At 42.4% G+C, this 143,084-nt stretch overlaps 6 protein-coding genes and 1 non-coding gene across 9 annotated transcripts in view; 5 read left to right on the plus strand and 2 right to left on the minus strand.

Annotated features, from left to right (window-relative positions):
- The first annotated feature begins 2,289 nt into the window (after nucleotides 1-2,289).
- Nucleotides 2,290-53,798, plus strand: insra (insulin receptor a). 2 transcript variants are annotated; one of them, XM_071526943.1, is made up of 21 exons: nucleotides 2,290-3,366; nucleotides 11,340-11,888; nucleotides 29,668-30,004; nucleotides 33,664-33,803; nucleotides 34,123-34,267; nucleotides 34,593-34,807; nucleotides 35,892-36,018; nucleotides 37,329-37,582; nucleotides 40,743-40,910; nucleotides 42,563-42,761; nucleotides 43,496-43,782; nucleotides 44,502-44,641; nucleotides 45,356-45,515; nucleotides 46,033-46,132; nucleotides 46,224-46,291; nucleotides 46,946-47,175; nucleotides 47,398-47,508; nucleotides 48,795-48,954; nucleotides 49,774-49,903; nucleotides 51,096-51,230; nucleotides 52,234-53,798. In XM_071526943.1, exons 1-21 carry the CDS (start codon nucleotides 3,285-3,287, stop codon nucleotides 52,589-52,591), a joined length of 4,095 nt encoding a protein of 1,364 aa, XP_071383044.1. In that variant the 5' UTR covers nucleotides 2,290-3,284; the 3' UTR covers nucleotides 52,592-53,798. The 2 variants fall into 2 exon arrangements, with proteins under 2 accessions (XP_071383044.1, XP_071383045.1); XM_071526944.1 differs by having other exon boundaries at nucleotides 45,359-45,515.
- Nucleotides 53,799-57,361: 3,563 nt separating this feature from the next.
- Nucleotides 57,362-79,165, plus strand: arhgef18a (rho/rac guanine nucleotide exchange factor (GEF) 18a). Its single transcript, XM_071526925.1, has 22 exons — nucleotides 57,362-57,570; nucleotides 61,642-61,691; nucleotides 62,213-62,280; nucleotides 62,813-62,943; nucleotides 63,632-63,738; nucleotides 64,504-64,644; nucleotides 66,440-66,693; nucleotides 68,139-68,264; nucleotides 69,304-69,421; nucleotides 70,631-70,885; nucleotides 71,196-71,272; nucleotides 71,422-71,600; nucleotides 71,931-72,001; nucleotides 72,405-72,584; nucleotides 73,498-73,629; nucleotides 74,364-74,482; nucleotides 74,578-74,619; nucleotides 74,725-74,772; nucleotides 75,037-75,501; nucleotides 75,894-76,221; nucleotides 77,262-77,366; nucleotides 77,894-79,165. The coding sequence occupies exons 4-22, from the start codon at nucleotides 62,876-62,878 to the stop codon at nucleotides 78,043-78,045; spliced, it is 2,967 nt and encodes a 988-aa protein (XP_071383026.1). The 5' UTR covers nucleotides 57,362-57,570; nucleotides 61,642-61,691; nucleotides 62,213-62,280; nucleotides 62,813-62,875; the 3' UTR covers nucleotides 78,046-79,165.
- A 1,597-nt stretch (nucleotides 79,166-80,762) lies between these two features.
- sppl2 (signal peptide peptidase-like 2) lies at nucleotides 80,763-93,263 on the minus strand. Of its 2 annotated transcripts, XM_071526927.1 has the most exons (16): nucleotides 93,180-93,263; nucleotides 92,261-92,377; nucleotides 90,845-91,027; nucleotides 90,150-90,239; nucleotides 89,821-89,960; nucleotides 88,733-88,875; nucleotides 87,914-88,010; nucleotides 87,196-87,312; nucleotides 86,253-86,334; nucleotides 85,608-85,682; nucleotides 85,456-85,518; nucleotides 85,180-85,279; nucleotides 84,670-84,747; nucleotides 83,955-84,115; nucleotides 82,864-83,052; nucleotides 80,763-82,767 (listed from the first exon to the last, which is right to left on the minus strand). In XM_071526927.1, exons 1-15 carry the CDS (start codon nucleotides 93,225-93,227, stop codon nucleotides 82,876-82,878), a joined length of 1,671 nt encoding a protein of 556 aa, XP_071383028.1. In that variant the 5' UTR covers nucleotides 93,228-93,263; the 3' UTR covers nucleotides 80,763-82,767; nucleotides 82,864-82,875. The 2 variants fall into 2 exon arrangements, with proteins under 2 accessions (XP_071383028.1, XP_071383027.1); XM_071526926.1 differs by having other exon boundaries at nucleotides 80,763-83,052.
- Nucleotides 93,264-95,198: 1,935 nt separating this feature from the next.
- Nucleotides 95,199-95,270, plus strand: trnae-cuc (transfer RNA glutamic acid (anticodon CUC)). The gene has a single exon. It is a non-coding gene; the product is annotated as a tRNA-Glu (tRNA).
- Nucleotides 95,271-96,955: 1,685 nt separating this feature from the next.
- On the plus strand, nucleotides 96,956-104,303 carry dapk3 (death-associated protein kinase 3). The gene is made up of 9 exons (XM_071526933.1): nucleotides 96,956-96,984; nucleotides 97,863-97,969; nucleotides 99,238-99,598; nucleotides 100,105-100,234; nucleotides 100,421-100,469; nucleotides 100,557-100,583; nucleotides 100,692-100,844; nucleotides 100,945-100,990; nucleotides 101,312-104,303. Exons 2-9 carry the CDS (start codon nucleotides 97,908-97,910, stop codon nucleotides 101,837-101,839), a joined length of 1,356 nt encoding a protein of 451 aa, XP_071383034.1. The 5' UTR covers nucleotides 96,956-96,984; nucleotides 97,863-97,907; the 3' UTR covers nucleotides 101,840-104,303.
- A 222-nt stretch (nucleotides 104,304-104,525) lies between these two features.
- phc3 (polyhomeotic homolog 3 (Drosophila)) lies at nucleotides 104,526-115,203 on the minus strand. Its single transcript, XM_071526919.1, has 14 exons — nucleotides 115,027-115,203; nucleotides 114,237-114,402; nucleotides 113,968-114,044; nucleotides 113,733-113,891; nucleotides 113,447-113,536; nucleotides 112,908-113,142; nucleotides 110,732-111,453; nucleotides 110,517-110,640; nucleotides 109,845-110,128; nucleotides 108,818-108,977; nucleotides 108,604-108,715; nucleotides 107,484-107,613; nucleotides 106,414-106,687; nucleotides 104,526-105,381 (listed from the first exon to the last, which is right to left on the minus strand). The coding sequence occupies exons 1-14, from the start codon at nucleotides 115,201-115,203 to the stop codon at nucleotides 105,227-105,229; spliced, it is 2,865 nt and encodes a 954-aa protein (XP_071383020.1). The 3' UTR covers nucleotides 104,526-105,226.
- Nucleotides 115,204-120,062: 4,859 nt separating this feature from the next.
- prkci (protein kinase C, iota) overlaps nucleotides 120,063-143,084 on the plus strand; it is a 24,886-nt gene continuing 1,864 nt past the window's right edge. Inside the window, 19 exon segments of the mRNA XM_071526929.1 lie at nucleotides 120,063-120,375; nucleotides 128,835-128,929; nucleotides 128,932-128,955; nucleotides 130,566-130,655; nucleotides 132,995-133,045; nucleotides 133,544-133,629; nucleotides 134,027-134,164; nucleotides 134,308-134,362; nucleotides 135,237-135,292; nucleotides 136,305-136,481; nucleotides 137,232-137,329; nucleotides 137,765-137,851; nucleotides 137,997-138,132; nucleotides 138,257-138,344; nucleotides 139,218-139,343; nucleotides 139,856-139,935; nucleotides 140,300-140,389; nucleotides 142,848-142,963; nucleotides 143,069-143,084. The exon segment at nucleotides 143,069-143,084 is cut by the window's right edge and continues 1,864 nt beyond it. Of these exon segments, the coding sequence (XP_071383030.1) occupies nucleotides 120,293-120,375; nucleotides 128,835-128,929; nucleotides 128,932-128,955; nucleotides 130,566-130,655; nucleotides 132,995-133,045; nucleotides 133,544-133,629; nucleotides 134,027-134,164; nucleotides 134,308-134,362; nucleotides 135,237-135,292; nucleotides 136,305-136,481; nucleotides 137,232-137,329; nucleotides 137,765-137,851; nucleotides 137,997-138,132; nucleotides 138,257-138,344; nucleotides 139,218-139,343; nucleotides 139,856-139,935; nucleotides 140,300-140,389; nucleotides 142,848-142,963; nucleotides 143,069-143,084 (1,692 nt within the window). The 5' untranslated portion in view covers nucleotides 120,063-120,292.

A 143,084-nucleotide genomic window follows, 5' to 3' on the forward strand; every position in this document is an offset into this window, starting at 1 on the left:
ACAATCATTCATACACATATAAACAAGATATAAAATAGGTAGATATTTAAAAAAAAAAGGAGGAGAAGACCATTCCTTTTACATTTGCCCTTCACAAATGTGCCAGCAGACATATCTTAGAAACTATACATTTCACAGTGAATTGATGGTAAATATGCGAATTAAATGGTACATTTATGGTCAGCGGACTGATCTAATATTGCCTTTGAGGAGGAGGCCGGTACATTTATACATTAACCATCCTATATTGCAGTCACGAGTGTTTGTCAGACACACAGCTGCCCCAGGAATCCCGTAAGCAAGGCTTGTTTAGTATTCCAGTAAAATAGAGGTCTATTTTAGTTGAATTAACAACAGGACATGTTCATCCTCCACCAAACACGGTGCTGCCTTTGATGGAGGATGTAAACAGGTAGTGAATTAGCGGTGGTTAACGGAGAAGGCACTGTGGCTCAGTTCCAGTGCACGAACATGCCAGGAAGAACAATCTGAGACATTTTCTTCTGCCTTTGTACGTTCTGTTTTGAACACATCTCGTGATGCGTAACCCCATCCAAGCGACACTGCTGCTCCATTAGCCCGTGTGTGAGTGTGAGAACTTCTCAGGGTCAGGAGGGGAATCACGTTTTATTTTCAAACAATGGTTGGATCGCACAAGGACACACTTCCTCATCTTTTTCCTCAGCTTCTAAAAATAACTGTAGATCTATTTCTGTTTTGGGAAGAGAGTGGACCAAGTCTGATGGGATTCAGTCATTGTTAGTGCTGTGCAAGGATGAACATTTTACTAACCCATGGCCAGTCATTTGCTCACTCACTAGCCTGCGAGCCTGAATGGAGTCGGAGGGTAGATTACTGCCGAATTACTCTTATGGACAAGTGCCAACATCCTCGAAGTTACTTTAGACCTTTGTCACAGTTTTCCCAAGTACTTTCTTACCCAGGTGTGTGTGTGTGTGTGTGTGTGTACAAGATACAACTTGTCAGTGTACTATTCAAGGGAAAGGCTTGACAGAGAGCTTGTAATAACTGTCAGGTTTTGACAAGTGATCAGTTTAGATAAAGAGTGATTCATATACTTAGGTACTGAAGGGTTTGGGCCAATCGAGGTGAATCGATGTTAGCAAGGGAGGTTAATTGATTGTGAAAGATGAAAGACGATGTCAAACTCTGGACTACTTTGTAAGCAATGTCCCTTTGTGTCTCAAAGTAATCAGATTCCCCACAATGCAATCACAGGTGTGTGTTTATTGGGAATTGTCCACACAAGTGTTGTCGTTTCAGGGCTTTCGGATTCTACATGGATCCATTTTTTTCCTCCTACTGCCAAAATTAAATGTGATTGGGTGAAATAATGTGAGTAGAAATTACAGCGTTATTACGTATTTTTACTGAGTTACTGAATTTAAAAAATATATTTTGCTAACAACCACAGGGTAGATATTCCAGTATCCTCCCTTTACAAAGCCACGGAAGGCTTGAATGCTCATTTTGACGTTAAACTGAAAGGGGGTGGGATCCGGAATCCCTATTTAGACCAAAAAATGACGTCACGCTTGACTCAGCCAATCACAAACGAGGACCGAAATTATCTGTATTGTGATATGTTTTTTGATCACTAAAAGATCCAAAGCGATGATTTCAACTCTGTCAGGAAAGGTTTGATGTTGATTTGTAACACAATAACCATCATTTTTTTCAGTTTTTAATGGTTAGATGGACTGAGGGAGAGTCTAACCTCCCCTATGATTGTACCATCCACTGCAGCTATGTAACCTGTCGACCAATCAGAACATTCATTAAAACCTAGGGTGTAGGTGACATCATTTACACCAGGAAGTAGACTGGAATTCTAAATCTGTTTAGAGGGAGAGTTTTTCAAAGCGTGTTAGTCAAATTTCCACAATGCTGACATAAGAAGAGGTTATAAAAATGTGCGTAACTTTACATTAACAGCTCCTTTGTTAAATTATACCATGAAATTGAGAAATGAAATCCTCATCACAGTGGACCTTTAACTTTAAGATGTGGTGCTAACAAATGTGAGCAGTTATCATTAGTAACTATACAATATTAACTGAAATTAAAATAGTAATCCGTTTCACTACAACTCACTGGGAAAAGTAATTAGATTGCGTTTGAACTCACCGCTACCACCCAGCACTGTTTGCCTACACTTTTTGTTGAACAGTTTGTTGTGTAATCCAATAAGCTCCAGTCCGTATTTCCCCCTCGCCCCATCTGGATCACTGGCAGGGTTTGTTTACTGGCGGAGAGGCAGGGAAGAAGGGGATCCTAGGGGACCTGGGACTGTTCAATCTACCTCTGGCTGTGGAGGAGCAGGAAAAAAATAAGTTTCAAACTCTATTTCTCTTATCTTTCGCTCGTACGAATCAACGCTCAATTGTACTGTCGATATCTGCCCGGAGCATGAAATCAACCTGGAGCACGTTTTGTGTTTTTTATTTCCACAAAAAACAGGAGAGCTGGACGATATACCCGAGCCACGACGAAGTCTGACAGCCTTTTTGAGAGTGGAGGTCTCACTGAAATCTCTGCATTGACTCGGGAGTTTGCGCTTTGGATGTAGCTCCTGATATTTCACATGCTAAATAAGCACATTGTAATCGCTGTTGTGTGTTCACTGGGGAGTTGAGAGGATTTTTACGCAAGACTCACTACGCCACGCAAGCTACAATCGTCGAGTCAGCAGCAGACGAAGAAATATTTTTCGTGCATATAACCAATCACTTCAAAAAATATGGTGTATAGCGATAGTACAGCTATGCATGCGATTCCTTAAGGGGAATTTTATTGAGAGAGTTGCAGGATAGCAGCGCAAACTTCACTTGTGGCCTGGGCTGGAGTGGTGGAGCCAGCTAGCTAACTCTCGTTTGCTAGCGGCTAACGCTAGCTCCTGCTCGGCCAACAAGTCTGTTTTTCTCGACGTAGACAAACTAAACTGTGCTAATTCACTCGACCAATGAATTTAATCGCGAACGAATACATAAACCGAGTATTCGTGTCCCGTGCCGTTGTTTGTTAACGGTGCTTTTCCATGAGGTGGCTAGCAACGTTAGCTAGTATTTGACTGAACACGCTGGACTTGTTCCTCCGCCCATCTTCCGGGATGTCTTGTTTTTATTTTTGTTTACCTGTTGGCTCACGCCGCTTAACAAAACCAATTTCCTGAAAGCATTTCTTGCTAGTTTGAAGCGTGTTCACAAGGGATTATTGTGTATCTGCCCCGGACAGCCTTGGATAGAGACTTAACCCGAGTCAATATGTGGCTCCGGACTTTGTTTTGGGGTTTTGTTGTGACCACTGTCTGCATTGTATGGAGCTGTCATCAAGCAAGTGGAGAGAGTAAGTAACTTTAATTATCACATTTTATGTCGCATATGAGCAGCATAATTATGTCAAATTATTCAATTAGATCGCACCTTAATTGTCAGCTGCCTGGCTCTACACTTAAGAAAAATAAAATAAAGCAGGGCTTGTCAGACTTAATATAAAAGACCCACAAATAGACCACGAGTCAATTATACATAAAATGTATTTGTTTAGTCAATAGTAAGATATGATTTTAATATAGTAGTAATTGTCTGTATTGCAGGCGAGGTTATAACAGCGAAGGCAGAGAAACCTAAAATGAAAAATAGACATCTTTAAGCATTTTTCATTGTGCCATGAAGTGGAATAATAGTTAAACTGCATTATCTCTCATTTTGATGGAGACCCGTTAGGTCCACGACCCCATTCTGGTAGCCACTGAAATATATTAATCCCATTTCTAATCCCAATTAGTCTAAATTTCAGAAGGACACCATAGGAATATAGCAGCAAAACTACAAAGTATATATAATATCCTTTTGTAGTATTATAGTGATAAAAACGACCATACTATAAATCCACTACTGATTACCACAGACGCACTGTAAGTCCCTATAGGGAAGTTATACTGTGTTTTTAACTGAATTGATGGTGATTTGATAATGGCAGGTAAGCAGCACTGGTTGTAGATAGTCACTGTATTGAAGGGACAAAGGTTAACACTTATCGGCTATTTGAGTCTACGGGAACTGTAAACAAAATGTTTTGTCCCAAAGAAGTAGTGTGAGAATTAAGAAGAACAAATTGGTTGTTATTGTACATGCAAAGCCTTGGCTTATTGCTGTGGCAGAGCAGGAATGTAACAATAAGCCCTCTTTACAGCTCCTGACAATCCTTTTATACTCGCCAGCCAAGAAGCCCGAGTGATAAGAATGAATGAACACATCTGCAATCACCACCCGCAGACATTTTCACATTTCTCAAACACAAGAATGCCTGCACCCATTTACTTTCTTACTTGAATGTTACTAGCAGATACTCCTATACACGTGAGGAAATGTATAGAACCTGTAGGACAACTTGACTGTTTAATGTTAGGAACATTTTAAAGACAATCACAGAGTCCATTATCTAGTAAATGTAGGAACATTATGTGTCTCAAAGGTGCTGTCACTCTTTCACCCAGTGTCCCATATACTGAGGACATGTCAATTTTTATCACAGCAAAATGATTCAATACAGGTTACTAGAGATTTACAGATGGGAGGAAGAATTGCCAAAGTTCTTCATTGCCTACAAAACAGCTCTTCATGCCGTTTCTCAACTGTCTGGACTTTAGGACTTTCTGAAATAGTGAAATAGATCTAACTATTCTTGTGACACTTGGCTTTGCCTAGTTGGAGGAAACATTGGCTTGTGTTCAATCCATCTGCCATTACTTTTGTTCTAAGAGTTTTCTGCTGTGGAGTGAATTCTCAAAAATATATACAGAAATAGGCAGGCAGTTAAGCCAAAGCAAGACATATTAAATATCTAAATAATATTAAAAGCTCCTCTTTATGCAATAAAATTGTATTAGGCTGTATTAATGAACTCTTAGCTGACAAAGGCAAATGCATGTCCAAATACATGGCATTGGTTTTGGTACACTAATGCAAAAATATAAAAATGGATTTTACAGATCAACTTTGCTTATAACATAGTAATTTACTAAATTGTAATTAAATTGCTAGGCTGATGTGTTAATGCATTCAGTTGTTTTACAACTTGGGACACGTTTTAAGGTATTTATGATCTTTGAAACAGCATGGAGCATCTGTCAGTCAATTGGCACCTTCTGTCCAAACAGGGACTGAGAAATGTGTTTTACTGTTCTTTGACCAAAACCTTCTTGTAATGTTAGAAACAGTAGTTTAGCCTGATTTCTATGGATAAGGCTTAAAATAATTTTGAAGCAAGTGCATATACACAGCAGTGTTTTACTTGTTGTTTGTTGTCCAAAGAGTAGCAAGAGCTCCTCCTCCTTTGTACAGTATATGAAGTTTGTTCCTGTCATATTGTAATAGTAGGTTTAAGAGGAGCTCTGAACAAAAAATACCTCTCACCTTTCATCGGCTCTAGAGAGGGGGGGTTGGGCAATGTCATCGAACCAGTTTGAGCGAGAATTTTAAGACATAAATCAAAAACAAGTTGTGTAATTGCATTGCTGCCCCCCCTTCTCGCTCCTCTCAGACTTGAGAGTGAACCACACAAGGGAAGAGTGGAGCTCGGGCCTCACACTGGCCGATTTCATAAGCCGGACTGACCAATGCCGAATTCAGGAAATCTTCTGAGCTACTTGTTGGTAGCTGTCCAGCTCAGCTTGATGGAAAAGTTCACTTACTAATGCAGCTTATATTTAGTGGTTGTGTGATTTTGATTTAATTTTCTCAGCCGCTGACGGTGGTCGAAATTTGCCATTTATCCTTGTACTTGCAAACGTGTCTCACAGTCTTATGTTTCGTAAAAAAATCCTGTCTCCTAAAGTCTGTGTCTATCTCAGTTGGTGGGTGTTGTGCCGCTGCCAGCTTGGTTCACCTCAGGCTGTGTGTCTCGTCTCAGGTGGTCAGGTTGTCAGGACGCTATCTCGCTCATAAATCTGTATCGCCACGCCACGTTCACAGTCATCCCATTGTCATAAGTGTCAGTCAGAGCAGGGACTTGCCATGCAGCTACCGGTGGCCTGTTGTTGAATATCACTCTTGTTAAAGGAGGGCTGGTAGGTGGGCAGCAGTCCAAGGACCTGCCGCCCTTGATTTATGACTCCTCACGAGGAGAGTGATCTCAGGTGATAGAACTGTCAACCCCACACACACACACACACACACACACACACGCTACCACTGCCATCTCCAGCCCCAGTCATGAGTGTGTTTGACATGTACACAAAAGAATGGTTTTTGTAATTGTCACCCTCAGAAATGGCCTTCTAATCCTGCTTGACACGTTCGCTGTTAAAACATTATATATATATCACTTGAAAAAGCAGTAATCTGCCACACCTGCACTCAAACATCAGCCTGACACTCCGACCACACAAGCGTCTTGACAAGGAAGTGTTGTTTTCTCAGATCTCTCTTTACCCTTGACACCGTGCCCCTGTTAAAAGGAAATGTGCTTGTTATTGTGCTCATACACTTCGGAGGTAATAATTACCTCAGTGTCAACAGTGGCCTTAACGCCCTGAAGAATGCATAAAGTTTTCAGTAACCTGAATATGAATTCTGATGTAGCCTGTAGTTAGAGATGAATAGATGCCAAGTGAAGCCTTGGCTAGTCGTTTTAGTATGACATCTGCCATCTTTGAAGTGTTAAAATTGTACCGGTCTTGCAGAGTAGCCAAAAAAACAGATCTCCTAGATGTAAAAATGGAGAACAAAATAACAAAAAACGTTAGGCTTATGATTTTTATTTATAAATCTAATGTTGTGTGTTCCTAACCTGCACTTAAGAGAGAATATTGTGGAAGTGAGAGCAGCTGGTGGGCAGTGAATCACCAAATTATCTTCTTTGTGTCTCGAGCCATCTCTCCGCAGGACACACATCCCACAATCTCAGGGGGAACTTTGTGGTTTGCAGGCTTCTCTTTCACTCCACTCTATTTAGAGTCTGGACTTGAATTACTTTTGTTTGTTTAGACAGAACCAGATTAATGTGAGATATTTAATTCCCCGTACTGCTATACTATGTTGTGTTGTTGATGTTCTCTGCTTGGGATGCCACCTCTGACCAAACAGCTGGCACGCTTGATAACCCCCCAACCCCTGCTGAGGAGACATTTATAGGATAAACTATACTATTCAAGATGGCCTTGACTCTCGCATTCTCGAGGTTATATCCCTCTTGAGTTGTAGTAATGTCACCAACAGACTAATATTTAATCCTGTGCAGCTCAAGAGATGACAAACCTCCCATCTTAATTAACCCCAATCGCTGTCCAGAGCCATTCAAAGTTTAAGGATTGTACACCTACTTATTAAATGTAGCATTGAGGTGAAACAAGGAGTTGAAACAAGGATTGTCAGAATTTCTGCTTGTTTGAAAATGAATCAATTAATCAATCATAAAAGGATGAAATGCAAAAGTTGCCTGTAATGCAAGTAGGGCTGCAACTAACGATTATTTTCATTGTCGATTAATCTGTTGATTATTTTCTCGATTAATCGATTAGTTGTTTGGTCTATAAAATGTCAGAAAATGGTGAAAAATGTCGATCAGTGTTTCCCAAAGCCCAAGATGACGTCCTCAAATGTCTTGTTTTGTCCACAACCCAAAGATATTTAGTTTACTGTCATAGAGGAGTAAAGAAACCAGAAAATATTCACATTTAAGCTGAAGCTGGAATCAGAGAATTTTGACTTATTTTTGTACAAAAAATTAATCAAACCAATTCATCGATTATTAAAATAGTTGGCGGTTAATTTAATAGTTGACAACTAATCGATTAATTGTTGCAGCTCTACATGCAAGAGTATATTCTGTGATGTACCATTGTGTCTTAAGTGTTATTTAAAAGTTGGTTTGAGTGTTTACAATGTAGCTTAAAGCTGATGGATGAATGATTGATGAGGTTTTACAACCCTCCTTAACGTGGATTACATCACACGGCGGTTTGGAAGCGCTGAGCGTGTTTCTCGGTGACCTCGGCATTCTGTAGATCTGCAGTCAGTTTGAGCCTAGGTTGGGAAAACAACAGAACAGCGAAACCTTGAAAAGGGAAGTGTTGCAATCATTGAATGTTTGTGTTCCTGCTCGCTTATTGAGGCCCAGCGATAACGTGCACCATCAGTCTAGCAACCAGTCGCCCCCATCCGCCTCCTTCACCAGATCAGCACGGTCAGTGATGCAGCTGTAGAAAAAAGGGTTGTGGGTTTGTATGCCTATGCTACCTAGCACACTTGTGGACAGACAGTCTAGCTCAGCAACTCTCAGCGAGATATGTTACTGTGTTTGCATTTCACAACTCTTGTGATGCTTGTTAGCGTAGGCTGTGATGTTCAGCGCTGGCCGTTCGCCTGTTATTAGATTGTGCAGGGCTGAGTACCCGTAACACAGCCTGCGTGTATTTGCTTTCTGAACTGAAAACTCCACGGGGGAAGTTTGTTTCAGCACCTGTTGAGTTAAATTTAGGAAACATCTTGTGATCAACAGCTACACTTTGATTTTGAGCTCTCTCCCGGCTGGTAATCGCCCCCGTTGTTATTTTATTCAGGTGCTACAAGGCGGCAATAAGAGTCAATAAAGCGTGTTTTTCCTCGCTTGGGGTGTTGCTGGGACGGGAAACCATCATCCCGCCTCTTTCTAATTGGCCTTTAAAGTGCATCTCTGTCGGGGGGCGGGGGGCGCGGTAGAGGGGTCTGATGGTGTTGATCAGTAGAAATCTGCCGTCCTAATGATTGTAATTGACGCTTCGAAGCACGGTGTCTGTGTTTTCACTCTTGTCTGGCTCAGAGCAGGCGATGTACTGAAAGTTAATGAAGAGCTGCAGCCGGCCGAGTCGCCATGGTAACCCTATTTGCTTGTGGTGTCCCCAAACTTCTCTATTTTTTTAACTCTACACAGGAAGCATTTAATAATGCATCTGATTGGTTTTGCATGAATTGGGTGGGTCATTTTCTCTGTGCTATGCTCTGAAACAAAAAACAAAAACGATGTTTGAGGCGCATCAAGTTCCTGCCTCTGCCAAAGTTTTGGTCCGAGCCTAATGTTCGCACACGGAGAAGTCGGCCTGGCCAGTCCTTTCTCTCCTGCTGCTCCAGAATTCCTCACATACACACCAGGCCTGCAGTGTTCCAGTTTCCAATGCGAGCCACTATCGGTACGGACAGAGTGTATTAGATTCTCTATTGGGAATGCGGTGCTAAAAATACTGGCCTGGCTGAAAGTGTACACTGATGGGAGCCTGGACTCGCCGCCCTGTGATGTTCTGCCTTCTCCACAGGGTCACTCAGTACTTGGTCCCTGCTGGTTCAGCTAACTGCCGCTGTCCCCTCATGTTCACACTTCCGGTGCCTTGGTTTTTTAAACCGTATGCGAGAGAGAGAGAAAGAGAGAGGGCTAGGCTCATCATAGTTTTAAATGTGTTACACAAAGTTAAGTCTGGGTAATGGGTCTAGTCTACAGTAGGCGAGACTTGCTGCACACTCCACTCGCACTCCCCATCAGTTTGATGTGAAGTGCTTCATTTGTAAGTGGAAGTGTTGAAATTACAGGTTCGAGGCATGCCATTCATGCTTACAATTCGGCAGCGCTCCAGAGACCACGAGGAGAGCTGTGGATCGAAATGTAAAGCAGTTTGAAAGGGGGAAATGTGCTTTTTTAACGAGTCAAGTTGCTTTTAAAAGCCTGTAATTGAAATCCATGTTAAGAAATCTTGCCTCTATTTTGAACAAGCTTCGAAGTTGTAGGTTAAAGCCTAGATTATTTTCCGTGGTGTGAACATTCTGGCTATAAAGGTCATGGAGTGAAAAGCTTGTTGTTTGTCATCCTGAAGCTTAGTGATTGGACACTCAGTGTGCCGGTTGTCTTGTACTGTTATGCAACACAAGGTGTAAAATGAGCTGCTGCCATAAAGAGGTGTATGCCTAGCTGTTATACCTCTTCCCCACATGGTTGGCCAGTTGGCCTGATGTGCACAGCTCGGTGGTGGGTTGGTTGGTTGGTAAACAAATACAGAACGCTCACCAGGCAGCACACTTCCAGCTGCAGCCATGACTTGTGAACTGTAAAATTGGGCCTGGAATGTCCCACACTGCACCTGTAAAGGAAAGTTTTTATGGCCATCATTACTGGTGTTATGTCACACAAAAGGCATCTGCTGAAGAGTCTGGCTGATTTCCAGGAGTTTGCAGAGAGTTGGGGAAAACCTCATTACTGTCAGCTTTTTATCTTCAAAAAGCACCTCATGAACGTAATAGCCTAATGTCATGCATGTTGAGGTGTTTGATATATTTGGCAATAGGCTGTAGGCTACAAACTTACTGCGTACATTGTCTACAGGTGTGGTGTGACTAACATGCAGCTATTGTGCTGCTTCATCGTGACACAGTATAGTTTGGAAAAGTTTGAGACGGAAAAAAATGTGGGCTATCTGCATAGTTATGGAATTTCTCGTCAAACAGGATCATGTGTCTAGGTCATGTCTGAAAAAGCTACAAATCTACTACTGGTGCAACACATGACCATTAACACTTGAATGCCCCTGCAGGGGCATATTTTTAATATATTAGGTAATGTTTTTTATGGTCTTAAGTTACAGCAGCAGCTACACAAATCAAACAAGAGTAGCCAAGGATGAGCACAACTTGACACTGATGACAGCACTCCATATTTGAATGTGGCTCACAGCCAGATATGTGGTTGCTAAACAAAATGTCAGCGAAGGGGTCTGGTTTTCATCAAAGCCAGAGACATAACCACATATTTTTCAGTGAAATATCCCCTCTCATTACCAAGTGGTCTCTTTCTTTCTCCTCCAGACCGTCTTCAACTTCCTCAAAACTGGTTTTCCAATTGAAGTTTACAAAGCTGACGTCTTGCCTCACCAGTTGTAATAAATGGACGACTGAACAAGATAAATTCTCTGATATCAGCATTTTAATCATTGTTTTCTAGAGTGTCAGGAGAATTTGTTTATATCCAAGCTTCATAACTTTTCCTATTTGTAGTACAATATTGTTTTTAATAACCCACAAGAGAGTGTACCGTACATCTTGACCTTTCACAAGATATTGTGCATCAAAGTCTTGGGTTTTCCAGCAGAGTGAACGACGCAGCTGCTTATTTCCTTGATCCTAGTGTAAACTGAGAAAAGCTCAGCTATTAGTTGTGGAGCCTAACCGGTGATTACAGACGCTTAATGTTGTTTATTTTTGTTTTTCCTGTGAGATTTCTTGAGTCGTACATGAAGGAATCTAGTTTCTAAAGATCCTGTTTTTTCCCCCTTCGCCCTTTTCATGTCTTTTCAGTTTGTTCCAGCAAGGACATCCGGAACAATGTGACCAACCTGCAGACATTAGAGAACTGCACTGTGATTGAAGGCCACCTGAAGATCCTACTTATGTTCAAGACCAAGCCTGAAGATTACCGGGGCCTGAGTTTCCCCAAGCTGACAGTGGTCACCGACTACCTGTTGCTCTTCAGAGTTTATGGCATGGAGAGCCTCAGCGACCTCTTCCCCAACCTCACCGTCATCAGGGGCAACAACCTGTTCTTCAACTACGCCCTGGTGGTGTTTGAGATGCTCCAGCTCCGAGAGATCGGCCTCCACAGCCTGATGAACATCACCCGAGGAGCCGTGAGGATCGAGAAAAACCCGGACCTCTGCTACCTCTCCACCCTGGACTGGTCCAAGATCCTGGACACTGTCGAGGACAACTACATCATGGCCAACAAGAACGACCGAGAGTGTGGAGATGTTTGTCCGGGGGCGGCCAAGGGAAAGACCACCTGCCAGACGACCACCATCAACGGACACTTCAGCGAACGCTGCTGGACACAGAAGCACTGTCAAAGAAGTAAGCAGTCTTTTTGTTTTAATACTGTAACCCTCCTGATAGGGCTGGGCGATAATTCAATATTATTGTTTATTGTCTTTCAGTGGAATCATATTGTGTTGATATGAAGATATTTTGATATCGTGACACACATTTCTGCTAAATTGTCTAAATTGATGATGACAAGCAAATTTTACTTAAAAACTCTGATAAAATGAAGTATGGTAGGAATATTATTTGAAAATTTCAGTTTTGTTTGACACCACACCTAACATTACCATTCGGTTCAATGAGATGAACATTCACTTGATTATTTAACGTGATTTTGCATACATGAACCATATTGTGATATATACTGATATCGAAAAAATATCTGTATGATTATCATGATATTGATTTCAACCATATCGCCCAGCCCTGCCTCCTGACATATATTCGACCCCTGTCACTTTGCGGGTTTACATGCACACTAATAACACGGTAACTGGGAATAACCAGGTTACAGCAATAATTTGATTGACGCATTTACATGCACTATAGTAATGCGTTAACGGGGAAAACCCTGGTTTACATGATTCAGTCATAGTTGGATTTCTCTCCTTGAGGAAGTGACGTAGAACTGAAACTTTCTGCCAGTTGTTTTGGATTTTGAACATGCCACTGCACCTAGATTATTTTCATACGGTCAGGTTTCTGTGTCTCATTACTTCGCACTACTAATGGTGACAAAACAACTCTCTAGCGCTGTGCTGGTAGATGTTTATTGCTTCCGGGAACGTTGTTCTCGTTGTTCATAACTAATCAGTCTTAAGATTTACAGATTACAACTCTCTAATCGGATCATATGAAAGTAGATTAGGGCTACTGTTTAAAATGAAAATAGTTCTTCTTTGTTAGCATCAGAATGAATGTGTCATCACAACTAAATTCATAGCGATACAAGGCACGGTAAGCCTTTTTGTGTGTTTATCAGACAGAGAAAAGTTGAGTTTTGCCAAAACAGTTACTTGTGTCCCGTTTAGTGTTGAAATGTCAGAGCCAAGTCATGTGCGTAGGTTTAGTTAAGTAGGCCAAGTTTTGTGTCAATGCAGTTCGAACCGTGCTCTTTAATATGATGCAACGCCTCGCCAGTTAGTCTGTGAATGTTTATTTTCACTAGACAGTAATGTTGTCATTGCTCATGATGTGTGGAGAAGCCCAGGCAAGGGAGATGACAGACATAATGCCACATTTCTAATTGCCCCCAAGCACAGCTCCTTGGAAATGAGTTGTTCCCTCTGAAGTGGCTTTTGTCGTAAAACGACAAGCCCACCCATTTCACACTGCCAAAGAGTTCAAGTTTGAGCGCTGAGAAGAATTTTGCGTATGGGTGCTGTCTGAACTCCTTGGCTTGCACCATTATGCAACGCTCAGTCCACATAATTTAACTGCTCTTTTGAACCAGTTTCTCCGTGCATGTCTGCTTTCTCAAGCTCTTATTGATGTATCTGAGGTTGTTGTGATGGTTTCCATAAAATAGAGCTAGACCCCTTATTATGCTCTTCAGTCCCCTTGCGGCTGAAGTGTGGTTTTATAGTTTTTCCATTAATGACTTTGTGCTTTAGGTGATTGCTTATACTCATCACTAGTCCTTGAATAGATTTGCTGAATAGGCCCAGAAGGCCTATTGTCAAATTGTGGTGAAAATGTTAAGGAGGAAGTATTATAAAAAAAAGTCTAGCAGCAGAGATGATCCCAAATTGAGTTAACATGTGCCATCCTCTGACGAAGAACCAAGACCAGAAGCCGACTGGCAAGCACTGATCTCCAATCATGGGCCTGCAGTCGGCACAGGCAGGGCCTGTGGTCTTGTGGTCTGGGGCCTGTGGTTTTTGGCCTAGTTTCACTAAAGCATGAAAAGACCCGTTAAGCCCCAGCTAGAACCACAGAACAGAGTGCGAGGCATTCGGTGCCCTGTTAAGATGCAGCCTATTTATGTTGTTAGGAGAACTAGAATAGTTCCTAAATAAACTACTTCTTCTAAATTCATTGTGGCCAGCATTTCCTTTTCTATCATCTTTTGGTATCAGGCCTGCTGTTGTAACTGAAGTGAGTTTTTGTGCATGAAGGTGCCCTTATGAATCTTGAGCACAGATGCACCAATACTAATACTGGTGTCTAATGGCTGATACCAGATTAACATAGAGTATCAGTGTTGGAGAGTTTCCCAGTATTAAGATCTGATACCAAGAGCCACAAGTAGTATTTTGGAGATCAAACAACTTTTTTGCTCTTTTCATGCATAATAGATCTCTATAATGGAGAACAGTCGATTGTATCACATAATCATTTTGACCCCAAAATAAGTCTTAAATGAATGGATCAATTTGGTATTGGCCCATATTTAAAAGTTTTGCACTCTGAAGAATCGGCAGTGACTAAGTCGTATCGGTGCATCCCTCTTGTGCTGAGTCCTGCCAGAGGCGACTGTGGGTCACACACTTTCTGTAGTCTCTACACCCACAGAAAACAAAGCTGCAGAACCATGAGGCTTGGCTTAGCTCCCATGTTTGGAGTCACAACCCATTTCCTTTCCCTACTTCTATAACGGGGGTAATTTGAGCTGCTCCTAGAGCAGCCACTGCTAATTTCCCCCTCCTTTTTACACTAAATTGGGTGCGTCCGTTTAGCAAAGTGGCAAAGCGAGGTTGCAGGAGATGCTCATTACCTAAGCTGATTAGATTTGGCCACACGCACACACGTACCATCACAACATCTAGATGAGTGGCAAGTATAAGATGGCATCCTGTGAAGATCCTTGGTCTTCTTCACAATTAAGGCTTTGAAATGTAGTTATATTAACTTATATTATGTTAGACACATTGTAGAGCTTTATTAAAGACAAGTGCCAAACAAATGCATCTAGATACTCACATCAAATGTGCACAAAGCTTTCCATACAGAGCTTGAACCACTCTTACATATTACATTACTTTTTAAAAGTTGTTTCTGTTGTTTTCATCTTATAAATTACTCAAATACTGAACATCTTACCATTTTTCATCAAAGCCTTCAGATTTGGTGTTATTCTGTCTAGTTCTGAATTCCATTTCTAAACCGAGATTTTATAAATCTGTTGCAAAGCAGAAAAATGCTGTGTTTAAACACTTGTTTAGAGATAATGGCCATTTGATCGTGCTTTGCTAATGACTGTTATTTGACACTGCTTGTTTAGCTGTTAGGATGTCAGTTTAGCCTGAGCCCTAAGAGGAGCTAGCAGACAAAGATATTGGCTGTGGCTCAATAAGAAGCCAGGGGCTGTTCACCTGCGCTGACAGACACACTGCAAAAAATGTCCATCTGATCAAGTATTTCTTTTTTTTCTTGCACTTTTGAAGTCTTTCTTTTTCTTCTTAACTTTTTGTCAAGTGAGGAAAATGCCGATAGAAGCAAGTGGCAATTTCTTAAGCAAAGTCTGAATGCAAGATTAAAACATTTGTTAAGATATATATTGTTTAACTTTGTGTCAGGTTGAGCCCAGCTGAGTTCTTCAGATGATGGAGATGAGGGGAACAGATGAAGGAAATTCCTTGGATTACGATCAAAAGGCTCCTACTGAAAGAAACCAGTCAAATCGACGGTGGCTTTATGTACCTTTAAACTTGTTAAACTTGTTCAACCCTGTTGAGGTTATCTTGGAGTAAAATTAGCTTGAGTCTGAGGTTTTTTTGGGGGGCGGTGGTGGTGATGAGATCTGCTTATTACATTACAGTTGTGCATGTCACTTGTTTGGCTGCAGAAATAATTGAATGCATCTGCTTGGATTGGTTCCTACATTAAAGTATTATACATTGGGCCTCATGCAAGAACATTTTCACATTCTTATCTTAAATTTCTCTTACTTTTTTCATGAGGCGGACTCGTACGAGTTTGCCCTGTCAGATTCACCAAACGCTCGTATCTTTAGAAAACAGTCGTAAATGACCTGCGTAAACATGATGAATTCCACCTGTTCTAAATGAACGTGTGTTCGTGAGAATTGTGAATTTGCATAATTGACGCCCCAATAATGCCATATAAGGTTAGGCGTCCGGCCCATATGTCAGGAAGCTTCATTCATAAAACTGACAGGAAGACTAAGGAGAAGTCTACCAGCACTGAGATTGAAGTCCTACTATTAGAAATAAGTCAACCAAAGCATATAATATTTATTATAATTCAATAGTGGAATCAAAGGCCCTGCTAAAGCCAAGGAATGGGGAAAAATAACTTGTGCTGTTAATGCAGTGTGGTCTGTTGTGCGTTCCCTTGCGATAAACAACTATAGTATTCCTATACATTTTAGATGAATACTAAATAAATATCACAACAAAGCTATAATTCCCTATAGGAATATTATAGTGATACTACAGAAGACAAAAATACCATGATAAGGTCACTAACTAACTACTGAGTACCACAGACACTCTAAGTCCCTATCAGAGTATTATAGGAATATTATAGGATTATAATGATTTGTCGTTAGGGCACCGTCACAGAAATGAAAAAAGAAATGGCTTGACATGAAATTAGATGCAAAAAGCAAGGCGATCCATGACTGCAACAGGAGGGCCAGGAGGAATTCTCCCTTACAGGGACAGATGAAAGAATAGGCCTATACCTGCCATAATTGGCGATATAGCAGTGTCAGCTGTCCAGCGGAGGATGTCGCCCTGGACAGCGACTTGTACCTCAACCTGGTAAGACCTAAATTTAGATTCACTTGCACTTACCCACATTAAAGTTATCAACTGGTGTAAAATAGCCTATAAATCAGATTTATCTCCCTCTATAATGTATTTCCCCCCAATACAAGCGTTGTTACAGCTGTTGTCTCATCAGAGTGTTTGTCAAATAACCTGGCAATTATTAGTGTTTTTTGTTTTGCACACTTATAGGCTACTAACCCACATGCATACTTATGAGATTTTATGCGGCTCTGGTCAAATAAATTACGCACTACCTTCTTTTGAAAAAGCCATCATTGCTCCCTTGCTATTTTTCCTGTTGCTGTAACCACTGTACTGGTTACTCTCAACATGATTATACATTAGTTTACAGTGTCATTTATATATTCAAACTCAAAATTTCTTCAGAGTGACAGAGATACAATCCATTAGTCAACAACAAAGTTTTGGGGGTTTTTTTGCTTTGGAGAACGACAGGTTGATTGTACGTGACTCGTACGACAGGTCTGGACCACTCGTACATTTTGTTCGTACCTAAGAGAAAATTGTAAATACGAGAAAATTGGTGACAGGTTACAGTATCATTTATTGTCCGGGGGGCATTGCAGAATCTTTGTTTTCACGTTGTAATCACATTTGGATTGTGTTTGTGCTCTTTGTGGAGCACGGCGGTTTCCGTTGCAGGCCCGTCGCCAAGCCCAGAAGGATCTGAACGAGCACGGTTTTCCCTGGCGGCTAGTATTTTACACATTATAAAATGATCTTCATTATCTGCCCTCTTAAGGAGATTAGACACCCAGCTGAGAGGCAGAGCGAGGAGGGGGGGAGGGGGCTGTCTTCCTCCGCCACCACAGCAGCAGCCGCCAGCTTCTGGGTTCGCAAAATATGTTACATATTTAATTAGCTCCAATAAGGTGGAGAATGGCTGCAGCAGCCGCCCCGACCTCTGATTGGTTGGCACTCAACACACTTGTGGCATGTGTGTCTCTGCAGCTCAGCCTGTGGGCAGACGGAGGCTGACTGCTGTTAGCTACACGCAGGCCGTTTACAATCGGAGCGTTGCTGTGAATCACGACCCAGTCAGGTCAGGTGAGGAACCTGCGGCGGGCCTCTCTTGATACGCAGAGTCCAAATTTACCCTTTGCCGATGTCACGCATCTGTTTTCACCAATCAAAAGATGGGCTCTGAGATCGGTCAGGGGCAGGGTGTGTGTGTCTGTGTTTGTGTGTAGCCGTAACTGCAACTACAGACACGGAGTATAAATCACACGGGGACATACTTCTGTGCGTGTGTGTGTGTGTGTGTATGTGCCGACAGAGGGGACAGCTATTGTTTAGTCTTGCTGCTAGGAAACAGGAGAGTAACACTGTGGTGTAATCGTGGATATGAACACATCAGTCATCCTCCCAGGCCAGCGGAAGGAAAGCGAGGTCACCGGTCACCGTGGGGGGAGAGGGGCGGGGGGGGGGCGTAACCCATCTCGATGTTGACCTCAACCCTGTTCCCCGGCGACCCGCCACAGCTTCCACACGCCACGGTCAACGCTGGCGCCACGTCCATCTTCCACTCGGAACAATGGCGGTCGTGGAAGTTCACGGAGCGTACTTCCCAATTGTTTCCTGTCTTTGTTGGTCTGCTTCCTCTCGGAGGTTATGAATGGACGCCGGAGCCTGGAGCGCTGCCTTGGTAGCGCAGACACTTTAACGAGACCAAAATACTGACAGGTGACCCGTGGAGGTCAGCAAGGCATGAAAGAGGACAAACTTAGTGACCAGTAAAATCTGCCTCTGGGGAATAGGAGGATATCGTTACTAAGCTATATTGTTTTGGTGTGGAAGTGACCTCTGATGTCATAAAACCTTACGCCTCTGGTAGAAAGGACATCGTCTTTATTGTGGGAATATTTTACCATGAAAACTCTGGTTGCATCTCAGTTCGGAGCTCCCGATTTCACCTGCTAGAGGTGTAAGGACACTGCTCTTCTGATGTCTAACTGACATGTTGAGCGCTGGTACAAGCCAATTTCAACAGCGCTGTGAGGCTTGTGTATTCATTACCCGTAGTGTTGCCTGCTAAAACATGACACGTGTTTGAAAGCCAAGCCAGCCCTGTCCTCCTGCCATCATATGAATCATTCCTTCTGTTTCTATTTCAGTCACGTCCCCCCCGTCCATTCTCTTTCCACCAGATACTGTAAAAACTTAGCGCTGTGTCTTTAGAAAATGTTATCAAAATACTAAATTATACAATAATTATTGGTGATGTTAAGTAATCAGCGCTGCTCAGCTTTATGTAACCTCACACCAGTTTGTGAGCTGAGGTATGAGGGAATAAGATATGAGCTTAGTGTGCCGTTGTAATGACGATGTAAAGGCCTTATTACCCAGCCACTGGAACAACTTAATTAATTGTGTAATTAAGAGCTACACTTATTCTGTATGATAAATCATGGTTTGATTGACAGTTCCAACCCATTGCAGTTGCACATGCCAAAGAATTTTGGAATCAGGAAGGGGTGGAAAAAAGGAATCATGTCAGACAAGATCAGACAGATGTGTATAAAAATCTCTACCCCCATTGTTCACAGCCTTAGCGAGCTCCATGTCTGCTCCCTTCATGGTTCAGTACACAGAGTGCTACTAGCCTAAATCCAAAATGCTCTCAGACCCCACCCCCACCCCCCAATGAGTCCTTTCCTTTGAGCTGACTTAACTGCTCTGGCACTCGGTCTCGTGGAGCTGCAGCCTGCGAACCCTCGCAGTTTAACTGCTGGAGCCGTTCCCCTGGAATCCCAGACATTTCAGGCATTTGTTAAAGCTGGGCCGACAGGCGTTTCTTCACCGCTGTACGCGCTCACACTCGGCACAGCCTTTCTATTTACAAAAGCTTACCGCTGTCTTGATGGGACCCTCAGGAAAGACGCTTTTTGTCCGCTCTCGCAAGTTGCACGCAACTTTGAAAACACTTTGATCCCAGATGCTTTCTTTTGAGTTTGTGTTGTAATTTTTCTCTAGATGTGTGTCATTTTGGTAAATGAAATTTGGTGTCTGCAGTGTATTTTTATGTCGTGGTTAGGTTGTGTGTATGCCACTGTACCAGATTTTTCTCACGGTCTTTAGTGGCCAGTGATGTATATAATTCAGTATATAATCCTAGATGATTTCAAACTGCAGTGGGGGAAAATATCACTACTGTATAATATCACAGCAACTCACCGCACAATATGGTTGGTATTGATGCGTTGGTGCCAAGCCTTGATTTTTTATGCTATTTGCAATTCAAGGCAATAAATGGTAATTGAAAGTGTTCTCTGAAAACGTCATGAATAGCAAATGATTCAAGGCTTTTTGAGGAAAAGACCTCCCAGACACTGAGTGTTTAGAACAACACATGTTAAAGCTTTCTTGGTATAAGCTGGTATAAGTTGAATCATTATTGTTATAACATTCTGCAGTAGAGAGGGACAAATCAGACATTTATTTATATGAAAATGTTGCAGATTATTTCTTTAAGTATTAGATAAAACAAATACAAAATAGAACCCAAGATCACTCTCTTGCTCTGATGAACAGAATCAAAAGATATATATATATATATGTATTCTCTATAGCTCAGTTCAACTTTATTGTCCCCAAGAGGAAATTCTCTTTGCAGCTGGATATAAAAACAAGCATATAAACATAAATACACAAACGTACCTAAGGCATAGCACAAGACACAAGAGTCATAAATTAAGACCATCATCCATAAAATTGCATTAACAATGGCCTTCTGACGATCCTAATAAATAAATTAACCAGAGTTAAGAAAGTTAATGGCATGGGAAATTAGACTTTCCGTCTCAACCTTCTGCCAGAGGGAAGACACTCAAATTGCCCATAAAGGGGATTAAGGGGACACTGCAGGACGGCTCTGGCATCGTAATTAAGTATTTTGTTGCTGCTAACATTTCACCTGCACTTCTATTGAAAATGTCTCTCAGGCTAAGTGTGTCAGCTAAATGACTAAAATGCATTTTCATTTTTAATAAAACAAAGTGCAGCGTGGCATAGCATTATTTACACAAGTGCTTTGATGTCATAACAGGTAGTCAAAATTAGTCACAAAGCTAGTCATTTCTTAAGCCCAACACTGAGCGCTGGAAGGATATGAAGATTCAAGGCTGCGGCGTGCGTCATTTGCCTGTCAAGCAGGCGACGTAGTTACCCATCAATGAGTGCACAGTGTTTATCATTTCTATTCCAGTCACGGACAAACTGGATATCCTGCCTTCAGACGGCAGCGGCAGCGGGGTGACATCAAAAACAAAAAGTGCTTTTCCATGTTGTTTGTATGTTTTTGTTCTATTAATGGAGGCCGGTCGGTTAATGAAATTGTTTACGGTTCCTGTTGCTACCCCGGCCGCCTCAGCCGAGCCCCGCTGTTGTTGAGTCAGACCAGTTGACAAAAGGGTACCAGGAAAAAAATGGGACAAATAACCCAAGGTCTTTAGGCTATTGCTTTTTATAAAGTCATGTCCAAGCTGAAATACAGATGGTTTTGATGTCTTTTCCTTTTCCTCTGACGCACTTCACTCCTAACTGTTGTTTCCATAATAGTATGTAATCAATTTTGCATTAGTTTCATAGATTAATGGCACACTGTCTCTGTGCATCTCTATCTTATTCATCTGTGGTTAGGTTTACGCTTATCTATGATTCATCTTGACTTAGGCCTGTCTTGGGTTTTCTGTGTGCGGTAAGTGTGAATCAACTGAAGGGGTGTGACGGCGACACTGCTCAGTACAGGTGATTGTCAGCCCCTGTTAATCTTTCTCTCTTTTTCGATTAGTCGGACATTTTATCCTCTTAATCAATGTCTTCCTTCTGTGTCTGCAGGCCCTTCAATCAGCAGTGCTGCTGAAAAGCAGAAACCAAAAGCTCTACCTTATTTCCATAATCTAGGATGATTTTTTAAATGATTGTTGTTATTATTATTTATTATTATTTTTAAACATCCTCAACTCCTCCAAAGCTAAAGCTTAGAAAAAGACATTCATCTTTATTATCATCAGGCAAAAAAAAACCTGTGGCTGTTTCATTGATAATGAACTGGAGATTGACCATTTATGTACCCAGACAATGTTTGTTTGAGCTTTTGCCCCCAGATGAACCTGATTTAATTATAGGGCTGTCTGAAAATGTTTATATTTTCAATGTTATATTTTCAGAATGAAGACTGTCACATTTTCCAGTCTTTGGTTTGCTTTTGGAGATAATTTCACAGTTCACATTTTAGCATTTATCTGTTGTTTATAATCCAGAGGGATTTAAAATAAATACTGTCTGTATTCAGTTCAGATTTGTTCAAATTCAACATCTAGACTGAACTGTAATACCATATATGAATTCAGGTACAGGCTCAACTTTCTCTTTAATCTCACCCAGAATGAATCAATGAATTAATCATTGTTGATTTTAAGTCGTGCCATCCATCCATCTGCATTTGCTGCAGTCTCATCCTTATTTAAGGTAGGGAGGGAGCCGCAGTAGGCAGAGACGTGTTTTGAAACGGCAGTGGGGACCGTAACATCTGTTCCCCACTGGTAGAGAGGAAACCAGGAAACCAGCTCTGTATTAATGACAGACGTCAGCGCTGTGTGGACAGAGGCGTGTGTGTCAGACTAGGGCTTAGATACTAGTCATCACCAAAACCAGATCATCATCCCAGACCGTGTCCCTGCTCCTGGGAGATGGATGATCTGGGCCTAAGGCGAGGTGAAACTATCAATTTGACGTGCAAAGAGCAACTGTGAGGGTCTTGCTTTTGTTAAAAACTAGAAAATTTGAAAGGGTCTTTAGACTTTTGATAGCCACTGGGATTGGAATTGAAACATGAGCAATGGGGGGAAAAATGCTCATATTTGGAATTGAGTTTTTATGTCATTTAGTAGTATTAGAATCCAGCTGTACTTAAAAAACAAAACGTTTTAAGACGATACACAATTATACAATGGTTGTCAGTTTTTATGATCCATGTTATGACCCAATACATACCATTCACTCTTTATATCGGAAACAACATCATGCCAAGCTCCACTTCAAAATTTGTCAGTTCAATGTTACCCTGCTTATTAGCAAACATTCGTACCTCATAGAACACGACTTAAGACCTTTTCCGTATCTTTAGGGTCCACCAGTTAATTTGGTGGACCCTAATTATGATCCATTTAGCAGCACTTATTATCAATCAAATGTCAACTTTGAGAATTGGTTGACTTGATATTCCCATAATCATCGTCCAGCAAAATACGACATGGAGGGTTGCAGCAAACAGTATAGGGACTTTCACATTGGATGCAATAACTCAACCTCTCTGCTCTAAAACATATTATTTCCAACAAATTTCCACTGCATCCAGTTCGGTACCCGTGAGACCAAAGTTCAGCCAAGTTGTGATGAAACCTTTGTTCGTCCAATAGAAACAACAAGGGAAGTAGTCAGCCAGGAAGGGAAAGAAAATGGAGGAAAAATTGATAGTGGTAATAGCAGAATTTCTTGAATTATACATATACACACCATACATATAACACAAGTCTGAGGTTGTATCAGGACCTCGGTAGGACAGCTCTCTCCTGGAAGCATGTTTCTAACCAAGTGGGCATACCAGATGTGTTTAAAAATGAAGCGGAGATTACCGATTTAGTTGATTTATTTTGGATGTTATATTTGATATATACAACACTAACAAGATAACAAGCTGGGAATGGCTCTTCTCCCAAGTTCTTAAAAATGCTGTCTTTTTTTTTCAAGCTACCCCAACCTCCCCAAATATCTAGTCAAGTGTGTTGCGCTGAGCCAAGCAGTGTGTTGAGCGAACTTTGTCCTATTTTAAAGACCAATGAATCTGTTCAGTTCAGTTTTGACAGTCTATTTAGTATGCAAAATGTGTACAACATATGGTGGTGAGTAAGCCGTCACCATTATCTAGAGTTGGAAGGGCAGAAAGAATACAAAATATAAATTAGTAGACATGATTTGGGGAGTCAACGGATCTGTTGCACAGCCAATGTACTTTAAATAGTCGAACGTGCCTCTTTTGAAACATCGGAAGATCACCATATAGGGTTGTGCCGGCTGAGGCCCCTCATTTGTTCTTTCTCTTGATTCTTCTCTTCTGGGCCTTCAGCAATAATTTCATTCACAAGCAACTAAATACTACCCTTGTCATGGCCATGGAATTTTAATTGCCAACTAGTGCACCACCACATTCCGTTTGGCATTTTCTGGGGTCTAACGTGATCTTAACGCAAACGGCCTCAATGTATCGTCCTTATGTCCCTGCCAAAAGGCAACATGGAAGAACACACCACAAAATGTTTAAGAGGGATTGTGGTTAATATCAAGGGCCGAGTCTCTTAGTATTAGGCAGAAATCCCTGTGCTTTAGGCTACAATGAAGCTTGATAAATACTACCCTCCTGCTTATATAAATATATAACTCATTGCACACTGGTTTGCATTTGAAGTTAAAGGATAAGGCCGGTGTTTTTTAATGCATTGCTTACCATCAACAAATCCTATGAAAATAACAAAATCAGCAATGATTTTGTTTTGCCAACAAGTCTCGTCCATGTAGCCGGTGCCCAATGAAGCCATGTCCCAGCAGCCATAGAACTCCATTGTATTAAAAAAACGATTAAGAACACGTCAAAGAGCCATGCCGTTGCTCTGGGCAGCATATTTCATCATCGCGATGCACCGGGCCAGCCATCTTTTTCCTCAAACAACTTAATAAGCCGGCTGTAAACACGTTTGCAATCTCACAAAACTAGTTCCGCAGCACCGAAAATAGTCCCTGGCGTAATGAAGAATTTGTTCCCATTTGAATTTGATTTGGTAATAACTTCAACAGTCTGACTTTTCGTGGTAACAGTTAGCGATTTTTAAAATTGAAACTATGTCTTTGTGAGCTGTATTTCAAATTTTTTTAGCTTACAATTGGAGCCAATGGTTGACGGCTAAAAACGGTACGTGGGATGTCAGAAAGTAACGGGAGTAGAGCAAACGCAATTGTTGATTTTGTTATTTTCATAGGATTTGTTGACGGTAAGCAATGCATTAAAAAACACCAGCCTTATCCTTTAACGGAAACAACAAAGATGGGGGAAACTCTGGGAATTATTCATACACTTGGTGTGTTGATTACAGAATAGTCCAACACTGTGGACAAGGAACTGTTTTGTACGAGCCATTCCTTGCTGGACTCTGTCTGCCTTGTCGACACCCCACGTCGTTGGAGCTCGCCGTTGGCTGTGTGTGCAAATCTGTCCCGTCACCTCCCATTCCAACTTGGCATCATCCTGACAGGGTGTATTCATCTCTCTCACACAGGGGCCTCGAGTTGTGTTGGTTTGTTGTTGTTGTCCATTTTGGGCAGGGGATTGAGCCTCTCATTGTGTGGCTCTGCCCCCCTCCCAATCCAAGTGAAACTCCTGCTAATGAGATAAAGAGCCAGGCATTCCTGCAGCATTATTCCCCAGACTTCATGTGATCCTGCTGCACTTTGCACAGACCGCATGACAGGAGATCAGACAAGCCCTGACCGGTGTGCCAGAGCAACCCAGAAGGATGAGGAGATTGGAGAAGGGAGGGCGATAAACATCTTCAGATCTAGCCAATCGTCAACAGACCCAAGTCCAACCACTGACCCAACATTTGCCTCCCCAGAAGTCCATTGATTTCTTTTTGTCATGTGATTTTACTTTGTCCAAATGGAAGATAACGAGCTGAGACGCTGACAGGACCATATTCAAGCTGAGCATTACTAATTGACCCAGACTAAACTGAGAAAAGGCCTGGGCTTTTCATGGTTCCAGAGTGAACAGTGTTGGCTGCAGGAGCTATAATAATAGAGAAAACTGGGTCCAGCACTGAGAGATTTGCATGTTTAAGGAAAGAATGATGCACTCCCCCAAAAAACAGCCTCCTCAGCATCGTCCTCGCTCTGGGAGATCAAAGTGGGCTTGGGGTGGCCTCACTCTGAAGGTCCTCAGGGTCCCGACCTTGAAAGCATTTTGACAAGCACACAAGAAACAAGTCTATCTCCTTCAGTGTGGTGGCCGCTGCTGTTGTTGTTGTTATTGTCTGTTATTATAGAAGCCTCTGAGATGTCTGCTAGTGAAGAAAACTACTAATTTAAGATCCACCATTGTGTTCAAGTCAGCAGACTTGGCCAAGTCAACTCCAGGGAGAGTAAATGTTGGCCACCTCATCCGTTTCAACTTTCTTTTTCATCTAATCTTTAGGCGCTGACTGGTTCGTTTTGGTACTTGACTTCTTGCATGGGGTCATGATGGCCCACCTGTTCTCTCAGGCGGTACTTGGCGAATGTCTGAAGCTAAACATCAGTTGTTGAAATGGGTTGATCCACATTAACCCCAGTTTTTTCCGGAAACCCTCTGTCTGCCTACCTGTTTATTACCTCATTAAAAACCTAAACAAGAGGCCATATTGTGTATCTGAACAGGAATCCCTGGTTTCTCTGCATTCTACCTAACCCTATCACCTTGCAAAGAGGAAGTGAATTGTTTTCTGCCTAAAGCTGTCAACACTTTATAAGCGGGCCTGAGCTGACCTCACCACTAGGTAGGGTACAGGGAGGCTTGCCGATACATCACCATGGAAGCATTCATATCAGGAAGGCGATCTCCGATATTGCTAAAATCAAAAAGCAAAACCTTTTGGTTTTGATAAAATTTTAATGTTGTTCACCTCTGTTAAATGCTCTTTGTAACTGACACAGTGCTCTAATCTGATTGGACGCGCTTTGAAAGGTCAGCGGCAAACAAGGTGAAAGTTCAAATAATTTGAACTTTGACCGCAGCGGCAAGGTGGAAAATCTGAGCGGTGTGCGACGCCTCAGGTAACACTTCCTCTAGGTGATCACGTGTTGACAGCTTAGAGGTAGTCAACATCATAAACTGAATAATGACTGAGAGGCGTGCTGCAACGTTGGAAGGGTTTCATTCCAAAATGATCCATATCCATTTTAGAAAGTAAACTTTGCTACCTGGAATTCTGTCAACAATTTTACAAAGGTCTTAAGATGAGTCATAAATTACTGTAGTTGTGTATTACTTGTACTTTTTTTTTGTAAGAGTAGGCATCGATGTTGTTCAAATGCTGGATATCTGCTTTTGGAAGGAAACTCTTGATTTGTTCTACAACAGTTAAAGTCTGTAGAAACTCCTAATGAGGCGCAGACATGATGAGGCATGATCCATTACCTGAGGTGCAGAGCTGTTTAGTGCAACAGTAACATCATGTGCTTGTTACAACACCATTTTAAACCCATTTATACAGAGTGCACCACAAAGCTCTCAACAAGGACTTGTGAATAAAAATATTTTGTAGGAGGGATCTGCTATGTTTTTTCCTCATGTCCACCAAAGATTTATATGCATGGTGAAAGTGAAATTCAGAGGAAGCCACCTCATTTCTTCACAAGAACCACTTGTGTTTTTGATTATTTTCAGCCGAGTCCCTACAGTGAGAGGGCAGAAGAGAAAGAGCAGTGCAGTGCAGCTCGCTTCAGTTCAGCCCCAGCCCGTTCTATGTGGCTCTCATGTCGGTTTTCCGCATACCTCCCATTGCTGCTGCTGTCTGACTGGCTGGGAGGCAACGGAGAGGGACACAAGGGGTTAATCTGTGCGGTGCTCTTCCTTGGAGATGGGAGAGGCCATTTGAATGGCTAGCTGTAGAAGCTAGCCAACACATTGGCTAAGGCTGAGGGTGGATCTGCTGCTGGGCCTGTGCTCCGGCATGGAGCCCTTCAGCAGGATCAGGAGTGAATGAAAGCAGCCAGCAAAGCCGCTGTCTGTGTGTGTGTGTGTGTGTGTGTGTGTGTGTGTGTGTGTGTGTGTGTGTGTGTGTGTGTGTGTGTGTGTGTGTGTGTGTGTGTGTGTGTGTGTGTGTGTGTGTGTGTGCTCGTGTGTGTGTGTGTGTGTGTGCTCGTGTGTGTGTGTGTGTGTGTGTGAGAGTGTATGTGTGCACATGCATGTTGCCTTGAGGTAAGCGAGTGGGAGGGGAGCTTTTGCAATAGACTGATGTGGAAATGGAAGGAAAACATAATATCAGGAGGAAAAAAACATTGTCAATTTTTATTTCCACTGTGGAAATTGTCCCCGTCCTTGTGTTATTAAATCCCAACGTGGAGTGGGTTATGTAGTCTACACTGAGGTAGACGAACGTTGATTATATCATTTGTTTTCCTAGAATCTTGCCCCCTTGCACCTCCCCCTCCCACCGCCATTCTCATATTGCTGGCTCCGCACACACACACACACATGTACACACTTTTTTAGGTCAGGCGTTTGAAAGGCTTACCTCAGTGAACGCGAGAGGACAGGGGTCCATGTTGTTTTGTTCCTTTAAGGGCTGACCTCGTGTCGCACGATGGCTGTAGCACTAATGGACCCAAGCAGATTTTCGACACATGCTAGAGTAATGGCTCAACGATAGCTGGCCGATACCAGATATCAAGAAAAACAGATGATTACATTAAAATTCACTGTGTCACTCAGTTTGGTGTACAATGCCAGCATTTCCCCTTCGTTGCGAGTCATTCTCTCTAGTTATGATTATCTGAACGCCGCGTAGCAGTGTAGGGTTACGTGGCTGAATGTTGTTTGTTCAGACCCACAAAAGACAAACGTGCATACACACACACACACACACACACACCCTTAGGGTCTGAACTGTGACCTGCCCCTAACCTCGACCTTTCATTATCTCCCCTGCTGTTGGCCAATGTTAATCTGGCTCTCTTGGATGAGGAGCTAATCCCAGTGGACAGGTCAGTCTGCTGTATTTACCTCTGAGAAGCCTCCATCCTTACACACTTGCACTCACACGCATTCAAAAAAACAAACACTGGTACACATACACACACCTGCCAATCCAGAGAGTGTAATGTTATGTAACAGGCTGATTTACAGAGGCACTCTTACTTGGGAGAACACACACACGCACACGCACACACACACACACAACAGGCTCTGTGTCTCCTTCCTTAGTGGAGTGTGTGCAAACTCCAGTAACATTGCTGAACTTGTGTGTGTGTGTGTGTGTGTGTGTGTGTGTGTGTGTGTGTGTGTGTGTGTGTGTGTGTGTGTGTGTGTGTGTGTGTGTGTGTGTGTGTGTGTGTGTGTGTGTGTGTGTGTGTGTGTGTGTGTGTGTGTGTGTGTGTGTGTGTGTGTGTGTGTGTGTGTGTGTGTGTGTGTGTGTGTGTGTGTGTGTGTGTTTCAGATCACTGTAGCTTTCTGCCACAGTTTATTTTCTTCTGCCTGCTCCCAAGGAGTTTGTGTAGGTCACATTGCTAGAAAGAGGCCAGTGTATAAATTTTATTCAGTCACTCCAGCTGCATTGGGGCATTTGTTGACCTGACCGTAGAATGGAAGATAAAGGTCAGCCCAGTTCTCTGTTTGTCACTCATTTAGTAACCCTAAATGCGGTAAAGACATTGTAAAAAAGAAAAGAAAAGAAAAGGAAAAAAAAGCAACAAAGCAACGACAGTTTGTCACAATTAAAGTGGTGAACACAAGTTCCTCACTTGCAAAATATGCTTTCAAAGCCACTGTTTTTTTCTCTCTCACTTTCACTCAGCCTTCTGGATGAGTGTCTGTCTTTTGTCTACTGGTGGTGGATCCCTGCTGTTTTTATTCAGTATGCTTGTTGGCCAATGGCAGATGGTCCTCTGGCCTGCTTGCTAGACACTAGCAAGTGAGGAGGGATTTGGCTTCTGCTGAGACACAGATCTGACCATATTAGATTTTTATGGCATGGAAGATGTAATCAGCGAGGGATTAAAATCACCTCAGTCATATGGGGAACTGAAATAACAGAAGTTTGAATGACGATAAGCTGCTGTTTCCTGTGTTCCTCTTCCTGCAGTTCACCCTGGGCTCTGAAGACTTGTAGCCATCAACACCTAACATCTAAAGATTAATTGACCTATTAACTCTTTCTCTCTCCTGTCTCACCTTCCCCTCTTCATCTCATGAATACCCTCGCTAACGTAACCTTGGTCTCTCTCTCCCCCCTTCTCTCCTCCAGTGTGCCCTGTTCACTGTAAGCACCGGGCCTGCACCAGGGACGACCAGTGCTGCCACGACCAGTGCCTGGGCGGCTGCCTCAAGCCCAGTTCGGCCGGTGATTGCGTGGCCTGCCGCAACCTCCAGCACCAGGGCACCTGTGTGGAGCGCTGCCCCGAAAACCACTACACCTTCAAGGGCTGGCGCTGCGTCTCCTTCGCGTTCTGCCAGGAGCTCCACAACAAATGCAAGCGAGAGAAGGAGCAGAGCAAGAGTCCGGACTGCCACGAGTACGTCATCCACAACGGAGCCTGCATCCCTGAGTGTCCCTCTGGATACACCACCATCAACTCCTCCTCGTAAGTGGACGCTCACACCGGTCTGATGGGCTCTCGTTGCTCAGCTGCAACGGAACAAGTGTGTGATCAGTAAAGTAGATTTGTGATCAGTGAAGTCGGCCATTCTGCATGCGTAGAACACACGTGCACGCTCACGCACACACCAGGATTTCCACACATAATCCAGTCCCCATGCATAGGTTAAAACAATTGCTCATCGACTTTGCTAATTGTGCATAATTTCCCTGAAAACCTTCCTAATGAGAATTCACTGTTGCATCGCTGCATTGTGCAAAAAAAAGAAAAAAAAAGATGCTTTCATTTGCAAATGCATTTTTGCTTACTACAGGGTATTAAAAAGGCTCCCAGGTATTATGCAGCAATCATTTGATCAGTGTATTTGACAGAAGTGGGAAAAATAAATTGTTTCAGCATGATCAGAAAAACAAAAAGCAGAGGAAAAAAAACAGAAAAACCTGAATCTCCATTAGAAATAAGTGAGAGCTGTTTGTGTGAAAAATACTGAAATCACATTCCTGTGTAAGCTTTTGCTCTCCTCACTGTGTGTAGCACAGAATGACAATGCAGGAACCGACGGTTCCCTTGCTGTGCTCAGACAGCACTCTGTATGTGTGAATGTGTGCACACACTTCTCGTGTGTGAGTGTGTATGTGCTGTGTGTGTGTGTGTGTGCCAGCTAGGTCAGAGCAGTGCAGCTCAGCAGGAAGGCTGCCACATCTGTGCTTCTGCTTTTGACTCAGTATCCATCCACTGCATTTTTCTGTTGCTCACTCACCACACAAAATTGATGGTTGTTTACGCACTGCTCGTGTCTGCATTGCAGTGTGCGAGCTATAGGCAAATGCGGACATTTGAAGGACGTGAAGTTGTTGTTTATTTTTTTCGCTAAGTATGTAGTTTACGACCTGTTTGTCAGCTCCATGTAATTATCTTTGTTGAGGTTTTGCAGAAACTAGTTTTTGAACACTGTTTACATTTGAAGCCACATTTGCCATTTTAAATAGGATTTTGTCCTTCACACCAGGTTTTTGAAAGCAATGAATGACTGAATGAACAAATTAATAGTTTTGCATCTTTTGGTACGTTGCATACGTGTGTATACCTTTCTGAATGTGTGTGTTTGAGTGTGAGTGAGTGAGTATCCAAACTGGACGCCCTCTCCGAAGTAGGGAGTGGTGTTTGTGTGTCTCCGTTGCGCTGACCCACCACTGACCTTCACTGGCTCCCTCTTGGACTCCGTTGCTGACTCTGACCCTCGACAAGGCTGTTGGTGTGTGTAGGCGTGTTGGAAGGAGAGAGACTCCACTCCAGACACCCTAATCATCTACTTAGACAGAGGTTGAAACGCAGCTGGACTTTTCGAGCCTTGTTGTCTTTTGTCACAACATGGCTGGCTAGTTGCTTGCCTGCCTGCCTGCCTGCCTGGCTCACGGTTGAAGCCCCAGAGGAGATAGAGAGGGGAGATAGGCATGTGGGACAGACTGACGATCCCCCAGGGGTCTCGGCCTGCTCCCCTGGCTAGCTGCTCTGTCTGGAAAGCAACTACTGCAGTGTAGTTCAGGTAGACCACCACTGACAACAATAATGACAAGGCAAAGTGGTCGCGCTACTGCTGTGCTGTGCTGTTAATGTCTTTGCATGTTTAACCTTTATTTATCCGCAGAAGATTTACTGAGCATATATGTTCTTTTTTCAGCAACAACCTGCTTCACATTCATACAGTTACATACACTACCAGTCAAAAGTTTGGACACACCTGATTGAATATGCTGTATTTTTCATTATCTTAAAGGCTTATGGTTAAATGCTTTAAATTTGTTTTTTTAGACAAATATAAATAGTGAAGTTGATGCCTATGAATGAATTTCTTTCCGAAGCCTTTGCCGTTCCATCAAGGCAAATCTAAAATATAAGACAGTTTTGATTTGTTTAACACTTTTTTGGTCACTGCATAATTCCATTTGTGTTATTTCTTAGTTTTGATGTCTTTACTATTATTATAAAATGTGAAATATAGTAAAAATAAAGAAAATTGCATGTGTCCAAACTTGACTGAAGCATCTGGGGTAAGTGCCTTGTTCAAGCGCACCTCAGCAGTTGTTGAGAGAGGAAAGAGTGTTTCTCATTTGCTTTCCCCGTTCAGATTTTCCCAGCACGTCGAGAGATTTGAATCAAGAATCTTCCAGTCATAATCCTGGTCCTCTAACCTCGAGGCTACTGTTGCCCTCTCTGCACCCAAATGTACTCATATCTCAGCCTTTTCACTCTGACTTGCCTCCTGTTCCCCTCTGTGGCCCGTCTCTCTCGTTTGGTATCTATGACCCTTTCTTGGCTTCAAACTAAACTGTGGAAATGAAAGTGCTTTGAGGGTAAGCGAAGCACTCCAGCGTGTTATGAGAGGCTGCAGATGTGGTATTGGAGAGGGGAAAAAGGTCAAGTTTAGATCAGGGAAGTTATGAACCAGCCAAAAAAAAAGATGCCTTAATCTATCTTTCATTAGAGCTCTTTGCATTATGATGAAAATGCTCTTTTTCAGCTATTTTTTTCTTTGCATTGGACTTTTAAACCCTCGTGTGGTGTGGGTGGTTTGCTTTTACAGTTGAAATCTATCATTATGAATATTAATCTCATTCACAAGTACAAGATGCCCGCAGCACACAGTGTGTACCTCGATTCTACATTCCTCATGTGTTTGTACTTTTCAAATGAGACGCGTGTTGCCATGAAAATTGTCGCACATTTGCTCAGAACGGAATAGAAAGGGAGAAAGTGAACTCTTTTTCCATCTTAAGCAGTATGTCACCCTCATTAAAGCCCCGGTCACATGCCTGAAACCCAATGCCACCGGGCCTCCATTAGTCGGCATACACGAGGGAATGCCACATTCTTGCCTAATTGTGCTGCCAGCTTACCCGACAGTTGCTAGACAAGCCCATTCTCACCTCATAAACCAGCCGGCGGAAAAACGGCTTTGACACATGTGGAACCCAGGACAATGGCCCCGAGCAAACAACCCATCATTGTCTAATCCCCGCTCTAATCCCCTCAAATTGAAACCTTCAAAAAAAGATTCTGTCTGTGTTCTCTGCGGCATGCGACGCCATTAAAAGTCGACTGTTCGGCCCGCTGTGCGAATTTAAGCGGTTGCAGAGGGCGTACTGTACTTCTGATTTGACCTTATGAAAGTGTACACTTATCCCATTACGAGTGCGGAGAACGTACAGACAGCTTTGCAGGAAATCGGTTAATATGGCTGGCACGCAGAGCCACGTCGCGATTTGTTATGAGAGGAGACTCTTGTTATGAAAAAATTATGTAAGAGAGGTTATTTAACATGGTTGTCAAGGTGAAGGTTTGGGATCAATTTGTTTTCAATAAACTGTTCAAAACACATATCCAAACTGACACTCGCGTAGTGTTAAGAGAGGCTTCGTTCTCAATGTTTTCTTTCATACACTGGACACAAGAGCTCTTTTTTAGGTTCCAATATTTTAATTTTGAAGAAGATCTACTTCCTACATGAACTGAATTGAAAGGGAACTGACCCCAATTCTATAAAGATGTCAAATGACTGTAATGTACCACAAAACACATCTTCTCATGCGAACACACTTCTTTGAATGATGTCTAAATCAATGTCCTTTTCCTCTGTTCTGCAGGCTCAACTGCACTCCCTGTGCAGGTCTCTGTCCCAAGGTATGTATGGGTCTGAAAACTGTGGATTCTGTCACGGCTGCTCAGGCTTTGAGAGGCTGCACTGTTCTCAACGGGAGCCTGGTCATCAACCTGCGTGGAGGAAGTGAGTATCCTTGGTTTGTTCCCAGACACAAAGTACACTTAGTGTGGTTGATTGAGCTCCAGCGTGCAAGAGCCCAAATAGGGAAATCAGTTTGTTTAGCTGCAAAAAAAAAAAAAAAAAAAAGACCAGGCGTTTATGACGATACACAGCGGAGTGAAGACACTGATGTAATTAAAGATGAAACCTAGAGACAGACAGTAAAGAAGAGTTTGGTGTCAAAGAACAGCTGTAGGGAAACTTCTATATCTGTAGTTGGAGAACTAAGCCTGCTGAAGAATCAGAAGTCACTTGACTGAGGTTGTGTTCTGGCCCTCTGTAGACAACATAGCAGCCGAGCTGGAGGCCAACCTGGGCCAGCTGGAGGAGATCACCGGCTACCTGAAGGTGCGGCGCTCCTACGCCCTTGTGTCCCTCTCCTTCTTCCGCAAACTCCGTGTCATCCGCGGAGAGGTCCAGGAAATTGGGTGAGTCTCCGTCTTCTGCGCCCATCTCATCCTCGCCATGTCAAAAACCTCCTCCTGTAATTATGAGTTAAAAGCGGAAGGACTGACCTTTTCAAAATGTCTCTCTGTGGTAGCTGTTTTTAGTCTGTCTTTCCCAAATCATATACGAGGCTTCACTCAGGCTAGGTGGAAGAAGCTGTGTAGCTCAATGAGTTGCACATGGCACTACCACCGCCAAGGCTAGGGATTTGATTCTCACTCGGGACTTTTGATAACACGGTCACCCAAATTGCATGTGTGGGCTAAAATATGTCTTGAAGAACCGTGTCTTCTGTGTTCTTCTCAGGAATTACTCTTTCTACGCTCTGGACAACCAGAACCTGCGGCAGCTCTGGGACTGGTCCAAACACAAGCTGACCATCCTGCAGGGACGCATGTTCTTCCACTACAACTCCAAGCTCTGCATGTCCGAGATCCGCAAGATGGAGGAGGTGACGGGAACCAAGGATCGGCAGGTCAAGAACGAAATCTCCTCCAAGAACAACGGAGACCAGGCTTCATGTAAGAACCTCTGTCCTGGTGACCATGTCCAACGTAGCAGGAGTTACTATGGCAACAACAACACTGAGTCAGTCATGGTGGCAGTCAAACATAGTCACAGTTATTTTTATGATGGTCATTTCCTCCCTTTGTTTGTTTGCAAATGTATTTCTGCGTACTTATTACTGACACAGCTTATCAGGAACAAGCAATCAAATAAAACGTGTTGATATTAATGTTGTTCTGTTTTTGGCCCTTCTATCTCAAACCACAAATACTATGCAAGTTGAGAGATGATAGCAGAGTGCACTCCTGCTTTATGCACCAGGAACCCTTTTTAAGATTACCTGAAAAGATGTGCTCATCTTTCTGTTATAGATATGAAAACTAGGGCTTTTTAATATATATATATATACATAATGTAATATATATATAATTTTGTGGTATTTCTGCTTTATTGGATTGACAGTAGAGAGAGAGAGAGACAGGAAAGGTAGGGAGAGAGGGGGATGACATACGACAGGTCGTCAGGTCCCAGGCCGGATTTGAACCCAGGACGTCGCAGTTGCATGGTGTGTGCCTTAGTCAGCTGAGCCACCAGGACGCCCCGAGCCAGGGTGATCTTTCTTAGAGAAGTTAAAGTCTGTACTGTTACATGTTTCAGCAAACGTGCCTTCATCAGGTGTTGCTCACAAATGTTGGCTGAGGACCTAAGCACATCAAGACCTTTCATTCTGTGTTTTATTTTAAATTTAAGCAGCAGGTTAACTAGCAATCTTATCTGGAACTACTTGAAATCAGGGATTTTTTTCAATATAACAATCATATCGCAAAATCACAGTGAATAATCAAATTAATGTCCATCCCATTGAACCGAATGGTAATACCTCACCCATACCTAATTTTGTCAAAAATTTTGTCTTAAAAAAAAAAAAATTAGCTTGTTATCAATTTAGGCAGATGTATTGTGTGTCCCGATATCCCAAAATCACTATATCACCATGATATGATTCCACTTCATATGCTTCATTTGGGAACTTTCCCTGCTGTTTATTGCTTTCATTGAGGAATGTTTTTTTTATGTTTTTGTTTTTTTGTACCTCAGGTGAGAACCATGTGTTGAAGTTTACCCAGGTCCGAACCCTGAGCGATAAAATCATCATCAAGTGGGAACCCTTCTGGCCTCCAGACTTCAGAGATCTGCTGGGCTTCATGGTGCTCTACAAAGAAGCGTAAGTTACTCCTCCAGGGCATGAAACTAGCTTTGTCGCCAATTAGCCACAGTGGTAGTAGACTCAGATCTTCACCAGCCAATTAGATTTTTTTGTAGATACTAACGTAGCTTTTAGAGTAGAAAAAGCTGATGAAACACAGGTTGGCTACTCTCTCCAAAGTGACTGGCAGAATTGACAGACTACCAGCTACAGCCAAAATCTACCAGCATTTGGTTGCCTGGTGGATAGGGATACATTTGGCCAGAGACACTTGTGCAGGATTGTGTCTGCACTCACAGCATTTCGGCTTCCAATTGGTCAGATATATTTAATTCTACATTTCTGGAGAGAATCAGACTGACTGTCTGTACCAATACATCTGCTGATGATCCGACCTGGACGCATCTTCAGCTACATTCCTGGCCTCCTGCGGTGTTTCGGGTCTTTGAACATCACACACCCTCCCCCAGGTGACCCAGCTGATGTTGATCAGAACTCAGCTTGTGTCCACGTAGCGACCTACCCTGCTACCCATGGCTCTTCTCTCATAAAGTGATGTTGAACTTTAAAGACTTCAAATCACTTTAAACCAAAGCCATTTTGAGGCTCGCTCTGCCTCCTCAGTGATGTTGCAGATTTGCCTGATATCAGACCGAATTGTCAACTCGTTTCACTCCATTTCTATCTTCAGTCTGACATTGCCTCCACTCTAACCGATTTCCGCGGGGGAGGGGGATTCGATTTTCCCTAACCAATCACTAGAGACCAACGTATCCGCCTGAATCTAATGTAATTTTAAGTCGACACTGATGCGTAGCCATGACAATGCCAGAGACGGTTCAGAAAGTATAGAGCATCTTTGACAACACGGAGCGAAGTAAAAACAAAGTATTTCGGATTTCAAAGTAATTGGTACTTTTAATCGATTTAGAACAGCCTCGATAGCAGCGTCTATCTTGTCTATAGCGGTCACCATTGTTGTTATTACTCCTCCTTGGTTCCGGCGCACAGCTTGACAACGCTTGACAACAGCTTGACAACGGCGTTAGTCCCGCCCGTGGCGCTGATTGCCTAATCGTTAGTCCCCCCCGGCGCTCATTGGAGTTAGGGTTAGAGAAAACCACTGTTTCATGTCACGATGCCAGACCAGAATCAGTCAACCTCAGTGGAGTGGGCGGATTCAAAGGTCTGGACCCAGGCAAGTTGCAGATGGTTCTTCTCCTTAATGACACAATTTGAGAACATCAAACTGACTGAATATCTACTCCCGAGTGAAATACAGTTTAGGCCTCAGTAACTCATTTCTCTTCTTGTGTGTCCCACGTCAGACCCTTTACGAACGTGACCGAGTTTGACGGGCAGGACGCCTGCGGCTCCAACAGTTGGGTGATCGCGGACGTGGACCCTCCGCCGCGAGCCACCGAGGGGGACAAAGAGCAGATTGAACCGGGACACCTCATCCTGCCGCTGAAGCCCTGGACACAGTACGCCATCATGGTGAAGACCCAGCTGTCGGCCTCCGACGAGCACCAGGTCCACGGAGCCAAGAGCGAGATCATCTATGTGCGCACCAACGCCACCAGTAAGGCTCATTTAGATATGATTTATAGACAAAGTTCTGAAGAATATATAATCGGTATATGTGTTCTAATTAATTCTTCTAATGAATTATCTCTAGGTTGGACTAGAAATCATCTAACTTATTTTTTAGGGTTAGCTTGAATCCATAATGCCTATAGTAGGGCTGAAAGATGTTGACAAAAAATCGAATTACTATTATTTAATAGAATATTGCAATTGCGGTTTAAACTGCGATTCATATCATCGTAAGTTTTTCTTGTCATACATTTTTTAGAACTGTACAAATGTTTTAAGTTAAAAAACAAAAAGATGTAAGCGTGCACGATTTACTGAGTATGATGAAAGGTTTTCACCAATACTGTACTTGATTCATCGACCAAATATTACCCGCAGCTCTGAAACACCTTGTTTAGAAATCCATTTTAGATGCCCCTCTCTCTTAATCAATTAATTGCAGCCTCTGTGATTTGGAAATTGCAGAAGTTCATATTGCGATTTAGAATTTTTTTTTTTTTTTTTTTTTTTTTTTTTAAATTAATTGTTCAGCTCTAGCCTATAGTGTTACTATCACTGACTGGTGGATTCAATGTTCTGTATGTCTGCCTGGCTGCAACCAAAATGTCCTTGGCACAAGAACAGGGAAAAGGAAGACAGATGGCATGATTGGCCTGGGGTGCTGCCAGCCTGTAGGGCGCTGCCTCGTGCAAGGTGTCTGCATCAGTCAGTCACGCAGCAATCATAAATCTCTTCCCTACCACCTAATTGAACTTGCCACCCACAGAATGTGTTGTATGCTGTTTGGGTTTGCCGTAGCCACGATGGCCTGTCTAACTGGCTTCCTTTTACACAACGTGCGTTTCCTTCCTGATAAACCGCATCAAACATTGCATCCCTCTCTCGCACGAACGTCTGGCTGCCGGCGGAGACGCATCACACAGCCAGCCAGCCGCGACGAGGCAGGGCTGTTCCCTACCCGTCTGGCGACCGCTTCGGGTTCACGGTCCGCGTCGCGTCTAACCCGCATACCTCGTCGGAGGGGCAGAGCTGTCATTAGAAATAAGCTGTTGCTGTTGAAACTTAGTCTGAAAATGCGGTTGGACCAGTGTGTCGCGCTGTCATTAGACGGGGACAAAATAATCACACTGTGACGATAGCGCTCGGGTCTCTCTGTCTCCTTAGAGTTTAGTCTGCCGTCCCCGCGCCCCCCTCCTTCCTTCCCTCCAATCTCATGCTCATACACACTTCCACGAAGTCGAAATGTCACCAAGTAAACCTTTGTTTTTTGTTTGATGATATTTTTATCGCTGTCGTAGGGAAGCTGATTCTCAGAACTGTTTTACAACCCCAAGCCAAGAGACTTTTAAGTTGTGAAGTGTCTCTAATTTTACCACCCACACAAACATCTGATTCATAGGACTCCTCAGAAAAACTCACCAGACAATCAGAGGTGTGGTAATGCCAGCCAGCATTCATGCCCTGCAAAGCCACCAAAATCCTCTTTTTTAAAAAAGCCTCTTTTATTACTTATGCAGCACAGGAGGTTAACTTTGTCCATTCGGTGGTGGATTACAAAGCTTACGAAACACTTTTACTTTTAGAATAGAGACTGTCCTTGTAGAGAAATGTATTAATGATTCAACATTTGCATCAAACCTAATGAAGGTTGGATCTGCACTGTGCCCTTCCTGTCACTATAGGTGTGCAAAAGCATTTCAAGCAAGCAGAACAAAAAACAATCTGTCTCCCAAACAATCACTGTTAAGCTGCCAAAGTCGATTTTAGAGTAATTACTTCACCAACTAGTCTGAGTGTATTAGCATTTGGCTTGCGGCTGGTGCCAGTTTCCCCACCCTGCTTTTGCAAATCTCAGACACTGACTCATATTTATTATGCCTCTCACAGTAGTACAGTTAGTCTAGGTTCACTAAGCAGATCGAATCAAGAGTGGAAAAATGTGCTTGACAATGGAGTTTGTTTTGCAACGTGCAACCAAACAGCACTCAGTTATATTGCATTCTACATGAAATATTATTGCTGTAAATTGACTCACGGACCATTTATTAGGTGCTTAGCATGTAAAGTCTCAGTTTGTTGCCACAGTCTTTTAATATGTTTGATAACTAGGAAGGAACGTCTTGTTCCTTTCGATTTTGTTTTGCACATTCATCAGAGGGTGAAAATTGTCAATATTTCTTTTTATTTCCGTGTACAATAACCAGCACCAATGAATAAACACACAAACCTAATAGTACACTGAGTATCCTCACGTCCCCCATCCTGTAAACCCCCCCCATATGCACACACACGAACACACATACACACACACAGGATGTGTTTAACAGAAACAAAACAAAGCTAACAAAAAAAGTCAATATTTCTAATGAATATCCTCCACCTCTTCTTTTGTGTGGAGTTTCCATGGCAGCAGACCAGGTAGTTGCACATAATACTCACTCACTGAAGGATTTGTCGAAAAAAAATGTAAGAAACAAAAATACAACGGTGTAAACAACAAAGATTGCCTGTTATGAGGAAATACATGCATTGTTTCTAGGGAAGGAAATATTACTGATTATTGATGCTTTGGCAATATTGTCTGTGAACTGTCATGCCAATAAAGCACATTGAATTGAATTGAAATATTACTGAAAATACTATAAATGCTGCAATTTGTCTTTGTTAACTTGTGAAATATGGACGTTGAGATGTAAATTGTGGACATCTAACGCAGACACTCTATTCGCTTTGCTTTATAATGAGGAGAACACACACATCAAATAGGATAATAGCCAAAAACAAACCTGATGTGGAACACCCAAAGTGAGCAGCTAGTTGCCACAGAGCTGAACCCGGAAGACAGTCTGCAGCTCCTTTTGACACTATCATGTATTGTGATCTGACAGGCAAAGCTGATTGTCTACTCTGGCACACTTGATAAATCCCAGTGATTAATTAACGGTGATGTAATGTATTTGTGTTGAATATGACTACAAAGTTACTGATAAACACATTTTAACAAAGGTATAAAAAGTGATTTCTGTGTTGATAAGTTAGAACATTTTTAAATCATTTGGACTGAATGTTGTCCTTAAAACTAATATTTGTCCCCTATTACCAACCCTATTCATTAAGCATCTGGTGTTCCTGCAATGTCTCCCCAGAACCCTCGGTGCCGCTGGACCCAATCTCCTCGTCCAACTCCTCCTCCCAGATCATCCTGAAGTGGAAACCGCCCAACGACCCCAACGGCAACATCACTCACTACCTGGTCTTCTGCCAGCGCCAGCCTGAAGCCAGCGAACTCTACAAGTTTGACTACTGTCAGAAGGGTGAGCCGCACTCTGTTTGTGTTTCCCCGTGTTCTTGTGTGTGTGTGTGTGTGTGTGTTTCTATGTGAGTGTGAGAGAGAGAAAGAGAACGAAAGAGAAAGAGACTTTCTGCTGCCAGGTTTCCATTAGTAGGAGAGCTCTTCTCGCTCACCGTCTATAGAGAAAGCTCTCGGCTGCTTCAAGTCGCCCCAGCGGCACTAATACGCAGCTGACTTTGTGATCCGACTTCCCTCGGTGGGTAATGCACATGTCTAAGGCACAGTGTGTCTCGGGGACATGGGGTGTTCAGACAGAAAAGATGATGTCAGACAGAAAAGTAGATAACAGAGTAACACATGCCATTTGCTGGACGCTTTTAACCAAAGTGTGTTACAGTGCATTTTAAAGTGATGTTGAACTTTGGTAGTACCTTGGGTTGTGTAGCTTCCTGGACATGATATAACCCCAAAATCGGAGATTCTCTATTATCTCTTGCTCCAGTAGAGATGATTGAATAATTGTGTTTTTTTTCTCTCTCCATTCACTACCATTATATGGCGAAACAGGTCTCAAAATCACACTTTTAGCACATAAGCGAACAAAGTAGATTTTGACAATATATAAAAAAAACAGTGAATAGCTTTCATTATGTTTATTAAACCTTTCAGTTTGAACAAACACCGAAATCCGGTCAGAGGAAACTTATGCTGATGGAACAAAGAAAATAGTATGTTTAGCAATAATTGTAAATAGGCAAAAAACAGTGGGAGACAGGACTTCAACAAAGCAGATTGTGCCATTATATAAAAAACGAGTCTCTCCCTTTTTTTCGCTTTGGGTTTTTCACTTTTGGGTTATTCGTTTATGTGCTAGAAGTGTGATTTTGAGACCTGTTTCGCCATACAATGGCAGTGAATGGAGAGAGAAAAAAACGCAATTGTCCAATCGTCTCTACCGGAACAACAGCTAACAGAAAATCCTCGATTTTGGGGTTATATCACGGCCAGGAAGCTACACAACCCAAGGTGCTAACAAAGTTCAACATCACTTTAAGCATGGGTGATCACAATGGGAATCGAACCCTTATCCCTACCAGTGTTAGTGTCTTGCTTCGCCCATTGAGCAACAGAAGCAAGTGAAATACAGGTGCAGGAATTTGTCTGGGTGGCATTAGTGCAAATCGACTACATTCAAGTCTACAGTGGGACAAAAAGGATCTTCCTCTAACTCTGGGTTCAGACAAAGTTCAGGCGTATATCTTGGTTGAATTGTTCCTGTCACAGCCTGACCTTCGCCAGCGCACCGCCACCGGTGCCCGTCCATTTTAGAGCGCACAAGCAAAGCCCAAACTTTCCTCTCTAAAGTCCCTTAACTCCCACACATCCAAGAAGTGGGAGTCTGTGGGGAGGTTGTGTCACTGGTAATTTATCTCCACTAGAAAGGGTGAGGACCTGGGGAGTGACGATGACTGACATGGCCCTCTGGCTATGTGTGTGTGTGTGTCTGTGTCTGTGTGTGTGTGTGTGTGCGTGTACATTCGTGCATATGACTGTTTAACTGTGTTTGTGCGCGTCTGTGTTTGCGTGTTGCATGTGTGATCCTATTCTCTCTGTTTTTTGTGTGTGTGGTTGTCCGTGTGTGACTCGTTTCTCGTTTCTGACATGTTTCTCCAGGGATGAAGTTGCCGTCGCGGGTGCCCACTCAGGTGGACAGCGACGAGGAGCAGAAGTGGAACCAGACGGAGGAGCAGGGCCAGGGGACTCGCTGCTGCGCCTGCCCCAAAACCGACAAGGAGCTCAAGAAGGAGAAAGAGGACTCCGAGTACCGCAAAACCTTCGAGAATTACCTCCACAACGAGGTCTTTGAGATCAAGTAAGACAGCTGACAACATAATGGCCTTTGAAGACTTTTAGCTAAGAGGACTGTAAGAAAAATTTGCCTTTTGTACTTTCATGGTGCATCAAGGTTTCCCCTCAAGAGAATTTTCTGTGGTTTAACAGCAGAGACGTCTCTCCAAGTTGGACTACATCAGAAAGGCTTTTTTGTTCTCCTGTTGTCAAACTCAATCCAATTCAACCTCGCTCTCGGTGCATCTTCCCACAAAGCAAATGAAGGCTCTCATGCACCATCTTGTGTTCAGTATTCAAATTCTCATATGAACTACCATTCAAGAGCAACTGTGACTTCAGTTTCAGAACTAGATCAAATACTGTTAACAAATTATCCTTTGTTTGTTTAAAACAACTTGAAGTACCAGATTGGTGGGTTTTACCATATCAAGACAATTCAGATAGTGTCTGACAAATTCAAATGTCACAAATAAGTATGCTAAATGGAAATTTTCTGACACTCATTATATTGTCCCTTGTGGCAAGCCCAATCTATCTGTCACCTAAATGGACTAAAACGGACCATAAACGGACATGAACCATAAAAAGCATTTGTAAATACAATACAAACACAACTGTATAGCAGTAAACAAAAGTCTTGAAGGGATCCTGTTCTTTTCACTTTTCCTACCTTCGTTCATAGAGTGGAATAGAAAAATGTAGGTTTTGCAGCGTTAACACCGTATCACATCATGGCTCCACCCTCTGCTCCCTTAGGCCCTCTAGACAGCGGCGCTCTGCTATGGGCATCGCCAACCAAACGCACCCCTTCCTCACCACCGCCCCCAGCCCGGCGGGGGGCACCCGCAGCCCCGGGGACGAGGAGGAGAGCTTCGAGAGCTCCAAGACCGTGGTCACCGTCCTCCACGCCAAGGAGTCCACCGTCATCTCCAACCTGCGCCACTTCACCAGCTACCAGATCGAGGTCCACGCCTGCAACCACCCGACCGACCCGAGCCGCTGCAGCATGGCGGCCTACGTCAGCGCCCGCACAATGCCTGAGGGTAAGCAGCCACTGATTACGCTCCATTTGTTGGCTAACATGGATCTATATAATAAAAGCACATCATTAGGTGGGTCCTAGCTGCCTCAGCAGGCGAAGGTGCATGTCATCAGGTTGAATGTGGCTCACAACCTTTGTTGAATCTCATGTCATTTCCCCTCCCTTGGATACTACCTTATTCAAAATTTTAAATTTCATAAACCGACTGTATCTTAAAGTAGTAATCTTTGCACTGCACTTCCCAGAGATCACCTGTCAATCAAACAGTGTTTCCAGTACTGTGACGTCTTTTTCCTTGGATTCTCTGTTGATGCAGTTTGACTTTCTCTTTTCTTTGTCTGTCCAGCCATGGTGGCTATCACTGCTCATGCCAACTACCCAGTTCTTCTTCTGTTTATTCCAAACAAACCGCTGTTGCCGGAATTGTAAAAAAAAAAAAAAAAAAACTCCCAGGAAAGATCTGCCTGACACTGGGCAAATGTGAAAGCTTTCATGAACTGGGTATAGGTTATAGGTGTTATATAAATTGGCAATAGAGAGTAGCAAAATAAACATGTATTTATATGAAAATGTCTCAGATTACAATTCTACAGAAGTAGATTTACGCATAGTTGGAGGTCACTTCTTCCTGGATTCTATTTATAAAGAAAATTTGTTTTGAATCCAGTTGTTATTAGTGAATGCAGTTTGAACTCAAGCCATGCGACTTGTTTTCCCCAGACAAAGCTGATGACATCGTGGGTCCCATCAGTTACGAAGTGTCAGAGTACACAGTGCACATCAGATGGCAGGAACCCAAAGCCCCGAACGGCATGATCATCTTGTACGAGGTCAACTACAAGAGACTGGGAGACACTGAGGTGAGGAAACACACTGCACATACGTAGACACATTTGTAACGTCTTTTTCTTACTGTGTAGTTGCCTCACTCAGAGATGAATCCCTCACTTGGGAAGCAATAAGTTAACATTAACACACACACAAGCGCACACATTCATTCTCACACAGAAAACACAAAACACTTTTTCTTTACGTTCCCCTCTCCAATAAAGACAATACATAGGCCCGGTGATGAAAGACAATTTAAAAATCAAATTGAGTTTATACGTCTTAAAACTCCCCTCGCAGGCACACATAAATCAGAGATGCAATAGTTATTACTTGGCCAAATCCTTTTGGCCAGAAACTAGACGTCTGCATTTTGAAATTGGGCCTTGTGGTTTCAGTAATGTCATTCGGTTGATAACCTTAATGGAAAGATAATTTTAGCATCGCACCATGTTTTAGTTACCATGGGGACGGCCGCACAAAACATCTGGCTTAATGCTGCCGACTATTATTTGCTGTGGAAAAAACAAAAACCTCAGATGTTCCCCACAGTCAAAAAGCAAAAACATGGAAACTGTTTTAACATGGGGGATGATACAGTATCTTTTAAATGAGTCAGCACGTTATTTTAAACATGATATTTTAAGCTTGTGTAGCACTAGGGAACTATGAATCAGCTGTTTTTAGTAAATTGTTGTTTCTTTTTTTGTGTTTACTCCACTAACCCTGGTGTCGTTCTTCTCCAGGAGCTGCACCACTGTGTGTCCAGGAACATGTACAAAATGTCCAACGGTTGCAGGCTGAGAGTGGTGCACCCTGGGAACTACACGGTGCGGGTCCGGGCCACCTCTCTGGCAGGGAACGGCTCCTGGACCGAGCCCAGCCACTTCTATGTCCAGGACCTGAGTAAGTCATTTTACTAAGAATTTTGATCATTTTCAGCTCTTGAAAAGTTTGGGAATATTAACAAATTTCTTGAAAAATGGATGAAGAGGGGAAAAATGTTGGTTTGCAGTTCTAATGGATATATGGCTACACATTTTATACAGTTGTAGACCCACTGTCATTTCACATATTGTGATAATTGTTATTTTTGTGAAGAATAATCTATTATCTTTAGGGTGATATGGAACAGATGAGTCACATTACCCAGCTGCTGTAAAAAAATATTTTCAAATCCAGTCAAGAAATGAATGTCTGGTAAAAAATTGGAAAACATATAGGAAACTGTGTGATTCATTACTACATCTGCCCTCTGAGCAATGATCAACAAAGTTAAAAGATGCCACTTATTGCACTTGAAGCAGATTTTGTTCACAGAGCGGCACATGATCCTAGCTGCTGCATGTGTGGGATTCATGAGAGCTTTGTTTGTGCTTCAGCTGAAACGTGACTCACTGTCTGGGCGGATCTTTTTCAACAGGGGATCCTATTAATGTGGTGAAGATCGTGATTGGACCAGTCATCTGCTTCATCCTCCTGCTATTTGTGGCGGCGGCGGGATTTGTCATGTTCAAGAAGAAGTACGCGTTTTCCGCACTTTGTTCATTACCGTCATTCATTTTGCACTGTTTTGAAAATTTCTCAGTGTTTTTTCTCTCTTTTCCTCTTCAGGCAAACCCAAGGGCCTAGCGGTCCCATTTATGCCTCTTCAAACCCAGAGTATCTGAGTGCTAATGACGGTAAGCAGTGACATTGAACCATTTTATCCAGAATTTGGATGCTGGGTTTTTTCACCTCAGTTAAAATTTAGTTCCTCTATATGGATAAAGATAATGCCAAGTCACACAAGAAAAACAGGTAGGGTAGTGAGTAGGATACAATAAAGGATAGGATAGGATACAGTAAAATGAGTATCCAACGGATTAACAAGTTCAAAGGTGAAAACTTATCCAGAACAAAAGCTGCTATGAGTTTAGTATAGTCTTCAGTGTAAGAATTAAATAGGAAATGAAACATCCTACATTTAATTAAGTTTGCTTTACACTGCAAATCATTCAAAGTGATTTTGTTATGTTTTAGCCCTAAAAGCATTTTGCAGCTAATTATGATAAATGCTACGATAACACTCTTATCACTAATACTTCTGGCCAAGATAATTGCACCATGACAATTTGATAACAGCCCATGCCTTCCAGTGGCAACTGTGTAAATGAACCTTGTCAAATGGCCGGCCATTGACAAGCTATGCTCCCGACCCTCGCACCCATACCTATTCGCTGCCTTTAATGTTGTTGATCTAGGAAGTTAAGCTTCTTCTGCTTTTACACTCATTGTATGTTGCCATGGATAAGACGGTCAGCAGAATGTCTAAATTGAATGAAATGTCCCTGCAGTGTATGAGCAGGACGAGTGGGAGGTGGGCAGGGAGAAGATCAGCATCCTGAGGGAGCTGGGGCAGGGATCCTTCGGCATGGTGTACGAGGGCATCGCCAAGGACATCGTCAAGGGCGAGCCGGACTCACGTGTGGCGGTGAAGACGGTCAACGAGTCGGCCAGCCTGCGGGAGAGAATCGAGTTCCTGAACGAGGCGTCCGTCATGAAGGCCTTCAGCTGTCACCATGTGGTGAGGAGAGACGCGCCCTCTAGATTAGAGCAATCGACATCATGACACACAAATGAAAATACAGAATCGATCTTTGGAATTGGTTCGTTGATGATCTTTGGATGGGAATCAAGGAGCAAGAAGCTTCACTGTGCCATTACCAATCCAATTCAAACTGTACCATAATGTGATCAGTCCACTAACCAGACCCCTTCCTTGTCCCGCCCTGTCCCCGCCTCCCAGGTGCGTCTGCTGGGTGTGGTGTCTAAGGGCCAGCCCACGCTGGTGGTGATGGAGCTGATGACCCACGGAGACCTGAAGAGCTTCCTGCGCTGTCTGCGGCCCGACTCCGAGGTAACAGATCACCATAGCAACCCCCCAAACACACCAGAGTCTTAAGAGCTTGAATTATGCTCATATGTTTTAGATTAGATGGAACTTTTTTTGAATCCCTGAGCCTGATAATACTGATTTTTTTTTTTGCATCAGTTGCTTGCTTATTATCCCTGAGTGACAAATTATTGTTACAACCAAGTGCATAAAAACACCAGGACTACAAAACGCAAACCAGTACATGTACAGGTAACATACAAGTATCAGTAGCTTGCACACATAGCATCTTATTGTAAGTATTTCTCTGTTACTTAAGTTCCTCTGCTGCTGATATTGACAAAGTTGTGATAGCACAGTTGTTCCCAAAGTGTGATCCGGGGTGAAGGCTCAGGGTTAACAAGGTTCCAGGGGATCCCCAGCCGAATGCAGAATAATTTAATTCCACTGTTTTTCTATTAACTGGGAGTTATCAACAGTGAGAGAATGTACAGAATGACTATTCTTTTCTAATCAGAGGTTTTCACTCTGTCCGCTGTTATCTCCCCACCCAGATGGTTATGGAGCTATGGACTAAATCATATCTACAAATTATAACCTCATCCAATGGGGGTCTGTGGACCAACATGGATCTATTTGTGGTGTTATCCAGATAACCCAAATTACAATACCACTGCAATACCATTGCAAAAGATTGAATTCAGTATTGAATTTTATAACAATCAACACATAAACCAAATGTGTTCTGCAAGCTGAAATTCCATTTAATATCACCTCCAGAGGGCGTGTATGTGCGGATGGCACGTAGGTTGGGATAGTTAGACGAAGACGAAGAAGAAATAGAAGGATTGGAATAGACAGAGCCTCAGTCTGGCAGTTGACAGCTATGTAATACTTCCATGATTGCAGTCAGCACAAAATTCAATGGCGTCAAACAGCTGAAAACATGGAAATAGCATTAAACAGTCCACCACAGTTTTAATTGAATCCCAGTTCAGCTAAACTGGTTGACAAAACTGGTGCCAGGTGCAAAATATGGAACTATTTACAAAAAAGATAAACAAATATGGACACAACCAACATGTCAAAACCTCCTGTGCAAAAGTTGCTACTAAGCTGTCCAAGTTAAGTGCGGTAACACATTTCTTGATGGTTTTTCTTGATGCTGTGGTAGTAAATATTAAATTGATATCAAGGTCAAAATTCTCGTACCGTGACAACAATAATTCCTGGGTCCTTGACATGAAAAAATGTGGGTGCCGCTGTGACAGCAGAGTGACACGCCTTGCCCTCTGTCTCGTGTGCCTCAGAACAACCCGGGCCGCCCGCCGCCCACGCTGAAGGAGATGATCCAGATGGCTGCGGAGATCGCTGACGGCATGGCTTACCTCAACGCCAAGAAGTTTGTCCACAGAGACCTGGCAGCCAGGAACTGCATGGTAGCTCACGATCTTACCGTCAAAATAGGAGGTAAGGTCCGACAGAACTTAAAGCCTTGCCAAAGAATCACAAGGTGGGGGTTATTAACGGTTATCAGAATCAGAAGGATTTTTATTTGCAAAGTACAACTGGCACAAAAGAAATTTGACTTATGTTGCTGAAACATTTCAGGAGAGTTACACAACACAGGATTGACACACTAGGTGCAGGACAAATGTAATTCATATCGTGCTGACAAGATGTGATGTGACAGTAGACTGAACATGTGAGCATTTACCCATATATTCAATCTTGATTTAAATTATGCAATACATTCAGGTTTATCTTAACAAAGAAAATGCTCATTCACTGTGCTTTCAAATCAAATCTGAAAGTGAAAGCGCATTTGAAGTCTCACAGCACACTTTACCCAGAAACTGAGATCAATATAAAGAGCAAGCAAAGAGGATGAAGTAATGGCAAACATAAAACCATAATCGAACACACAAAACTATCTTATACAAGCACTATACGGAACAAACAAGAGACTGGCAACAGCCACAACAGTATTCAAGTCAAGTCAACTTTATTTATTTAGCACCTTAAACACAAAACATTTTGTTACAAAGCGCTTCACGAGGTCAAAAGAAAAAGATAATACAAGAGAATACAATCTAACCAAACAAAAAATAATCAGTCTAACCAAACACATTTCAAAAAAGAAGATAAAACACACCAGTCACACAGAAAGGCCATAGAGAAAAAGTGGGGTGTTTAAACAAGGCACAATCAGACAGAACAAATCACAACAGTGCAGGTTATAAAATTATAATGTAATCTTTAAATCTGAAAACAACCTGTTCTTCCCAGACTTTGGCATGACCAGAGACATCTATGAGACCGACTACTACAGGAAGGGAGGAAAGGGCCTGCTGCCCGTCAGGTGGATGGCTCCCGAGTCTCTGAAGGACGGGGTCTTCACTGCTCACTCAGACTGCTGGTCAGTGCTGCTTTCACCTTGTGTGTGTGTGTGTGTGTGTGTGTGTGTGGACACCTGTGTGTTGGGGAACTATGTAGGTGTGACAGAGATGAAGATGGTGTTGCAACACTAGGCAGAAACAGACACCACACAGTGACTCATGATGATCCATGCAACGTTACAGGAATACACCTAGTTTTGTGAGATTGGCCTATTAGTCAACTTACCTGTTAGACAAGGAGAACATAAACACCAAAATCATCCACGTGTCATTCAGATTACATGAGTCCAAGTCTGGCAGTTTTGTGTGGCATACTGTTTCGAACTATCAGGGGCTACTTTCCCTGTTTCCATAGGAAGTGAATGTAGTGGGCAAAGACTGTGTACAGCTAAAAATCACTGCATAGCGTAGGGGATTACATGGTTGCTCACCTGAAATAGTTCCAAAAATAAACCTACATCAACTATATTGAGTTAATGATAATTAATTTTTTAAATTCAGAATCTACAGATCATATAATAAAAATCAGTAGCAATTTTCTGTTACTAAAATGTCACCTTCTTACTTTGGATAATGCTAGTCGCCTACTATCAGTCAACATAGTGTATGCTATAAGATTATTTTTGGGGGGCTTTTTGCCTTTATTGTGATAGTTTACGGTAGACCTAAACAGGAAAGATTAGAAGAAAGAGGGGGTGATATGCGACAAAGGTCCTGGGCCAGATTCAAACGTAGGACGTCGCGGTTACATGGTACGTTCCTTAGACCACTGATCCACCAGGACACCCAACATGGATGATTTTGGTGTCTGTGTTCCCATCACTTTGTGGCAAGTTGACCAACTAGCCAATCTCCCAAAACTCAGTGGCATTTGTTAAACTTTTCTAGAATTTGCATAAGTCAAGTCAATTTTATATAGAGCATTTTTACAGGGCAGCGAAGGCCATAAAACCAGATCAGAATAACAAACACATCATTAATTTTAAGATATGAGGCCATAGTGTGTGTGTGTGTGTAACTAAGCCGCTCCCAACGCACAGTTTTGTCACTGATCTGAGCCTCCAGCGATGTTTACAGCCGCCTCGGCCCTCGGTGCACTCATGCGCTGCCTCAAGTGTTTACAGAGAGGCTTACTCTGTCAGCAGTCTAATTGGCCTGTCCTCATTCTCCCTGCGTTGTTGTTGTTGTGGTCGTTTGTCTGTCTGCCCGCAGGTCGTTCGGGGTGGTGCTGTGGGAGATCAGCACGCTGGCCGAGCAGCCGTACCAGGGCCTGTCCAACGAGCAGGTCCTCAAGTTCGTCATGGACGGAGGATATCTGGACCGGCCCGACAACTGCGCCGACAGGCTGTGAGTACCTGAGCCGGGCCGCGCTAGTCTAGATACAGACTGTAGACTGTTAGGGACGGGATTGGACTTTGGATTGGAGCATCTAAATTATTTCTCAGCACCTGAATTATTTCATCTGGATGGAGGTTTCCTGGAACAGACAGTTGTGCTGACATGAAGTGAGGGCAGGAACTTGTCCGTCATTCTGCATGGATAAAGGCTGTTAGTGGCAGAACATTTAGTGGAATATACTGTATAACAGGCATGTTAGCGATAGTACATCAGACCTGTGCTTTTCCCCATCTTGACTGTAACTATTTTTACATCATTATTATACCAATATACTATATATTTTACTAGTAAAACTATATGTATGACCCCTTTGATGCCCTAAGTACAGAATGCTTATTTACATCCAAACAACACAACAATTCATAATGTTCGGCAGTGGCATCACCGAAGGACATATTCAAACTTATTGACTCTCAAGCTCTAAAATGATGCAGCAATTATTATTTTATTTGCAATGTTTTATGTTGTACACACCTATGACATAATATATGGGTGTGTCTTGAGAAGGGTTAGACCAATACATGTCGGCCTTTTAATAAAAATTGGATAACGGCCAGTCAGTGTTGTACCCTGCTGATATGATACGACGATGTGATTTTACTCAGATGTTTCAGGGGTGTCAATGAAACATGTCTCACCCTGCCACAAGGAGCTAAGGAGCCAGCCTAAAAGAATTTCATTAGTATGGCTTTCAATGGAGTGTTTTGGTGTCTCATTATGGTCTTTTTTGGCAGAAAATGGTCGGATTTAAAGCTACTGAATATTGGCACTAAATACCGCTTATCTGCAGCTTTAGTTGAAAATGATCTGTATTGGTACGGCCTTCAAATATCCATACCAGTTGAACCCTAGTCTGGATTGCATGACATTTGAACAAACTAAAAATCAAATATCCACATCATTTTGCTGTGCAGTAACCGTGACCCCCCCCCCCTCCCTTTGCCCCACCCAGACACAGCCTGATGCAGATGTGCTGGCAGTACAACCCCAAGATGCGTCCCACCTTCCAGGAGATCATCGAGATGCTGCGCGAGGACCTGCACCCGACCTTCCAGGAGGTCTCCTTCTTCTACAGCGAGGAGAACAAGCCGCCCGAGAGCGAGGACTTCGACCTGGACATGGAGAACATGGAGAGCATCCCGCTGGACCCGTCGTCCTACTCCCAGAGGGAGCAGTGCTCGGACAGGGACGAGGCGTCCTCCGTGGGCCTGCGGGGCAGCTACGAGGAGCACCACATCCCCTACACGCACATGAACGGGGGCAAGACCAACGGACGAATACTGGCCCTGCCGCGGTCCAGCCCCTCGTAACAGACTGTACACCCCCCCCCCCCTCCTCACACACACATTGATGCTATAGATATGAATATATTTTTGTTTTTTGTTGTCATTTTATATAGATCACACTTTTATCACTCTCTCCTCAGAGGCCCCTCAAAGCATATCTCAGGACCTTATTTTTCTCCTCAGATGCCACACACACACACACACTACAGTATGTCCCACACACGGACGCCAGAAGACACTTTTTTGTATTTAAGGACGAACCTCCTGCTTCTCTCTTGTCCATGATTGTAGTTTTTATTGCCAAGTTTGAGCTAGACTGGGCGGATAATGGAATCAACTGTGAAACAAACTCTTGACAAACAAGAAGGCTGCTAAACCCACAGTCCCCTTTCTGACTCCCAGACTGTCTCCCCCCCGCCCCTCCCCCCTCTCCCCTCCACTTCATCAAAAAGGGTTCATCCCTGGGTTGCTAAGTTTTGAGAAAAAAAAAAAAGAAAAAGTGCCCTTCTATTTTGTCTGTGGCCTACATCAGTTGTCATGGATTTGTGTCTGAATCTTTGTACTCACGTGGTAAATGAACGACAGACTGTACTGAAAGACTTTGCGAACTCAGTCGGACGGTCGGAGACGGCCCGTCACCGAACAAACTCTGATCCACTGGAGAAGCCGGATGAAATGGCTCACCTCCTCACACTCTGCAGTATTCCAAAACGGCACACAGGAAAAAAAAACACACAGGATTTTTGTCGGGTTATATTTTTTAATTTATTTACTTTTCTTTTTTCTTTCTCTTTTGTTTCTTTTTTTTTTTTTTTGAGTTTTCACATTTACAGCTGAAGGATATTTAAGCTGTTTTCAAAAACATGTTGGCAAACGAGTTCCTCAGATTGACCAATAGCTGCTTCTTTGGTATATTTTAGTGGGTATAGAAGATACAAAATATATATAAATATATTATTGATGTTTTTTGTACATAGTTGATATGTTGTCATTCTTGAGGTATTTCCGGTCGTAGAAATTGTTTTTACATGTTAGTCTCTTTATGTTTATTTTTTCTAATCCAGAAAATCATACTAATTAGCATTTTTGGACTCTTGATCAACCAACAGCACTTGGTCTTTTTTTTTGCTACGCGATGCACAGGAGAAAGGAGTGTTTGGCGTCTTTGGCTTCAGATGTCTGCCCCTTCATATCAAGATCAAATAAAATAGTGCTGTAAATAATGCAGCAAGGTGCATTCATGAAGAGGCTGTGGAAATGCTTCCGTTATTTCGCACCACATCACGTCTCATATTTGTTTCCAGACACTTGTGTATTCCTCCAGTGAGTATTGAGATTGCTACGCATATAAGAGGGAAAATGGTGGTTTTGTGTCAATGAGTAGAGCAAAATATATGCTAAAAATATATAAGTTTACGCTCAAGGCAATTTGGATAAAAATGATAAATATTTTTGTATGTTATTTGTTCTCATTAGGGCATCATATATAACTGGTTATGATGTTGGAAGGCCATCTATAGTTAAAGCCCCACTGTGTTCTCCTCAGGTTTGACCAGTGGTTTTCAGTGTGAGGCCCGGGGACCACCAGGGGTCCTCGAGGGGGTTCCAGGGGGTCCCCAGCAACTTGATGAAGTGTTAAACTTCACCATTATTTAATTTACAATAAGTTAACACAATTAGAGAATGTAGAATAATTACTTCTTTTTTTTTTTATCATAGTTTCACTGTTATCTTTCTACCTACAACACAGATAGTCATGGAATTCTGGACAAAATCATATCTAAGATTAAAAGTGTTATCAGATTTGGGTCCGAGAGACAAAATGTCACCAAATAGGGGTCCGTGGCTCTAAGGTGGACTAAATTAGGGCTCCTTGCCTCAATAGTGCTGTTGTGGCACAATGACGCCACCTGCTGGGAGACATGGAGGCACTCGGTGAGTTTTGGTAATGGAGTCTGTCCTGCACTTAATGACATCAGACAAAGAAAAGTCTTAAGATTAGCTGCTTTGACAAAACCCTGTCATTTCTAGAAACAGGTTTACCGACAAATCCTAAAAGGAAAAACAAACCAACTTTCAAGGTGTTTTGTTTAAATGCCATCACTTGAGGGCAGTGCAGTCAAGGTAATATTGGTGTGATCATCACTAAAACCACTCATCTCTGCTATACACCTGCCTACCTACTTAACCTACATACCTAGGAGCTAAGACCCGCTTAGCTGTGACGCTCTTAGTACCTCTCATATAGAAAAATATGGTTATTTTGTATCTACAAAACCCTACGAGAGCTTGTAAATAAGATTAAGATGCTACGTCCCAAGCTCTGTGTTGATGACCTTTTATCACATGAGGAAAGACAAAAAGGCGGTGGCTATTGTGTGTGTGTGTGTGTGTGTGTTTGAGCAGCAGATAAACTTGTCATCGAGGTCAGTCAGCACAAAAATAAATATAATCTGCACCATACATATCATGAGTAAATACCAAATGAGGAGTCGATTTCCGTGCGCTGCATGCAGTCTAGCTTTCATTCCCCTTCATACCTAGAGCTGAAAATATAGAGGAAACTCCAACTATAACAACATTAAACATTAAAAAATACAATAACCATATCCCTCCCACAACAATAAATACCTATATTTGCAATAACAACAATCAAGCATTTGCAGCCAAACAAAACTGAGCTCCAATCTTTGTAATAAACTGGTAATGTAGAATTATATTGTTAGTGTCTATGCAATTATCTTCATAATTATACAATTTATAGTTATAGTGCTAGGGGCAATGGTAGCCTACAAAACAGTAAAATCCTCCCTGACAAAACTGAACATCACAACTGTGCTTTTTATTAGTATCTTCTTCCATGGAGCAGACCGAACTGCACAAAAGTGTTTTAAAAAGAGATCTATTTAGTTAAACATGAATATAGATACTCTGATATTCTCTATAAAAAATGTAGTATATTAGGTACAAGTTCACTCCATCACGGCTCCTCATGGCTTCATTATTTTCTTCTTCTGCTTTTTGCCTTCTGTTGCTTCTTCTGCTTCCCTTTCTGCTTGGGCTCCACCTCGTCGCCCCACTGGATGATCTCTCTCCAGCCGTCCCAGCGAGCCCAGTACTCATCGTCCGCCCAGGACACACTGGGGGACGCGTGCGCACTCTTCCTCCTGCGGAAGGGCACGGCGCCCCCGTCGGGCCGGGGGGAGCTGCTGCACCAGCGGGTCCTCTCCGCTCTCTGTCTCCTGGGCTGCAGTGGACGCCGGCCTCCTGGCTCGCTGCTCTGCTTCTTGTCTTTCCCTCTGGTGGCGTTCGGCGGTGCGCTGTCAGGAGAGGAGCTGGTGTACGGGATCCACCCCTCCCTCTTCCTGGGTGGAAGCCGGACAGGAGGCCTCCTGCCTGGGGCGTTGGCTGTGGCCCGGATCTCAGTTCGATCTCCTCCTGAGAGTCTGATGACAAGGATGACCTGGATGCTTGTGGAGTGCAGCCCGGCGCCTGCAGACTCGCTCACCTCCTCAGCCTTCCCATTTGGCTGGTCTTTCTTCGGGAAGAAGCTGATCCTGCCGGGCTCGGGGCTTTTGGAGATCTCCACTGCACCTGCTTTTCCAGAGCGGCCCAAGCCTCTATCTCCACATCCTTGCTCAGCTGGGTGCAGGTCTGCTGTGGTACCAGTCTTGGTCTCAGGTTCCTGCTTGTCTCCCTCTGCAGAGTGCTGTTTGACTTCACCCTCCTTCAACATCCCTGACTCTGTCTCTTCTTGATGATGAAGCGTCTCTGATGTGGATGTTTGTCTCGGTACAAGTTGCTTCACATCAGGCGTTGCTCTCTTGATATTCCACCTCAGTTTGTCTGGATCGCTGAATACTCCCTGAATCAAAGTACAGTCCAATCAAAACATTACAGTCATTTATAGGGATCACGATACGATTCGATGTGCGATATGGGTTTCACGATTCGATAAGATCATACTGCGAAGTAATAAATAAAAGTTCAGTGACAACAAAGTCTGACTGTGCAGAATTATGTATTTTTCTGAGCCACAAATCTTTCTAGCAACGGCATTGGCTTGCTAGAATGTAAACAACAATTTAAAAACATCATTACAAAGTGCAAATAATACAATTTTGATGGAGAGGTTGTGAAATTGTGATGGGCGAGCAGTCTCATTTGTTATAACTACAGCAGAATAAAATGGAGCTAATATCGCCAGTCATTTTTCTACCGCACAATACGTGTTATCACATTTTTGCATTGATTTCGATATATCATCTCATCCCTACTTATTTACTTGCTGAATTAACTTACACATTGTCACATTTTCAACTCAAATCTACTGCTGCATTATGCCGGATGATAATGAAATTATATTAAAAAAAAATGTTTTACAATATACCTGTGCATGTTTTCCCTGTATAGCTGAAAGCAAGTTGTTTATTTTGGCCCAAAAAAAAAGGAAAGCATCTTAATTTGTATACCAGCTGGTTTCCATGGGTACCGCTTCTAACCATGATGTCAGTGTTCCTCGGTGTCACGTTAAAATCAATCTGGTTATGTATTTCAAAGCCACAACATTACAGCATTATCATAAAGCAAACAGGTTTCTCGTGGAAATGTGTCACGGGTGCCTCTGTCTCTACTAATTAAAAGAAAGGGTGCGTCTAAATAGCACGCAGCCTTGTGGAATGAACTTGTGGAATGTGCCAAAGTGTTGCATTGAACCATACGATTCCCACAATGCTTAGGGAGGGAAGGAGGGCTCATCCAAGGGGGCTGGGATTTCTTTTCTTTTTTTTTTTTTTTTCTTTTTTCCAACTCCCCCTTTTTTTCCTCATTTGTGCACTTGTTCCTCCGAAGGCATCACTACTGCTTCGTTTTAGTGGAAGCTGTTGAAAGATATGATGATTTCCCTCCGCTGCCTTGCCTGGAAATAAACAGACAGACAGGACAGAGACACAAAAAGTTTATTTATCTCCTGTTGCCGCCGTGCTGCTGCATTTCAACACCGGGTAAGAGGAAACTAATGGGTCACTTTGTTGTTCGGGGTTTGTAAATTAAAAGCTCAGAGGCGTCAGACATGTTGACAGAGAGACGTGTCTAATGGTGTTTTACGTTAACGAATTAAAAACGCGCGTATGTCGCGACCATGAAAACAGGATTTATGTCGTTTTTTGAACTCGGCGTGAACTGGAAACTATGAAATGCTTTTTTCCACATGCTAACTTTGACTTCGGCCGCCAAAGATAGTAATGTCCTATTTTATTAGTGTCAGTTTGGTTAACGTTACATGTACGTGTGTGTGTGTGTGTGTGTGTCAGTACATTGTGTGACAGGTAAACAGTCACCTGCCCACACCTGCCACTCCGGTCTGGACTTTAACACCTGTCAGGATGTGGTTTGGAGGAGTCTAGCCTTTTTTTTGTTTCGCCCTGAAACTTCATAGAAATACTTCTGTTGATAATAATTTAATTTGACACTTGACCAGTGCTTTTTCCAGTAGGTATGAATCCAGGTCAGTGCTCTCACCATGCACCTTGGCATTCCCCACATTCCCGCACCACTGGATGGATGTTTTTAAAATACAATTTTACGGTGTCAAACCTAGCTTGAAATTAACTGCTGTCCCGGCTAACACATTCGGCACAAATACGAAGACATGGATGTGACAGTAAAGTTTGTGAAGCGACATGTTTTTGAGGGATTATTTCCATGGCGGAGTCTTCCCGTTTCTTCCTGACTGCGGGTGTCAGGTGATTGACAGTAAGCAGAGCGTAATGTAATGCGCGCAGTGATATGAAAACACTCAACTGGCACAGTGAAAAAACGGTTAAAACTGAGATTTTGACAAAACCAACGGCTGCAAGATTGCTGTGATGGATTATCTAGCCCAGGAAATATTAAAGTCTTTGGAAGTTGTTTCTCATACTTTACAATAATGAATATCAGCAAATGGCTTCTTTTAAAGGTTGGAAAACTTGGCCTGATATCTCCAACTATTCTGACTGTGTGCAGACAAACCAGAAATAGATAATGCAAAGGAGAGGGGCAACTAGACAGAATAACGTTAAACCTAAAAAAAACCAAACACTGGTATTATCCTTTCAGCTTTCAAGGCTTTCAAGTCTCACTAGTGCAATTTTATTTTAACTTATGTTCCTATTTATTTTTCTTTACTACCTTTTATAACATATTTTATTAACGTTATCTTCTTCTAACTTCTTCTAACAACTTCCCACTGGCACTTTGTTCCTCTTTTAGGTAAAGCACATTGGACTTCACTTGCTGGATGATGAAATGCGCTATATAAATAAAGTTTGGTTTCATTCACATGGGCCAAAACAGCAGATCTTACAGGTGTCGGTGTCACCTCTCAAATGGCAGTAGGCTATTGGGAGCCTGTATCCAGCAGCTGACACACTGGAATGAACATTAGGCAAGACTTTATTCACTGGGTGCTATTGCTTGTAATGTAGGAGTTTACTGTCTGACTCACTTTGAAGTCTCTCTAAAATGTACGTGTATTGTATTCATTCACATTTGAACTACCAGGGAACTTGGGTGGACAGTTTGTAATGCGTAGCACTCCCTTTGGTGTGGGCGAACATGACTCCAAATTAAAGGGGAAAGGCCCGAGGCTGGCCAACCATTAAAGACACTACATTTTCCAGTCTGTCCCAGCAGGTCCCGGGTCTCACGGTCACATGCTTATAATTAGGAACTAGCTTGGCTGAGGCTCACATGCTCACACTGCATTACACACACACACACACACACACACATCGCTCTCCCCTTGGATTGAGGACTTGTGTGTGAGGATTCACCTGCTCACACTTACAGAGACACTTTGGCATTTGTGTAGACACTCACACAGGGAGATGTTAGGGCTATATCTTGCAGTTAATGAGTAAACTGTGTGTCAAGGCTGGTGAATGCGAAAGCAACGTGGAAAATGCAAGAAGTCCGGTTGGTGTTTGTGTTGGAACGAGGGAGCAGTTTCACAGTGAGCAAGTGTTTTCTATTGACAAATATAAAATCCACGGTGATGATGACACTATACAAATACAGGCCTTGGGGCGTTATTAGGAATGAGAGTAACATGGATCACTGGTTTCAGTCGCCTTTTATGGCCTCTTCAAGCTAGTCGTTAGTTTCATGGCTCTTAACCGTTGATGGTCTGGTTGGGAGAAAACCAGCAGTGGCACTTTTCAGCAAGAAGGCCTTTTGCTCGTCCTGCCAAGAACATGACAGTCCATCAGCAACTCTGTGTACATTTTCACTTGTTTGAATAGTCCAATTCCTGCGGCGATTAGGCCCCATGTCTGTCTCAGTGAAACTGTTTTTCACAAACACAGCATTTAGTGTTTTTTTTCCCCCTGTCTTTCCGTCCTCAGCAGGATACTTGGCAGACTTGCTGGTCTTGTTTTGTCTCTTGCAGGGAATGACCTGTATTTCATGGTACACTCTCTCTCCCCTTCCAGCCCTGTGTGGGTGAATAATTTGAGGTGTGGCTGTCACCCAAGACGAGGGGCTGAACCATGTAGCCACAATATGGCTAATAACATACCACGAGGCTGAGAAACAAGCGCTTAAAGACAGTAATATGATACATGGCCCTGAGAAATGTGTTTAGGCAAATAGTGCTGCAAACGTTATTTTGTTGATTGGCGTGAAGTAGCTAGGTTATAGGCCTTGGAGACAAAAATGTAGAAAATTATACTCTTTTTATATTATAAAGTACAAAAATATTTTTTAAGCTAATCTCAATGTCTGACGCAGAAAGATGCTGCCGTTTCTGTCAAATAATTCATGGGAATTATTTGGCTGAATATTGTAATTGTGACAGTGCTTTTTCAGTACTAAAAGGTTGGTCAGTAGGGTGACTTAGAGAGTTGGGAGACTGGGTTCAAGCCCTTGTGACAGTAAGCATCTTCCCTGCCGAAGTGTCCTTGAGCAAGTGAATGGATGTGTAACGGCTTTGCACCTTTACTTCCCTTTTGTAGCTCAGGAATTCTGCAAAGCACCAAGACATTGTTTAAGGAGACGTATGAAACATCTTTTCTAAAAAAAAAAAGAAAATACAGCCAATTACAGTATGGCATTTGGTGTATCAATGTCTGATTTTGATTTTGTTTTTCAATTAATTGGTCCAACTCGTAGTTTTCAGGAGAGAAGTCGTCATTTAGGCGTCTCTGTGTGCTGCGCTGAAGACAGGGATATTGACGTTTCTACTCTTGTCTACTTGTTTTGCAGGAAGTGTCAGTGTGTATGTAACAGGTGAGCCAGAGGCTAGCACGAGAGCTGTGTGTGTGTGTGTGTGTGTGTGTGTGTGTGTGAGTGTTCACAGCTCCTTCAGTCAAACAATGTGTATGTTTTAGGTGTGTCTGTCATTCGACAAGTGCTTTGTTTCCCTTTAAAATAATCTCACGTTACATACGTCCAAACCTCATTGGTTTCTTTGGTGTTATCCTGTGTGAAACCAATTTGAAACTAATACCTTTTGGATACAATAGAACAGAATTTGTCAAAGCTCTTGCACACTTTGGAGACTTTTTTTTAAGGTGCTATGACGATTTTCAATATTTATACCTCCCTTGATATGTCTTTGACGCATTGTTCAAGTTTATTTGTTCAATATGACCTGCATTACCACCCACAATAGAAAGCTGTTTGCAGTCCCTCTGTCTGATTTCACACAAGCTTTGGTTTTAAGTGTCAAGTTAAAACCAAATGTCCAGTGTCTATTAAAAACAACTACTGCTGCTGGTTGACGTGGAGGCCTATGTACACAACAGTGGATCAGTCTCACTGACCCTCAAGGGCCCATCAAAACACACACAGACACACACACACACACACACACACACACACACACAAAGCCAGGGGGGTACTGTGGGCCACTGTGCTTAATCTGGGACAGGCTCATCACACTCATGCTGGTTTTGGTCAGAGTTGGCAATCAAAATCCTTTCATGCTGTGGGCCAAGAGCATTAATGCCAGTAGTTTCTGCATATTTTCCTCTTCCTTTTTTTTTTTTTTAATTCACTGGTTTAACAGCCTTCATTTTCTTTCTTTTTCTTAGTGCCGTGAAGAAGCTCTTGAAGAGATAACACTGAAAAGAATAAAGCGAAGGTGAGCCATTCTCATGTCTAGAGATGATTGCCTTTTGAGTTAATTTAAGCACAGTAATGAGGTGCACTCTTAAACTTCAAAGCTGGATTTCAAAGGATGTGTCAGTCAGAGGAATAAGGAGTCTATCAGCAGTTTCACGCCCCACCCAGCAGAGATGTGTATCTCGGAGTAAAGAGGAAAATGCTGAGTAGATAAGAGCAGGGTGGCATTCAGCTTATGCATGCTCTGTTGAACAGGAGCCTAAGAAGTGTAGATCCAAGTAGGTGCGTGCAACAGCTACCGTACCTGAGTCCCCATAATAAATCACCTTGTTGTTAGCATTGGATTGCACGGTGCGGCTCAGCGCTCAGACTGCTCCTGTGTTGTCCTTTGCCTGAGAGCTGGTCTGACTTGAGCCGTGCTGCCGCAGTTTGCCAAACCAGTTCCCTCTCCACAGGGCTAGATTAGTTTTGCAACAGCCTTTTGTTTGGATTCAGCACCATGAAATGCACTCACTACTTTTGGTACTTTTTCTTATGCAGGCTCGTCTTCTCTGTTTGGAGGGCTTGTGAACCGGCATAGTAGAGCATAGTCATTTAACAAAACAAAGGTATGTTTATTTGCGTTTCTTGTTGACTAATAAACTTTCATCCTTGAAATCCTCATCACTTTCAGTGTAATATGATCAAAAACTCTGAAACGGCAGACTGTTTCAGCCCCCTAAACCAACTGGGTTACTGGGTTCTGACCAAGTACAGAAGAAGACAATGTTAAGTGTCATAACAACCAGTAGTACAGCTTTGCTGCACATTGTCATAGTGTGTGAACCTCTTTTAGACAAATGCTACATCATTCTAACAACTCTTAAGAAGCGATCACTATGGATCTTCTCTTTTCATCCATTCTGACAGGGGAAAAAAGAATGAAACCTGAGCACTTGTTTGCAACAGTTGAATTAAACTTCATTCCTTTGCACTTGTTCTCTTTTTTTCTCATTCATTCCAACTTAAACATAAATGCTTTCAATTTCTCACACTTTCTCTTAGTCTATTTCCTTGTCTCTCTCTCTCTCTCTCTCTCTCTCTCTCTCTCCCCGTCTCTCTGTCTCTCTCTCTCTTCGTCTCTCTGTCTCTATCTCTCAGTTCAGGGAGAGAGTTTCTCCCCCCGCCCCCCATGGCCTCCCTGGCTGTTCCCTCAGTCCAGGCATGACAATCACCCCCAAAACTTACCGTGTTCAGCCTGCTACCTCCTCCGACAACGATACCAGCCCCAGGTTGGTGAATATACTGTATATTGTGTGTGTGCCATTAAGTCTTTCGCCCTACAGTTTGCAACTATATGTATGTGTGCATGCATGTGTATAAATGTGTGTCTTAGACATTCACACTGCAGCTGACAGTGTCCCAATTTAGATTTTTTTTCCCCTCACGTGACACAGATCAGATGTTTTCTAGTCAGATTGAAAGGCTAAATGCTGAATGGAGTTGCATTTTTTCGGTTCAGATCTGGGCCAAATGGATGTGCGGTACAAAATCAGATCCCGATGCATTTGACCTACATGTGACCTGTATTTGAACGCTCAAAATGCAAATTGTCAGCATTGCCATGACACATAAATTTTACATAATTGACTTGAGACAGTTGTAACTGCCGCCCACAGCAGCTTGGCTCAGCCAGCGTTGGCATGGAGCACAATGACACACAACAATGGAAAGAAAGCAAATAGCCGACTTGACTGGTATTCGGGGAGACGCCTCAATGCAGTCAAAACTCAAAGGCACTTACTGTAACTGAAGTGTGTTCAAAACGAGCAGGAGAACAATAGCTACACAACTGGATGTAACTTTTTGAAGGCCTGTGGCGTAAACATAGTCTTAGTGTGCGTTTATGTGTGTGTGTGTGTGTGCTGACATCACTTTTTAATTTAACTGTTGACCCTTATCTCACCACATACCAACTAGATCCCGTCCGGCGCAGATGGATGAGTTGGATGCCCTGCGAGTGAAGCTCTTCCCTGAAGACTTGGTGTCGCTGGCTTCCTCCGCGGCTGAGCCCATCAACCTAGAAGGTCAGCCAGTCGCTGTCAGTAATACTACTAATACTGAGGGGGATGAGGAGCTGTTGAAAGCTGCCTGTACTGCTATCACAACAGCCTGTCGCAACTCTGCCTTGAAAACAGGAGTTTTGATGGAGTTTTACCTTGGAAGGCTTGGTCCTCAATGTTTTAGCAAGGTTTAATCTCCCCCTGTTTAATATGTGTAACAAAGTACAATGAAATGCTTTTTATTCAGTAGCCCAAACTCAACACAACCAGTTAGGGGAAAATATCTCTGTCATATTCATTTTTTATCTGTCAACAGTGATGCGACGAGTGCCAGTCTCGTCACGAAATTAACAACAAATGACAAGCAGTTATATTATCTTTGTCATGTATATATTTTTGTCAACATAGTTTATATGATCCATTAACAGACATGCATTTTACAATTGCAGACTAGCAAACAAAAATACATGTATAAATGCATAATTTGTCCAGCTGTGAATGTGTGCAGCTCCCAGATCAACAGATAAACTGGGAAATGTCTTATTGTTTTTGTTGACTAAAATCTACTATTTTTGTCAGTGAGTAATCAAATAAATTAAATCAATATGACATGACTAAAATCTGGCTAAATGTATAGGACATTTTTGTCAAAAGACTGCCAAATTTACAAACACTACATATGACCAGTAAGTAATCATTGAGGTTTACACTCATATGACTATAAAGAACCTGTAATACGTGTAATACCTGTAATATAAGTCTTAATGTGACCGTCTGTGTTTCATCCAGATAACCACTATGCTCTGCTGCGAGAGGAGCTGGAGTCTGACGCCCAGGAGCTGGAGGCTGAGTCCTGGAGCTCGGCTGTGGACCAGAACTACCTCAAGGCCCTGAGCAAAGAGGCTGTGAAAAGACAGGATGTCATTTATGGTAGGAACACGGCTAAATTATGATCTGACATGGGGATGGGGCAGGATAGGAGGATTACACGGGTTACTAGCTGACATTTCTTTGAAAAAAAAAATGAAGCATACATGTACAGCTTTTTATAGCTTTAGCTTTTTATAGTGTTAGAGAAGCAGACTGACTTCAGGGAGTATGCCAGGATAAAATAAGATGTCTGTATCAGAGAATTATTCCAGTACTAAAATCCAATACAAAGAGATGTAACATGGCAGAAAACAGCGTGATTTTCTGCTCTTTTTCACAAATGAAAAGATGTTGGTTTTCTCTAAAAATTATTACATCGCAATCATTTTGTTGAATGACTCCAAACAAATGATCTAAGTTAGTATAGTTTGTCAAAGTAACAGATTTAGTACTCTGAATCAGTACTGGCAGTTATACTAGCTATACTGTTTATTGTGCAGAATTTTATGAGTCTTTATAATGAAGTGATATTAATAGGATATTACAAGTGCATTGTCTAAAGCAGTGGTTCTCAAAGTGGGGTCCGGGGACCCCCAGGGGTCCTTGAGGGGGTTCCAGGGGGTCCCCAGCAAAAAGGGGAATAATTTATTTTCACTATAATTCCATCCATAAGTAACACAATGACAGAATGTATGACTATTTTGTAATGGGTTTCATACACTTTCTGTAATAAAAAGCAAAAGTCTTATCAGATGGGGGACCCTGGGACAAAATCTTATCAAATGGGGGTCCGTGGTCTAATTTGTGTCAGTTTAGGGGTCCTTGACGTGAAAAAGTTTGAGAACCACTGGTCTAAAGGTCCCATATTATTCAGTTTTGATGATTTTGTTTTCAAATATACTGTGGTTCAAGATAAGAATGATGTTTTTGCTTTGCAAATTAATGTAGTTTAGTTAAAAGGGTATTTATTGAATTAATTTGAAGAGTAATTCCTCACAGGCAGAACAGGCACAATACTGGGCCCTGATTGGCCAACCAGACCAGATTTCTAATTCAACTTGATGACTGGAGGCTTTCCAGGGGGTTTGTCCGTTCAAATGCTGTAAACTGTGTGTGTGTGTGTGTGTGTGTGTGTGTGTGTGTGTGTGTGTGTGTGTGTGTGTGTGTGTGTGTGTGTGTGTGTGTGTGTGTGTGTGTGTGTGTGTGTGTGTGTGTGTGTGTGTGTGTGTGTGTGTGTGTGTGTTCAAAAGTACAAAACTGTCTGTAAAAAATAACCACTTAACACACTCAACAAAATGAAATTAACAATGTCTTCATTCGACATATTTAATCATTTATGTATATAAATAGAGACAGCTCAGACTCATGCCAAACAATCATCCTTTGAAAAAGATAATAATTATGCTGTTATTAAAGCAGAGGTGACAGTGTTTGAGTTAAAGAAAGCATCCATCATCAATTACAGAGGGCCACAAATGGTAAAAATTCCTACTATGATAATAACCATAATTACAATGACAATTATTACGTGACTTGGCTAATTAACTAAGATGACATTTGTTTTTACAGTAATAGCCTAGGGTGGAGTTGCATTAATTGCCTTCACATTTGGGAGTTGCTCAGTTGCAATTTTCTATTGTTGGCCACTCGAGCAGTTTGGGGTTAATGCCTTGCACAAGAGCACCTTGGCAGTAGTTGTTGAGCGAGGAGTGAGCGTATGTTATTCATTTTCCCTGCACAAATTTTCAGTTCAGACTCCAGTTCAAACTAGAGATCTTTCGATCACTAACTCACACCTGTCACCTCATTATTTTGATGACAATCATCAAGACATTCCCCTCTGTCCGTTTCCCAGAGTTGATCCAGACGGAGATGCACCATGTGCGGACCTTAAAAATCATCCTCCACGTCTACATGCACGAGCTGAGGGAATCTCTGCAGATGGAGGAGGCCAGGCTGGAGCGGCTCTTCCCGGGACTGGACGTCCTGCTCACCCTCCACCAGCACTTCCTCAACTGCCTCAAAGGGCGCCGCAGCCAAAGCCTGGAGGACCCGGACAGTCCAAACAACTACCAGATCACAAAGCTGGGGGATATACTCATCTTTCAGGTAGGGTAGGATCATTTTTAAAGCTGCACCAGGCACGCTTTTGTGTAAAAATACATCAATTTTTTGTCTTTTGTTATTGACATGTCATTGTGTAACGTCTTAGTGTAATGTCTTGTTGTTGTTTGGAAGGGTCTGGGGAGGTGGGGTGGGGGAGGTGGGGTGGGGGAGGGGGAAGGAACATTGTTTGTTCTTGTCATTCGTTCTTATAAAGAAAACTAATAAACATTGTTTACAAAAAAAAAAAAATACATCCATTTGATCAACTTAAATAACAAAGTAGAGCGGCAGCAGAGAATAACATCCCATCCCCGCAATTAAGACGTAGTAACAAAAATAGAGTTGAATAGGTTTAGTTCACCAGTGATCTAAAATTACATGGTTTGGGCAGGACAATACAACCAGCAGATGAATGTGTGTACTCCTGTTTTTCCTGCTCAGCCCCTTTTGTCCGTTTCCCTATCCATCCTCCTTTCTCTGCCCTCCTCTCACTCTCTCTCTCCATGTGTTGAGCGAGTGTTCAGGTGTCCGGAGGAATGGCTGGTATGTCTGAAACATTGTGTAAGGGACTACAGATGGGTGTGTTTGCTCTCACAGCCAAGGAATGATGCTGTGTCACTGGCACGGCATTCCTAGGGAAACATTATTACTTCTGTTGTCAGTTATTTCCCTGACTGAGGAATCAGAATCATTACAGAACTACCAGAACTTTCTTTTCTTGGCTTTACCCTGTGAGTGTTAAGTTATTGATAGTGCAACATACGATTACATTTTAGGAGGATATGAATCAAATGCGTTTGTGTTTTTAGTGATGGGGACGAATTATCAAGAATGCAATGCATCAGCTGCTTAAGTCAGATCAGTGAGGTGATCCTGTTGTTCAATTAAGCCAAATTGAAGTGAACTTACCTATTTTAGGTTGGTTAATATTAGGGATGGGCAATATCACAATAATCATAACAAATTATTTTAATATTGATATATAATATCTGCTAACAAATGCAAATCACATGATATATACAGTATATTACCATGCAGTTCAATACAATGAACATCAATTTCATTATTTAAGAATATAAGTATAGTAAAACTGTAATTTTCAAATGATATTCCCTAATACTCCTCTCCCTTTGTGAGGGATTAAGTAATTAAGAAAATAATATTGAATATTAATAATAATATTGAATTGTTTCCCATACCTAGTTAATATGGTAATCTGTATGATATACAGAAGTGAGATGAGCAGTTTTCATACAGCCTAACTTCTAGAGACTTCTAAAGAGGTTGTGGGTTTCACACGTATATAAACAGTAAAGTCAGTGCAACAATATGACTATTTTTTATGTGGGTGAACTACATTCAGCTGTCATGTAATTTAAATTTCATGACTGGTTCATATCATCACTATGTTATAAAGAAGACCTTAACAATCCTCTTGCTTTGTTTAGTTTTCAGGCGATCTGGGAGAGAAAATGAAGGAGTGTTACGGTGTTTTCTGCAGCCACCACAGTGACGCTATCGGCTTCTACAAAGAGCAGCTGCAGAACAACAAGAAGCTTCAGAGCCTCATGAAGGTAAGGGATCTACGCTCAGCAGTCAGCGTATTCGACACAGTGAGGCCTGTGGTCGTGATTTGCTACACCAAGGAAATGTATTGGAACTGGCAAAACGAGAAACCAGAGTGACTTTTAGTGCGGTGTTGTCGTTCATGCCAGGCGCGCCACTGCCAGTATCTAAGAGACGGGGCTTTTCACAAACAACAGTGTCAATGTTTGGAAAATGGCTTGTTGTTGAGAGGAGAATGGCAGGAATCATGCAAGATAGCAGATGGGTCACAAATGGGCAAATACCCCCATAATGCAACAGCAGTACAGCATCTCAGAGATCACACAACTTGTCAGTCCGCGTCAGTGTTTGGGGTAATGTGTTTCAAAAGGCATTACTCTAATCATTTTATTTTTTCCTGTAATGAAGTAAAGTAAGGCATTACTGTTCCAATTTCAGTAATCACATTACAGTTACTGATCTAACAAATTGGGCTTTACTTGTGTTACATTATTTAGCCTTTTTAACCTCTTTTCATGGCATAATATCTATCGAAAGATTCCCCTCATGTTTTCCTGCCTTAAAGTCATGTCGAAAATATTGGAATTGGAGTAGAACGCACATGAACAAGCCAACAAAGTGATACATATGACTCAGAAATTCAAAATGTAGGCTCTACCTTTATTAAAAACCTTAAAAGAACGATTTTGTGTCTGTCATTATTTTGATACTTCTGTTGGTAATGTGCGCTTTGGTCTACAATATTTATTAGCCCAAGGAACACAAGTAAGCCTAGCACAGTCGTTTTAGGGTGCAACGTAAAAGTAATGTAACTAATTACTTGTCTCGTGGGGAAATAAGTAAAGTTAAATTAATTACTGTTAAGAAAAGTAATGATTAATGTGTAATTTATTACTTTTTTCCAATAACGACCCCAACACTGGTCCTTGTCAGGTCAGCTATAGCAGCAGATGCCTTCCTGGGTGCTAGATCAAACTGAATGAATATATATCAGTAAGTCTTTAAAAACCCACATAGAGCTAATGTGGAGTGTTTTTCTTTTTACAGAAAATAGGTCAGTTACCCCTGGTGAGAAGGTTGGGTGTCCCAGAGTGTTTCCTGTTGGTGACTCAGCGCATCACAAAATACCCCGTCCTGCTGGAGCGAATCATACAGAACACTGAAGGTAAACAGCCACTCATCACACACCTGCATCTCCACAAGCATAGCTAATTTCTGTGTAGCACCAATTAGTAGCCATTTTCAGTGACTTAGAGATGAAACAACACAGTCATTACTGTAGTTTCCACAGTATTATATAGTAGTAGTAGTATGCAGAATGGGTGTCATCCTGATCCTAGAGATGCACAGATCCTCTCCTGCAGTATGGAGACATGTATTGTGAGCTCACTGCGTTTCCCAAAAACAGCCGCAACATGACCGTCCACCCCAGTGGTTCCCAAACTAGGATCTGGGGACCACCAGGGGTCCTTGCATGGATTCCTGGGGGTCCCCAAGAAATAGAGGAATGCTTGAATTTCTCTATTATTTCACCCTCAAGAGATTCGCACAATGACAGAATGTGTAAGAATAACTGTTTTGGTTATAGGTTTCACTATCCCCACTGTTGCTATCAGCTCACTAACAGCAAGTTGTGATTTAGTGTAGAATTGTATTATTGTCTAGATACTCTGACATAAAAACAACAAAACTCTTCTCAGATGAGGTTGTTTAGGGACAAAACCCTTGGTGTAAAGTAAAGTATTTGGTGGTCCTCGATATGAAAAAGTTTGGGAATCCCAGGTGTATCCCACACAACCCCTTATTTCTCAGCACTGCATAAAAAATTGAACAGAAAAGTTTTAGTTATGGTCTGTTTTAATCAAGCTCTTTTTTTCTGTGTACAATCTTCATTTACATTATTTATCCCTCCTTGGATGGCTTTAGTATTACCAGGAGGTATGCTGATTGGCAGTTATTACCTCAGGCTACCTCAGTTTTATCCCATCTAGAGCGAACATGACAGTGATTTTCCTCCGGCTATCCTGGTGAAAATTCTGGCTGAAATTACTTACTGTATTTTGATTTAACTCTTAAGTCCTAGGGTAATTTTCACCCCATCTGGATTGATATCTAGACTCTAGGCAGGGAAGAGCAGCATCACTCTTTACAGTTAATTGGAGCCACTTAAAGAGAGTTTTGCCTATCTTGCTGTACAGTGGGTGACACATTTGCACAGTCCCCCAGTAAATGGATGGATGACTGACTGAAATGACTGAAATCCAATTACCAACCTTTCCTGGTAATACTGATGCTGTCTGGAAATGGCTTTTTGTATGAAATGTTGCTATATAAATAAAGATTGGCTGACGATTGTATTTCATCCTCCCTGCAGCTGACACAGAGGAACACGAGTCTCTGGTTCAGGCCTTGGCGCTGATCAAAGACACAATCTCCCAGGTCGACGGCCAGGTCGACGACTATGAGAAGGCGTCTCGTCTGAGAGACATCAGCCTCCGTCTGGAGCCCAAGTCCCAGGGCCGGCTGAAGGACGGCCGGCTGTTCCGCAGAGAGGATCTGATCCAGGACAGCAGGACGCTGCTGCATGAGGGAACCGTCACCTGGAAGGCATCATCCGGTAGAAACAAAGGTTAGCGCCGAACCTTGATTCATTGACTTTATTTGATAAGTTAAAGAGAAGTGATACATGTGGAATACTACCGTTTACTGGAATTCATATATATTATTTAAAGCTTAATATGGTTTGGTGATATCTCAGGTGATATCTCAGACACCGCTGGACTGATTTTTATGAAACTTGGAGGGACGATGCATCTTGTTACTCGTTGGTCTTAGGGATGCCTGAATCATTCATGGAGGACGACATGTTTACTTATTTGAGAAAAACCCTATAGCATTTCTATGGTTTTGATGTTATGATCGTCTATCTTTCCCTACAGACATCCTCGCTGTGCTGCTCTCAGATGTTCTCCTCCTCTTACAAGAAAAAGATCAGAAACTAATATTTGCTGCTGTGGTGAGTTCTCCCTCAAACATCACTCAATTTTCCTCCAACTTCCTTATATATTACAATAAACTTAGAGTGTAGAGATAGTTGTTTTTTTATGTAGCTGAAATATAATTATTATCCTGTTATGACTCCTGTGTTTCCCCCTCTAACTGCAGGATAACAAGCCACCGGTGATCTCCCTCCAGAGGCTGATAATTAGGGAAGTGGCCCACGAGGACAAAGCCATGTTCCTCATCTGCACCTCCTCCAGCCGGCCGGAGATGTACGAGATCCACACCGGCTCCAGAGAGGGACGCAACACCTGGATGACCCTCATACGGGAAGCTGTGGACAGGTGAGCCGGGGATATTAGGAGGAGGACAGTCTGGGTTTTTGTGGGTTTTTCGATAGATAGAACATGGCAACAACAGCCTAAAAGTAGAGTTTACAAAGTGCTTTACAACAAGAATAGTAAAGTATGTATAATGAGATAAAAATAGGAAACACATTCAAGAGAAATTAAAATAAGAGTAAATAAATACATATGTAAGAATTTGATTAAAAACAGAAAGCAACAAACAGAAGAAATTACTAAGTTAAAGTTGGCAAAATTAAGAAAACGATTACATAAAAGCAAGTCTATAAAAGTGTGTTTTAAGAAGGCGATACTGTCTGTGTGGTCCAGCTGTCCGGAGGGAGAGGAGGATCTGTACGGCGAACAGGAGAACAGAGCTGCCAGACTGCGAGAATGCCAAGGTAAGAGCCAGCAGAGAGTATCAGACACTTGCTGAATCGGATGGCACTAGTCTGTCAGGGTGCAAAGCTTATCAGAGGATCCACTTTGTTTGAGGAGAGACACAAGATAACATTATGTAGTCGTGTAGAAGCAGGCTTGTCGTCATTTTGAATCCCCAGACTGGCTGGGAAAATGTGGGCAGAGAAAATTAATGACTAACCCATTCCCTGTCCTCAACTGCTGCTGAGGTGCCTTTGAGCAAGACAATTTACCCCCAGTAAATACATTTTTAGAAAGGCAGCAGTGGGAATTGAACCTCCAACCCAGCACTATCCAATAGAAGTCTGTTTTTTGAAAGAATACTCTGCAGAATTGTATTTTTGTCTCATATTGATATGTGTGTGTGTTTTGTTGCGTGTCCAGAGTTTCTTATGATGCGGGACGCCCAGATAGCGCAAAGCCTGACAGAGAAGCTGCAGATCTTCGCTGCCCTCACTGAGACCGTGACGGGGCAGGAAGCGTCCCACAGCAGACTGCTGCTCCGGGGAGACACCACCGACCTCCAGCAGGGGGAGATGCTGCTCAAAGGAGCCATCACTGAAGGTAGGAGCAGAGACAACAGTTAAAACTCTCTAATCAAGGATATGGATCAGTAGGCCTCTGCCGATATGAATAGTACGATTATCTAAATGATCTCCATATACAATATTATCTTAATAATTATTTAAAAGGTAAAACAACTTTTAAAACAGTACTGTAATATGCTTCAGCTACTTACTACTTACTAATTTATCATATCAATCACAAGACTTTTAAGACTTTTTTTTTTCTTAAAAAAACAAAATTATAAAATGCTGGTTTAGCTTCTAGAAACTATGGATAGTTTTAAGCAACACAAATAAAAATCAACAGCATGTGAAATAAAGTCAAGTGCTACTGGCCTGCATCCACTTTAGCAACATGAATATAAAAATTGATTTAACAATTTATTAGAGGTTATCAATGATGACAGACTGCGGTTATCGCGGTGATCAAGGTAATAAATATTAGTGGCGGTGTCATAACCATTATCTTTTTTTTACCACAGCTTATAGTGATACTGGTTAATGTCCCATCCCTAATCGATATACAGGTCACTCTCTCCATGGCCTTCAACAGTTGTTTGTCTTGGTCATGATGAGTCACTTTTATACTGATGTTTGTCATTCACAGCTGGGGTAATTCACTTTCAATTTACTTTCACTTACAATTCATCTACTAATGACGGAGCATTCATTCTTAATTATTTCTGAATTGGCTGGATGTGAAAATCCTTGCCTCATGCCATAAGATGATCCATATTTGAATCCTGAAGAAAATCCACTCGCTGCATCGGTCGAACTGAAAGTGAAATGAGCTCAGTTCTGTTTTCAGCCACCTGGGTTAGGGTTAGTCATGACTCAGAGAGCAGCACCAAAAGGTCATGGATTATTGCAGTATTTAGTGTAGGATTAATTGTTTTGTCCTCTGTCCACAGTGGAAAACCTGCAGAACCTGCTGTATTCGGGGATGATGGATCCAAACCTTCTGGTGGAGGAGAGCCAGGGGCAGAGGGGGGCGCTCAGGAGGGCCCACACCTTCGCGGGGGGCGACAGCAGCCCCATCAGGAGTAAGCCTTGTTCTGTTCTTTCATAATGTATGCAAGTTGGAGCATTGCTGTAGTGGGTGAAAGATGTACACAGGCCATCAGGGTTCTTGTGGGATATACAGCAGCTAACTCACTTGTTATGCTTGTTAGCACTACAAAATGATCCTTCTTACCTTTTTACAGTCTGTTGACAGTGGAGATGGCAAATAACTAAGAGTCAAACATGGCTAACCTCCTGACAGGCTAACAAAAGTACAAAATAGATGTTAAGATTTGGTTTAATGATAACCAGACAGTTTAATAACTGTTTTAACCTGTTTTTGATTTATTTTTTTCTTATTGTTATTTTTTTCATTTCCCAGACAGGGAAGTTGAAATTGGGGAAGTCACAGAATATCAGGGAATTTTTTTTCCAACGGTTGAATTTAGAAAAATACCAGAATGTATTATAATACTTGTTTCACACATTCATTGCATCAGATGGTGGTTTTGTACACAGCAAGCCACTAGTGAAAACCCAGACTGTTTACCACTTTAGAACTTTTCTGAACAAACCAGGATGAAATACGATTTTTGCATCATAGAAATGCTCTGACTAAGTGTGTGTATCTGTACTCTTGACACCAGTGATGAAACTGATATCGCATGATTCTGTGAATATTATTAGCAGCTAAAAAGAGGAGAAAAAAAACGATTGATACTGTGTATGTGAAGGTGTTCAATGAGTTTTGATGTATATGATTTGATTTGGCCAGACGGAGGTGCAGCTGGGCGTCCAGGCAGCAGCGAGGGCAGTCCGGGGGAGAGCGGTTATCCGGTCTCCGGTGACCCCCCGCTGCAGGAAACAGACCACATCGAGAGCCTGGGACAGTCTGTGAGTGAGACAGTGACTCTGGGAAATACAGTTTTCCAATAGCAGTGACTGTTTAGTATGAAATATTTACACTACTGTTGTTATTTTGCTTCAAGGCCGATGAGACACTGATGCCATGTCCTTTCCCTGAGGCAGAGGTAAGTCTTCTAAAACGTTTTTTTTTCATCTGTATTCATTTTTGCAAAAGTGTCAACATTTGCCACTGCAATTTACTTTTAATGAGCTTTATTATTTCTCTTTAGGTATATGACAGGGTGATAATGCTTTCACAGAGGCTATACAGCTTGCAGGTAAGAAACTGTAGATTGCTCTGAAATCCATATAGGAGTTTCGTACACACATATTTTATGCTTAAGTTGTGATTTATGAAAAAATAATCTTGATGTCAAAATCAGCATTTTAGATTTATTCTATCCAGTTTTCTGATATATCAAAAGAAGTACAGCTAATTTAAATCATTGCACATGGTGTACAGCTCTCAATTTCATTTTCATATGTTTTTATTGAACTGTTTTGGCAGAAGGTCACCCATTTCTCCCCTCCTGTTCCCCCAGGCCATCATCGCCCAGCAGGACAGCCAGATCGAGCTGCAGCGCGCCTTGCTGTCGGAGCGCGAGCGGCCCGCCCGTCATCGCAGCAACGTGCTGCTGGAGCAGGAGAAGCAGCGCAACTTGGAGAAGCAAAAGGAGGAGCTGGCCAACTTCCACAAGCTGCAGGCCCAGCACCGGCAGGAGCAGCAGCGCTGGGAGAAGGAGAGGGAGCGGCAGAGGATCCACGCCGAGACCCTGGAGGCCCAGCTGCTCCAGAGGGAGGAGGAGTGCCGGAGGCTGGAGGAGCGGCTGGCGGAGGAGAGGGCCGAGCTGGAGAGGCAGAGGGAGACCTACCAGCAGGACCTGGAGAGGCTGAGGGAGTCCGCCAAGAAGGTGGAGAAGGATAAGGAGCGGCTGGAGCAGCAGAAGTTCAAGAAGCACATAACCATAGCAAACCCGGGCCACTTCAACTATGAGGATCTCGCACAGGTGGGACAGGGGATACGAATATGAATATCCCTTATTATTTTTTAATTATTTGTCCTAATGTGTATTCTGCTGTTTCAGTGTGTTGTGTGTGTGCTCACTGTATGATGAATGGAAAATGGACTGTGATACAAAACAAGTTTTTGAGAAATTTGACACAGTATAATCTAATCTACACACCCAGTCAGCAAATATATGTGTATATATATATGCTATATCTAGGTCTTTGAAATCTTCTGTTACAGGAGGATTGGAACTAACATGCTACAAAAGTTTTCAACTTAACATTTTTTCAGTAGTATGCACTATGCGTTTTGTCATAAAAGACATTTTTTACAAGAACTAAAATTCGGCCATTATTACTGTTTTCATAATCAGTTCCTTTCTCTCCCCAGTTCTCGCAGGTGTCTCACTCCCAGTCGTTCAGAGGAGACATGCGGAGCGGAGGTGGGACTCTGACCTTGAACTCCAAGCCCCACATCCGGCCCAGCATCCCCATCACCGACCCCAGCGAAGTTCCCCCGACGGTGCCCCCGCGCAAGGAGAGCATCAATCCGCAGCCCCCCAAGGCCGAGATGCCCATCCACCTGATCAGCACCACCAACCAGGCTCACAAGGCCGGCTCCGTGCAGCAGCAGATCCCCACCAAGCTGGCTGCGCTCAGCAAGGGCAAAGAGAAGAGCTCCAAGACCAAGGGCTCCCACCAGAGAACGCACAGCGCAGGTCAGGACACAGGGCTGCTGGCACCGTCTTATGTGTCAATATACAGTCAATTTTGAATTTCTAGTCTTTACATATTGTTTACCTCATTTTGCTTTATCTTGCCTCCTTTCTAAATCATTAAAAAAAAAAACAGCTTTTTCCATCCATAAATTCTAACCATGCATTCACAATGTAAACAACAACCTCAGAAACGAATCACCAGAAGTTCATTCATTTTCTACGGCTAGAGAAACATTTGCATATTGACCACAGCTGCCTCATTTCCTCGATTGTTGTGTGGAACTTTTGGCTGCAGCTGAACTTTTGTGCAACATTAGCCATCAGCAACCAGTCATGACTGGTGTTGGTACAGGACCTATATATTAATGTCTGATGGCCCAAATCAGCCATCAGACATAAATATGGAAATCTGGTTTCTAGCAGTGTGAACACAGATTGAAGCAACAAGCCAACAAGCCTTCTGGTTCTAAAATCACTGTAAAGATAATATTGAATAAATGTTACTCAAGCCATATACTGTTCTTAAGCAGTAGCTCTTAGTTCTTAAGCAGTAGCTGAGTAATGCTGTTGCTAAGTAACAGATTGTGATTGCTGTGACGCTAGAAAACAGAGTGCAGCTCCGTTCAGTCTGTTTGACCTTGCTAATTTTATTCTGGGATTTTTCTAACTCTTCAATTTCCCTCTCAGTTATTTCTACATGTCTTTTTTTTTTCTTTGTACCATTCCAGCATTTCAGCCTTGCCTGATATTTAGACTGAATGGCCATTTCGTTTTCACCTTCATTATTCATTATTGATTATTCTTCATTATTCTTCATGGCTGGTGCCAGGCAATTGTCGACCCTACAGCTAAATTGAAATTTCCTTCCAAATCATCCACCTCCATTAAGTACCAGCATGAGTGGTGAATTTTCAGTTAGTGCATCAAGTAACACGGTCTCATATGCTCAATAGCTTCAAACATGACTTTGCCTAACGAAAGTGATTATATAATAAGCTACGAGCCCCAACGTTGACCCCATCCTGTCTTTCCCCGTCCAGCGTCTATAGACATGAGCCAGGTGGTTCCCATCCGAGTGACGGGGAAAGAAGGAGGCAGTCTGAGAGCCAAGAGGACTGCAAGTCCCCAGAGGATCTTCCACTCAGGTACAGAGAGCAAAACTGAAACCGCTGCTCACAATCACTTCATTCACCAAATACAGATATGTGCAGACTTGAACAACTTACAGAGTAACACAGTACACACTGATGCATGTGGTGCAGGGACAGTACGACCTCAGCAATAGTCTTCATTGCATTTTAAATGACAGCAATAGTCTTCATTGCATTTTAAATAACAGCAATAGTCTTGCATTGCATTTTAAATAATTGAGAACACTTGGCATCAGTTAGTTTAGAAAGTTAGTTTTTATAAAGAGTAACTTTATAACTTAACTAGTTAAGTAAAGTAACTAATGACTTTTAAAAATAACATTCCCCAACACTGATGATGAACCTCAGGTAATGATTTTTTTCCCTAAATTGATAATAGATATATAACATTTTGCAATACAAACTCTTCAAATGTACATCCAGCATTAAATCAGACTTCTGACACTCAAATATCAACTGAAACAGAAAACTGTCACCCTACAAAACAAGTCGCCTTTCATATTTCTCATCCCCCCCTCCAGATACTTTCAAGCCTCTGGCACCGGTCGGCAGCGTCAGAACGTCTCAGTCCTTCAGCACACACAGGAGGAGCATCGAGGCTCCTCCGCCGGAGCCGCCTCCCTTTCCAAAAGATGTGGTGAAAACAGACAAGGAGCGGGTAATATTCCTTTAATCGCACACTACAGACTGTGGCTTGGATGATGATGATGATGCCTCATCCTGCATAAAGGGCAATACAGTTGGAATGACTGATGAAGCTGTTCAGACTCTGCGGATGACTTCATGACGTCCACATGTGTTCAGTGTGAGGAGGCCAGTCACTAATATGATACATTATCATCGGAGCCAAGAGTTTGAATTTGAGTCTGCTAAGTTGAATTAAAAGCAGAAGAAGTACTGATGGACATGTTTTACAGAGATATGGTCGTCTATGGTCACTAAGACCTTATTTAAAAAATGCATGAAAGGAAACCCTTTTGCTCCCATTTGCACAGTGGGGAAAATGTAGTTATTTTATATTAAGACATTGCTAATGCTTTTAAAGATTTTACTGTTGCTCTTGTGTTGCCAAAGACTTTTCTGAGAAGTCCTTTTTTTTAATCATTTTTATTTTAAATGAAAGTAGGTTGTGTCTGTAACCATTTAGCACTCAAGTCTTAACTCCTAACAGCTTTCTTTTTTTTTTTTTTATTTCATGAAGGATATATGGTGTTGTGAGGAAACTATATAGAGTTATCATGTTTACATCCATGTAGATCTGAAGTGCCAAGCACATAATTTGATTTCAGGATGCACAAGACGCTCTTTAAATCTGTACTGCGGACCTGCTGCTCTGTCCTACACACAGATTAGCAGGATCTATGGAAGAAAATGTATTTTAGCTGTAAACTTGCTATGTGTTGGGAAAGGGGTCATTTGTAAATACTTTCCACTGTGAAAGACGACTAAAGGATGCCAGTTCTACTGTGGTAAAACATTTGTGCACTTCTTAATTGGCACAGACAGTCCACAACACAATATCAACACTCGCTGTCTGCAAAGTTTTATTTTACCACCAGACAGCTGCTTGTAGCGTATAAGAATGTAACAGAATTGATTCAAAGGCATGTTCACTGTTAAATAAGGATGTTCTGAAATGAAGGCTGTAAATGATGTTGAGATTGATATTATTTTCTATGGAAGGAATGTATTGGATACTACACGTTTTTTGTTGCTTCCATTTGAAATGTCCTGCTGAGTTTCCTATCCCCAACTAACAGGGATATATGGAATAAAAAGACGGTCGATTCTCAGGTTTTGAGTTTGTCGTGTGATGAAATTACTGAGGAAAGGCTTCAGTTGATTTTTTTTTTACAAAAGATGTTAAATTGGAGGTTTCCTGGCAGCTAAAGTGTGGGCTAAAGGACTAAAATCATCAGTGGCATCGTGGTTCAAATTCGGCTCTTGACCTTATTGTCACTTGTCACACCTTTTACTCTCTCCAGTCTTTCCTTTTGTCTGGTGTCCTATTAGTTGAAACACAAATGCCTTAAAAATATCTAAATAATGATTCCACTTTGCTGACGGAAGAGAAGAAAAATCAAATAATATGATGGAAGTTTCTCCCTGACCACGGCTATTTAAAAACAGTCTAAAACCAGCAAGGAAATTTCATCTTGTTTTGTAAATTACTATTTACAGTCCCCAAACAGTTCCCCTGCTGTTTTGAATAAGTAAGGTTTCAATGGAGAGTTTTAGTGTCCCATTATGGTCTAAGTGCCATTTCACAGGCTTTTCCAATATGACCAGAATAAAATTATGGGGGGAAACATTGTTATTTTCTGTCATGGTGGTGATGGTGAATATCGGTACAAAATCGGCTATCGTCAATCACTTCAATACAAAAATATCTGTATTGATCCTCAGAAAACAATGTATCGGTCGAACCCTGATCCTTATGCATCACTGGAACACAGAATGGGAAATCCCAGGCGGGGAGCTGTAGTGTTCTCTCTCTTGACCTGCATGGATAAATGGGCTCAAACATGGCACCAACAAGGGTTTGATTCCCACCGAGGCCACCCAGACTAAAATAAAAATGTAATGCAGACACGGTACTGTAAGGCGCCTTGTACAGACACCCCCCCCCCCCCTAAATCAGATAAGTGAGCCAGTGTAAATACAAACTCACACAGCTCTCTGCTTTGAGTGACTGAGCTGAGGCTGTTACGGAGCTACAAGAGTCTCTTTGTCAGGCTGCTGTTCGTCTCTCCAGCAGCAGCGGACCTCGGTACAGCTGGAGGACCCGGATGAAAAGAGACCTTCACACTCAATGATGCGGCCCAAACCGCTGCAAGGGGCTGAAGTACATTAGGCAGCAACATATAGTGGTTTCATTTTCAGACGGCGTCCCGAGTGAAGTCCGTCCAAGTCACTTGAAAATGTAAAACTAGTTGGAAAGTACAGAAGAGTATTAGGGCCATTGTAGTTGATTTTTTTATTTATTTCTTTTTAACCACAGCCGAGGGGAGTGGGGCATTTTCTGAGAAAAAAACGTATTCTTATTTTGAGATAAAACTCCGAAATTTGTAAGAAAAAACTCAAATTTGAGAGATTCTTTTTCAAATTTGAGAGATTCTTTTTCACAGAAGAGTATTAGGGCCATTGTTTCTGAGATTTTAGTCAGAAATTAGCGAGAAAAAAACTTCTCGCAAATTTCTGATCTTAATCTCAGAATTTCTGAGTTTTTTCTCAGTTAACGCGCTCCCCTGGCTCTGGTGAAAAAAAACTAAAACAATCCACCTACAATGGCCCTAATACTCTTCTGTGAAAAAGAATCTCTCTCACAAACTATTTATAATTCCATGCAATACACAAAAAAATACACCAAACTTCAAATACAATGTTTCTTTATTATATGTAGTCCTCAACTGAGGTATTAAAAACCACTTGGTGACATCAAACTATACTGGTGAATAATCTCAATGTCCTGGAAAACACTGTGCTGTTAGTTAGTGCCATCTTTTTTGCTGTTGTGTGCTGGGGCAGCAGCCTAAAAGCTGTTGACTCCAACAGAGTCAGCAAACTTATCCGGAGGGCTAGTTTTGTTCTGGGAGTGGAGCTCGACCCCTTGCTGTTGTGACCGAAAGGAGTTGGATGTTTTCCAAACTCCTCTTGATCATGGACAATGTCTCCAACCCCCTCCACGATACGCTGGTGGGACAGAGGAGCAAGTTCAGCAACAGACTGTTATCCATGAAGTGCACTACTGAGCGCCACAGGAAATCCTTCCTTCCTTCCTGTCGCCATTAAGTTGTACAACTCCTCTCCTTTCTGTTGGAGGTAGAGGGCACTTTGACTGCAATAATTATTACTGGCTCATGTGCAATATGTAGTTGTGCTCTTTTTCATGGATGTGCAATGGTATCATGTTACCAAATGTCACACTGGTCACTTTTATCTTTATCTTAGCTTTTTTAACATTGGCTTTATTGTATTTTATTGTATTTTCATGATTGTATTTTATATATTATTGTACTTGTATTTTTGCACTGGTGGTACTTTGCACTTTATGGCACTCTACTAATATTTCTTATTTTTCTTGAACTTTTTAACCTGATGAATCTGAATCCGTTTAATCAGCGAGGGCACGCACCCAGACAAGTCAGCTGTCCTCATCCCACCTGTGAACTTTGAGCACTTTATTTTCACCTTTTGACCTTTTTAACAATTCTGCGCAGAACTGCTGAATTTGGTTAGTAGGCAGCATGATAAATGAATGAGAACCAGAAACTTATCTACATCCATTTGGCGACAAAGCATTAAGTGGCTGTTGCGCTCTATGTTGAAGATGAAACCCTCGGGTCGTAAATGGACAAAAACAAAGCATAAGGAATACCGCATACATTGATACCATGAATTTCCGTTTCTTAATCCCATGGGTATAGATAGATATAGATATACTGTATATATATATATAGGCAAGAACCAACAAACACAGTCTTCTTGTCAGCCCGTCAATTCCAAAAAAATATTGTGCAAATGTTTCATACAAATTACAGAATTCAAGGAGCATTGGTTATGCAACGTCTCAAACATCAAATTCACTCACTCCTCAGCTCGTATACTAAACTGCAGCACAGCGTTTTGAGCACAGCACTCATGTTTTTCATAAAGCAAATTTTACACAGACACATTCCATCTCCACACATGGACACAGTAAGGCCAAAACCAATTCTTAAGACAATATGAAAAACTACAGAAAAAAAATTATAATAATAATAATAACTGCAGCGGCCAACATTTTAACTGTTGCGCCACCAGTACCGTATACGAACAGTGTGCACTATAGAATATACAATGTACTTATATAAAGGGTCAAAATCAAAACCATAGCATGCAAAACAAAATATATCCAAAAGGTAAGATGAAAGAAAAATATCAACAAAAGCTTAAGGTCAAAAGAAAAACAACAAAACAAAATATCTGATACCTTTGGCTCAGTCAAAATAAAAACCATGATAGCACCACATGTTAAAGGGTATGAAGCCAGCTTTCCTGCATACTTTGACACTGGTGTGGTTTCACAACAGCAACAGAGGGATAAAGAAGGAACAAGCAAACCTAAAATGGCTTCTGATCCAACATAGTTAATCTGCAGTAGTGTGTGTAGTTGTGTGTTTTTGACAATAAGGGCTGGCAAGATCCTCAGCTGAGTGGAATGGGGGTGTTTAGTGTCGCCCAGCTGGGGTACATTCCCATTACAGGTGGTACAGACTGTGTGCTAGGGGAAGGTATTGGGGCTGTAGTGCAGTTTTGGTAGTTGTTGCGTTTTTGTCAGTTTTCATGGCCTTTGACCCTCGATGTGTCCGATCCCGGTGCCCTGCCGATTCAGACACTCACTCTTCCCCTCGCACTGAAACGTCCATATTTAAAACGTCCGTTATGCGTTTGACTGATACTATGTAGAAAAAACGAAAATAAACACATGAAATGACTTAAAATGCCGTACTATTAGTCCTTTCTATTCCAATTTGTTCTCCTCTTTCTCAGCCGTGGGTGTTTCCTGAGGTGGGTAAGGGGGCGGGTCCTCGCTCTGACTGGCGGCCTCTGTGCTTTGTGGCTTAGCGTTGGTCGGGGGCCCCTCTGTCGGCGGAGCTGCGGTTTGTGTGCAGTTGATCGGCGCCAGTACTATGGGAGGCTGCAGGGGACAAAAAAACCAAAACAAAGTCGAGATGAGGCGATTGTGAAGCGCATCGTGCAGAAAACAAAACTTATTGATAATAACGAAAATGAAAGAGATAAGACAAAGAAAACAAACATATACAGTCATTCCTCTGTTCACAAGTAGATTTCAGCTAAATGGTAAAACACTTTCATTATCTTTCATTAGGTAATGCTTTTACAATTCAACTCCAATTAACGAGTGATAGTGATAGTGTTGTCAGAGGTATTACTGTACACAGAGCTAGAGAACTCCTAGGATACATAAAGGCAGAGAAAGCCTATCAAAGAAAACCCCACTGGTGCCTCGAGTCCCTCTAAACTAACAGATAACACATGCTACCAATGCTACGTCAATCTCTAAGAAATAACAGGAGCTAATCAACACATTTATCATCACCACCAGTGACTGATCTAGCTGTCACTTCCCTCTATTCCATGATTACTAGTCTACCACTGATGTGTGTACACAAAAATGGAAATAAAGGTCTATTCTCCAGGAAAAAAAGCTACAATAAAAAGGAACCTTAAGTAAGATCAGGATGTTTTAATGGCAGAGAGGAAAGTAGAGGCAAAAACAAGCCCAGATAGAATACCTGCAGTGAAATTCACAGACAGCTGAGCCCTCAGCGCCAGACTAGAGCACACCCACAGTAAAGTAAAAGGGAAGGAGCAGCGATGGGAGGGGGGACAGCAAAACAGAAAGAGGCAGTTGGAACGGGTGGAACTGTTTAAAGGGGTTACTCAACTTGAAATTCTACTTTACTGTGCGTGTTATTTAACACTAGAAATTTTCTTTTTTTTTTCTTTGCTTTTTTTTTTTTTTTTTAAGTCTTTTCGTTGCTCCGCAGTAGGCACTCATATCAAACTGGTATTCACCACAAATCCACTTCCAGTCCAGAACTGGGGCAGCTCCCTGCGCCACAGCGCTACAGCAAGGCTGGTGAGCAAAGTGCAAGGCACCAGGTAGAGCAAGGCCGGCTGGCCCCTCTGCATCACTGCCAGCGCCACGAAGGTGATCAGCAGGCCGATGCCATAAGCTGAGAGGAGACAGAGTGGCACACACGCTTAGGTCAAACACCGGGTCATTTAAAGTTTAAAGGCACTGGTGTCCCATCATGTGCCATCAACGCCAAAGATAATGCAGGTTTTCATGCTAACCAAACACCACAGCAGCTCATTCCACCAGTCAGCATAACTTTGACCAGAGAGGGGGGAACTAATTAGTGAAATAAGCTGTTGTAATGTTTGGTTAGTTGGAAGGAAAACTTGCTTACTCTTGGTTCCTCAATGGTACAGGATTGGATACAACTTGCTTAAGGCATTTAGCGGACATGAACAACAGCAGAATGAGCTTTGATTCCTAAATCTCTAACATTACAAGCAACCAATAAAAAGTGCAAGAGATATTACTAATATTTCTGAGTCCTGGTCCAGGACAGTTCCTTAAGAGAAGGGTGCATTTTGGAGCAGGCTACAATGGCAAATTATAAACAAGAGTATCTCAACAATGCCAAGTTTTTCCCCAAGTGCTATGACTAAGAAAAGTACAGTGATTACCCATCAGTCCCTAGTGAGCATGTCATGTACATACCGATAGTGCAGGCCACAAAGTAGATCCTGGAGGCCTGCATTAAAATGTCAAACCTGTGACAGTATGCGACCAGCAGGCCTGGAGGGAAGACAAGAGAGAGGCGATTAAGTCAGTCAATCGGGGGCAGTTACTGTATTTGCCCATATCTCAGCACAGAGATTTAGATATGACTTGGTGATTTGACAGACAAAATTGTTTAATAGCACTTTTGATATCTGATATCAACATTGACTATTTTTAAACTACACCGGACATGCTAAATAAAATAATACATTTCAAAATTGCAGATATACCCTAAGTCTGGGTATGAAGTGGTGCTCTGTGTTCACATGGCTAACAACATAGCTGTACTACGGTCCAATAGCAGATTTGAGCTTGCCAATTGCTGGTTATTATGCCAAGATTTCAGCTGCAGCCAAATTTCATGCACCAACCAAAGACGAAACAAGGTGGCTGTGATCAACATTTGTCAAAGCATCTCTGGTTGTAAAAAAAACCACAGTTAGTTACCTGGTACTAAGACATCGCCAAAGCCCAGGAGGGAGAAGGGCCGGTCGCACAGGGCCAGGGGGGAGAAGTTTAACCGTGGCACTTTAAGCACCATGGGAAGCTGGAGCAAACACAATGATCAGTGTTACCACAGCTTTCATGACATCTACTCAACTGCTTAACCTCTGAGCTGACAGGGGCGTTTGGAGGCGGAGGAACAGTCAGTGCTATATTTCTGTAACTAGACCCACCACACCACCCACCACAGGGAACCCTGGAATTTGAAAACAAGCGCACCTTTTCATGTGTGGCGGAGTCAGAGGGACCAGCCGCTACCTCCACCATTATACTTTCCCCATTCTGTGGAGGAGAGGCACATGGTAAAATGAGCTCAACAGACTGCAGACAGTTAAATATACATTTCAGTGAAAACAGCAGTCTCAACATACCTTTGTGAGGAAGGGTGTAATAAATACAAAGAAAACATCGTAGACAAAAAGGACCACCAAGAGTAAAGTGCAGGCCTGCAAGGAGGAGAGACAGAGGAAAAATCCATCAAGTGAATTACAACTGACATGATATCAACATATACTGTATATCAAGATATGGTTAATGTATGCAAAATTACGTTAAATGATCAAATTAATGTTCATCTCATTGAACCGAATGGTAATGTTAGGTGTGATGTCAAACAAAACAGAAATATTATATAATATATATATAATATATATATAATATAATATATATATAATCTAAAATATAAAATAATATAAAATATTCCTACCATACCTCATTTTATGAGAGTTTTTAAGTAAAATTTGCTTGTCATCATCAATTTAGACAGCAGAAATGTGTGTCACGATATTAAAATATCTTCATATCATCACAATATGATTCCACTGAAAGACGATAAACGATAATATTGAATTATCGCCCAGCCCTAATATTTATTATACTGTAAAGAGATAAATAATGTGGGGGGACTAGGAGACAGACAAGGAATCATCATTGAAAATGAGTGGGAAAAGAAGCAAATCCTGAAAAAAACATATCCCACATTAGTACAGCGTACATGTAAGATAGCACCGACCCACCTTAAATGTGGGCAGTCTGATTGTTTTGAGCATGTAGAGACAGAAGGCGATCCCCAGGGTGTCTTGTAGCACCCACGCCCACCTGGAGGACACACCATATGGAACAACAACACTGTTAGTCAGCCCAGCCTCCTCAGCACCATCGTCATCTACCTCTAACAAGATATTACTCACACTCCAACAGGACAATTTCACCATTATGTCATCCGACACACATCTGGCAACCGGCACTTACAGAAGGCGTCATCCCGTAGTCCAGATACAGGGGCTACAATGACATTTTTACTATGGAGGGCATGTGTTTCTAAAATGAAATTCTGGAGCACAGCGAAGAAATTTAGCAGCACAATCTGAAATTAACTGAAAGTACCCATACCTACTTTCATTCTGAAGTTGCAAATATGATCTTTTTTTTAATATTCTCAGGACCATGAATGTATTTTTAGTAGAATATGCTGCTAAAACCCTGGCTGTGTTGTTTCTATATGTTTATCTCTACATGTCTGCCAGGATATCAAACAATCCAGGACAACTTTTCTAATGGATACTGGATTTTAAACACTCCAAAAAGATAAAAGAGAAAGAGAAAAGCTAGTTGAATCACAAGCCAGTCAAACTATATTTGTGGAGACAGCAAGACAAAGTTTGTGTGTGTGGCTATGTTTACAAGCAAGGCTGTTTTTAACCTCGCTACTCAAGCAACCTGGTTTTGGGTTGACCCATGTAAACATATATACAATAAATAAATATATAATTTGGGTAAGCTCATACTCCGATGAGAAACTCTGTTAAAATGCAGGGCTTATACTCTGATATTAAATGGGTTACTGTGGCACGTTAGCATCTTGCTCCTTTCACTTTTGGTTTTCGCTGTCTGCAAACTCAGACTCAAAAGGTTATGGGTACATTGTGGATTTGACAGCGTTTGTCTCTCCATACTCACTGGTCTTCATTGCGAAACACCACCCAGGTGACGCTGACGCTGATGCAGAAGGCTGAGAGCAGCAGCATGCGGACCTGCGGCAGCTTGTGCAAGTAGGGCAGGTTATTCTCTGGAATCCTGCGGCCACAAGACAGACCACATGTGAAAACCACAACTGCTGTAAAGTCATATTTGCCTTCAGTGAAACACAATTATAATATAGCATGAATATCACTACGAACATCTCCTATGACCAGTGTGCAGGCTTTTTTCTGACTAACCATTCGCTTACATGTGTTGTATGCCAAATATTATACTTCTACAACTATTATTTGTATTCAATATATTTGTGTTCAGGGTTATGAATGAGGGATTGCTTGTTCATAGACAAAAAGAGACACTTAAGTTCTTAATGAATCACAATCTTGGCTCTAAAATCATTCCAACTGTTAGGGTCTTGATGAGAGCAGTTTGTTTTAGTGTTAGTTGTAATTTGGAGACTAGGCTTTCAAAAAACAACTATATGAAGAGTCAGAGAAAAAAGATCATCACAGCTGGTGACAGCAGATCCCTTGGGCAGCTGATGTCAGCAGTTGACTGTTCATGAAGTCATATGGAGGTAAGCATGCTATTGTACAAGTACACATGTACAAACCTAAGTGACACCTCACTTTAAATGGAAATTTAACCCTTGACAGTAAATAACTGATTGGATACAGTTTGATTTGAAGAGTCTCACCTGCACTTGCAGAAAGGGATTCTCCTGACGAAAGGCCATAGACAGCTGTAGAGGCCGACAGAGGAGGCCACACAGAAGATGCCTATGGCCCAAATGGCTAGAGAGAGGTGCAGTCAGGAAGTTAGTGCATATTGTCACTTTGTCATATAATATCCACTTACACACCATGACAGGAATACACTTTTTACTGGTTAAAGATGAGAAGACTGGTACCAGTTTGCTGCACTAGGGTGTATGAACAAAAGCTACTGAGATGATGCTAAGCAGCTTGTACTGTCTGCTGCACATATACAGTGAGCTAAATCATTAGCATACTACAGAGTGATAACTTCTTTTAATCTTTATTCATCCATGGAAAGTTAACTGAGCAAACATGCTCTTCTTCAGCACTTCCTTGCTTTACACTCACACAGATCCACACATTCACACCTGGAAGGTGTCCTCTACATCCAAAGCCTGATACTACTGGCACCTTGACAGTAGTATTTGAGGGAAGGTGGAGCATTTCTCATTTGTTTTCCCAACCAAGATTTCCTAGCTAATCTTGGGTTCGAACCAGCAACCTTCAGGTCATAAACCTGCTCCTCTAACTTCTAGGCTACTGCCACCCTCCAACATAGGAATAACAACTGAAGCAATAAAAATACTGGGTAGACATGATAGAAACCACTATCAGTCTATTTGTCACATAATGGGGGATGTGATCAAAGAGCTTATAATCCAAAAAGTCAGCATGTTGCTTTGAGGAGAACCGTAGTAATGTGTGTGATAATGCATAAGGAGAGATCAGTGTTGTGTCGGTCGGTGTGTGTGTCGTACCCAGGAGGTCGTAGAAAAAGTAGAGTAGCACCAACATGCTGCAGCACATGACCACGAACACACAGATCATGATGGGCGTGACATCCACCGTCTCCTCGTCCTGCTTCTCTGTGCTGTCGTCCCGCTTGTGCTTCATGTAGCGCCTGCAGAGGGAGAGGCAGGGAGGAGGGACAAGAGGAGGAGAGGGGAGCTGAGCTGAGGAGGCTTGTTTGGGAGGTTGGGAGCGTGCGCATTAAACTAAAGAATACTGATCCGTGAACACTCGTCAGGTCACAAAACCATACTGATTTCACCGTGCTTAAGACGCAAAGTAGTCAAAACCAAAGCAGGAAGCTAACTTTTTTTGTCCACTGGCCAGCATTACAAAATTAAGACACATTCACCGTTTTACCACCCAGATATTGTTTATATAACTAAAATAACTGATGGTTGGTTACTTGCAAAAGTGGCCAGGTTGACAAGCCTACTGACCACAGCCAATATTTACCAGTGCTCGGCTGGTGGCTGGCATTAACTTCCTACACAGACCAGGACTCGCACTCCTTTTCCAAGATGTTTTCCGCCTTCGGCCCTGTGCATCAGAAACCCCATCTGACCGCGGCCTTAGTCACCTTGGCAACTCCGTCAGGAAGAAGAGACTCAGATTGGCTTAAGCTGGTGAGTCACTCAGACGGCCAAATAAACAACACTGCCCTTTGCTGGAGTTGGAATTGTACTATTCGGTTTGCAGAGAGGAGATGTATACATGCTCCTCCAAGAGAAGATTGAGCAATCATACACACAAGCAAACACAGACGGGTCTATTTCCTGTGCAGCAGTGCAAGAACTTGTAGTTCCTTGCCAATGAAACTGTGACAAATTCTCCCCAGAGATGATTAACTTTTGATTTATATTTAGCAGCAAGGACTAAAAGCATGACATTCATAGATAATGTCTGAAAAAGTTTGTATCATAATGAACTGCGTGTTGTGTACAGTTATTTCTGTGCCTATGTAACACTCAGTCAGAACTGAGAATTCAAAACCATGAAATGATTTCCCACATTGGATGCCAGTTTCCTACTGTATCCCCCCCTTTTTTCCACTTACTTCTTGCTGTCCCTGCTGCCAGCCCAGTAGCCTCCGATGGCCACCGTTCCCACCGCCATTAAAAAGATGATCACCATGTTGTAGTCCAACACTGGCTCTTTGGGTGCGTACATGGCAACCACTCTTCCTTTCCCAAAGGTCTGCAGGGGTCAGGAAACAGCATTAGCTCGGGTCTGAGTAATTACTGAGACTAGTCAAACTGTAAAATGGTAAGAAGTAATAACTTTGCCATGCTAACAGGCAGAGAGAAACTGGTAGCATCAGTTGTACCCCAAAAGTACCAGGTCTGAGTGTCTATGGTTTCGATGGCTCACAGCCAAAACTCTCACCTTGCTTATGTCCAGCATGTCAGAGTAGCTGAGCAGAGCTACAGGAATATCAATCTCCTCATACTGAGTCTTGTTTCCTGCTGGTGGTGTCTGTGATAAAAAAAAAAAGCCATTGATTTCTGTTTTCTGGACCACAACATGATGCACAACTGTGAAGACCAACTATCCTAAGATGTTTAAAGCTATACACAGGGTTCCCACACACACTTTGCTACCCAATTCCATAACTGTTTCATGATTATTTCATGATAATTTCCGTTACAAGTATTTGTTTGTGTCCATGTTCCAAAAAAGTAAAGTTAAATTACAGTATGTGATATTACATAGCATTAAGGAAACAGCGTTTTCGGTGGTGAACACCCAAAAATGCACCGCCAGACCATGTTACTACTTTGAAAGTTGTGAGGTTGCAGGTTTTATATGAGGGGATGGCGGGTGGGGGGCAATGTTCAAAAATCTGTGACTGTATTATTGGTTGTAATTTTATGTACACCTACTTCAGGGTGTAAAAGTAATTGGATTTTGCATTATGAACAAATTCAAATCCATGGTCTTTACAAAACTTTTTGGACGCATATAACTTTCCACATCATTTACAGGCCTGGAAAACACCAGATTTTCCATGACGGTAGGAACCCTGTTTATCGCACAGCTGTGCCCATGTAAGAATATCCAATTAGTGTTTCCCCCCTTACCAGTCTGTCCTTGCTGACAATGAGCAGGCCTTTGGCACCGTTAATCTGGGCCAGTCGGACCTTTTCGTAGAAAGTGCAGTTGCCTCTCATCACCATGGGGATGCGGTTGGGGAAGCCTCCCTCTGGGACCTCAGAGGGCGAGCACAGGACCGATGTTGTCAGGTCATAGATCTGGAGATGTGACTATGGGATACAAAGAAAAACACACAAATGCAAGGATGCTTCACAAATGCACGGTTCGCAATGTGAAAATGATTTGGATCCATCCCTGAAGTTAAGATTCTCTCATTTTGATGCTTATAGTGTTGTCATGATAACTGAAATTTCAATACCACTTATATGCTGTTGCAAATAGATTGAATTAAATAGTGAATTTTATAAACGTTCAATACTTTTACCAAATGTTGAAAGCTGAAATTCACCTCCAGAGAGTGTATACAAGTAAAGAATGTTAAAGAGTTGTGTTTTTTCCAATTGACAAACATCTCCCAAATGAAATCATTTTTATCCGCTAATGACCTGTAACTCACTATACTCTGGTATTAGTCATAAAGCTCTCTCACATTTGCAAATGGTTCAGAAGGCAGCTGCCAGGGTTTTAACAGGCACTAATAGAAGAGGCCATATTTCAGCTTCCTGGCACTGGCTTCCTATAAAGGATTTTATTGATCACCTACAAATCAGTACATGGTTTAGCTCCACCCTGCATTTCAAAGCCTATAAGTCCATATACTCAACAGTACACCCTCAGGTCTGCAAATATGGCTCTTCTCTTTCCAAGTCCAGACTGAGGTCAAAAGGAGACTGGTCATTTGCAGTCAGAGCCCCTAAACTTTGGAACAACTTGCCACTAGATATAAAGTTGGTGGAGTGTGTATCATCTATTAAGTCCCTTTTAAAGACCTTTAGTCCATTTATAAACTTTTCTTCACCTTATCTTGACTTTTTATTAGCCTATATAATTTTATTGTTCTTATTTCTGCACTAGTCTTATATTGCCTTCTCTTGACTTATTATATATATATATATATATATATATATATATATATATATATATATATATATATGTATAATGTTTTATCTTTCTTTTGTAACTGCCCTTAGATTGTTTCCATTGCTTTCTTTTTCCCCTGCTGTTTTCACCATTGTTCTCTACTTAAAATATTTTTAGAACATTATTATCATTATTATAGTCATTATACGTACAGAACCGACAAAGATGGCCAGCTGACAGTGAAATATCTAAAACCGCTGTGCAAAGGTTGCTACAAAGGTCAGGCGCAGTAACTCTTTGCCTGGTGGTTTTTCTTGTTTACTGTGGCATCACAGTAGTATCAAATTTTGCTTAATATTGGCATTGAAGTCAAAATTCTGATATGGTGACACAACACTAGTTGCTCATAACTATTCACTTACTGCCTTATTGAGGTCGTGAGGTAGACGTGCCCATTGTGAGTTGTAGAATATGCAGTAATCCTTTCCTTTGCTCTTGCCCTTGTCACTGAAATGGGCCATGCCATACTCTCCCACTACCTGTCAAAATCAAAACAACATATGAATTTCTAATACAACATGTTAACTCAAGGTGTGGATGAAATGTTTATTGCTTTGCTTCCTGGGCTTCACGAATATATGGTAGCATTGCAGTATTTGTTTTTGTTTCATGTTTACTGAGGTGAAAGTGGTAGAGGAAAGGAAAAGAAGTCCTGTAACAAACAAAAAGTTACAAAGGTGTATCCATTGCTGATACAGTAGCTTGTATACTCACGCGCGTTTTAAATTAAACCTCTTTTAAACGGAAACATTGATATTGAAATAGTGATTTCATCATGCTGCAGCTGAACTGCTCTGGTATCAGTTATGACGATTAACAGTAAAGCCGTGTTGGTCTAAAATGTACACAGGCGCACTTTATTGCTGTTTACATTAGTTTGCATTTTGCATTAGTTACCTGTGACTAACTGCCTATGACAGCTTACTAACTAACGTTTAGTTGTCCAGTTAACGGTGATTGTCTAAGACGATACCACAAGTATCAGATTCATTGTTTATGGAGATGTGTCATCATTAAATGACAGAATTTAGTGTGAAACTAGTGATAGTGACAGCGATCTAGTCAATCTACAATAATCGTGCTTGGCTGTTATAAATCAAAAAGGTAACTGCTGCAGGTTACCGGGGCCCAATCGGTGATCTCCGCAAGCTAACACAGTCATAGCATGCAAGCTAATAATTCAGCAACTAAAAAACAATTTGTTTTCATCTACCACGTGTAGGCTACGACGTATATTAACGTATAAACACTTTGCGAAGACAAAGATACAGTCTGTCTCACCTTCTGGATAAGAAAAGCTGCCCAAATCAGGGTTATAGGGACCCTCATGATGCCTAGCTTGTTGTTGTTTCCCCCATCAACCGCACGGCTCGAGCCACATACAGTAAAGCCCACCAGCCGTTCTAGTACGGCCCGCCCATTTTCTGCAGTGCCTTTTGTTATTGGTTGTCATTAGTCGCACAGGAGTAAACACGTCTCGTGATTGGCTCAAGTCAAAGTCAGTCAAAAAAAGAAAAAACTATACAAAGATGCGGTCTTGATGCTAAATTGGTGGAAACGATGGCATTTGATCTAACACTAAAGCAAGTAAGAAACGAAAAAATAAATAAATTTGCTTTTACCAGACTTTTTCTTTGCCTATTATTTATTGTCTGGGTGAAAGGTCGGCGAGTGAGAGAGGCGTGGCTGAAATTTTAAAAATGGCGGCGAGTGTATATTGAGGTTTGAATCTACAATCAGAGAACAAAATGATTTTATAGCCATAGTAACATAATGTTTTGTCAGTTTGATAATAATATTTCTCCATGACCAACTATGTGTCATGTAGTCAACGCGCTGACGCTGGGCGGTTGCTGACAGCAAAACTGCATTAAATGAATTCTGAAATGACAATGATGAAAAATGTAGCCTACCGAAACAATGCAGCATGAAATTAAAATGTAAAAATATAATGATTCAGCCTTAACTAAGTCATAACAATGTTTTACTATCTTTGACAGGTACTCATTGGTCTTAAAATAGTTTCCTTTTTAAGCTTTATTTACTCAGACAGATTGAAACATTCATCATTATTCTGGGGTAGTTGAGGGTTTATTGCCTCTGTATTTATTCAACATAGGCCAAATAAAACATAGGCCTAATAAAACATTATGTTGACTCTGGCACTATGTCTTTTTGTTTTGGAATGAAATTTGACTACATTTGACTATCATTTTAACTTCATTATCATTTTCCTCTAGCGGTGGTGTTTATTTTGTAGTTGTGGCACCGCATCACCGCTGAATAAACACAGAGGAAATAATGATTGTTGTTGCCCACGAAGGGAGAAAGCAGTTTTTAAATGAGATCAAGCGGACTTGGACACCTGTCAGCTGTTGGCGTGTGGTTGACATCTGTGGTGATTATCTGTACAGGATTTAAACCCTGCCCAATCTCTTCCACCAGGTACAGGAAGGCTACACCTCTGATTTCCTACCTCACCATAACACCCTATACACCCTATTTCCACTATGATTATGCTGCACAGCTTTCATACAGCTTCATAAACTGGCCTTGGGATGGGTAAACAGATGACATGAAATGCTCCATACCTTTGGAGCAGCTGAATTGCTTAGTTCCCTGAAACATGGCTACATTTATTTATTGCCCATTGTATAATCTGTGTAATCATGTCTGCTCTCTCTCTCTCTCTCTCTCTCTCTCTCTCTCTCTCCGTGTGTGTGTGTGTGTATGTGTGTTTTAATTTATTAAATATGTGCCTTTAATGCTAGGTAATCTGGGTCTACAGATGGAAACACATTGACAGAAATGCTTATTAATGTGCATTGTCCCTGTACTAAATAAACTAATAAAAAAAAAAAAAAAAGCTAATGTTTTCACTCATCATTGTCGCTACAGACTGTTTGGGCATTTTGTAGGCTTATATTTTTTTGCAAGGTGCACTGCAACATCTCAAAGCTGTGTTTTTCTGAAATTCACAATTATTTATATAAATTTACATTTATTTGTAGGCCTAATGTGTATATATATATACATATCCTCTCTTTGCCCTGCCTTCCCTTTCTCTTTCTCCCTATTTTGTGTTTTATAGTCTACTTTTTAAATATTTGTTATAGGATATTCTAGGCTCCATTGTTTCGTTATGTGCTGCCATGTCTGTAACTTTCTGTGCTGGTGCAGTCTCGGTCAGCTCTCCTTTAAAAATATGTTTTAAAATTTTGACTCAGACAGTTAAATAAAGATCAGAGGAATTGCAGATGTCTTGTGAGAGTTTTGTTGTCTCTTTGGAAACGTATCCCTTCCCTGGTGGTCTAGTGGTTAGGATTCGGCGCTCTCACCGCCGCGGCCCGGGTTCGATTCCCGGTCAGGGAACTGCTTTTAGGGGCAGTCCGGTGGGTCAGTGAGCCTGGATAACATCTGTCCTGTCCTGTCCTGTCCTGCCGAAGTGTCATTCGGATAAGGCACTAAATCCCTGCCCTGCCATTCCCAGAGTGGCTGTTCTGAATGCCACCCTCTGATATGCTGGTGAAATGTAAATGTAAGGGATTACTGGTTCGTTAATCCCTTACATTTACATTTCACCCATAATTTCATGCAAAGGAGACCCCGTCAAAACCACCTTAAACACCCCTTCATTTTTGACTCCTTACTTTCTAATTTAATGCAAAATTCAGGTAGATAGGAATTTTCCATTAATAACTAATTAATAACCCTGTAAACCATGCATAAATGGCATGAAAAATCTCTTAATTACTAGCGTCTACATGAATCAACTCATGAATAAATCCCTTAAAAACCCATGATAGCCTACTAACCTTACTTTTTTTTTTAAGCTTTGTTATTTTTAATAGATAATCAATGTTTATGAAAAGGAGAAATTAAAGGCATTTTCAGGGATACACTTAAATGGTTTCGTAGTGATATGACCTCCCTGTCTTATTTGATGTCTTCATATCTCATTATCGTTGTCCATGTTTTGTCATTTTGTTTTGTGTTTGATTATTGGTTAAACAGATATAGGCTCCTTCTCTGTAAAGTTCTTTGAGTTTGATGCTTTGTGATGAAGGGCTATATAAACTTGACTAGACTTGACATGAAAAGGGCAGCGAAGTGCATTTATCAACACAGTATGACAGCAACAATCTGTGTCATCTTTACCTACCTAACAAGTGTCGTAATCCTATAATACATTTCACAGAAAACTGAAAAGGGGCCCCTAAAGCCAAACCATTAGGCTACAGATAAAAAAAAATCCATATACAAATATTAGATGTATATTATAGTGATTTTTATTACAGTGGTGTCTTAAATGTATTCCAATTATTGATTAATTGGTCATTTTAGCCCTGTAGCCCAGTGTTGTGTGCTTTAAGAGAGACTGTGATTAGACCTTAAGATAGTCATCTGGTCGTCCCTAGACTTCCTTTAATCTTTGCCTTGCATGCTCGATCTTGTTATTCATTTACGTAAGGCGGAGGGGTTGATTCACTCAGTATGATGTCATTCCATATGTCCGTCCTCCTGCTGCATTCCCAACCACCGGATATTCAGCTGCGTCAAGCCACCCAGAGACACTAGAGTAAAACCGGAAGTTAGGCAATTGCGCCTTCAGAATAAAGGAGTAAAAATTGTCACTGAAAAACGAAAAATTGAGGGCCTGTTCATACTGTACTGTTTTGTTGGAAAAGCAATGCCTCAAGCGTCTTTTGTGCCAATTGTAAAAGGTCACCCAACGTTACGTACGTACATAGCCTACTTTGTTAACTGCCCCACACACTATTCACTATGCAGCGTTTTGTTTACTTCACTAGGGTCAAACCCATGGAAATATTATAGGCTATTATTATTATTATTATATTAGTATCATATGGTAATATATTATATTATAACAAGAAAAGCCTGATTGAAACGGCTGTTCTGATAGGCTAAACGCAATCACTAGGGCCTTCGTTGCTTTTAAGGCTTTTATTTCGGAAAAAAGTGACCGGAAATCCTGTTGTTCATTCTGGCTACCTTGACGCTAGTTGGCAATTCTTAATTCACTCTACTTGGGGGAAGGAATGCACCACTCGTAGCCAAACGCAATGTAAGTAGCTAGCCACTGTGGTAATTGACTAAAATTTGCTGTTATTGTCAAAATATTACATATACCTTGCTGTCAGTCATCCAGTGTTATGAATCGTATGTCTTCACAGAAGTAATACTCAGCATAAAGCCGGTATATATATGTTAGCTAACCAGCTAAGCTAGCCACATAGTTAGCTGCCTTGCTTAATAGCTACGTTGCCAGGATGCCTTGTGTTTCTTCTTGATTCGGCTCCTTTAAACTTGAAGAAATTGATAGGAGGTACCTGTGACACGAGTTTCGGTTTATGTTTCGCAATAAGCTTGTCCATGGTGCTCTCTTTGCTAAAGATAGTTCTCAGAGAAATGTTTCTCCTGCTTGCCTGCCTGGCTTGTGCTTGTACTGTAGACGGCGGAGTCGCTGTTCAGCATCTTTTGTAGTGCTGCCCAGTGAGTTATCAATATGCGAAACTATTTTTGTCACTATGTGTTGTGCTATTTATAGGTCACTAACATTTCGCCAATGTATAAACGACTAAACTGCCAAATACCAGGTAGCCTAGCTAGTTAAATCCCAGTCCCTTTAATTGAATCAGAGATGGTTGGTCCAGGGAAGGAGATGACGTACGTAGGACTGGTATGCAGAGGTCTGACACCAGCCAGAAAGTCTCAAAAACACTCTGAGCTGTGTTGATTCAGGCCAAATAAGGAGGGTAGACAACCAGGTTGTTGAAGGTGAATTTTTATGTCATACAAAATGACATTATTGCCTTTTGTTCAGACCCTAGTCACTGCATCTACCAGTATGGCGTGTGTTTTAGTCATGTTGTTATCATATCCATTACCCCATTGCTGCTGATCCTCACTGGGTTCATATCTTTATCTTCTTCTTCACTCCAGTGGAACTCAAGCTATTGCTTTCATCAACATCCCGGTCAGCAAACCATGGCTGGCTTCAGGCAAGAGGATGTTGAAGTGTATTATGAAATGGGAGAGGAGCTGGGGAGGTAAGTTCTGCAGATGTTTACAGGATTCTCTACTCTTTTTTTTTTTTTTTTTTTTTTGGATAGAAGACATTGTTATTGGAAACATCATCCATCAGATGCCCCTGCTATCGTCAGTGTAATAAAATGTGTAGTGTTCCAGCAACATATTGTATATCCTTGTACTCTGTGCTAGAGCTTTGTGAGTGAGTCATTGAGTTTTAATAGATTAATCCTGACTTCCTATCTTTATATGGAAGTTTTTTTTTTTCTGCAGTAATGCAGCAAAAGCATGACATCACTGCCTCTCAATGTGCCTTTCCACCTCTGCCGTGGCGTGTAGTCTCTAAACGAGAGGGCAGTGTGTGTGTGTGTGTGTGCTGAGGAGGAAAGGTATGCAGACATTAAATGGCAGAACATTCAGTTCTCTACACGGCCATGCGCTATGGAATGCAGTTTTTTCACCTGCACATTAGTCTTGTTGCTTGTTTCAATAATGTTATTTATCCAGTGCCTTGTGAATCACACCCCAGTGTTTGATGTGTTCATTTTGGTACAAAGCTATAGACTACCTGTTTTTTTCAGTATGTTAGAACAAAACTTCTGCGCGCAACTTTAGATCCATGCGAGTTTCTTTATTTCACCAAGCTTTTGGTCTAGTTGACCTTCATCAGGCCATACAACACACACAATGAACTTTAATCAGCAGAATACAAAACAGCTGTGCTGCACGACTCAGTCCCAGAGGAAAATGTAGTTCTTTATTCACAATTTGTAGTCCTTTTAGATATCCATCCTATAATCCATATTAATATATTTGCAGGACAAGATACAAATCATTTTATAAAGTGCATAAAAGTGTGTGGGGCACAAAAATACCATGTTAAGCAGGAATGAATATCAGTATGTTTATGTGCAATAGAAAAGGCCGGTTCTATGGTGCGAATATTTTTGGGTTAGGGTTAGCAGCTTTAGCACTACACAGTTCACATCATTTGCACAAGCTTGTCCCACGACTTAATAGTGTTGTCCTTATTTTGTTTACTTCATCTTTTTTGGTGCTGCCATATTGTATCTGCATTTTGGAGGGAAGTTCAAAAGATGTGTTCAGATATTCATTTACGTTTTGAGCTATATTTTGTTTTATAATAATGGGAGATGTCACAGAAATGAAGACCTCTATGATTAATCTTATAATTTTGTTGGGGAAAAGTTTCATTTTCAAAGCAACCAGAGTGGAATCCTGAAGTATTAATCTTGTTTTCATCCCTTTTGATTTGTCGTCCCTGCAGCGGACAGTTTGCCATTGTCCGGAAGTGCAAGGAGAAGAGCTCAGGCTGCGAGTACGCCGCCAAGTTCATCAAGAAGCGGCGGCTGTCGTCCAGCCGGCGGGGGGTGAGCCGCGAGGAGATCGAGCGCGAGGTCAACATCCTGCGGGAGATCCAGCACAGCAACATCATCACTCTGCACGACATCTTTGAAAACAAGACCGACGTGATCCTGATCCTGGAGCTGGTGTCCGGCGGAGAGCTGTTCGACTTCCTGGCTGAGAAGGAGTCTCTGACCGAGGAGGAGGCCACCCAGTTCCTCAAGCAGATCCTGGACGGCGTTCAGTACCTCCACTCCAAACGCATCGCCCACTTTGACCTCAAGGTCAGCGCTCTAGAGGGATAAATGGCTTGTTTTTGAAGCACTGGGCCGACAGTCGTAGTTAACGTGTTAGTGAGAAGTTCAGTTGACGTGTTACCAGACGTTTATGTAGTGCTGTAAGTCTCTGGTACTTCTGTGTTCTGACAGTTGTTTTTTCTTTTTTTGGGAATCAAACACAGGGTCATCAGTCTCTCTTTATGCCTGTTAGCATTACAATATTATTAATTTTTACAATTTTACAGTTTGTTGACAGTGGAGACACCCAAGTATGGCGACAATGCTAACATTATGACAGACTAACAAAAACACAAAATAGATATTTATATTTAGATCGCGGATGATCTAAAAAATTTTCGTTAGGTTGAGAATCAGTGAGCAACGGATAGTGTGTACCCAACTAGCATGTTATTTTCTATTTTTTTCCTTCTTCTGTAGTATATATCTGTAGTAAATCAAAACCTTTTATCCATGTCCAAATGATGTATTGCTGCATGCATGTTATCTTTCAGCCTGAGAACATCATGCTGCTGGATAAGAACGTCCCAAACCCCAGGATCAAGCTGATTGATTTTGGGATCGCTCATCAGATCAAGGCAGGAAATGAGTTCAAGAACATCTTTGGAACGCCAGAGTTTGTTGGTGAGATCCTTTCTCCCCTCACCAGTAATCATACACACAGTAAATAGTTCAGCTTTAGAAATCCATAATGAATTTATTGTGATAGCGTCTTCTCCCATGTTTAGCTTCGTAAATGTAGATAGTGCGTTTCAGATCTCCACATCTGGCTTGAATTAAAGCGTTCTTTGCTATGCGCTTATTTCACAGCGCCAGAAATAGTCAACTATGAGCCACTTGGACTGGAGGCGGACATGTGGTAAGATTCCATGATGTTTATTCCTGTGAAAATGTGTACTCATCTGTTTGACGATCCCCATTAATGTTCAGTCCTTCTCGTCTGCAGGAGCATTGGAGTGATCACATACATTCTGTGAGTACTGTTTCAGATTAGGACTGGCTGATGTCATTTGTACAAATCTAAATCACTTCACTCCTTATTCATGCGTTTTTTCTAACACAAATCCTCTATCTACGTCAGATTGAGCGGCGCCTCACCATTTCTGGGAGAGACCAAGCAGGAGACCCTGACCAACATCTCAGCTGTCAACTACGACTTTGACGAGGAATATTTCAGCAATACCAGCGAGCTGGCCAAGGATTTCATACGTCGTCTGCTGGTCAAGGATCCCAAGTAGGGATATTTTCAAATCTCATCCCAGGAGAGAGTGAAATAGACATGTGCATGCTGAATTCTTATAATTTTCTTACTGACAGATAATTTTCTTTTGCAGGAAGAGGATGACTATTGATGACAGCCTGGAGCATCCCTGGATCAAGGTGCGTATTTTGCAGCATTAGTGTCCTTATCGATATCATGAAATGTTAATATCTGATGATGTGATGATTGACATTTATGTACACATTAAGGTGAGGTGCTGGACTGCTTACCTTACAGTAAAAAAAGAGTAAAGCCCGCACACTAGGAACTCCATTCATACACCTGTTTATTCACTGACTTTGTTTTGGACATAATCACCACCAAGATCACCATTCAGTAAACGGTGTATGATCAGAGTTTGAAGTGTATGGGCTTCACTCTTTTCTTCCATTATCTAATCCCCATCCTCATTTTAAATCTGAACTGTTCTCCCTCTCCAGGTGATTAAGAGGCGGAACGTGCGCCAGGAGGAGAGCGGCCGCAAGCCCGAGCGCCGGCGCCTGAAGACCACTCGTCTGAAGGAGTACACCATCAAGTCCCACTCCAGCATGCCGCCCAACAACACTTACGTCAACTTCGAGCGCTTCTCCCAGGTGCTGGAGGAGATCGCGGCAGCGGAGGAAGGCCTGAGGGACCTAGAGCACAACCAGCGCTCGTGCCGGGACGACGTGGCGGCACTGCTCTCCATATACGAGGAGAAAGAGGGCTGGTACAAGGAGGAGAACCAGAGCATCTCCAGCGACCTGAGCCACATCCGCCAGGAGCTGCAGCGCGCCCAGGCCCAGCGCAGGCAGAGCCAGGAGGAGGCCCGGGCCGCCATGCTGGCCGCCAACGCCCTCAAGCGCAAGTTTGGGCGCCTGGAGAATCGCTACGAGGTCCTGGCGGAGCAGGTGGCGTCGGAGGTCCGCTGGGTGGAGGAGCTGGTCAAGTCCATATCCGTCGAGAGGGACGGCCTCAGCATGCCATGAGCCGGTCCTGCAATGACATTTTCACGCTCAAGTTTCCTCCTGCCCATTTCCTCTGCATGTGTGCCACACAGCAGGGTTTGATGGGCCAGCTGTCATCATAAGCTATGCTGCTGCCCTCTGGGAAAAATATTTCACCCCTTTTACGTCATGCTTGAGAGAACAAGCAAGTAGCAAAGTGGCCCTATATTGATCCCATTCGCTTGAGAGAATGTCATGAAAATGCCCATTCCTGTGTTTTATAAATTAATTTATAATCTTAAAGATTCTAAGTGATTCGATTGTCATGCATAGTACTTAAAGGCATTTGTTTGTTTTATATTGTCCTTTTTTGCTGTTGCCTGAATGTGGTTACAGTGGCGATACACACATTTCTTTTCTTAGCCCAATTTATTTTTCCAAAAGAATTTACATTCTAACTTAATGGGCCAATGCTTTAAAAGCCATAGATGTCTGCTCATTTGTTCCTGCCTCAGGCTATTGGCCAGTTATGTGAGGCAATTCTCTGCCTCACAATATACAGCTTACAATGTCAGGTTTGCACAGAATTCAGGGGTATTTATTGTGCGGAAATCCAATTACATGCATTTCAGATTTGAACCAATAACATACAGGAAAGACATGGAATGTAAAACTCATCTTTGCAGTGCCTGTAAACTGATTTACCTTATTGCCTCTGCAAGCACCTCATCTGTCATCACGTTAACGACATTTCTGTCATGTTGATATTGCTCAATGTCTTAAACACAACAACCTTTGCACAGTAGCCTTGTATACCAAATTGTGTGCATGGAAACAAGCCGTTTCTCTTAAAAACTCTGTTAGTTTTCCATGTTTTCATTGAGACCATCGTGGCACACTTCAAACATTCCATCAGTGAGTTTTACATCTAGGCAACACATTCCCCATGTTTAGCATAGAAAGTATATGATATAGTGTACGTCAGTAGAAAAATGTACTCATTTGCACTTAAAGGATTATAGCAGTGTTCCAAACTATATTTTAATCAATCTCCTAGGTGTAAACAAGAACTATAATTTTAACTGAGAAATGATCTGTCTGGGTTTGTTTCAAATAAACCAACTTATCACTGTAGCCGAGTCTCACTTGTGAGTTATTGTTGTGTTGATGGGAAATAACCTCACTTTATCCTGGGAAGGTGTAGTCATGAGATTATTATTATTATTATCCATTATTTGACAAAATGTCTCTTATTAACATACCTTCATGGTGTGGGTGAGACCTTGTAAAGATTAACTTCACCCCAAGAGTTAATAAATTGGTAAGCTAGTATTGTCTGTTGATCTATCTGATCTTGTATACAGGAAAGACACATGAATCTCTTTGAAGTTGGAACCAGACATATTTTCGACTGAAAAAATATACTGGGGATATTCTGTAAGATGTGTATGAGGAAGTAAAGGCATGAATTCCCCCCAAAAAAATTATATTTATGACTATCTCATCCACTAGACTTGAATGACCACTACTGTACAGACCATAGTCAGAGATAACATTACTTTCACATCAACAGTCAAGTCTTTGTTCCAAAATTTCGTGTGGACTCCTTTAGTCTTGGTTTAGTTCTGTAAACACAAGCACTGGATAGTACTATGAACCAGAGTTGGGTCGAATAATATTTACAAGTAGTGAGAAACTCAAGTACTGTTGTCTCTGCACTGGTAACAAAAATAAAAAATAAAATAACAACAGACAGTATGAAGCATGTGCCCTCTAGTGGTAGTTCACAGAAACACATAGTGTTATACTGAAAAGAAAATTGAGGCGCATTTCCCAGCAGTGACCACACAGAAATATAAATATCTGTTGTGCTAAGTGAACGGTCTAAAGGTTAGAGCCGACCAGTTGGCATCCTCGATCCAGCAAGGAAAATCTTGGAGGGGAGAGTGAATAACTAATGGTCTCCCCTCCCCGATAACTACCACCTAGGTACACTTAAGCAAGGCAGTAGATCTGGAAAAAGAAAACATGCACTTAGCAAGCTTTCCCCAGATAAATAAATGAGGTATCCTCTTCCCCCCCCGGCTCTCCAGATCTGTTGCTCCCTCCTCCTCTGCAGCAGTTCAGATGACAGCAGAAAGTACCTGAGCTCTGTGAGAGGCGGAGATAGAGCCAATCTGTGCTCTTCAAGAGGTTGTTTCTGAATAAATTATTTTCCTAAGGAGATTTGTTGTCAGTTTCAATAACTCGACTCTGATGTATCTGTTCTGTGTTCAACTGAGAATTCATATTTTGCCAAATATGCAAAACCGTATTCATATGTGGCTGTGCTTAGTCTGAAATCTTAGCATTAATCAAAAAGAAACTCAGCTATTTTTATGAGTTTATACCAATGCCATTTTTTTTATAGTTAAAAAAAATCACTTTTAGATCAGTGGTTTGTGTAAACGGCTGTGCAGTAGCATTTAATGCTATTGATTCAGTTCATTCCTGTGTGTCTGTATGCCTGTGTGCCTTATAAGTCATGTCAAAAGTAAAACATGTTTAACTCAATAAAGCTCTCTTTCATCAAAATCCATTTTCATAACAGGACTCATTGATTTCTGGCAACCTCTGTGAAAGCTATGCCAAAAGACACGTAACCAAAACACAAAATTTTGATGGTTTTATTTGTATATTAATTATGGCAGTAATAAATAATAAACAACCTTATAATCAATTAGCTTCCATAATTGATAATAACCGCTTGCTTGCTGCTCATAAGAGTCTGTATCAAATTCCACCCTTGCGATAACAGGCAACCGTCTGTTTTGTAAACTTTGATTTTGTACAGCATCCTTCAAGTTTTTGTGTAATAATGCAATGCAAAGTTGTTCTCTTTGTTATTTTTTTTTTTTTACAAATGATACAAAGAACTTTTAAAACCCTTTTTGAAACAAATGGCTGACTGGAGCCAAATTGCTACAATCACTACAATGGAATGATACAAAGAACTGTTCATCATTACATTAAAATCACTTGAGTGTGTGTGTGTGTGTGTGTGGACTGCACTCTGATCCTCCACTGTGATGAACCGGCAGCTGGAACAGATGAGGTCTGAGGAGTGAAATCCTTGGCAGTGGTATCAGGGAAATGCAACTGCAGTGTGTGTGTGTGTGTGTGTGTGTGTGTGTGTGTGTGTGTGTGTGTGTGTGCACTAATGACTTCAGTCCAGCCAACTCTTCCTCAGTTTGTAAGGAGTCCTTGCCTTCATCCAAGCAAAAGTCCAATCTAAATAATGAGGTCACATTATTTAGACAACATGAAGGCGGTGCTTCCTTATTGTCTTGGCAGAGGCTGAGAGTGAGAAAGACCATCCTTCTGTTTGTGTTTGTCCCGGTCCGCCTCGGCTCAGACCCAGTCCTGCCAGTCTGGGGAACGCCGGATTTCCTACGACTCCTTCAGAGAGTTGATGTGGGCGCAGAGTTTGAGGGCCGGGCCCAGTTTAAGGTTCATGGTGCTGACCAGGTGGTCCTCTGTGAGCAGCAGCAGAGCCTGACCGTCTATTTCCTGGGAGCGAAACTCCTCGGCGATGTCCGGACCGCCTGGGGAGAGAGCAGGAGAGAGAGAGAGAGACTGTACTGAAACATTCCTGCCAAGAGAGACACTCTAGATCCCTTAGGTTCTTCCACTGTTCATTTTGACATATTATGTTGATGTGTGTAGAATTGCTCATTCAATCATCATGAGCTTTACTTCACCATGTGAGACTTTTTATACTTTAATATATATTTCATGTTAATACATTATGGATAGGAGATAATCCATGTTTCTTACCATGTGAACAGCAGGAGGCTGCTAAGCCCAAACCATCCAAATTTGGGGGGAATTTTTCAGCATTTATGGCAACTTCATCAAAACCCTTGACATTAAAGTAATTATGAATGACATTTTCAAATAAACAAATTTCCATTTTGCTACTATTTATTACTGATTGATATGTGATTCAACCTATACCCAGTTCATGAAAGCTTTTACATTTGTGGAAGTGATGCGCTTTACGCTTCTGGAGGCAGCAACAGCAATTTGTTTTGAATACATAGAAGAAGAACTGGGTAGTTAGCATGAGCAGCGATAGCCACCATGGTTGAACAGATAAATAAAAGAGCGCCACCTAGAGAAACTCAAACTGCATCAACAGAAAATCCAAGGAGTCACAGTCACAAAGTCACAGTACTGGACACACTGTTTGATTGACAGGTGATCTCTGGGAAGTGCAGTGCAGAAACACCACAGCAATGACCGCTTAGCACCAAAGAGGCAAAATAAAAAAAAATAGATAAAATAAAAAGAAAAGAATCTCATACCACTTGTGAAAATTGTGATTCAGTTGATAAATGCTAAGCTGTATTTCTCCTCCAAATCTGCTTTTCCCATAAGGACATTTTTTGCACATTTAATCTCTTTGCACATTTTCTGACCTATCAGGGACATTTTATGACCTTTCAGCTGCATGTTTGCCTCGAGCCCGACTTAATTTCCCACCCTGATGCACAGTATGCAGCCATATTTGCTGACTTGTGTGCTTTTCAGTGACAGATGTGGGAGTGAAATCTGCGCAGCTGTCACACTGGTACCTGGCAGGGAGTTGATGAAGGAGAAGACTTGCTCCACGTTCCACTGGGACGGACAGCAGAGGTCTTCCTCTCTGTCGGAGCCACTGAGCGTCTCTGTCATCCTCCGCTCCTGCTCCCTCTCTCTCTCCTGCACTCGCTCCCTCTCTCGCTCCCGCTCTGCCTGCCTGCGGAGCCTGGTGGTCATGGGGATCAGAGGCTCGTCTTCCTCCTCCTCCTCCTCCCCCTCCCTCGGTGAGCCTCGCTGGGCCTCCTCAGAGACAAATGACCCGTGGGCCTGTGGAGCACAATGACAACCATCTCAAAACATCTATCGTGATTCGGGTTAGACCGATTGACCTTTTGCTGTATATCAGATATCGGCCAGGCACCTCAGATATGATGGAGGTTCCTCCCTGAATACAACTTCAGAAAAACAGTCTGTGAAATCTGCAATGCAATTTTATTTTCTTTCCATATTTTCTGTATTAATTTAATTTTTAACCCTAAACATATTTTATTAGTCTCAATGGAGAGTGTTAGCATCAAATGAAGGACTAAGTAGTGTTTCAGAGGCTTTTGCACCCTGACAAGAATAAAATTCTGGAGGAAACATTGAATTCTTGTATTTTTTGGACATGAAAATGGTCAAATTTAATACTGGTACAAAACACTGACTATCAGCTACTTCAGTCTAAAAAAACGAATGGTGTCAGTATTGGCTTTCAAAAACCTATATCGATCAAAACTTTGCTTGTCGTTTGTAATGAGGGCTTGGGTGTAGTTTACAGTCAATTTAGATGTGGGACATCTCCATTCTGGACTAAAAGATTTTGAGGGTGAAATAACAACATGACATGTGTGTACAGCCCTCTGTAGATATGAGTACAAATTCTGAGGAATATTGATCCTGTGTTTTTGGAGTACTGTGCTTTTTTTTTATACAATTTTGGAAGTTTCTTCACAAGCCAAGTGTCTTCTCCACAGCTCTGTTTCTGTCAAATGTGCCTGTTCCCTGTCTTAAGACCAATGACCCCATCAGCACTTCTGCATTCTCCCATACTGTATGATTCAGGTCTGTGCTGCTATCTGACCTGTCTGAGGAAAAGCTCTCTGGAGGCCCCGTTGACCCGGCCGGGGGGTCGGCCCCTCCTGCCCATCGGCCTGTGACCCCAGCGACCGGCTCTCAACATGGTGATGCGCTTGGTGCAGCTCACACTGAACCTGAATGGAGAGAGAGAGAGAGAGAGAGGCGGAGAGAGGGAGGGAAAATGATTAAGGCAGTTGATTTGTACATTTCCTCCGCCACAGACTATCAAATTTGTACAGTGATGGCACGGCGCTCAGTAAGCTGAGCCAGCATAATCCAGTGAATAAAAGCCACATGATATCAATCTTTCTTAAAGCCCAAAAGCCCTTTGAGATCTGATTTTCCTCTGTATGCTGAGTAAGGACGGTTAGACAGGCATTTGCCATTGGGTATTCTCTGATGGTCTGCATCTGGACTCAAAGCTCTCCTGTCTTTGATGCCTGCTTGCAGGGCCAGAGAGGGAAACCTGGGAGTAATTATACACTTAGACTTTCTCTTTTGACACAAATGGAGCTCAATGGGATCCAGATGTCAGATGACGTGTTCCTCCACCACCGAGACAGACGGCATTTCAGTTTATTGTCTTGGAGGGTTTGTTCTTTTTCAGCAACACCTTGCTTCACATTCATAAAGTTACCCAGATTCACACCTGAGAGCTGCCAGCCACAGCCGCTCTGCTGAGCAACTGGGAGTTAAGTGCCTTGCTCAAGGACACCTTTAGTTGTTGAAGGAAATGTTGAGTGTTTCTCATTCTCACACCTAGGGCTGGGCGATATATAAAATCAATATCACAATAATAAGGATTTTCATCAATATACATCATGATATGGCTCATGTATGCAAAATCATATGTTAAATAATACAATTAATATTCATCCTATTGAACCGAATGGTAATAGGTGTGATGTTAAACAAAAATCAAATAATATTCCTTTAAATACCTCATTTTGTCAGAGATCTGAAATAAAATGTTCTAATTTTCATCGATTTAGACAGCAGAATTGTGTGTCATGATATCCCAAAATCACCATATCATCGTGATATGATTCCACTGAAAGACGATAATCGATAATGTTGAATTGTCGCCCGGCCCTGATCACAGCTCAGTGTGTGAGTGGTTTTACCTTCTGACACAAGTCATGGAGCAGAAGCGTTTGGAGCGCAGAAAGGTGTGAACGTAACCTCGCTTCCCGCAGAACTCACACTGCAGCACGTCTGCCACACTCTCCCGCGGCTCTGCAATTTTAGAGGGCCAGCTGTTATAACAGACACACACATGCACACACGCACACACACACACACACACACACACACACGCACATGCACGGGGTCCCTCACCATCTGCTGTAGGGGCGTCATTTTCCATCTCTGAGTCTGTTGAATCTGACTGCTCAGCTTCCAGCGGGCTGTCCTCAGGCTCTGCATCCCCATTGGTCTGAATCTCCTGGGAGTCAGGAAGTGTGGCCTGCTGGTCCGCCAACAGCGAGGACGGGCCCACCTACACCGAGGGGGGCATTCAGAGAAGTAAAATCTTCCATAATGATGCAGAAAGATGAGAATAATGTCTAGACAAAGATGGGGGTGACTGTTTACGTGTGTCATTTGGGATTACAGCAAATTGGTTACAAATAGCAGTAATACAATCTGTAGTTAATATTTGCTGAGTAATAATTGATTCATGTTGTATGTTTTATGACATTGTGGCACTTGGTCTGTCAGCCTGTGAGCGGAGGGCGTGCCTGCTTTCCAGCCTGCCCTCTCCCTTCGGTGAGAATGGATGACAAGATAGTAGTGCTTAAAGGAAAACTCCACCCTCTGATACTCTCACACCGGTAGACATCATCAATCTGTGATGTTCAATACAATCCAGGAGTTACTCTTTTGGTGTACCCACTGTCCCTCAACCTGCTTTGTCTCCTTCTACTTCAGTTAGTAATTTCCTACATTTCCCAGAACGATTTCCGTCAACCCAGAGAACTGGCGTGAACTTGTTGCATTCAGCTGTGTGTTATATTTATTGGTGGAGAGAGCAATAGTGATAGGAATAGTAAGAGCAAGAGAGCGAGTTTTCCACTTGAGAAAAAAGCATCCTTTACTCAAAATGCAACTTGGTCTCTCTGCCTCTTCTACGATGGATTTCTCCCTGTATGACTGTTGAACGTGACATCAGGTCATCTACGTTTGGCCAGTAATAAGAAAAATACACCACCAAACAAGACAATAGGCCCAGAAGTGCATGGTACATTGCCAATAGCGTTAAAGTGTTTCAGGATGGATTTTCCTTTAACTAAAACATCCACCTGTGACTACGGCCCCCTGGTGGCCTGACAGACTACTGCCACTGTCGCCCCTCCGGCGGACATACCGGGAACGGCTCCAGGCCCTCTCGGATGACGAAGCCCTCTATGAGGTGCGTGAGGATGTGGGGTCTAAGGAGGCTGTCAGGGCTCCCTGGGAGGCTGGCTGGGGCTGAGGGGGGCTGGCCGAGGCCTCTTACCGCGGCAGGCAGGAGGGGAGGAGGAAGAGGAGGAGGTGGAGGAGGGGGGATGCTGCTGCTGGTGCTGCTTGTGACGAGGGAGGAGGGCTCTTCCACTTCTGCTGACCGGATCACTGAGCGACTGGACGGGACGCAGGACAAACCCATCGCAGCTGGATAGTAGTAGGAGACATGGAAAAACACAGAGAGCCAGTGAGGAGGGTGTGTAGCATTAGCAAGGGAGGACATTCATTTCACAGATAATACCACTTGATAATACCAGATGAACCTGAGAAGTAAATAGTACTGTATTGTATTGTGTTGTATTGTGTTGTGTATTATATTGTGTTGTATTGTGTTGTGTATTATATTGTACTGTATCGTATTGTATCGTATTGTATCGTATTGTATCGTATTGTATCGTATTGTATCGTATTGTATCGTATTGTATTGTTTTATATTGTATTCATCTCATCTTATAAGATAAAATGAAGATAAAAGAAGAAACTTTAATTATCCCCTTGAGGGAATAAGAAGTTAATTAAATTGTTTTACTTATACCTGTGCCATTCTCTCTAGGAGACATGGTGGGAGGTGAAGGGATCCCGTCTCTCTGTGGACTGGGAAGACGTTCCTCTTTCCTCTCCTCTGACCTCAGTCCGTTCACTTTGCATGTTTGCGTTGACTGAAATACAAACCACAACAAAACCTTGGTCAAGACTTTATGAGAAAGGACGATGCATCTCCATACGGCAAAGTGGCACCTGGCGACTCACCGACGGAGCTTCAGTGCGCCTGACCGGATGCACCTTCAGATCAACGGCCACCGTCTGAGGAGGCGGGAGGTTCTGGTAGGGCATCTGGACCAGGGCCTCGGCTACAGGCAGCTCCTGCTCCGTCAGTAGGACCCGGCCTGACTGCACTGCCAGGGCCTGGACTGAGTGCAGGGACAACCTCTGGAGGGAGGCTGGGGGGTTCTGGGGCAGCCTGGGGAGAACCAGGGGTGGAGGAGGAGGCGGAGGCTGGTTCTGCACCTGGGGGAAGGAGGTCCGTCGCTGGGGAGCGGCCACCAGAGGAGGCGGCTGTGGCTGAGTGGTGGGAGCTGGAGATGAGGTCTGAGCTGATGACGCAAACACGCTGGTGACACAGGAAGAAGAAGGGGCCGGGGGGTTGTTGCTGGATTGTGTGTGGGTGGTGGGAGTGGCCAGTCTTTTGATTGACAGGGGAAGGGGGTTGGAATTGGTTTCTTGGGGTGCTACTCTCAGGGCGATCGGCTGGAGCTGTCGGTGGCTGGGAGCTCCTCCTGCGGCCTGTTGGAGGATGAGCTGGTGGTGCGCCCCCCGCTGGCTGGGAGGACAGGGCAGCTGCTGCTTGACCAGAGCATGGGGCTGCACTGGAGAGTAGGCTGCTGGAATGGTGATGCATAGATAGACATGAGGGGAAAAAAGATTAGATCTGTCGCAACCTTGCAGTTCTCCCAAGGTGCTTGAATTAAGAACTGAACTGGACAAAACAAAAAGAAAATCTACTAAACTTGGTGAGCAATTAGTGAACAAAATTGAATTGTAAAGCCAACATGTTTTGGCTAACATCACCCTCATCAAGGAGTCTAGGCCAAGATAGCAAGAAGAATCTCTGGCAAAACTAAAAAATTTTGCATTCAATCATTAGAGGAAACATTCTCCTGATGTCAAACATGAAAAATGTTTATGCAACATTTTTAGCTTTAAAATATTTTCAAGATCGATCAATGGAAAGTCTGCTTTGTGAAAATCTTGTCACCTTGATTTGCCAATTCACAGCAGAGAACATGTCTAGACAGTGTGTCTCTCTCCCACATAAACATTGTCATTGTTTAACCAGAAGATGATGAATAGCTAGCAAGCAACTGTTGGAGATAACATGCCAACAGAAAACACCCAGCAGAGGAACAACTCACAAATAATTAACAAACTGCATCTTTAACAAACTGAGAATGAACCCACCTTCCACACCACAGATTTGCTATTGGCTGCCTAAGTCTAAAATCATCTCAGAACCCAACTTTTTAGTGAACTCTCCTTTAAAACACAAGATTGCTGCAATTATGATGACGCAGATTGGCAAAATATCTTGGAAAGAGCTCAGACAGTTTTAGTCTCCACAAAACATAGGCAAATGCAATTCAATATTTTTCACAGAACCTATTTCACCCCACACAGGCTACACAAGATTGATGGGAATATATCTGCCATGTGCCAGAGGTGTAAGATAGCTGAAGGCAATCTGTTTCATATGCTCTGGAGTTGCCCTTACCTGGAAGATTTTCGGAAGTTCACTATAGCCACTGTTTCAGATATCACAGAGTCCGAAATACCATGTGACCCCAGGATTTGGCTACTGGGAGATGTCGATATGCTTAACGTAACTCACCATAAGAAGTACTTTGTGTTACTTGCCGGCACGGCTGAGAAAAACATTATTCTTATAAACTGGAAATCAGAAAACTAATCATCACAAAAACACTGGCTGAATGAACTTTCGTCGTATTGCACTCAACAGTCATTGAAGATTCTGTATAATGTCAAGAGAAAACCTGCAATATATAACAAAATCTGGGGCTCCTTTCTGGACTCTCTCCCTTCAGTAAATCCCCTTAGTTGATACCATATTTATTCACATAGTGGACCTGCTATTTTATTTTTCTCTTTAACATATCCTTAAAGGACTTGGTGTTGCAAATGATGTTGATCATTGTACCATTCTCGGGATGGGGTGGGGGGAGGGTGTGTTTTATTTTTGTTTATTTTCTTTTCTCTTCTTTTCTTTCTTTCTCCTGTTATTGTATTTTACACTTTGCATAAAAAATGACAACTGTACTTGTTTGGTGCGTTGTCAACAAATAAATCTAAAAAAAACAAAAAAAACACAAGATTGCACAGTCCAATCTTTAAAACATAAGACTGTACTCACCTGGGGCTATAATCTGAGGCCCTGAGGCGAGCCGGGTGACATCGGCCGGCCTCACCTCGGGTCCTGTTTCTGTTGAGGCGTCAGTCTGCTGGTTGGCCTTGAGGGCACAGATGGACATCTTGGACAAGGTGGTGGCTGAAGTGAGGGCCTGGGCCTGGGAGGAGGGCTTCAGGAGGACGCTCTGGGCTGTGGCTAGAGCCCCGGGTAGATGGGCACGCACAGCCAGGTTCTGGACCTGAACACACCCGGAGAATCATTTTTACACTACACAAGGTAAGTGTATATTAGGCCTCGGTTATAAGAGCCCTACTTTAGGCTTGGCTTCACACAGAGCAACTTTAATGCAAGTTGCAAGTAACATTATTTTCATGCTTTATGGTTCCGCTAGCATGCAGCAAAATCCACATTTTTACTTCTCACTTTATTCACCATATATATTTTATTTTTTCTTTAATTTCTCAGGCATTTAATACTGCAGTCTTGTGCCATGCAGGGACTATTATCATCTATTATCATGTGGTGCCTGGAAAACTTTATACCTGAGAGGAGGGGGGCAGAGAGGAGCAGGAGGTGACAGCAGGGAGGTCTGATTGAACTGCAGCCACTGTGGCTGCAGGAGTTAGAATAAGCTAACAGAAGAAAGGAGAAGAAGAGGGAAAGACAGGAGGCAAGTTGGTTTAAAATCAAGAGAGTGTGTGTAATCAGAAAAAAGACAGGAAACACATGCAGTGCAAATAGCAAAAGGGCAAACAGGCAATACGGTTTTCAGCAGCAGTGCAAATAATAAACATGACCAGCAGCTTGAGATATTTGAAAAGCATGTACCATCTGAGTGCGAAGGTACATCTGAGCTTGGTTACAGTTGGCCGGTCTATTCCCGAGCAGCATGGCCTGCTGGGATATGGTACTCCCTGCAGCAGTGGAGCTGGAGGCCTGGGTTCGGCCAATCAGCTGGGCTGTTACTGGAGAGGCTGGTAAGGTGATCTGGATTCAGGAGGGAGCGATGAAGAGTGACAGAAAAAAGAGACAGACAGTTTATATATATAACAAGAATACTTACTGAGTTTTGGGACACACCAGGAGGCTGCGGCAAGCTGCCATTGGATGAAGAAGGCAATGAGGGTGACTGTCTGCGGCCTAAGAGGGAAGCCTGAAAAGCATTGGGAAGACGCCACATTGATAATGACACAGTGATAAACAAAACCTCTATCAATTTGTCTCTCACACACACCCTGTCATTCACATCTAAATGATACTTGATGCTTGTACATACAGAGACTCATGATGTGCATACACACAAAACACACACACACACACACACACACACACACACTCTGACCTGCTGTATGGTGGCCAGGCTTTGCAGATGCGGTGTGTGCTGGTGCTGCTGCAGGGCCGCTGTCTGCAGCATGAGGTGCTGCTGCTGGGCTGCGTACATCTGATGCAGGTACTGGGCTGCCATGGTCTGAGGTCTGTGGATGGCCTGCTGGATCACCTGTTGGCATCACACAACAACCACAACAAGCCCATTACTAATGCAACTGCAATCCATTACAACACAAGGCTACCATTATTTAGCTTGGTCCACAGTCTTACTAATTTATAATAATTGAAGAGTTAATTTACAAAACCCTAAATATCTATGTTGGAAAAATTATAATTATCTGAAGTTGGTCATGCAATATTTCTAAAATATAGAGGATCCACTTTGTAAAAGGAGCTGTAATTTTGTCAACCAAAGACTTAAGTTACCTACAACCCTTTAAAAAGAACTGTAATTTGATTCACTTCTGTGCGATCAGCTATTTTGTAAGAGTGGGAGTCACTTTTATCAAATGGTGGATATTTCATTTTGAAAGGGAAAAAAAAACAACCTGGCCTGCCTATATATTAGATGAGACTGTTCCCAGACAGGTACCATCTAATACCTGGACTGTCTGCCTGCCTGCCTGTTGGGTGAAACAATGCCTGCAGAGGTACAGGGGATTGTCTAATGTCTGGAATACCTCCCTTTCATGTGGGACAATTTTCAGAGAGGTACATGGGACCATCTATCACCTGGCCTGCCTGCCTGTCGGGTGAAACAGCGCCTGCAGAGGTACAGGAGTCTGTCTATTACCTGGACTGCCTGTCTGTCGGGTGGGACAATGCTCAGCGTAGCAGAGGGCGCCTGGGTGCACGTGGGGTTGCTGGAGCTGGCTGTTGCCATGGCGATGACAGCTGATGTGGTGGGGGTGGTGGCGGCAACAGTCCTATTAGTGTCTGCCTCCTTCTCTCCTGGGCTCTGCCTATCCATCTCCCAGGTCACACAGAATCAGTAACAGGAAAACTGGAGATAAAAAGGACCTTCATTAACAGCAAGCAGTTAAACAAAATAGCACCATCTACTTTATTAGAGAGATGTTTAACTGTCTAATTTTCTCAGCCATCACTCAGCTGCAGTCCATGTTTAAAGGTTCAAGCCAATGCTGCAGCAATAGCCTTCAGTCAGCTGAATCTATAAAGAGAGCTACAGCACCAGTTAGATCTTATAATGATGAATAGTTGTTGGGTAAATCATAAGATTTCAGTGTCAGGCTAATATGAAACAAAACCAAAACACTACAATTGTGTGTGATAATGATGTTTCTTTATGTTATAATAATGTTGAATAATGTTACTTTAATGTACGTTTGAGCAGGAATAGCTATAGATATAGGAATAGCACATGGATAACATCTGTCCATGATGACATGTGGGTGTAAATCGTAAATCGTTGGTATTTCTATGACCTGTGCTGAAAAAAAATCAACTTGGCTTTACATTCAAAGCGTTCAACAAAACACAATCCGATAAACTTCAAGGCTATTTCATGATTCGACACCCTGTGCTAAACTATATGCATAATACATAACTGGTGCATTTTAATTGGACTATGAATATAAGATAGCTCTCTGGCCTTATTTTAAAAAACGACGATGCCTACTTGTAAAGGAAAATGTGCTTCTCAGTAGGCTACATTTTCGATAGGTTTGAAAGACCAGTATTTAGGCCATTCCGACCTGTTTAAATTTATAGGTTAAGAAATAAGCTAAAAAACAGTTGCGTGATATTTTGGGCATAACCGATAAAATCATTTCTGTCCATGCAATTTGTCTGAAACCCTGCATATTAAACTACATGGACTAAATCATGCAGTTACGTAATTTCATTAGTTCGACTGAAGGAGAGGAACAAACTTTTCTTCTTTTTCTTCGTCTTCCAATTTAATGCAATTCAATGCAACCTTGATGTCCCCGAGGGGAAATTCTCCTTGTAGCCAGATGCATAAAAACAAACATAAATATATATATAAATTAAATACACAACAGTATGCTACACAGGCCTATAGCGCAAGACGCAAGAGTCATAAATTAAGAGCATCATCATCCATCCATAGAACAGCATTAAAATAAACAACACTAACAATGGACGTCTGACTATTCTATAGCCTAATATTTATACTAGCATTAGACTATGATGTAAAAGATACAAGTTTAAATATGTGGGCTATAATTGACTGGTCAAAGTGATCCTTTCAACTTTCACCTCCGCATATTTAGCCTACGTGTTATAATGAGGCCAATCGAAATATATAGGCTACAATAGCCTATAGCCTATTTCGTTTTCCTTTTTATGTTTGTCTTTTTGGAAAAGTTAATGTCCTTTTTAAAAGTATTAAAATGAATCATTTAAAGTTAGGCAAGTAAGCTTATTAAGTAAGCTAAGTAGCCGAAGTAATACTCAGGCTATAACCTGTTTTATTTTGAACAATTGACAGATTAAACTCATTCTTGAGCTTGGGCATTTAATTGCAACAAGCCTAACCTATAGTAATGAATCAAAATATACAGATCACAAGTTAGATCACAACATTATAACAAATTATGATAACATCATAACAACACTGGGCTCAGTAAGGAAGAAAAATAGAGACGGGGTTGTTGTGTGTCCACTGTAACCTGTGAAAATACGGTGTTAAAGCGTTATGAAAGCATGATGAATTAACTAGGCTAATGTCCTCACGATGAATTTGAATTCACAAAACTCCCTGGTTTGTAAAGGCTAGCCTACTGTACCACATACACACACACACACACATCTGTAAAGGGACTACAAATAACAGACAGCGGTGCTATGATGCTACAATGCTGTAGTTTTTCTTTCCAACTGCTGACAAAAGCCTGCTGAAGATATGAGCAAAACATGTTTTTAATAAAAGAAATGGCAAAGAGCTAGCCTTGAGGTTTAAAAAAAATAAATCTATGGCATATTTCATTCGGCTAAACATTTGTCGTTTAGCTACAAGCGCAGCAGCTTGGAATATTGATTGTCTTTTGCTGCATCGCCGCCTATTTCCAATTAAAGCAGGCAGAATATTCCCCCCTATACCCCGAACGACCATAAAATCAGTCATAGCTGAAATTGACTGTTCATAATTTAGGAAATATCAGCGTAATGCATTCAGCGGCCAAAATCTGGGTATCATTTCCCCTTCAGCCTGGTGCTGTGCTCGGACGTCGCTTTATGCATGCACAATCATTCACCTCTTGTCGGCGTTACCTGCCTGGTTTTGGGAGACATGACCCGTCAGGAGCTGACCGTACCCCGGCACATTGTCACAGTCATGTACTAATGCGTCAGGACTGTCTAAAATGGAGATAAAAACAGACGGTATACAACACCAGGCAATAAAAAACCTTGACACAGCACCGCTCGCAGTGCGGGAGGACCTTCCACAGCCGAGCAGGGATTTCACCACATCACAGTCTGCTGGGTCTGGACAGGCAGCAGAATGTGTGTTATCCTCTTGTATAGGTTTCATCTGGGTGACTGACACTACCTCATATGGTTATGGTGTAATATGAGGCTATAAATATGATATCAATAAAAAAAAGAGGATATAAATGTTAAGCCTGGTGTGAGAAATTCCCGAGTCTGTCTGCTAAACAAATGTGACGCGTCAGACAATTTCAAAGCGAGACACATGCTGATTTGATTAGCCTATAGGATACGGATTTAATTAAAGGGGTGTATCACTGAAATTAAGCAACTGAGCTATAGGTCTATAAATTATTATTCCTATTAGTATTGTCTCCCATAGCAAGAACAAGATGCCAGGCCAGTTTACAGTCAGAAAGAATCGCGAGAGATAATCAAGATACTATACAGGCTATTAATCAATAAAAACGTTATTTATAGAGCACTTTTCGTACAAGTGAATGCAATTCAAAGTGTTTTCCAGTGCAGTAGGCTACATAAGACTGGAAATGGACAGGTTACAGTAATAGAGGCCAATGCACTGAACAGTTAGAGGTGAAACAAAATAATAAAATTAAACATATATTAAAATAACGAGGCCTACATAAAAGATGGAAATGTGTATCCAGGCTGGGTTTCAGGGAATCAGGGGACGTTTTCTGATTTGGAATTGATAGCACCTTTAAAGACTAAACCTCATTTAGAAAATAAAGACAAATTATGGGTCCACTTTCAAATCAGCCAGTTCGTTGTCATTAGAGCAGACAAAGACATATTTGGTATCAGCAGTAAGAGTCTTGCTTCTCTGCATTTGAGAGGAAATCGATCATGGTCACACACAAAAAACGATTAGGCTGTTCTATAGGTCATAAAGATGACAAATTCATAAAATGACTGGTCTTCTTTCAGAGGCAGGTTTTTCATTAACCTAAGCGCTTCCTAACCGTTTCCTAACAATCAGCCTAACAAAGAGCCCCAAATTGTCCCAAGCATAACTTGGCTACTGTCAGTATATTGATTTAGCCTATTCATAGGCTAGAAAGAAAGAAAGAAAGGAAGAAAGAAAGATCTTAATGGTTATATATTTTACAGAAAAAATATATATTTATGAGTGACTGAGTCTGTGCTGCTGGCAGTAAAAGTCTTTAATTCGTAGTAGACTACTGTAATTCCTGCCATGCAGACATTAGACTTTTAGCTGTAGCCTGTATTGCTTTACTTAACCCGAATAGCCACCAAAAATTGCCCGCCAAGTTGCAGTTTTGTCTTTCCATTCCAGTTGGGTTTTAATGTCAAAAACGCCTGCCATCAAAACAAAAAAAGAAAATGAAAAAAGAGGAGTATGAGGAAGGAGAAGGGGGGGAAAAAGAAAAGAGTATAACAGCCTATAGAATTAAATACATCTAAAACAAACAGATAGGCTACTTTCTGTGCCAAGCAGCCCCCGGGCTGGTAATTGGTGTATACATCATCATCATGTCCTGTCAAGAGCCTGTGCGCTCAACAGCTCCATCCAGGGAGTCTGGAGGAGATCAGAGATGCTGTCTGTCTTCACGTGCTGTCGGAAATATCGGAATTACTAGATAAGCCTACATAAACAACCCAGCAAAGTGGTAAATACTACAGGGAAAGTGGGAACATTATGTGATACAAAGATGCGACGTTTAGGGGGTGAGGAGCATGGTATCCGTATCAACAACTGATGGTAACAGGGATGGATTTTATTATAACGTTATTGTTTGGCATTCTATGTAAACCATTAGTAGGCTATTGCTGTAAGTTTATAGTTTCACTCTTTAACTATTAGTTTCTATGCATGTCTGTGCATACTTATGAGTTATACAACAATTTGTGGCAAACATAGGCCTACTCACTTAAAACATCACAGCCTGATTCACATTTTCCCCTCTCTATTCTGTTGTTGCAGCACAAAGTAGCTCTGTGCTCCTTAATTTCTAAAATTAAACAAGAAAACCAAAACCAAGTATATACTTTTGTCACAGGGCCCATTTTGTTATTATTTACGACCCAAAGCACTTGAATGCAAGATAGGTTTTAGGGTTATTTGGATCTCCGAACTCGGAAGTTAGCACCTGAAGGCAGCACTTTACCCACATGAAAAGCTGTCCCCCCCTTTTTTGACTTGGTACAATCGGAATGCTGGCAAAGGAAATAGTCCACTTTTTTAGAGATGTTAACCAAAGGTGCACTGATATGCTTATATTTTACGAGATGTGAAATTATATCAAACTATACGGATTAATGTGGCTTCCATGTAATGTATGTATAATGAGTACATGTGTTTATTGTTTATCTATCCAAGTTATGCGTCCCCCCCCAGGCATTCCGGTAATGGATTCGTCCGTCGTTAGGCCTTTGCAGTAGGGAGTTGTTTGGCGGACCTCGCAAGTTTTTCATTACTTTACATGTCAATTTTGTCTGTGTAAGAAAGGGCGATCTGTTCCATTTTATAATCACTTGCCTCAGTAGTTGCTTGGTTTGTCGACGGGATATATAAACAAACTGTTTTGGGCGTGGTACACAACTAGAAAGCTACAGAAGGAAGGCATCCTCCTCGGTGACTCGGACTGACCGCGGCTGAGCTTATGATGCCGACGTTGCGGGACAGCACCATGTCCCACCCCGGCGAGAATTCCCACCAAGTCCGGGTCAAAGCGTATTATAAAGGGTAAGAAAGTACCGTATCTCTCTGCGTTTTATGGAACTTCTTTATGAGCCAACTGGTAGTGGTTTTATAGTTGGAAAGGTAGCTTACTTACCAACTGGCTAACGTTAGCTAGCTAACCGCTAACAGGCTTGCTAATGTTGGCTACCCAGCTTGATAAACTTGACAAGGCAGCTAGACAAGTGAAACTATCCAGACATGTTGGCAGTGTGCATGCATAGTCCCTGTGTTATTTGGGTAACGTGTGGCAGCTAGACGCCGAAGTTGTCAAACGATGTAATTTCAGTCATATTTGTTGATCAAGACTTCTGCCACAGTTTCAGAGCTTTACAGCTGCCCAGCTACAGCCTAGCTAACAATTGCTAGCAATGGCTCTTGGTTCTAGTACCTGTTAATGCTAGTTTGAAGGTAGCAGATGAAACCGAGTTAACTAGTTTACCTACCATACACTTGTCTGACATAATCTCACTGACTGACTAACATGGCAGCCTTGTCAAGTTAACGTCCATGTTAAGATTGATGTACTAGTCATGAATGAGGCGTTGAGATGCCACAATTTTGGGTTGTTACGTTGGGGTGTAACGTTAGTGCTAAAAAGGGGACAGTTATTCCCATCCAACATGACATGCAGATTGTTTTAGTTTCGTACTTGTATTGGTGACGGAAATCATTTGTCAGAGTTGTTTCCATGACACTCCCTGCCCCGCTGTCTCTGTATGCCAGTGATTGAAGCTCAGCCAAGACTTGAAAAACGTGTAGTACAAGTCATCTCGGCCAGACCTGTTGTATTTCCCACTGACTGTGTGACACACCTCAGAAACACTGTAATGTCCCTGGATCATAAGGTGTCATCTCACAGAACAAAGCATCCAAAGTATTTATGAGATTGCTGTTAAGGAATGTAAACTATGTTGAGAAGAGGGGATGCAATTAAATGATCTCAATCAGTTGGGCACTGGGACACATTAAGCCAGGCTGTTACCAACATTGTAATTTACTGTTTCCTGTACTATTTTTGCTGTAGAGTTCAGAGTCTGATGTCATTGACACAGCTGACACAGAGTGTATTCTTGGTTTTATCCTCAGAATCAGCGTAACATAACATTTACCATTTAGTTTAGTGGGTGCTTTCAATCAAAGTGCGCTATGTTATCATGAGTGCATACATTTTTTAGCATGGTTGGTCCCAGTGGAAACTAAGTCAACTTCTTATCTATGGTGGTGTTAGTAACATGTTCTGCCCATTGATGTAGGCCAGAGTCCCAGTACCTCTTTTGTTTTCAAAATGTCTCTTATTGGATGCCTATTACTATCACTCCACATAGACTAATTGTTTTGTAGTTTTCCTAATTTGTTTTGGTGAGTAATATGGCTGAATGATGAATCCTCATCGTCGTCGCATCATTCTAGCACTAGTGTCAGTATTCAAGGTGTATGTGTATGGGCTGGGGGGTGGTGGGGTAAAAAGTTTATCTTACAATATTAAAACATTTCCAGTTACATAATACTCAGTTGAAAACAGTGGTTCTCAACCACGTGGCATCAAAGCCCAAGAGTCTTCAGGTTTTCCTTTCACCCAAACACTACAGCAGCTGATTTCGCTGATTAGTTCCTTCCTCTCTGACTGAAATTGTCTTAATCAGTGAAATCAGCTGATGTAGGCGAGTGATTGGTTAAAATGAAAACCTGCAAACTTGATGCCACATGGCTGAGAACCACAGGTTTAAAACATATCCAAATCACTGATTGTATTCTGTTTTCCACTTGGGTTCATTCATTCCCATTCACAAGTCTATTGTCAGTCAGTGCCAGCATCAGCACCTCGAGTCTGGTGTCAGCCTGTGACAGTCTCAGCCTCTCACCAGCTTGTCTTTATTTTGCACTCATAAAGACTGGTAGTCAATAGAGAAGGGTGGCGACGGACTGGCCACATGACTAAAAACAAACATTGATGGTGCTGAAGCCTATGATACTGTACGATGGTAGTTGATGGACTGAGTATTGTGTGTGTGTTTAAGTGTAATACAGTATTTGAAGAAAACATAGAGACCGTACATTGTATTCCTCTCCCAAGGTGCATAGCACAAGTTTATTAACATCCAAACTGTAACGTTTCAAACACATCATCAGACAATAGCCTACTCATTGGGAGCAGATTGGTGCAGTTCCCTTTTTCTCTGAATGCTTCGAATTCTGTCCAATACATGTGAAAGTTTGGGATGTATATGCTTTTTTATTCCTTACAGTATAACCTCGTAAGTACATATAAGATGTCCAGATAGGCAGAATGGCAGCAATATTTAGCATTGTGAAAATAAGTAGCCTAATACTGTGCAAATGTTGCATTTGAGTTTTGTTTTAGTTGTCTTTTGTTGTATGTTTTTTTGCTGGTGTGCCATTCCACTGAAAATTAGACTATGCACGACTTTTTAGTTTGCATGCATGTTTTTTGTGTTTGTGAATATGAGTTGCCCAGGTTTTTAACCAAATATTTCCCCAGTTTGAAGAATCTCTATTCTTGTGGGCTTGGTATAGCAAGGTTCTAACTCATTCTTATTTCTGTGTTCACCAGATTACTTTAGTCTTTACTTGACAATAAATTGTCACACGTTTTTTTGTATGTATATTTCTGAGGTAAAAGTTCACACGCAGCCCAAATAACAGCCTAGCCTAACAACCCACATAAGATGTTGTATATAGCTGGTCTTCTAGACAAAAAACATTTCTCTATATCGCTGCAACTTGGTCACTTTGGCCGTGGTTACACCTGTCTTTTCAATGCAACTTTTCAGCACTGTCTGACCACATTGATGCAGTGGTAGGGCCCGCAACAGGCATATGTTATTGACAAGCAGCGCACACGGGAGCTTCATGCTGCTATTGTTTTCTATAGTGCCCTTACGGTTGCCGTGGAGAGAGGAGTGTGACTCCAGCGCTGGTGGGAACGTATCGCCACTGGTGTCTTCTCCGAGCGGCTTTAGGATTTTCATACGCAAAAGCAAGCCTTCGAACATGTATGTTGCCTGCTACATGATCGCCACCTGCGGGACTGGGAACCATTGTGGCAGGAAGCTTGGGACTGGCTTTGGGGTGTGGCTTCACTGACGTAACCACTAAATTGTCCAGATTGTGCCTAAATTGCTGTCCACACCTTCCCAGCATCCAATCACAATGCAAGCCTGACCTGTGGCTTGGCTCGTCGGATTCAAAATCCAATTTGGGAGCAGTTAGACCGGTCAGTTCATGTGTCCCAGCGTCAACAGATGATTACAGTCGCATTGAAAAGACGATGTGTAACCACAGCCTTTGTGAGGCCTGAAAAATATTGTTTTTTGCGGAGTTGCAGATACCAAAATGAGTTGCACTAGGCTTCTTATGTACCACATCAGCGTCAGGATTCCTGTGTAAGGTATGTTGTTTGGCAGGAAACTGGGATTACAGCGGCTCGACTGAGTAGTTCAGTCATTTTCCTCTTTTGTAAGGAGTTGCCCATCTTTTTCAAAGAGCCTGCCATCTGCATCAGCGCTCCAAGGCTGGGCTTTGTTTAAAATATGGGAAGCGTTCCTTGTCTTGCTGTCTACTTTTGCTCTGAAAGCCCCCCAAGCACTGAACGACAAAGCCATACAATTCCCACACACACACACGCACACGCACACACATGCACAATCTCAATTCATGAGTTGATGTGATTGTCAGCGGCTTCTAACATGCACACACTGTCTGTATTAGGCCTATATTGAGTGATGTACGGCAGCACCCATGACACATTGTGTGTACTACAGTGCAAACGCATGCGTACACCTGTCTGTGTGTAGTTAGTGAGCGAGTGACCTTGTCCTCTGCTCAGCGGGGATGCATTTGGCTGGTGCTAACGGTGCTGCGAGGAGTGAGGCTCCCTCCTGGTCTGTGCCGCAGGTGGGCTGTGTTGCCTGGAGACAGGAGCATCCTGTTGTCTAGGCCAGTGGAGCTGTGTTTCATTCATTCACCCTGACCTTAGTGGGTGCAGGTGTTTCAGGGCCAGCTGGATGTTGTGGTACATTTGAAATGTGTGTGTGCATGTCTGTATGTGCTTGAGATCGATGTCTGTATGTGTTGCTGTGAGCATTTGTGTGTGTCTGTGTAAGCATGTGAGTCTGGATCTCTGAGAGCATGCGCGTGGGTCGTGGGGGTCGGGTGGGGGTGGGGGGAGGGGGGCATACCCGTGCGTGGCAGCGGTGACAGAGAGATGGATGGTCCGAGGTGTGCATGGTAGCCCAGGGAGGCACCCTGACCCTTCTCCCTGCTTGAGCGCTCAACGGTGACGAATGGCCTCTTGCTGGGCAGATGGGGCCGCAGAGTCCTACTCACGGCAGTTGAGACGGCAGGGGCCCGGGCTAACCCCCACCCCACCTCCTCCCACGCCTCTTTAATTTAGCTGTACTGTAGGACAGTGGCGCACAGAGGAATGCCAGGTCTGTATGGAATGCCACTTCCTCCCTCTTACTCACCAGTGATGAGCTCCTAGTCGCTCACTGCACAATCCTGCTGCCTTAGTCACTCTGAAAAATCCCACTTTCCTTTGTCCTGTACAGGCCTTCCTTTTTGTTATTTTTTTTGTTATTTTAGCTACATATCTTTACCACTCTTCAGTTTAAGTTATTTTTCAGTTGAGTGAGCTTCTGTTGGCTAAAGTTGTGTAGATACAAAATTTACAACACAATATTGACTAATGCAATTCCCAAATCACAGGAAGCTGCACTGAAGTCGTTGAACAGATCGCCTCCTAAACAAGGTGGTACTGTGCAGAAATCCTGGCCTATAAATCAAACTGCAAGTTGTAGAAAATCTTTGACTATAACTCAGTTGCAATTAGGGATGCAACTAACGATTATTTTCATTGTCGATTAATCTGTCGATTATTTTCTTGATTAACCCGATTAGTTGTTTGGTCTATAAAATGTCAGAAAATGGTGAAAAATGTCGATCAGTGTTTCCCAAAGCCCAAGATGATCTCTTGTTTTTTCCACAACCCAAAGATATTCAGTTTACTGTCATAGAGGATTAAAGAAACCAGAAAATATTCAAATTTAAGAAGCTGGAATCAGAGAATTTAAGTAATTTAAGTAATTTAAGTAATTTAAAAAATAAGTAATTTTTTACTTATTTTTCTTAAAAAATTACTCAAACCGATTAATCGATTATCAAAATAGTTGCCAATTAATTTAATCGTTGACAACTAATTGATTAATCGATTAATTGTTGCAGCTCTAATTGCAATGCATAGTGCAGTCGCATTAAAAACAATACAGTATGATTCTTTGTATTTTGAAGCCCTGCTGTTGATATATTTTTGTCACTATGTAGTCTACGCCAGTTTCCCACAAGTGATTGTAGCCATTAGCCGAGCCTGTATCTGTGTCAGAGAGTGTTGGAGGCACCTGAGATGTGGCTAAACATTAACTACAGTGTAGTAGCGGTGTAGTAGCCGCACAGTGTTTAATGAACAGCCACAGCTCGGGTCCGGTTACACATGACACAAGTCAAGCAGCCTGCTGGCATTAATACGCTGTCTGTATTCTCTCCAGTCTCAGTGAGGGAATTGTTGTCTGTGTGTGTCTGTCTGTACCTGTCTCTGGTGTGTGTGTGTGTGTGTGTGTGTGTGTGTGTGTGTGTGTGTGTGTGCACGCGCTGTCCCTATCTCCCCACACTATCAGGACCGGTTGGTACTTTTAGGAGGAAGTAGAGCTGCCATGCCAGCGTGTGAGGAGAGATCAGACTGTGGGAGTAGAGTCGCCAAAGTGGTGGCAAACAATCTTTTCCTCCCCTCCCTCACAGGCAATGATTAACACCAGCAGGATGCAGGAAAGGGGTGAGAAAATGCCCAGAATGCCTCATTCTTTCGTGGAATTTGGACTGCAGTGTGAATGCCGAAGCTGCATCATAAGCCTCAATATAAAAGAATATAGGCCTATAGATGCTCAACATTGGCAAATATAGGTATCTTTTTATTGGCTATATAAATCACTGTCTAGTATTGTTTACCTGTGTGTGTGTGTGTGTGTGTGTTTGTGTGTTTGTGTGTTTGTGTGTGTGTTGGCTCCTGGCAAGCACTGGCTCTATGCTGACCTTACACTCTCTACACTTGGCCTGGCCTTGTACATGTCCTTGGAAGTGTGTGTGTGTGCGAGTTTCTTTGTGTGTGTGTGTGTTGTTTACTCCACAAGCTGGGTTTTTATCATCCTGCTATAAAGCTCTCAAGTCGATGAGCCTGGGTCCATCTCTGACGACGGGCGGCAGTAAAGAGAGTGAGAGGGCTTTGTCCTTGGGGGTCGCTCTCTGGCTACTGGAATGGATTTTCCTCCTCACTCTCTCTCCCCATTCAGTGTTTCCTTTAGACCTGGACTGTATTTGTGGTGGTGGTGCGCCGCTGAGCCAAATATAAAAGTTTACATTTTTTTAAAAACGTAGTTAACTGCTTGGCGGATTACATAAATGCAGAATTTACCAGAAGAAAGTCTCAGGTTTTGTTTTCCAAGGTGTGTTTTTCCAATAAGCGAGGCAGAAACAAATTGCCAGAAATATGAGCGGACATTGGCCTCTGCATTCTCTCCACAAGCTACACGGGGGCGTTAGCTGCAACAGCGACTAACATTTAGCACAATAAATTATTTGTTGTTATAACAAAATATTGAGCATGTAGGTGAGTGGACGCTGGCCTAATGGAATTAGATTTAACTGTGCGGAAAAATAGTCGGATGTGATAAAGTCTCCGACTGCACTTTGAAAACAGAGTGAGAGAAAGGCCGGGCCAGGAGTGCTGCGCAGTGTTATTGAATATTTTTAATATTAACATTAACAACAAATACATTTGGTGGTGACCGGTGTGAATTTTCAGGCGGTGCACCACAGAATGCCTTTTCATTCTTTCATTCCACATCTCCATCTCCTTCCCTCATTTACCCCTCTTTACTACCTCGTCCATTCCTTCTGTCCCGTTCGTCCTTCACCCACACCACCTCCCTCCCTCCTTCCCTCCTTCCCTCGTTCCCTCCTTCCACTGAGACGCCCAAGCTCAGACCCCATGTCGCCTGCAGGCCTGTAAAAACTCGCGTGCCATCTCCTCTCCTCTCCATCCCTCCCCGCCAGTCGTAAACGCCGCAGTAGCCGGCCAAGAGGGCTCGGAGCAGAGGACATCAATCCTGCCGCTGCCCCAGTTCCCCACTGAGGAGAGATGATGAGGGGCAGATGATCAAGTCCACGGGGATAGATATTTTCTGTCACCCACCACTAAGCTCCTCATCTAGCTCCCCTCCTCACTAGCCTGCTCGAGTGTGTGTGTGTGTGTGTCTTGGTGGTGAGTGATGAATGAGGGTTGTTGTGTATGGCTGAACTGGTGCTTGTTGATTAAGGGCAGAAAGCATGGCTCTTCCCCCCCCCCCCCCGCTCTCCAGGAACTGATGGAGTGCAGTGGAGGATAGTGAGAGCCACAGCAGCAATACAATACAACCACTACTACTTTGTCTGTGATTCATTCTGTTTTACTTTCTCTCTCCCTCTTGCTCTCTCTCTCTCTTTCTCGCTCTCTCTCACGCTCTTTCTCGCTCTTGTTTCCGATCTGTCTTTCTCACACCCACAATCGTGCTATACAGATGAATGCACACACAATGTGACAGACTGAGAGACGGTGAGTCACACAGCAGCATTTGAAAAGGCTGCTCTCACCTCGCTCTCTCTCTCTCGCTCTCTCGCCATTGAAAGTCAGGCTTTCTCCAGAGTTGTTATTTTGATTGCGTCAGAGAGGGAGAGGAGGGACAGACAGACAGATGGGGGGAGTGGAGGGAGAGAGGGACAGGAATGAGTAGACAGAGTGATTTAATTTTATGACTGTGGTTTATAGTATCTAATTAATATTTTGGGGGTGTTGTTAGCTGTTAGAGGTTTTTGTAGGTTTTTATATTGGCTTGATTTCAATTTCAATATGTCATATTCACTACTGGTTATTAAAAAAACTCTTTTTTCCAATCATCAGTAATGCTCAGTTGATGTACTCAATAAAAATGACCATAAACTATAAAACTATTAAAATTTTCATTCAAATAATCAACTATTTGAAAGGTTTTCAATGCCATTTGATACCTTTTTGTTGCTTTAATTGATAATAAAAATTGCTACAGTACTGATAGGTGTGTTTTTCATTTTTTTAAACTAGAGCAGTGCCCGTTCAAAATAGGTGTAGGCTATCAGTCACTTGCTTTGAGCCCCACTGCTGCACAGAGCGCTGTTCGCTTGTTTATTCAAAGTTTATTAATGTTGAACGTGTTGCATTCCCCAGCAATACACCCGCCAAGTGTTAAGTAGATCGGACGAACGGTTCTCGAGATATGTGAAGGACACACATACAGACAGAGATTCCTTGCTTGATAGTATGATTATTTTGGCTCCCAACTGAATTAACATATCAGACTCATTTGTCTCCTCTGCAGGGACATCATGATCACCCATTTCGAGCCGTCCATCTCATTCGAGGGCCTGTACGGGGAGGTGCGGGACATGTGCTCCATGGACAACGACCAGCTCTTCACATGAAGTGGATCGACGAGGAAGGTTCGTCTCCCTCGCCCCTCTCTCCATCTTTCAGTGTATCTGTCCTTCCCATGCTTCAGGAGGAATGTTTTTGTGTACCGGCCACAGTGGCTGCTGGTTTTTCAAAATTAACCAGCGTCTTTCACCTACACAAACAAAAAAACCCAAAAAAACAGCAAAGACTCAAGCGATGGATATATGCTACATCAGCTAGTAGAGCATGTAAATAATGAAAATAATCATTAGCAGCCCTACCAGCCACTGACTAAATTTGCCAGCATTCAGTTGTTGACTAGTTAATTTCCCACTTGTATATGAACACATACACACATAAACACACGCTGCCTTGTCACTCGGCTCTAAGGCTGTTTCTTCTCCTGTCAGTCAGGAAAAGTGCATACCCCCCGCCAACCCCCATCACTCCTTGTTGTCAGCCAGTTAGTCAGGCAGCAGTAATAGTGTCATAGCAAAGATGGAGCCGTCAGGTTGCTGTGCTCAGGAGAAGGTCAGGCTGCCCGAACTCATTAGTCTCAGATCAGCTGCCACTGGTAGCCGTCCACATACCTCACCGGTGTCATTAGCCTGTCTTAGAAAGAAACGCTGCTTGATGGTCATAATGAACTACTCTATTCAAAAAACATAGAGGTCACTGTGCAGGATTTACTGAGTTTGAGTATGATGAGATTTCCTGGAGTTCAACACCTTGTTCAGAAATCCATTTTGGACGCCCCTCTGTCTTAAGCAATTAATTGCAGCGTCTGCGCTTTGGAAATTGCAGAAGTTCATATTATCCATTTTATTTTTTTAATTGAGTAATTGTTCAGCTCCATCTCCTACTGCCCCAACCACCAAAACCAAAAGGAACACACACATGCATATACTTGGTTCTCTTTCTCTCTCTCTCGCTCTCACTCTCGCTGTCTCTCTCGCTCTTGCTCTCACTCTCACTCTCTCTTCCTCTCTCTCTCTCTCTCTCTCACACAATTTGGGTGCTACATGTTACTGCAAACTTTGCCCTTTTCCTCTGACGTGACAGTTCTCGCAGTCGACCCATTACTTCCTTATCAACCTCCGCTGTTTGTATCGTCATATCAGTTGTTAAATAGCCTATATGATGTGTCTCATAGTTTCTGTTATCAAACTATTTATGTCAGTGGTTTTCCATTATGATTAGCTATGTACACTGCCAACAATAGAGTCGATGGCCTCACTGTTTTTTTGTCTCTCCCTCCATGCGCAAGACGCCTACACTTAACTCTTCTGTTACTGATACAGAAATAATTAGATAAGCATCTGAGCTGTATTTTAATTAGATGAATCACTGTACAGTTAAAAGGAAAAAAATATTGAAAAGGCAATATTGACTACTACATTCTCCAAAGCGCGCTCTCTCCTTTCTCTCTCTCTGTCACTCACTCACACACACACAGACACTTTTTTCACTGTTTACTAAAAGTACATGTATCACAATTCATATCACAATTGCAATATTCAGACAAGTTTTGTACCTTTTGTACCGTGCTGCTGTACCTTCTGCTTGGAGGACTGGAAACATCTACAACTCTCAATTGTTTCTCTGTTGTTGTCGCTGGTCTCCTCACTAACCTCTGGCCTGTCTCCTCTGCTGTCAGGTGACCCCTGCACCGTGTCGTCCCAGCTGGAGCTGGAGGAGGCCCTGCGTCTCTACGAACTCAACAAAGACTCGGAGCTCATCATCCACGGTGAGCCTGGCTGCGCCTCACACAGGCAGCGTTCGTAACAAATACCATGTCAGGGTTCAACAGTAAGGGTTGACGTTGACTCCGTTGCTTGGTCAGTAAGTGGTCCAGAAACCTGCTATCTTTGCCTCTCTGCTCTGCCATTGGCCCATTCTCCTCTCTTTTGTGCTGACCATTCACATTGGACGATAAGGTTGGGCCAATCATTTCATAGTCAAAATCGGATCTGTATGTGTAAAACAAAAAAAGCCCCTATACCCATGAATGTATGATCGTACTTGGAAAAACTGTCAGTACTGCTGCTGACCGAAGCTACCAGTGTGTTGTTGGTTGCACATAGGTGTAAAAGTTAATTTAGTGTGGATGTGATCGCTTTAAATTATAGCACATCCAAATAACTTTTTGGCATGGAGTTGGCATGTAATTGTAGTTTTTGAGACATATAGACCCCAAATTTCAACCAATGTCTGCAATTCTCCAACTGTGATCCTTGGAGAACGTATTACCTCTCAAACCATCCTCTTCACTGTGTGTGGGGGTGAAATACACTAACATCCTCTTCCAGGCAGGTTCACCACAGCTCCAGTTGCTTCTTAATTATTTCCCTTTTTTTATTTTCAGCCATGCAGCTATTTATTTAGATTACCATTACCTGATTTATGAAGGTCAACAACCTTTTGTCTCATTTAATCTGTGTGTTCTCTGAACGTCCGCATGTTGATGGATGACTAAGGCAGTTTGTCCTGTGTGTCACTTCATATTTATACTGTAGTGAAACAGGAAGTCATGAATGGCCAAGAGTTCCCAACAATTCAGATGAATTAAAAAAAAAAAGTAAAATATAAATGAGAGTATAGTTCTGTCAGATTTTGTTCATAAGAATTTCTTGTAGTGCCAGTAATTGTGACACACATGCTTTTGAGAAAAATATTTATTCCTTGACTGAGATTTATTTTTTTATTTGAACAATTTCACCTCAGTTAGAGGGTTAGATTTATCTCATATTTTATCTGCGAGATCAAGCTGATTAACAACAATGACATTTGTCCATAGCCTTTATTACGCATCTGTACTAACAGTGCCAATAATCTCGATATTAAAGAAATCAGTCTCTCTTAATGCATTTTAGCACACACAAGTATTAATTCTTAACTCTTTACAGTCTGTTGTTGTACAAAATATAGATTTAGATTTGGTTCACTAAATGGTTTAATGGTTTGTATGGTAATCCATGACACCTTTACACCCCTACAGTTAGTTCTGTTTGTTTTTTCACTTCCATAGATGCGTCTGGCATTATGTCAGGCCAACAAAAATGCACAGTAGATATTCTGATTTGGTTCACCAACAATCTAAAAATCTGTGGGTTTTGGTGAGGATGTACTGAACATGCGTGTATCCTGCTAGCCTGTAATTTGTCTGTGTGTTTCCACATTTCTCTGGATTCTGTCTCACGTGGGAAGCGGAGATGAGTGCCAGTCTGCTAACTTCTGTCCACAGGCGAGCAGATGCACAACAAAGAAGCATCAAAACATATGGTTAATGCTGCACTGACCTGTGAAAGAACATTACTTCCGCTGTCGACGTCTCGCTTTGGGCCCTTGAGCTAGTTTGTGCCCCCGTGTCAGCTTAGCCTACTTATCTTTGACAAAGAGTTGTCTCACTTCACGAATCAGAGGTCTTGGCTGACTAAGACGTGGGGGGGAGTGGGGCTGTATGTGTATATTTATATATAAGGAACATTTGATTGACAGGCCATGCATGCGTGTGTTGAAGTGTGTAACCCGAGGTAGCGAAGATGGGGGCTGTGTAGTTAATGTAGTTTAATCAAACCAGAGGTGAGAGGTCAAGAGGTCAAGAGTACAGTGGATGCCAGCGCGACGGCGGAGGATGAATAAGGGGGGGGGGGGGGGGGGGGGGGGGTGCAACTGTGCCGTGGGGGGTCGCCAGGTCTGCTCGTTAACGAGCTCATCGGCTGTAGCCCACGCCTCACCTCTGACTCACACTGCCCTCTCTCTCTCTCTCTCTCTCTCTCTCTCTCTCTGTCTATTTCTGCTTCTCCCTGCATCTTTAAGATTCTGTCTTTCCTACTCTCTCCTCTCTGTCACACACACACACACACACACATACACACTCTTGCACCATCATGAAAACAACGTGAGCGAATTTCATCATGAATTGCTCGAGGCGATGGGTATGCTACAGGTATTTATAATTGCCCCCATGATGAGAGGAAGTGAAATGTATCCAACAGCATACAAACAACCTCAGACGTCAGACTTGCTTGCCTTGGTTGAAATGGAGACTTGCTACATGTAACGCTGTCTTTCTCTTCTTCTCAGTGTTCCCATGTGTACCAGAGAAACCAGGCATGCCCTGTCCAGGAGAGGACAGTGAGTTTCCCCTTTCTTTATTCATAATTGTAAATTTACGGATTTTTATCGTCCGTGTCCCACAGAAACCTCATATCTACATTTACATTTTACATTTGCAGCGTCTAGCTGATGCTCTTATCCAGAGGGAGTTACAATGTGTTAGCATGTTATGAGTTCAGTGTCTTGCTCAAGGACACTGCAACAAAACATGCGGCTGTTGATCGACACATTGGCTGGTGCTTCCAAAAGTCAACTATTTGGATTTCAGCAGATTTTTTCCCCAATGATGCCTATATATTTTGACATTTTGCACGGCATTGCCGATGCTTTAGCTTCGTACTAGGATGAATGAAATGTTTTCCTGATGTGGGAGACAATGCCAGTTGTCAGTTCTAGAAAAAAATACAATTGGAATATTGAGGTTTCTACAGGACACCAGTGTTATATAAAATGTCATCCTATACACACACACACACAGGCAAAACATCACTCAGTCGTCCTGTCCTCCCTCCACAGAGTCAATATACCGGCGTGGAGCCAGGCGCTGGAGGAAGCTCTACTATGCCAGCGGCCACGCCTTTCAGGCCAAGCGCTTCAACAGGGTGAGACTTACACATGCAATCTTGTTTCACAGTGTTTTACACCGTAGGACCCGCTGCCCACCTGCTTCCTAACTGGGATTTCATTTGTTCTTACACGTTGTGAACAAACAACAGTTAAACAGACTAACCCAATGCAGCTATATAATCTGTAAAATCACATAATAAGAATTTGAAAGATAATAAATATGCATTTAACGGACAATGAGAAGTCCACTCCCCTTAGTAATTTGTCTTTGTATTGACTGAGCAAGAAGGATGATGGCGACACAGAAAGAAGACTCTGGTGGGATTTGATTCTAGGCCAGCAGGGGTACATGCTACAGAGTCTGTCTTATCTCTGGGAACACAATGTATGCTTGTTTGTGATGCTGTTTTCTCCGTCCGCCATCTTGAGCAGCGGGCCCACTGTGCCATCTGTACAGACCGTATCTGGGGCCTGGGAAGGCAAGGCTACAAATGCATCAACTGCAAACTGCTGGTCCACAAGAAGTGCCATAAACTGGTCACAGTGGAGTGCGGCAGACAGATGATACAGGTGAGCACTACGACACGCAGTGTGTAATTTAGCTCGAAGGAGTGTCAAGATTGCAATGTGAACTACTATACTGGTTCTCATATACACTGTAGGTCTTTATAGGCATGCTGTTTTTCATTATTGGTGTACCTGTTGTTTTCCAGGAACCTATCATGCCTGGCCCGGGATCTACTTCATTAGATCACCCTGAACAGCCAGGTAACACACACACACACACACAGACACACACACACACTCTTCTGACACTACTTACAAAGGACTCGTTGGCCACAGCTTTTGACCACTGGTACTGAATAAACGAGCTGACCTCAGGAACTTGTGTAGCATTGGCCGTCCAGACCACAAGTTGATCAGCTGGGTTTGGGGTTTACTTTCAACACCAGACTTAAGTCCAGTCAGGTGGTTGAGAGGCTGACTGGAATGAGAAGGCTTAGGATCCTTGTTGCTATTGTTAGCGAGGCAGTAGAAACTCTCTGCTCTCTAGATACACACAGGCCACCTGGGAACTTGTGGGGTGCAGCTAACTCACTAGAGATATAGTCTCTCTGTATGCCTGTTATTATTATTAAGTTATTATTCTTACAGTTTTGCAGTCTGTTGACAGCAGAGAGTCATATATGCAAATATGTAAAATTAGCATAACTAAAATCATGACTTGCTGATAAAAACACAAAATAGATGTTTAGACTTGGTTCACTGATGATGTAAAAATACATAGCTTGCATGAGAATCCATGAGCTGGGGAAGCATGTTTTTTTTTCTCCTTTTCTCTGCGTGTATCTATAAAGTAGAACGGTGCTATATTTTTGTTATTTTACATATTCAACTTCAAATTCAACTCCATATTCATTTATTTTGATATGGTATATGAGGACTGACTTAAAGGGGGTTTTGTTACCGAGCAGCAACAAAATTACTTTGGCAGTGCCAAGCTGTGAACAAAGCATGTGACTGTCTCTCACCCGTCTTCCCCACCTCTCTTCTTCTCTCATCTTTCTTTTTTTTCCTGCCTCCCCCTCTCCTTCTGTCTGTCTGTCACTCTGTCTGTCACTTCCTCCTCTCCCTCTCTCAGGCCCTCAGACTAAAGACTCCAGAGAAAGCTTGACTTACGACGGAGAAGAGAAAGAGGTGAGAGAATTATTTTCAAACGCTGTTGATTTGTGACTCAGTCTGTCAGCCTGTCATGTCATCTGGATGGATGTGTGTGTGTGCATGCATATATATGTTAACTGTGTGTATGAGAGGGGGAGAGAGGGAAAGAACGAGGTCACCTGCAATAGCGAGCATGTCTTTGTCTGCTTGTTTTGCCATTGTGTGCACTTGGGTGATCCTTCATGCACCCACCGCTGTACATGTGTGATATAGAGAGCATGCAGACGTAGGCACCCTTGCAGCGGTGTGAGTATTGATTTCCTTTGGTGGAGCTAATAAAGTAACCTTTTATCACAGCTCTTAACACCAGTGGCTGATTAACGGCCAGGGCCGCAGTTTGGGAGTGGGAGGATGGAGCGAGAGCGTTGAAGATGGATAAAGAATGGATTGAGCTGGACACAGAGATAGACAGAGATAAAAGAGAGTAGTCCAAAGGATCTTATCTGCGAGTCCATGTACGACTCTGGGGATGGCGGTTGTCAGGTGAAGAGGGGGTTAGATGGATAGATGGTGGAAATGGTTTAGTACAGAACAGGCTACAGGAGAGGAGAGAAGAGAGAGGTGTGGAAGATGGGCGAGAGGATGGTGAATGTGATGGAGTCAGAAGAGAAGTGGGTCTGGAATACAGTGCTCACATAATCAAATAGAGGCTGCATGATGGTTTTTCATGAAGATAACATACACATCACTATGATTTATTCACTGAAAGTGGTGCTGGGAGCAGTGAAGACCAAATCACCCAGAGGAAATCAGCCTCTTGCACAAACCAAGTCACCTCTGTGCCAATATGTCTTGGCGATTTGTTCTACTGACAGTTGAAAAAAAGATTTGTCTTGAGAAAGGCCGATAGACCGAAATGTCAGCACAATAAATTGGTGCAGATTTTGTTTTGTATGTGCGTGACTTTTGTTCTTTATCTTTTGCACGATACACTTTCAGGCTTTCCTCTCACTCTGTCCCTCTCTCTCCCTCCATAACGCTCTCCCAGGCGCGGAGCAGTAGAGACACGGGGAAATCGGCATCCAGCCTGGGCCTGGCGGACTTCGACCTGCTGAGGGTGATTGGCCGGGGCAGCTACGCCAAGGTGCTGCTGGTGCGGCTGAAGAAAACGGAGCGCATCTACGCCATGAAGGTCGTCAAGAAGGAGCTTGTCAACGACGACGAGGTAAAACCTGTTGATACATGACCTGCCATCGGTTTCAAAGTCAAAAATGTTGGTGCTGTGACAATTTTGATTAAGTCTGAGCAGTGAACGGATAGACACCTGTCTATTTAGATATTCACATTTGATTACAGTGAAGGTTAGCTCATAGTGAAGTCATCAGTCTTCTGTCACTGGCATGTATAATTAATGCAATTAGCACAATCTATTTGAGCTCTTTGTCTCTTGCGATTGAACATCCATCTTGTGTATCTTGTCTGGGGCGCTTTCGGTTACACTGACAGACCTCTTCAAATCCATCAGTCTTTCTAAGAAGGTGTAGATAACCATCATGTCATCAAAAATTGATCTCGGCGTACACATGTAGCAGCACAGCCAGCGGCAACTGGAGTAGTTAGCCTTGATTAGACGCACTTAGCGTGATTGACAAATTGACAAGTGCCTCTCGATCGATGCCAAAGTGTTCTGCTGTCCCTGCCCTGTCAGTGTGAGCAGCATCCGTGTCCAGACATATTATCATCTAGCCATCGATAGAGGCCTGCTTCTACTCTCCATCTACTGGCTCAGCTGTTTTCTCCTTCCACCGCTAACCTTACATGTGAGCGAGCCTCTGGCTGCGGAAGATGGTCGATCAAGCAATGTGCTTATTTGGCTTTTATAAGTACAAGGGTATTATGCCAGAATGATCCATGATTGACATTTGTGTGTGTGTGTGTTTGTGCGCGTGTGTGTATTTGTGTGTTTCGGTTCCAGGACATCGACTGGGTCCAAACAGAAAAGCACGTTTTTGAACAGGCCTCCAATCATCCCTTCTTGGTCGGCCTCCATTCCTGCTTCCAGACAGAAAGCAGGTGAGAGCGTTCTCTGGTCCTCCCTGTACGCTTCATGTGGTTCCCTCAGAGGTCTGGAAATGTCTGGAAAATGAATATGATTTACAGGTCTTTCAGAGATTTGGCAATTTGGCAAAATGTCTGGAAAAGTATGTGGAGGCAGGAGAAACTGCCAATACCTGACACCCTATCATCAGTGCAGTATGGTGCTTCCATTGAAACTGTGATGCTACACAATGGTTATTTAATGGAATAAGGACATTTATTTCCTAATTTGGGGTTAAAACATACATATTTTTTAGATATGATGGGTTAAGAAAGTTCCAAAAAGCGTATTTATTCTAAGTTTAACATGTTATTGTACCCAAAATGTAGATGGAACCAAGCAAATTCCTGATTGTGTCTTTTAAGATTTAAGATAAATAACTTGGGTAAAACATTTGTTCCTTTTCACAGACTCTTCTTTGTTATTGAATATGTGAATGGTGGCGATCTTATGTTCCACATGCAGAGACAAAGGAAACTTCCAGAAGAACACGCCAGGTAGAGTCAGGCTCTCCTTTCTACTCACGTCTCATCGTTTGTCTCGCGTCTCAATGAGGATCAAGATTGATGTTATTCAGCTCAGTGTGCCAGCACTTTGCCAGAGGCGATTTTGAATAGACTTATTGTTCCTTCTCCTTATCAGATTCTACTCAGCAGAGATCAGTCTGGCGCTCAACTACCTCCACGAGCGGGGAATCATCTACAGAGATCTGAAACTGGACAACGTGCTGCTGGAGTCCGAGGGACACATCAAACTTACAGACTACGGCATGTGCAAGGTGTGTGTTGCATTAAAGATTTAGGCACTGTCACAATGCACTGTGGATAAAAACACCCACCATATGTCAGTGTGTGTTCAGCTCTCTGCTGATCTTGAGCGCTGATGGTCTTTTTGTATTGCAGGAGGGTTTGAGACCAGGCGATACAACCAGCACTTTCTGTGGTACCCCCAATTACATAGCCCCCGAAATACTGAGAGGAGAGGATTATGGTGAGAATTACAACACACAAGCACTTTCTCAAATATCTGTCCATTGTTTTGTTTTGTTATGATATGTAATGCATTATAAGAATAATATCTGAGATACTCCTCTGTCGTGATTATGGATGCTGCAGTGGTGCATCTGTACCGTCTGAAAAGTTTTCAAAGTAGTATACAAAAGAATAAGAAATGAGGAAGATTAGATGAAACTTTATGATCTCTGTGGAGACATTAGGTCGTTGCAGCGACCTAATGTCAGTAAAATAATAGGATTCATCAGGGAAAATGACAAATAGAATATCAGCATACAAATGGAATATAAAATATGCAATAAAAAACAGGAAAATATAATAAAAACAGTAAATGAAAAACAATAAAATCAATACAATGTATAAACAATTGTGGGGTCCTACAAATGTATGCTGGTGTCAATTTATACACTTATGTCGAGTGTATTGGTTGGAAAAATGGGTATGAGTGTGGATTACTAACATAGACGAAAGTTACAATTTAAAAGTTACAATATAATTAAGATATAATTAATATGTGATATCTGAGTTTTTTGTACACACATTCATTCTGGATTAGTATAATTCAACTTCTTTTCCCTGCTTTTTCTTGTGTTCTTGCTCACATCCCTGCTGTATCCATCTTGCCTATTGTGTAGAATATGATGTGTAAGAAGAGTTTCCCCCTTCCTTATTTATTGATTTTCTACGTTTTTTTCCCCCTTTTTGTTTGGTTTGAAATATGTAGGGGTGTGAAGATGAGGGATTTAAAAGAAAAGTAGTGATAACACTGTCAGCAACAAAAAAGCTGACAAAAAAACAGAATATGATGTGTAATATTCGGTGTGTGTGTGTGTGTGTGTGTGTGTCTCAGGCTTCAGTGTGGACTGGTGGGCGCTGGGGGTGCTGATGTTTGAGATGATGGCGGGCCGGTCGCCCTTCGACATCGTGGGCAGCTCCGACAACCCAGACCAGAACACAGAAGACTACCTCTTCCAAGGTAACGCACCACCAAGGGGTTAAATCTGGAAGAAAATACAGCGTCGTAGAACATATAACACCTTCGTAATGACACATTCCTAATGACCGGTTCTCATGGTACCATACATACGCCATCTGTTATCGGGGGAAATGTGTGAATAAAATGCATATTTTTGTCTGCACATTTCAATGTAAATATGCTTTCAACATGTCCCAGCATAGCATCTGTGTAAATCTGTTTTCCTTTAACTGTCATGTAAGTGTTGGATGGATGGGAACTAAAATATCGCCACTTGACAGATGCGGTCATGTTTCAGACACTTTTATAAAAAGCCATTGGCACTTCAGTGAAAGGTTACTGTATGTATTTTCAACATGGGTATGCCCAGAAGGGATTGAACTCATAACTGCGGCCAGGTCGGAGCCATTCTCTGTCATTTGAGCCCCTGGGGACCATCTATCTATCTGACCCTCTCCTCCTCTTCTGCACCCCCCTCCCCCTCCTTTTCCCCCTCCTTCCACCTCCTGCAGTAATATTGGAAAAACAGATCCGAATCCCCCGCTCGTTGTCAGTCAAAGCCGCCAGCGTCCTCAAGGGATTCCTCAACAAGGTAAGGAGGGTTCAGATGGGGCTGGATCAATCTTAAACAGTGTTGGCTCCTGCTGGCCCATGAGACTGACGTCGTTATGGCCGCGGTTGCCATCTACATGCGTCTCTCACTATCTTGCATTCTTCTTTTCCCTCCCTCTGTCTCCATATGCCTCTCACACTCCTCTATCTCCCACCACTTTTCTTTCCAAATTCTCTTTTTTCTCACCTTCTCCGCCTCTCCTGCCCTTCCTCTATCTCTCCGTCTGTCTCTTCCACCATCACCTCCCCTTGCATTTCCTTCTGTCTCTCACCCTCTCTCTCTCTCGCCCTCCCTCCCTCCCTCCCTCCCTCCCTCTCTCCCTCTGGTTGTCTCTCTCCCACAGGAGCCCAAGGAGCGTCTGGGCTGCCACCCTCAGACGGGCTTCGCAGACATCATGGGCCATCCGTTCTTCCGAAACGTTGACTGGGACCTTGTGAGTCATTCACTTTTATCCTCTCCCTTTCTCTCTCTCTCTTGTCTATTTTTCTTTTTGCTTTCTCTCTCCGCCCTTTTTCTTGTCTTTTATTTTGAGTTACCTTGCCCGAGACTTCAATCATGTTTTTTTAATCATATTTTCAAATGAAGAAAATGAGTAGCAGTGCTTATTAGCTGCCAAATGGGTCAAAATCAATCCATATATTGATTTTGGAGAGAAGGAAAAACAGAGAGCAGCTACTAGACAGCAAAAGGTCAAATCTAAGTGCATCAGGTTGCCCTCTCTCTCCTGCCCTGCAGGCATAGACGCTCTGTCAAAACTGAGGGTTATTAGCAGTGGGATGAGACTAATGTCCCTGTGGCAGGCAGGCAGACAGAGACAGGATAGGAAAAAAAAACAAACAAGACAGGCAGAAGGCAAAGACCAACAGATCGGCAGACTGACAGACGGACCGAGACAGGAAGGCGGAGACAGACAGACAGGAAATCAGCTAGACAGATCACAGACAAACAGACGAGACAAAGATAGACAGGCAGAGCCACAAAGACAGGCGAGCGTTTAGAGCTGAGGCTTTGGCTTCCAGAAGTGCATTACCCATTCATTTTGCCCACAGGGGATTTGATTATCAGCTGTAACGTTTACTCGCTTACTGCGAGCGATCAGATTGTAAAACGACTATTTATATTCCTCCAGAAACCATCAGTCAATCTGATTTCAACTTTGTTGTTAAGGAATTGTGTTGTTCCTTGTGAAATACTATATAGCGAGTTCCCATGAATCTGAGAGATCGCTGTTACCATGGAAACGTTACCTGCTCCAGAGTAGCGTGCGGTTTGTAGCCAGACCAGAGCAAAACATTAGTCGATTTCAGGATTATTGTAAAATCTATGGAAACAGAATCTAGTGAAAATTGCAAATGTTTAAATAGTTAATTTCATATATTTTTCTCTTGCTGTTTAATACTGCTGTTTAATATTTTTCTGGTGTTTGGGTCTAATATACCTTAGTATTGTTTATGCTTTTGAAACTATGTGAGTTTTGTAATTGTGAATGTGGAGCAGGGCGTTGCTGGAAAAGAGCATCTGTGCTCAGCCAACCTTCCCTGGGTAAATAAAGGTTTAATAAAATAAATTAATTCTGTATCAGTGATACTCCACCATGGTTTTGCTGTCAGACATGATGTATGTTTTTTAGGAAGAGGAGTGTGTGCAGTGTGTGAAAATTATTACAAATCAGTAATCAGCATTCCCTCATTCCCTCTTAAAAAAAAAATGTTTTTTACACTTTTTTTATGCAGGTTTTATTTAATCGGTTGTCATAAGTTCATGATTCAACTGGTAGCTGGTTGGTACGACTCAAAGCTTAAAACTGCTTTATATCAGGATTTTCTTAAATGTCTATGGAGAAAATGAATGGGAAACTTACTTCTGGAACTCGGGACACAGATAAAGCAGGACAGCCAGGCACGTTTCAGGTCTTTAGTCAGACAGATGAGCAAACCAAATGTACAGACAGACATGCACAGATGGACGACAGCACAAACTTGCTGATAGACAGATACACAGGCAGACGGAGAGACAGACAGACAGACAGACAGGAAGAGGGAGGGCAGCTCACCAGGGATCACCATGACCTCTTTTTCCCTGTTTGGTCTGGGCTGCAGGGACCCAGCAGTCGGTCAGACTGTCTGGAGGGATCGACTTACACTTCCTCTCCCACACACACATTAGCCTGTAAGCCTGACCCGCAATGCACCTGTCTGCCTGCAGGGGGAGCAGCTGCTGGCTCACAGACAAAGTGCTCCTGTAATGGAAAGCTGACATAGAAGTTGAGGCACAGAAAGTTCAGTCTACAGCATGTTGAATACTATAAAAGAGTAGACTAGATGGAAACATTTTACATTTTTTATCCTCTTTACAATATTAGCCTTTACCTTTTTTCTCTTTTTCAAAAAGGAGGGTGGGTTGTTCACTCACCTTAATTATTTAAAAAAAATAATTATATACAGTGGAAAAGTACAGGGGGAGACAAAGGTGAGAAAGCTCTGGTGGGACAGTCCATGAGAGATGAACTAAGTGCCATCTCCCCTTCATGCCTCTAGTTTGTTTTCCATACATATTTTATTTGTTTATATATACGAAGCTACATGTGGGGATATACAAGGCCTTTTTAGCTCCAAGCCAGATCATCATCTAATACAAATTACAAATTCAAAGAGTACTCAGATGTGCTGTTAATGACAATTTTAAAAAAAAAAGTGTTGTGGAGCGTCCTGGTGGCTCAAAGGCGCATACCGCAACATCCTGGGATCAAATCTGGCCCAGGACCTTTGTCCCATGTCATCCTCCTCTCACTCCCTGTCTTTCCCTTCTCTCTCTACTCTGTGCTGTCTAATAAAGGCCAAAAAAATAATCTTGTGTTGTGTTCATTGCTGATGCCTGTGCTGTTGTTCCAGATGGAGCAGAAGCAGGTCGTCCCTCCATTCAAGCCCAACATCTCAGGAGAGTTCGGACTGGACAACTTCGACGCCCAGTTCACCAACGAGCCCATCCAGCTCACGCCTGACGACGAGTGAGTGTCCAATTCATTAGCTCTCTTTAGCCGTCATCAAATGATTTACATAAAGTGTATAACTTTCAATGAATTTTCTAACCAATATCCTTTCCCTCATTTCAGCGATGTGGTCAAGAAG

This window comes from Centroberyx affinis, unplaced genomic scaffold (genome assembly GCF_046629955.1).
Source record: "Centroberyx affinis isolate AG114_WGS23_722 - 3 ecotype Tasmania unplaced genomic scaffold, CSIRO-AGI_Caff_v1 ptg001479l_1, whole genome shotgun sequence".
Taxonomy (NCBI): Eukaryota; Metazoa; Chordata; class Actinopteri; order Beryciformes; family Berycidae; genus Centroberyx; species Centroberyx affinis.

Excerpts from the sequence above, each read along its gene's own strand:
- insra (XM_071526943.1), top strand. The coding sequence starts at position 3,285 with ATGTGGCTCCGGACTTTGTTTTGGGGTTTTGTTGTGACCACTGTCTGC. Across the intron at positions 30,005-33,663 it reads ACCACCATCAACTCCTCCTC|GCTCAACTGCACTCCCTGTG; the intron begins GTAAGTGGACGC and ends TCTGTTCTGCAG. Across the intron at positions 46,133-46,223 it reads TTTGTCATGTTCAAGAAGAA|GCAAACCCAAGGGCCTAGCG; the intron begins GTACGCGTTTTC and ends TTTCCTCTTCAG.
- arhgef18a (XM_071526925.1), top strand. The coding sequence starts at position 62,876 with ATGACAATCACCCCCAAAACTTACCGTGTTCAGCCTGCTACCTCCTCC. Across the intron at positions 62,944-63,631 it reads GACAACGATACCAGCCCCAG|ATCCCGTCCGGCGCAGATGG; the intron begins GTTGGTGAATAT and ends CATACCAACTAG. Across the intron at positions 63,739-64,503 it reads TGAGCCCATCAACCTAGAAG|ATAACCACTATGCTCTGCTG; the intron begins GTCAGCCAGTCG and ends TGTTTCATCCAG.
- sppl2 (XM_071526927.1), bottom strand. The coding sequence starts at position 93,227 with ATGAGGGTCCCTATAACCCTGATTTGGGCAGCTTTTCTTATCCAGAAG. Across the intron at positions 91,028-92,260 it reads CTCACGACCTCAATAAGGCA|TCACATCTCCAGATCTATGA; the intron begins GTAAGTGAATAG and ends TGTATCCCATAG. Across the intron at positions 90,240-90,844 it reads TTGTCAGCAAGGACAGACTG|ACACCACCAGCAGGAAACAA; the intron begins GTAAGGGGGGAA and ends TTTTTATCACAG.
- dapk3 (XM_071526933.1), top strand. The coding sequence starts at position 97,908 with ATGGCTGGCTTCAGGCAAGAGGATGTTGAAGTGTATTATGAAATGGGA. Across the intron at positions 100,584-100,691 it reads GGAGTGATCACATACATTCT|ATTGAGCGGCGCCTCACCAT; the intron begins GTGAGTACTGTT and ends TATCTACGTCAG. Across the intron at positions 100,845-100,944 it reads CTGCTGGTCAAGGATCCCAA|GAAGAGGATGACTATTGATG; the intron begins GTAGGGATATTT and ends TTTCTTTTGCAG.
- phc3 (XM_071526919.1), bottom strand. The coding sequence starts at position 115,203 with ATGGATAGGCAGAGCCCAGGAGAGAAGGAGGCAGACACTAATAGGACT. Across the intron at positions 108,716-108,817 it reads TGACGCCCCTACAGCAGATG|AGCCGCGGGAGAGTGTGGCA; the intron begins GTGAGGGACCCC and ends CTAAAATTGCAG. Across the intron at positions 105,382-106,413 it reads CTTCATCAACTCCCTGCCAG|GCGGTCCGGACATCGCCGAG; the intron begins GTACCAGTGTGA and ends CTCTCTCCCCAG.